The sequence below is a fragment of the Poecile atricapillus genome, chromosome 6 (assembly GCF_030490865.1).
Source record: "Poecile atricapillus isolate bPoeAtr1 chromosome 6, bPoeAtr1.hap1, whole genome shotgun sequence".
In the NCBI taxonomy this organism is placed as follows: domain Eukaryota; kingdom Metazoa; phylum Chordata; class Aves; order Passeriformes; family Paridae; genus Poecile; species Poecile atricapillus.
The window spans coordinates 33,600,652-33,733,581 of record NC_081254.1 but is presented as its reverse complement, the minus strand read 5'-3'; the positions used below and the strand labels follow the sequence as shown (position 1 = coordinate 33,733,581).

Sequence of the window (132,930 nt, the reverse complement as noted above, 5' to 3'; positions counted from 1 at the left end):
ACAAAGCAATCCTTTCAGGAATAATGCCTTCACCTCTATCTCATAAAATGTCTACTCATGAAGAGCATGGGTTATTTGAGTAAACATTTGTACAGTCTTTGGTGGGAAATGGCTTGAAGTGTTCATAATGTAGACCCAAAGTAAGTTCTCTTTTTATTTAGGCTGTATCCTTTAATTAGTGATGTTTCTGATTCTTTCTGGAGAGGCTGAAGGACTATTTGCATGGGAGATTTAAAAAAAAAAAATCATAACAGATGGAAAGAGACAACATGGCAAGAGTTTCAAAGTTTTCTGCTGTATTTTTTTCCTTTTTTTAAACTTGAAAACAGAAGGAAGACACCCCAAAATTTATTTGTGTTGATTTGCCTGTGCTAGAGGCAGAAATAGGAACTTTATGGTCACGTTGCTGCAGGTTAGGCTGGAGAGGGATGCTGGATGTGATCATCACCACGTGCTCTGGAAGTGCTCCAGACACCAAACTGTTCTTTGGTTCCTTTCTGCCTCTCTCTGCTCTGACTGAAAACCCCATGCCAACCCCAAGAAACTTTCCAAAAAAGTTCCCATTAAAAGCTGGTGGTTTTCAATTAAGAATTATCTGATTGGAAAATTCCCACTGACTTCACTGGAAACCATAATTCCCTTTCCCCACAACCTCTATTACTGTTAGCAGCAACGGTGGCTACTGTGACAGAAACCACAATGTTTGTAATGACACATGTCTGGTTTGAAGGTTTTTTTAAAGGCTCTCAGAAGATCCTGCATCTTGCTCTGCTTCTTTTGAAATGGATTTAAGTGCATCTCTACTACTTTGATACCTTTTTAAAATAACAGGATGAAAACATGCAGAAATGTGGTGGAAAGGTGCTGTTGCTCATTTATGTAAATTTGTTGCCCTGATTTGTTCTTATCAAAAACAAATCCTTTAACAAGAAACTCTTTTTCTTATAAGGTCTAAAAAGCAGAGTTGTTCCACTCCAAAAAAAAAAAAAAAAAAAAGAAAATAACATTTTAGAAGGTTCTTGAAGTAAGGAAAGACATGAATTGGTCTATAACCACAGCAGAACAGACTGCTCTAAAAGGAGCTGAGTGAGGAAATGTGGTGGAAAGGTGCTGTTGTTAATTCATGTAAATTTGTTGCCCTGATTTTGTTCCAAACAGGTGATTTGGTTTTGCTATGTTCATTTTTTAGCCCTCAGAGAGTTAGGTTTGCACCTTGGAGGTATTCCACAGTTCCACAAATGTTACCTGAAGTCTGCTATGCCATTTTCCTAATTTTCTACTGTAATCACTGGATTAAGTTTTTATTCTTTCCTGCTGTCTGAAGACTTTCTTCTCCACTGCCTGCTGACTGATTTCCTTCTGTGGAAACCCTGGCTCTAGAGCAGGGCACAGAAGCCTCATTTTTGGTGGGGAGAAGCAGAATATCCTCTGTGTGTGGAGCTGCAAGAGGAAAGTAGGCAGCAGAAGAGAAAATCTGGCCCTGAAATTTATTCAAAGGGGAAATCCTACCTTTGGATCATTCATGAGTAGAAGGGTTGAGGACTTAGGATTGCTGTCTTGTCTGAAAATAAAGTTGCCATTAATGGGAGCAGGAATGGAGAGTGCATTTTGTCAGAAGTGGATTTATATTGATGTGGACAATAATGAGGGATGTGTTCTGTGTGGAATCAGTTCCCTTCAGCACTTCCTTGTTTCTTGTCCCTCCTTCAGCTATTGACTTGAATCAGCTCTGTGTAATATATGGGAAAATAATGCCAAAATGAGGTTTGTTACAGCTCAAATCCATAAACAAGTTAATATTGTCTGTTTTGGAGGGTTTCCACTTTTTTTACTGTAATTTAGCAAGTAGCAGGGGTGATATATATCAGACAAGACTGCAATTTTTTTGCTATGATATACCCAGTGGCACAGGCTGTATGCATCAGATATGAATATAGCTTGATCTTTTTTCTGTTGATGTTATGCCATCCAATATCTGGTTTATTTTGCCTTTACAAAAGTAAGAGTTGAGCTGTGTTATGAGTTTCAAATTTGTCTGAAGACAAATAAATTGACTTTTTTATTTCTGGAAGCAAGATAAGCAAAGCTGTGTGCACAATGTAGCAATTTTCATGTGTAGCTCTTGAGAAAAAAGCACCAAAGAACCCTGAGGTTTAGAGAGCATCATTTTACTGAAAGGTTTAGTGACCCCAAAGTGATAAATTAAACCAAGAGAAGGTTAATAACAGTGATGAGTTTTAGAGATTTTTCTGCACTCCAGGAAATTTTAAGTGTGTGTCTGTTTAGGAAAAGCAAAGAATTGTCAGAAGACAAGTCCTTGGAACTTTAATATGTTTCAGTTTTATTTACATTTTTTTTAAGTGGCCAAATGTACTTGAGAAAAAAAAAAGGAAATAATTGCTATTCATAAGGAAAATATCCCAGCCACAGAAAGGGGAAAAAAAATCAACCAACACCTGTTTTTGAAAGGTCATCTGTCCATTCTGTAATCAGGAAGTTCTGTAGTTGTATAATTTGATCTAATAATTAGAAAAAATGGATTGATTTTTCCGCAGTAAATGTAATAAGTTTGTTGGGATGAAGCATAAGGTACCTCCAACACTTTGTTCTTGGCAGGACTGTCACTCCTGCACCTCTGACAATGTCTGTACTTCTGAGATTTTGTTGCCACGAGTCCTGAATGTTTACAAGCAGCTAAATGCAACAGATTCTGTGGAGCAAGTCTTCTTTTTTATCCCCTTTTATCAGATTTCCCTGTTAACCAGCTTTATAAAGCTCCTGGAGGAGAGAGAAGATGGACACAGTGCTGAGAGAACAAGGGGAACAGGTACCAGTTGCTTCAGGGTATTTTTATCTGAATTTTAGAAGCAATTTCTTGACTTTGGGACACTTGGACACTGGGATAAACTGCCTGGAGAAGCAGTGGAATCTTCCTGGCTGTAGATATTCAAGACCTTGGTTTGCCAGGGCCGTGGATAACCTCATCTAAGGCCCTGCTTTCAACACAAGGTTGGCCAAGACGATCTCCAGGGTCCCTTCCAGCTGAAACTTCTCAGTGATTTTGCAAACCTGTGTTGTTGGCCAAAGGTAACCCAGATCTGCAGCAGAGTCCTGGAAAGCTGTGCTGGCACGTGTGGAGGCTGTCAGTGGGATGTATTGCTCAGCAAATTCAATTTAGCGATGCATTGAACAAGAGAGATCCCCCTCTATTAAGGATGTTACACGTCAGGTCCTGGCTTGTTTGTGATTATCACAGCTGGCCAAAAATGTTGAGATTCCTGTGCAGTGGAAGGCAGTGTTTTGTCAGAAGCTTTCTAGAGCATGAGAGCCCTGCAGAAGATGAAGTATTTTGGCTTTATCAGAATGACACGACCCTACCAGAATCAGAAGGAAATTAAGTCATTTTATCTTGCAGCTATTTAAGAGTAGACAATGGCATACAGAGTCAAAGCAAGAAATGGAGTATTTAGATTTTGTCAAAGCAGAACAGGCTAAGTGACATCTGGGTACCACAAAGAATTTTGCTTTTTGAATGTTTTATTTCCAGTTCAGACTGAAGATGAGGTTTCCTTGAAGAGCACACTTCGAAGGATCAAAGGTGTCCACATTGCTCAGACTGTCAGCCTCTCTTTTGACAGGTTTTTTCCTGATGCTCCAGCATTTATCCCTTGGAACCAGAGGCTGTGAGCGAGGCCAGGGGCCAGGATACTTTGGGGTGGTTTGTGAGGGGCCTGGTCCCATTTCCCTTGGGACCAGGTTGTTTTCCTTGACACAGTGAATTACTGGGAAAGCTTTTCCAAAGCCCTCATTCCCAGGGGGGGACTGATAATTCTCTGTGGCAGGGGAGCAGATCTCTCAAGAGCCATCTCTTCTGCTGGGGCCTTTGAATTGTCTGAGAGGGTGGAGAAACAGGCCAGCAAACAGGAGCTCTGGTGCTCTCTGGGAAATCTATGGCCCATTATACTGGAACCAATGGGAAATACAATTTATGGGGGAGGAAAAAAATCAATACTCCCAATGATCGTTTTAAAGACATCTGTGAGGAGGTAGCCAAGGTGCAATATTTTGTCTAGATGTGTTTCCCTGGCAGAACTAGAATTTATTTTAGGGTTTTTCAGCAGCATGCAGGACTTTCTATTCCAAAAGTGTGTTGGCACAGAGATGCAGGAATTGCCTGCTGAATGCTGCTGTACTGAATCCAGTAAGTAAAGTGTAAAAATTTCAGGAAGGAATCTGCCATGGGAATGATGCTTTGGGTGTCCAGAAGAGCAGCTACGTCCAGGGCTGGACGGAGTGGGTGTGACACTGCTGGAGAAATTGGGGTTTCATCTTCTTACATGGCCCCAGAGTTTCAAGGATGCCAAATCCCAAGTGCCAAAAGCACTTGGGAATACTTTGCCACCACCAGGAAAGCTCCTGGGGAAATCCTGGCCTGCAGTGAGAAAGCTGAAGCTTTTCCTTTCATGTCTACCCCACGCTCTTACCCATTTCTTGAGCATATTTCAGTTATTTTCAGTAAGTTTCTTTTTAAAATTTGGATTTTTCAGGTCAGAGAATTGAGAAAACCCCCCAAACATTTGGGTTTCTGCTGGCAATCGTGAGTAATAAAAATCTGCCTATATATTTTTTCAAATTGGTATTTTCTCACTCCTTTAAAATTTCCAAGACTTGTTCCCTGACAGCTGTTGTAACAAATGGTGGGGCTTCTTCAGCTGATGTAATCCAAGACTTCTGTCATGTCAGTGGAGTTGTAATATTTATTTATCAACTGGTCAATGAAATATAATCTGTTGGTTTTTTCTTCAGAGTTAAGTAGCCATTTTTTTGTCATTTTTTTTCACTAAATAAAAAAAAATATTTATTTTTAACTGTGTATGCACACTAGGTCTGTACAAGAAACTTTGTAAAGAAATTAAGAAACCTGTTTGCAGATTTTTAAATGAGGAGAATAACGCTATATAAATGTTCAGTAATCACATAATAGACATAGTCATGACAGGGTTCTGAAAGAGTCAGTAAAAATATTACTAGCCAGATTAAAATGGTAAAAAAAGGAAAAATGTTATTATTAATGTGAGTTAAAAGTAGTGGAGTGTTCTGGGGTTTTTTTTCCTTAGTGTCTGGCAGTGTTTGCTTGCCCCTCATTCGACTTTTTGCTTCATTGTTGACAACTACTCTGGATCCTCATCTGGCTTAATATTTGGGAAACAACAATCACGTTCCAGCAAGCCTTAAAACCAGCCCAGAATTTCATGCCTGGCCTGTCTTGCATAGCCCTGAACACGAAGGATGTCACAGACTGGGCTCTGTGAGCTCTGTTTCTCTGCTGTGGCAGGGGCTCAGCGTGTGTGCTGAGCTCCCTTCATTCCCAGCCTTGCAATAAGGAGGGAGGAAAAATCCCCTGTGGTTTTCCTTTGGCTTTTTTTTCACTCATTGCAGGCAGATGAGGAGGGAAGAGCAGCAGCCCCTGGCTTTTCCTGGTGCCACATTCACTGTCTGTGCTGCTGGAGCCCCCAGCACCTCCTGCCCCCATCACGGTACCCACCACATCACAAGTTGGAAAAACACACATCCTCCAACACCCCTGTTTTCTTGGGATTGCTTTGAAACCTGCCTAGACAGCCACTGCCCCATGAACCGACTCCCTGTGTTTGACACACAGCAGATTTATGGCTCTGGGTTGATGAAACCAAAAGGCAATTAAACACAATCAATCAGCTGGGCTGAAGGTCCCAGGTTCTGCGCACAAAATCCTTTTCAGACGTCATTAGAGCTGTGGCTTTGAGAGGTCTGGAGTGAAAACAAAGGAAAGATGGTTGTTTTTCCAGGTTTTTCCAGGCTGTTTTCAGCCTCTCAAAATAAAACCCTCAGAGGTTCTAAAAGGATTTTTAACAAAATGAAGAGGCAAGGGGAGGAGAAGCTTGTAGGGGTTTACTTTCAGTTCTGGGGTAGAAGTAAAAGGAGCGAGATGACAAAGTGGTAATTCACTAAATCCGTGTGGTTTCTGCAGTCTCAGTGTCTGCTGCTGCTCTGAGAGGAACAGCAGACATGAACACAGCATGTTCCTTTTGGGGGGGGAACATTCCCACTTCATTCATTAACAGCAAAGATACGATGCAAACATGACAGAGTTGCCTGCTGGATTTGTGAACCTTTTTTTTAAAGAGCTTTGGAGTTCCTGATTTGCACTGTGTTGCTACATACAGCCTTAGTCCACCAGCTGACTTCCAGGAAACTGCCATCAACCAGAAGCATCTTGATTTCACTTATTCATTTATTTATCTGCTCTTTGAAGCAATCCTTTTTCTTCAAAGCAGCTGTCATATACGGGTAATGGAACAAAAAAAAAGTAAATTTTTATTCTTTCATCCATTCTATGTCTTTTGAGGAGAAATGCTTGGTATTCCTTGAGCTTGCACACATTAACAAATGTCAATATTTTTGTTGTCTCTGTTACCAATATAAACATATGTAAATTACTATGTGCTCTTCATATAATATGAAAAGAGAAAGACACTCAAGTATTCGTGCCTGTGCTCCTATAAATTTCACATATTGGGTTGATTCTTACAAAAAAGAAAAGAATATATTCCAATACACACTTGGGAAGCTGCAATGTCCCATGATCTTCTTTACCCAGTGGGAAAAATCCTGACAAGTTTTGTGACAATGTGGGGAAAGAAAAGGAATCAACATCCATAGCAATTAGCAAACAAAATTTTTTTAAAAAATAAATTTTTGTCCTTCTACTTGATCTGTATGTTTGGTCACTTTATAAATCTTTTGGTGTTTCTGTGTTTGATAGTCAACAAAGGCCAGTTCCCATTTTTGTATATTTATTTTTCCTTACAAATTTTATCTGAACTACTTCTCTTCTGATTCTGCTATGGAGCCAGTACTCCAGACTCAGCATTAAAAAAAGAACAAGGATCTCTCTCTATGGATATTTGATGCCATTACAAGTAGACCTTTTGCTAGGAGCCATATGATTGAGTTTCTTATGGTTTCAGGATAAGGTGGTGGAGAAGTTGTCTCCAGCTTTAAATCCCCACTCTATGCTGTTCTTAGAGAGGTGAGGAGGGTGCAATGCCTGACTTCAAGCACACTGCTTTGAAAAAAACCAGCAGCATTTTCCTGCTGATGGAATGGCCACAGACAGGTAGATCGTGATGTTTTTTCCATGATTGATGGAGAAGTGTTGGATTCCCTGAAATCCTGTGGTGACCCTGTGAGATGCTGAGAGTTGTGACAGGTGGTTTGCTGGTTGAGATCCAATTCTGGACCAGTCTTGGACCACAGAGCCCAACAGCTGCTGCTCCAGGTGCTCCATGCCCAGAGCAGTTTGCTGTCTCCAGAAGGGCTGCTGGGAGGCTTTGGAGAAAGGCCCTGCAGCTCCAAATCCATCTCCTTGACAGGATCATTGCTTGTAAGTTTTATTTTCTGTCTCTGAACACCTTCCCTGCTTCTTGTTGCAGAACCACCCAGCAGAGCTTCTCTGCCTGCAGCACCAGGGGAAGAGGAGCTGATGGGGGAAAATGTGTTCTCCCTCATTTGATTTTTTCCCCAAAAAGGAAGCCCATCCTTGTTAAAGCTCCCCAAGACACATGTGCCAGACCCACATCAGCATTTCTGGCTTCAGCAGCGAGCAGCTCTTATCCTGGTGTTACTGGTTCCCACTTCAGCTCCTAAAAAATGCGTCTCACTTTTATTTTAGAACAAAAAAAAACCCCTCACTTCCAGGTTCTCTGCAAGATAATCTTCTAAAGACAGCTACTGCATTGACCATATAACCTGGACATTGCACGCACTCAGCTGGGTTTTGGATTTGTTTTAAATTTTCCTATTGTTAATTTTATAATGTGTCCCTCAGGTCCCTTATTAATGGACAGCTTATGGAGGAGGTCTGGGTTACTGTTTACCACAGCCCTCAATACTTTGGCATCCCTTGAGTCAAATTGAGCTCTCATTCCTCTGCTTGCCAAGTTAAATCCTTTTAGCATTTTTATAATCTCCAAACACACATTTCTTCATCTCTCAGACTCCGTCTCTGCAGTTCAGTAAGCATTTGTTGTTTGAAATCAGACCATGATGAAATCGTTTAATAGTCGCTCTATGAAAATATTTTGTTTAAAAAACACTCAGAACTTAATTGGAATGAAAATACCAGCAGCTGGATTGTAGTTTTAAGTCAAAAGTCTGAGAAGCAGCTGGAGCAGCAGGATTCAGAGAGACACTTCTAATTCTTCCCCTTCCTACAGGAACATTCCAAGGCTGCTCTGTTTTGGCAGGCAATGAAAAAGACCCACTCGTGTTCAGCCTTCTCTGACCAATATCATCTGCTGCTGGCACATCTGTCCCTTAGCTTTGCAGATAAAGCACAAAAACTTCCTGGTTTTCTTTTATTCCAGTGTTTTATGAAGGGTTCTGATGAGCTCCATGTACTACCACAACATCCCTGTCATTGCTGGCATGTCTGAGCAATGACTTGCTCTAGAAGAGAAATTTAATTTCTTCTCAGACACCCTAATGAGAGTTACAGAAGAATATGTGGTAAAGAAAGATTTTGGGTGACTTGTTCAGTGGATGAGGGGTTACTCCTTCAATTGTATTGAGTGTGGCTCTGTGATTTGTAACTTGCTGGACAGTTTTTGTTTTATTTATACTTGGTTGGAGGGGTTGTTAAGGTTTAAATAGTTGGAGACCTTGGATATGCACAGTAGTGTCTCTGCTATGAGTTCATTGGCAAAATTCTGGAAGTTTTCAGACCAGATCTTTGTCCAATTTCCACTAGATAAAATTCCTTCCATCACAAGAGTTAATTGATTAGGGTGGAATTAAGTGCCTGGAGTAACTGCCTTCTTGGGGTAGAAGTAATCTTCATACACAACCCAGCAGCTTCTTGTTTGTATCAGAAAAGACTGGCTCTTCAATCTGTATTTTGTTTTAGATAAAGAGGAAAATGAATGTATAAAAAAATGTAGTTTTGACATTGAGGATCTAAGAGGTATATGCAAAATACTCCTAAATGAAAGCAAATTTACTGGAGCTGCCTTTAGAGAAATCATTCTCATTGGATGCTTACTTCCAAATTGTACATATGAGCAGCAGGATATCTGGATGCCTGAACCCGTTTTTGATTTTTTAAGTTACAAATACAGTAATAGAAACTTGGCACAGAGTGCAGTGAGAATGTCAGCAACTCAGAAGTCTAAAAGGATCCAGTGGATGAAGAGCCCTCCTCTGCCAGCAGCAATAAAGGAACTCAAGTGAGAACTTTTGGGGGTTTAAAGAGGCATCCAAAGTCATTTAGCCATGACTGCAATCATCACAGTATTGACAAGCTTTTTGATACATTTTTTTGTTGTTGTTGTTGGGATTTTTTATAACCTGGCATTCAAACTGAGATCATAAATAACAAAGTGTAGTTGCCAAACTCACTGGTTAAGGATATAAACCAGACTTCCAACTTGAAGGTGTTGTCCTTAGTTTATCTCCTACTGAACAATCTGTTTATCCTAAGGTAATCCAAACCAGGAGGATGAGGAGAGGGAGCAAGCATGTTTTAATGCAGAAGGGGAATTATGATCTCCTGTTAACTCTCAGTCACTTCTGATCATACTGTGAATTATTTGCTAGAGTGTAAAGTGTGCTCCATTTACATATTTTATTTATTCTTTCTCAGCAGTTTCAGTGGCTATAGCTTCATGACTTTAGCACAAAACTAATTTTACATCAGCAGGATGGGTTTGGGTTACCTGTCTGGGGCCACCTCCTTGCTGATGCAGACAGTGCTCAAGCCAAAACTGTCCCAAGGAGGAGAAAACAAATATAAACAAATCACTTCTAACCATTGGCAACAAATACTGGAGGGGTTTTTGTTTGTTTAATCCCCTTCTTCCAAATTCTGCATTACAAAGATGTTGTCCTTTCTGGATAACTCTGCAGACAGCAGGAGTGTCTCACTGGTTTGGCAATGAGAAATGAACATGGATTAAAAATGTGATGCAGACTAGACCTGGTGAATAGCTGCCAAAATATTCCATGAGTATTTGCTTGGGTTTTGAAGTGAATTCACTTTGGCCTTTTTCGTCCTTCTTTGGACCTCACACACCAAGAGCATTGCAGTCTTGCCGTCCCTGACCATGTATAAAAGCAACCTTTAAAATAATTTGCATCAGCAGAAGTTGAATTTTGTATTTGCTACTTTTCTATTGCAGATATTCACACAATACTTCACAAACAAAGGAGAAAAACGTGAGTGCAGCACTTCTGTCTGATGACAACAGCCAGTGCAGTGACAGTGAGGAAGGGAATAATGCTGCCAGTTTTGCCTTGTAAGCATAGGAGGAGAATAATTTTGTGAGGAAAAAGAGAAAGCATAGAAAATGTGTTTGTTCCTGCCTTTTGCTAAAGGTTGCATTTCATCCACAGAGTGGTCCTACCAATCCTGAAATCAGGATGTGATGCCAAAGGAGAGGCAGATCTCAGAGGATGGTATGGGAGTGGAAAAGCACACCTGGGGCTCTACAGCAGAGATTTTGCTGCCACTGGTGAGAGTTTCTGTTATTCTGGGGATGTTTGTGTGCTTTTGTGCTCAGGGCTTGTTCCCAGGCTGTCTCACACAGGGTAAACGTGGGCACTGGTGTAAGGGAATGCGGCACAACAGCCTGGCAGCAGTGGCTGGAAAATATCTCTGGGGAGACAGGGGTGGATCAGTGTCAGAGGAAACTCCAGCACAGAGAGTTTAGCAGCTCTATGAACAACTGATGAAAGAAGGGCAGCAAAGAAATACAAGAAAAGTATTCCTGCTGTGGTTTTCCTAAGGAGAGCATCCAAACAAATTGTAATCTGCTCATGGAGTCTCTGCATTCAAGGAAATGAAACCTGTCAAGCTCTTTATCGTCTCTAACACTCAATTAAGGAATCAGGTTCTTCATTCAACTCCTAAATAAGCACAAAACCCGACAGATAAACTGGAGTTTCTAGAATAACTGAGTGTCATAGGCAGAAAGCTGAGATTCCCAACTGCAGCCTGGTAAATCTGTTTTCCTTTATCCTTCTGGAGAAGCCAGAATCCTGAATTGCTAGATTAGGTTTACCTTTCAGACGAGAGTGATTTAAACCAAAATATTTTATCACACATATCCCAAAGCTCAGCACAAGCCCTCAATTGTGCTCTGCTGAAATTCATGTGAATGCCATCATTGTATTGATCAGTTAACTATCACTGCAGATGTTTGAGGGTTATGGATTCTTTCCTGAGATCATATTAAATCTTAAATTGGGTTTCTGAATTACCAAAGTAAATGAATAAAAGGGTATAAATAGATAACCAAGGAAGTTGCATCAGTTTACACAGCCTAAGGTTGTGAGCTGTACTTTATTTTGTGCCAAGTCTGTGTTCCTACATCATGAAGTTTTTCTTGTGGTATCTATTTGTGGCATTTGATTACAAAATAATTCTGCCATAAAAAAAGAAGCTGTCTTCTAATATAAATCTATGTTTAGTGTTCAGGATTTTCGTGTGCTGTGAGGATATCCAGTAAGAAGCAAACCTTTTCTTCATGATTTTGAACATACTCTTGAGCATAATGGATTTAAAAATCCACTCTAACCTTTTGCTATTGGCACACAGCATGTGTCTGACCTTCTGACCTCACAGCTGTATTCAGGGAATTGTATACCTCAATGATTTCTTTTTATACAAACCTGTGTTTGGTTGATTTTAAAGATAATTATTCTGAGTTTTCATAGAAAGGAGAGTCAGAGACGCAGCATGTTCCAGCCTACAAGAGACAGCTACTAAAGCTCCATGCCTAAAAACCTTATTTTCACCAGGATATAAATGTTATTTACAACTGCCTCTCCTTATCAATGTGAGTATGGATAAATATTCCACTTTTAACTACAGTGCTGCTCTGCTGTTCTTAAAGAGTAATACCCCATGAAGTGGGTTTTTATACAGTGATGTTGATGCTGTAGGGCTGAGAGGCTCAGATGAATTATTCTGAAATACAAGGAGCTGTTTTCTGCCTTAGAGGGGAATCAGATCAGCTGGCAGAGAGTTCCCTTTGCAATGAGTGGTGTGAAATCACCTAATCACAGCAAGGGCTCTTTGAGAATCCTCTTCCTACAGTCATAGGTCTGGACAACGGTTGCACCCACGTTTTTGCTTTCAGTTTTATAACTTTTATGACTTTGCCAATACAATTTCCATCAGACCACTGCAAAATGCTGTACTGGTGCAAGTGGTGGGCAGTGAACAGTGATGTTGGGATGATCATGTGTGGAGGGTGCAGAAACCTTTAAAATTTGTTTTATTTTTGGAGGAAGGCTGAAGCTGCTACATCCTGATTGCCAGACTCGACCTACAAATGAAAATGTAATTATTTCAAAACATTGAATAGAAAGACATAGATGTACATAGGCAAACACAAATGTAATTGCAGTACTGCTGGTGGACATCTGGAAACAGACAGATTTGTTTGGGAATTTGATGTCATAACAAGGCTTCTAACAAGAGCTTTAAACCTTGGAAAGCAGAGCAATATTCTGAGTTTCACTTTTACTTACACCTCAAAGCCAGTCGTTTTGTGCTTAGCATTGCATTAAACAAAGCAGGACAGATCTGTGTTTCCACTGTCAGCCTTCTCATTCCTTTCTGATGAATGAAAGTTGCTGTTTCCATCTGTCATCTCTCTTTCTGTCTCCTCACAATGCAGAAGGATGTTGGGCTCAGCCTCTAGGCAGCATCCAAGCAGGTCCTTGCTCCATCCCACTCAGAGCATTGCCCTTGCTCTGCAGCATCTTGGTGACTCCTCTGCCCACCTGACCTGCCAGGTGTGCTCTGTGATTTTCCAATTATCAGCGTGTTCCCTGTTCATTTTAGAGGGGAAAATAGTCCAAGGAAAAAAACCCAGCATCCCTATTCATCTTCTACACTGCCACATGCTTGATGTGGTACTTCACACAGCACCGAGTAAAATGAGCCTGTACAAATGATATGGGTGCAAAAATTAGCATTACATAGTCGATAAATCATGCAAGGAATTTGGTATCTGTGTACTTAATCTAAATTTGTTAACACTGGCAAGATAAAGGTCATTTGGACTCCATGCCGACTCTTGAAACCGGGACGCTGTTCAGAAATTTGAGGTTTCTCCATCCAGCTGTGTACATGTGCCTTGTTATCTAATACTTTAATTGCTAACAAAACACTGGGTAGTGGAGAATATACTGGTCTGTGTCAATATTTAAGCAGGACTTTACTTATGGCTGAAGTTTATTCACCTTGGAGAGGGAAAATTTTTTGCCTCACTTGAATAATTGGGCAAAGAAAAGGCAGGGTTTCAACTTGCTCCTGTGGTTTGTGCTTACTGTAGGCAAAGAGAAAAATATGTCAGCTATTTTTGAAACTTGAATTTTCAGGTCCTGGTTTTTTTTTTATTTTTATTTTTTCCTGAATATTTCAGGAACTGTTGAGACCTCAGAAGTGTTTGGGACCTTTCTCCTTCCCCCCTTCTAAATGGTCGAGGTGAAACAATCTCTCTGGCTAGTTTCTGATGAATATTTGCCTAAACTCTTAAAATCCTTCCATAAAGGAGATTAGGAGTTGTATTTGTCTGTCCTCTCCTGTTCTTCTCATCACACCCTGGAAAGCTGAGCCTGGGGAGGAGAACTCCTGCAGGTTTACAGGGAAGGGCACCTGAGAAGAGACAGGAGAACCTGCTGAGGTTCAGGTACAGCAGCCACCACCACCGTCCACCTACACCCCATTCCCAGAGGCTTTTCCCCAAAGACACTTTCCTTTAAGCTTCCAAAGCCTAAAAACTTGGTTTTTTCCATGCCCAAAAGTCTTATGCTTGCTGTGGAGGAAGTTAAAATAAGGGATGCCACCATCCTCACATAAAGCCATCAAATTTTGGAATGATGATGAAGGAGGGGGTTATAGAGGTGGATATTTTCTTATGCAAACTGGAGTTGCCCACGAGGGAGAAGCAGCAATGTGAAGCTGTGAAGTCTCTGCCATGTGCTGAGGCTCAATCTGGGTGATTTTTTCCTGGAATCTGTTCACATGGCTAAAGGATCTGTTTGTTTTTCATACCTCATGTTCACCAACCCGTGGTAACGTTAACAAACCAAGTCCTGAGGAAGTTCCATACTTTGATCATTCCTTTATTTTTCCTGAAAGTCTCTCCTGGGCTGATCCTGCTTCAAACCTCCCCTTCCACACTGAGAGTTTAATCCTTGCCTCTGCTTTTCCCCATTTCTGTGCGAAGCTGGGACTTGAAATAAATATGTAGCAAAATGACCCCCCTGTACCAAGGCACAGAGGGTGCATTCAGTCTTTGTCCTGTGAAGTAAGACAAGATTGTAGCCCAAATGTAGCACAGCTTGTGCCTGCTCTGTACATCACAGGACACCAGAAAATAGGAATTGAGGTACACCACTGCTGGTTTTAATACAAATCTCATTATTAGTGTATGACCTGGCTTGTGGCCATAAAAGTGCTGCTTTTGTTGGGTGTGGGGTTTTTTGGAGGGGGAGTTTTGGTTTCTTTTTTTCTCTGAGCAGAGGAAATGTGCAAAGAGCACACACACCATAAGTTAGAGCTGTGTGCAGATAGCTGGAGAGAGGAAGAAGAGGCAGTGAGCTTTGAACAAAGAATCTGTTCTGCACAGGAGATGTGCACATGGGCCATGCCTCCAAAAACCTCTGCCAGCTCTGAGCAGGCTGCTCAGGGGATGGAGTGGGACCTGTCCGTGTGTCCTGCAGTAGATGTGGCTCTGTCTGTCCCTGCAGGGGAACTGGGAAGGCTCAGAGCAGGGATTCAGGAGTCAGGGCTGATGTTTGTGTGGCAGGAATATACAAGGAGTTGGACTGAGCTGCATTTAGCAAGCTAACCAAGAGTTTTCAGCTTTCTCTGTGACAGTCAGCCCTCCACTGTCTTTCAAGGTAAATTTTGGACATTTTTCTGAGCTGGTTCCATGTGTGGCTTATGTTTGCCAGCCAGAACTTTCTTCCACATCCTCTCTCTAATTCAGATTTTTCAGCAACTCAAACTAATTCTTATTAATGCAAGTCCAACTCCATAACAATCCCAGGAACATTAGATTTAAATATTTAACTGTTTGTAATAACTTAAATTCTCATTCAGATATGTATTTTCAGTAGGAATACGTGTTGGAAGGACACTATTTAGTTTGCAAAGTCACTACATTATGGCATGATGAGGATCTAAATTGTGAACTGTTTAACTTTAAACTAGCATTATCTGCTCTGACAATAAAAATTAAGCCTCACTATTGCTAAACCTGAATATATAAAATCTCATATCTGTCCTTCTCATCTCTAATATTTAGCTAGGTGCTAAAACAGCTAAAATCTGAGATATTTTTTATTAAAAATCTGGGGTTTGGACCTTTAGAGTTTATCTTTACAAGACCTTTTTTCTAATGAAGCCTGAAGTTCTCATATGATCACTCAAAACATTGATACTTTAAGAAAAAGTACCAAATAATCTTCAGAATATGGGACATCAACAAAAGGATGAAATTAGGAAGAATTAAGTTATTTATGTCAAAGAAGGCATAAACCCCAGCCATGTTTAAATGCAGAGTTTTATAGAAGAGTTTTCTTTAGGATTTCCTGACAAGAAGGATAGGAACAACACCTTTTATCAGGTCAGTGATTTTTGGCTTTCTAGGAGAACTGGAGTGTGGTGGCAATAAAGAGTCCTCCTGGATTGCCCAGGATGAATGTTTGGACACAAACCAGGTTTTGTAGTTAGGAAAAAGTTATTTCCTTCTGCTCCCAGTACTTCCCTTCCTGTATTCACTGTGGTACTTTGCTTCTCAAAGTCAGGTTTTGTCTCAGCCTAGCAGCCCTTTGAAACACAGGTTATTAGAAATGTTGTTCCTTCTTATGCAGTTAAATGCATGTCATTTTAGATTTCCTATGCCATTAATTTTAAATATGCATTTTTGGGTCTTTTCCCCACTTTTGGGTATTGGCAGGCTCTAAAGGGCCACATATTACACCATGCCAGTTGTCCTCAATCATTCTTGTGACAATATTATCCCTGTAACGTGGCCAAAGCAGAGCCCGTGTGGATTATCTGATGTTTAATTATCTGAACCATAACGTGTAATATGTGCAATCATAAGGGGTGTGGTCAAATTATTCGACCACTTTTGTATTCTCCCTTTCTTTCTTCTTCCTAGTGGTTTGCATTTGTGAACTTAAAAAACTTTAAAACTTAAACACTTAAAAAAATACAAAAAATCAAAACATGTGATTGATGCTTCTATGCTGGTTTGGATTATAACACATAAAGTAAATATCAGAGCAGATTTGAGGGCTTCCACTCTTTTCCACATCTTATTTAAACTCAGAGCAGCACACTTGCTCTGGACCACATCACTGTTCATTTTTCATATCTTGAGCCTGCTAATGTATGTGATTTTTAAAATAATCAATGGCCAACAAATGACTTTCATGACTTTTATGTCATTTCTCGTACCTGATATAACTCATGGGTCCAGAGACCCTAAAACTCGAGGTATTACTGTCTGGATGATGCTTCAGGGGACATTTTTCTGTAGTAATTTTAGAAATCTCTACATCTGTCATTACTGGATTTGCTGTTGTCACAGGGAAAATGCTGCATCACGTGCAGTGCCAACACTGACTTGGGGATAGCTTTGATAGAATCTCTCCAGAAGTTAATTCTGGTGAATTCTCACCTAAACCACCCAGATCCTTCAGAGTGGCCATCCTAGCACTGTCCAAATTTTATATTGGGGGACACAAAATAATGTGGTGAACACTTACCCTTTCTGTTAGGGCTGGTATATTCACTATGATACTTACAAATACCCCTAAAGCCAAACTACCCTGATTTTCTGTGCTAAAAATAATAATAATTGAATAATTCAGCAATTATTCAGCTGATGGCAAGTTATTCTACACAACTTCATAGTAAAGTTCAGTTCCAGAATTTCTCTATGGTATTTTCTTCTTTCTTTTAAAAAAAGCTCAAGATTTGAGTGCAGCTTTCATAGTTATTTTCTAAGGCACTGCTCTTAATCTCTGTGTGATACAAGCTGCTCTTAGGTAGTACATTCCAGATAACAGAACTTAAAACAAATGGTTTCACTTGCAGAGACTATCACACAGAGCTAAAATCACTCCAAACTCCGTGTTGCTTTAAGACTTTAATCAGCCACCTTTTGCAGTTAATTGCTCTTTTGGCAGGCTGGAGAAAGGAAATGGAGATTTTTAACAATTTCATATCAACACAAACCAAAAAGAATTTGATGAGACAAATGAAAGGTCTTTTTCCTAACTCAAAGATGCTCTGCTTGCCAAGTACCAGAAGCTTTTTTCAAACATCAGAAGTGGGAGAGGATTTTTTTGAGAAAAGCTTGCTGGATCCCTCTATAATGAAAGATTTTATGCCCTGCCTAGCACATCTCAGCCAGGATGTTCCACCTCAGAGAGCCAGGTTCTTTGTGGAGCTCTGATGTGTTCTGAAAAGCGACAAACCTGGGTAAATTTACCTCTCTGTCCATATCCTAGGTGGTATCTGCTCCAGATGTGCACCACAGCATTTCTGACCTTCCCCTCACTGACCAGCACCACAAACTCAGCATTATCAGCGAGCTCTGTCCTCTCCTGATTCACCCAGCAAAAAGCTGTGGCAGAGCTGAGCATCAAGAAAGTGACTGCTTGTCATTAATACCCACTTCACTTTAAACTCACTGCAGCCCTGGAAACCTCAGAAGCTGCTATTCCAGTTGCTCATAATGTGCTCTTTGTTTTGTGCTTGGCTTATCTTTGAGCACAATGCAATCTGAAGGAAGTACACCCACTCCCTGATGTTTTCCTTGGGAGCCAGAAATGTGCGTGCGGCGTTTTTTGGGGCAGTGGTGAGTAAAAGTGGAGTGTGTGCTGTGAGTAAGAGTGGAGTGTGTGCTGTGAGTAAAAGTGGAGTGTGTGCTGTGAGTAAAAGTGGAGAGTGTGCTGTGAGTAAAAGTGGAGTGTGTGCTGTGAGTAAAAGTGGAGTGTGTGCTGTGAGTAAGAGTGGAGTGTGTGCTGTGAGTAAAAGAAGTGGAGTGTGTGCTGTGAGTAAAAGTGGAGCGTGTGCTGTGAGTAAAAGAAGTGGAGTGTGTGCTGTGAGTAAAAGTGGAGTGTGTGCTGTGAGTAAAAGTGGAGTGTGTGCTGTGAGTAAAAGTGGAGTGTGTGCTGTGAGTAAGAGTGGAGTGTGTGCTGTGAGTAAAAGTGGAGTGTGTGCTGTGAGTAAAAGTGGAGTGTGTGCTGTGAGTAAAAGTGGAGTGTGTGCTGTGAGTAAGAGTGGAGTGTGTGCTGTGAGTAAAAGAAGTGGAGTGTGTGCTGTGAGTAAGAGTGGAGTGTGTGCTGTGAGTAAGAGTGGAGAGTGTGCTGTGAGTAAAAGTGGAGTGTGTGCTGTGAGTAAGAATGGAGTGTGTGCTGTGAAAGGTGCAGGGGATGGTGGTGGTGGGATGCAGGAAGTTGTGCTGGCCTTTAAAGGCTAAAAACAGAGTTCTGACAATTTCTGGTTGAAAATTGTGCAGCCTGAGTAAAAAAAAAACCTCAAGCAGCAGATGCAGAGCCATTGCAGCTTGATGGATGGTTTTCCAGGGCTGGTACACCTTGTGCTGTGAGCACACCCAGCCTGTGGAAAGTTCAGCAGCTAAACTGAAACTAACCATTGTTCAAATACTTCTGAAATGAGAGAATCTTGTTTACTTTAACGGTTTCCCTTCCTAAGAGGCAGGCACTGTTTTCCCAGCCTGAAAGGTTTCTCCTCTCCTTAGCATTTCCAAAAGTGACAGTGTCCCTGGGTCCTTACATAACTAGTTCTGATCTCTTCACAATTTATTTTATACTTATAGTTTATATTTTAATATATTAAATATATATTTTAACTAAAATATTTATAATACATAATATAAACACATACTATAACATAATATTTATAATAAAATAATTAATAATATATATTAAATATGTAATTTAATTCTAATTTATATTTAATATCTTTTTTATTTTTTGAATTTTTTCGTAGTAAGTCTGTTTGAAAAATCCTAGATTTTAGTTTAGCTCACAATAAATCCATTAATGTGGAAAGTTTAACTTTACACGTGGCTGGCTTGGGAGGCTACCTGGATCGTCCAGATCTAGTGTGTATTTATAGGATTTATATTGTTTATATTATTTATATTGTTTATATTATTTATATTATTTATATTATTTATATTGTTTATATTATTTATATTGTTTATATTATTTATATTATTTATATTGTTTATATTATTTATATTATTTATATAGTTTATATTATTTGTATTATTTGCATTATTTATATTTATATTTTTATGGGGACTAAGGAGTACATAAGAGCACAATACAGTGTTTAAGGATTCTGCACTTGCAGAAAGCACCATGATCCATATTTCCTACCCACTCCTGTCTATGGACAATGGTATTGCAGCTCAAGTCCAGGTGTGGGTATGGATCTAATCTCACATATGTGTCCATGTTCCCTCTAATGGCTCACCAGGGAGAGAAGGGCAGTCTCTGTTATTTACTGGAGATGTTCTTTATTTGAGACAGTGAGTTTTGATCTGAACGTTTCCCTGCTCTCCAAAGATCTGTGGCATTTTCTGCCCCTGCACTCTCAGCCTCTACTGGGTTTTGCCAAATGACTTTTCATTTTCTGCTGCATTCTGAATGAAGTTTCAAGGTATCAAAGAAAAGATTATAAAAAATGATTGAATTCAAAATAAAACAATGTTTCCCCCTTTTTTTCTTTTTTTTTTTCCTAAAAAAACTAAGTAGTCACATACAGACACCAGCCATGGGCCTCATTTTAGAGTTCCTTTAAATTTCACAGGGACTCAGTCTTAAATGGTGAAACTGAAAAGTCATTTGGGATTTGGTTCAGTGACAGGTAAATACCATTGGAGTTCTACTTGCAAGGTCCTGAAAACTCAGTTTAAAAGCTGATCTTGGAAAATCTCTGATTTAACAGAAAAGTATTACATAGTTTTTCTCCTTCTCTGAATAAAATTCAAACCTTGATTTGGATTTAAATTGTGTTCTGTGTTTTGAATATAAAATACAGTTTATGGACCTTGCTGATATCTTGTTGTATCTTGAGCAAAGCAAGTTAGAGTCCAGGCTGTTTTCCTTTTAAATAAATAAACATTGCTGTTTCATTGATGGCTCTTAACAGAAGAGGTCAGCCCCATTGTTTCTGAAACAGCAACATATGATTCTGAAACATAAATTATTAGTATCAACAGCAAAACTCGTGGTGCAGTCAGGCATTTATCACAATGAATGAAAAAATAAACAAGTTATTCCCCCAAGACCTTGGTGCTATTTAGAGATGAATGAAAACTTCATTGAATAAAATAATCAGCTTGAATATTTTTTATTGTTCTGTGATTATTTGAGAGATTATATCTTATTGAAAGATCTGCACATAAAATTCTTAATTTTTAAGAATGCTCCAAATGAGAGGTTAAGAATTAAATCATGTGGTTTCAATTCCACTTTGATGCATCTTAATGTTTGTAATTTTTTCTTGCTAAAAAGTCTTAGTGAAATAAAGAAGTTGGACTTCCTTGTGTTTCTATTATCTCATACTGCCTCATCCTTTCTGGAGAGAGAAAGGAATAAGAGAAGGGAGAGGAAAAAAATTGAAACTGGAGAAAGGAGAATTGAGATGTTTTCAGGACCCGAGATGAAATAGTTTGTGCTGAATTTGAAGCATTTTATTCAGTGAAACACCTGTTCCTATAAAAGTGGTGGTTGCATTTCCTGTGATGTTGTCTTCTACTTAAGTTAGTACCAAAAGAAATTATGTTCATATGTTAATTTTCATGGACTAAGTGATGTCTCTTGCAGTATTTCCATAATTAAATGTCAGGCTGGTGAGATTTAATGTACTTTATTTAATGTACTTTAAATGGCATCTCCTCTGCAGTACCTCAGCACATCAGGGCTTGGCCTGGGGCTTTGTTTTTCAGGCTCTTCCACAAGCACAAAGGAGCTGGCCTGGAGTTTATAAACAGCTTTAAGCAACAGCTCCGTGCTTTGCTAGAGCAGCATCCATCACAGCCACGTCAGGGATGCAGCAGTGAGCTTTGTCTTATCTCCTCTCTCTCCCCGGTCCTGTGCTCTCATACCTAGACAGCTGGCTCATTAAAACAAGTGTGCTATTGCTGAGCAAAAAATATAAAAAAAATAAAATAAAATAAAATAAATTGAAAAAAAGAGAGACACTGTTTTTAAGACATGGATTTATAGCTCCATGTTGTAATCAGGCATCACGGATTCTTTCAGAAGAACCATAAAACAAGTTTCCTCATGAGAAAAAAAAAAAAAAAATAAAAAAAGAAAAAGGAGGGTGTGCTGTCCATTAAGCAATTGTGAAGTTCTAGTTTAGTGCAAGCTTGAGGGGAAAAAGGGGACGTGGCAGTAAATCATCTGTGCAGCTCTCAGCCATAAAGTTTCTTGAGCAGTCAAAACTGCCAGGGCTTGTTTGGATGACTTATTCCTAGGCAGGGGGGGATGGAAGAAAGTTTATAATACAGCTGCAAACTTCTGCTGTCTCTGGTGTCACTACTGTTTATATTACGTGATAATGTGCTACAGAAACCTCCTTCTCTTTCAGAGGTGACGTTTTCCTCCCTGACCTTGTTTTGGGATTGTTTCTCGCAGCCAGCGGAGCGGGAATGTGGAATTGCCCTGGGGTGGGGAGCAGGGCTTTGGGGAGGGGGCTGCAGAGCCAGGCACGTCAGGAGGGACCAGTGGGGCTCACTGGGGTTTGGGTCAGACCCTCGAGTGCCTCGGTCCCTTACCCAAACTGGTGGAGTTGAGTGGTTGGAATGTGCTGAGGGAGGAAGGGAGATGAGCCCCTTGGCCTGGGGGGCTGGTAGCTCTTGGATAATTCACCTGCTGCTCGGAATGGGCTGCCAGAGCTGTCTGTAAAATCATCACAGCCTCACCAGTGGGCTCAGCCTAAAATGCTCATTGCCCATCTCGATCAACAGCATTTAGAATCATAACATCATGGAGTTTTGGTGGAAGGGACCTTCGGAATCATCTTGTTGCCACCCCAGCCATGGCAGGGACATCTTCCCCTGTCCCAGCTGCTCCAAACCCCATCCAACCCAGCCTTGGGCACTGCCAGGGATCCAGGGACAGCCCCAGCTGCTCTGGGCACCTTGCCAGGGCCTGCCCACCCTCCCAGGGAACAATTCCTGCCCAATGTCCCTTCCAACCCTGCCCTCTGGCAATTTAAAGCCATCCTGTCACTACACACCCTTGTCAAAAGTCCCTCTCCAGCTCAAAGAACTTCATCACTGTACTTGTATTTCAAATTTTAGTCACTGCAAACTGTGTGCAGTAGTTGGCCATTTTCAGTGGGAAGCAGTGCTTCTGTTTGACAGCACAGGGATTTATCTGATCTATCTGATTTATCTGATTTATCTGATTTATCTGATCTATCTGATTTATCTGATTTATCTGATTTATCTGATTTATCTGATAGGAGCACGTGCCTGCCTGAGCCCCAGCAGTGTGTGGGCAGAGCTGACAGTCACTGAGTGAGTGGAGCAGATGCTGAAGCACTGAGAGAAAAGCTGCAGAGCAGCAGAACTTGCCCAGAAGGATATTCTGTAAGTGCAGCAAGTCAACTGACAAGGTAGGGGAGGATGAAGGGATTTCAAATCTGTGTTTTAGACCAGCAACTTGAAAATTTGTGAGAATAATTCTAGAACTGGCTCCTAAAGTGTGTTTTTCTGGGGAAATAGAGGAAACTAGGCCCGAATCAGGACTGTATTCCTCTTTCTTCTCCTGAAATTCTTTCTCCTCACTTTTTCATTGTGCACTGTTACAAGAAAGACATCCAGTATCCTGAGGCCTCTAACTAACGCTTGAGATGAGTATCTTTTAAATTAAACAGAACTCAGCCTGACCTGTCTCTGTCTTAAATTTCTTCTTAAAATGAAATGTACCCTTTAAACAATCTTAAACCCATGGTTCCCCCTTCTCCCCTTAATCTCAGGTATGATTAGTGCTTAATGGACCTTGAAAAGCACCTTTATTTATAATGGCCACAGGTTGCTCTTGCTTAGATACGATCTCCAATTTTCTGTTTTCTCTTGAAACGAAACCCAAAATAGTGGGACACATACTTGGTTATTATGTTCATATATGCTACATTTTTTTTTCCCCCAGAACCACAGTCTTTGGTGAATGATTTAATCCATATAACTTCTTGTAACCCAGAAACAATGGGCAGTTTTGTTCTGAGCAGCACTGATAACGTGATCTCTCTTACACAGATACACCAGGGTATCAGGTGCCAAGGGGCTCTTTCCATGGAGGAGGACATCTGAATCCAGGACATTTATTCTGCACCTGAGGAGGTGCAGTGAGAGCAAGAGACAGGACTCTCCTACCCACTACATTTTGCTGCACAAAAAACCTCAGAATCCCTCCAAAACTGACCATCTGTCCTGCGTTACTTCCTGAAAAACAGGGATGAAAGTCCCCAGCAGCCAGTGCTTTAAGAAAATCAACCCAAGCAGGCAAAGCCCCAGACTGTGATTCCAGCATTGTTTCTTGTATTGAATAACACCCTGTGGGTCAGACTTCAGCTCAAAACCTGTGTCAGTTGTGCCTGAGCCTCTCCTTACTGAGAACACGTTTCCAAGGAGCAGTCTCCAGATCCCACAGCCTTTCCCAGACCTTCCTGACTCCACTCAGACTAGAAAATGAGAGAGGTGAAGCTCTCAGAGCTGGTAGATGGTCCTGAGGGATGAGATAAACAGGCATTACCTTTGCTAATGACGGTGAATCCCTGTGATGTGCTAATCACGGAGCAACAGTGCCCACATCCAACTGCCTAATTAAATTTCCTAGGAATAGATTACTGTGGGATTACTGGTTTATCCATAATGGCATCAGATCTAATACAACCAGCCAAAGTTCAGATATATTTGCATTGCTAATGTGGCTGGGACTTATTTCTCTTCTATGAACAATAATGTTGCAGTAATGGCTGGAAGTTCTGGTGGAGGCTGGGGCTGCACCACTCTCAGGAGTGGAAAAAGACAGGAAAAGTTCATCAAGCCCAGTGCTAAAAGGTGCCTGTATCAAATCTGGAGAGAGCAGTAACCATGTCCAGGGTCTCTGTCTGGTCACTCAACAAGAAGATAAATATATTGTTTATTATTTTTTATAATGCACAAGCTTTAACATACAATCCCTGCTCACTTGGATTATTTTCAGCTATGCTAATTTTCTAGTAATTAGTATCCCCAGGGCTGGGTACCATCTGTTTTCCATAGTTCCTATCACCTGACTATCTAAGGGAAGATTTAAAATATAGTAAAAGCTCCAATGGGACATAAGTGCCTATAAAACATGGATTTTCATGCTCATTTTACTATCAGCACATTCAGAGTGGTTTCTTTGATTCCCCTTCTCTCCCCAGGGTCTTTCCAAACACAGCCAGTGCTCTCTCCTTTTCTCCCTGGCCAAGTCCTGGAAGGTGACTTCATGTGTGGAGCCTCCCCCTCAATCACTGTGTTTTAGGCTTTAGTACATGACTCAGAGGATAAATATTCGAAAACAGGGCAATTTCTCAGTGCTGTTTTACTAAGCAACTTAAGGAGGGTGACAAGGCCAGTGAAGTTTTGATTTCAGATGCTCAGCATGGAATGTGGCTGTGCACAATGAAATTGTGTGAAAAATCACCGGCTGCACAACATATCCAAATTTGCTTAAACGTATTTCCAAATTAGAATAATTTGGATTCTCCATAACTGAAAGCTGTTTCAAAAGGGTTCTCTATTTTTAGATCATTACTGCTATTTCAGAATGTTCTAATATTGCATGATTTAAGTCCTTGCAGCAATTACACTGGTAGGCAAAAATTGCCTGGAAAAATGAGGCAATTTAAAATGTGTCATTTGATAAAAATGAATAGAGAAAATAGAAAATATTCACCCACATATAGTATCTTGTCAAAGGACAGCTAGACAAGCAAGCTGGAGAGATTAAAGGAATCTAAAAGTGAAATAATTAATGTCTGCAGTAGATGGAAAGGTGAAATAATGGTTAAGAAGTGAGAGCTACAAACAGTAAGACAGTGAGAGAAATATGATGGGAACCTGTGGAGAACAAGACTCCTTCACTCTCTTCCAATCCTAGAGCTCCTTATACTTGATGGGATGCTCTCTTATTCTCAATTTTCCTCTTCTAAACACTCCTCATAATGATAGCTCTCAGGTTTAGGGTATTTTTAACTCTTGGGTAAAATATTTAGAGAATAACTCTATAGACCTCTGATACTTGGTGATATTTTTAGTAATAGTAGCTCAGGATCTGAAACCTCAGGTCTGAAATCTGAAAACAATGCTGTGAAGACTCAGTTTTGTATCATAAATTTAGCAATCAATTTTAATAATCCATTGGCTGGGTGTTTCCACGTGTAAGTTTGTGTATAGATATTTACATTCTAATTTATATGGTGAGGAAAAAGTTCTTTCTTTTTTTTTTATTGCTGATTGCTGATATTTGAGGTATGTGAAGTATTTTTTTGCAGTGCTGTTTTTAAAATAATGCTGAAATTATTTACACATAAATTACTGATAAGGCCCAGGATTTTATTTTCACTGCTCACCGAAAAATGTAAAAAATGTGAACCACATTATCCAGCAAGAGACTAAAAAACCCAGAACTCCTCTCCTTTATTCCCCAAACTCATATGAGAAACAGGCCAAGGATGCTGTGGTACAGAGAAATGAGCAGATGGGTCCTTATCTGTGCTGTGCATCCCAGACCCTGAGTCCTCCTGCAGCTTAAATAATTATTATTTCCACCATTCATAAAACATAAAGTTCAAACAATGAAATCAGCTTAAACAGAGGTTCAACTTTGATATCATTGAACTATGCAAAAGGCCCCTCTGCAAGTAACTTAATTCTCCCTATGGGATATAGCTGAGACAGAATGAATCCTAAAAGCCTTAGGAAGAATAGGGCAGGGGTTTTTGGAGGGGATCTGCCCCTGAACACCCAACTGTCTCTGTCTGGAGATGGGCTCTGAGCTGCAGGAGGTGTGTTTGAAATGCTCCACCTGAGCTGCTTTGCCTCTTCAAGAAGAAAACCCTGAGTTCTGAGGGAATCCAAGCCCTGGTGCAGAGTACAAATGTTGGGAAAGCTTCACTGGCGTCATTTTTGTTTCTATGCCCAAAGACTGTACCCAATAAATCAGAATTTTTTTTTGCCTGTTGCACTCTTAATGTTCTGGGCTGAGACTCCTCAGCTCAGGTTGCGTTGAGAAATGTTCACCATGGGGCTGCTCACACTCAAAATCACGGCTTGTATTTGAAATATTGGATCTGTAACCCACTGGACACAGCATTTCACTCACTAGCTGTTAGCTACTGCAATTATTGTTTCTAATATGAGTTTCTTGATTTCTGTATTCTGATTTCATTGTAGCTTTGTTACTCCCTGAGCATCTCAATGCCTCCAGCAGGTACAGTCAGGAGACAAAGTACTATTTTTTAAGGGTGTTTCAAGGACTGAGCCACTTCTTGTGTAAGTAACACGGGGGCTGTGACTTAAAATGGTGAGTTGTTTGATATTTATCATGGAAGGGACTGCAGTTACCACAGAAATAAATTCTCCCTTTCCACAAGTCTGTCAGTGATGAATAAACAAATATTATGAGCATCACACCTCACAGAGTGCTTTATTTTTGTGAAACAGCTGAGGGGACAGAGCAGTTCTTTGGTGGAGTTGCACATTTTTGGGTTTTTGTGCTTTATCTGGTGCTGGTTGCTTTCTCAGGTCATACCTGGGAAATGAGATGAGGTCTCATGTTGTCTAAGAGCTGGTGAACACCTGAAGTGCAGCGGGCTGCAGTTTTCTGGAGATGGGTAACACCTGACTTGCTGTTGCTGTAGGTTTTCTGCTACACACCCTCCTCTCGGTGTGAACAGCTTCCTCCAGGGGTTTATCTGCAGATTTGTGAATAATCCAGGATCCTGTGCAGGTCCTTGCACCTTGCACTGTGGGGATTGCAGCGGCACCAGCACAGCCCCTCGCTGACAGATCCTGCTCCGCTGATGCCAGCAGGTCACACCTACTGCAAACTCCCAATCTGCCCCACCAGAGATTATTGAGGCTGAAAGAAACATTTGCTGGATTTCTGCTTGTCTCAGATTGTTTTCTCTTTGAGGACAATTTCCTAAACAATCTTGCTGCTCTTAATGAGAGAAGCACGGAGTGTTTATTGTAACCTGCTTTGAACCGCTGGCGGCTCCAGAGGAGGGAGGGCTTCGAACAGAGCCTGTCTTGTGCCAAAAAGTGAGCTCTGGGCAGAGCAGGGCCGAGCTACAGGAGCAGGGCAGCGTTAATAAAAACACTGCAAATGAAACGTTAGCGCGGGGTGGTGAAAGAGCTCAATTTTATTTTGTTTTCACACATTAGGTTTTGCTTAAAGCAGACAAGTACCAGGGAGAGCGTTCTGAAAAGAGGCTTTGTATAGGAGCTGGGGCTCTATCCATCAGATTTGTCATTTCAGGAATGCAGCCAGATGTATTGACTTACTAGCAATTGCATTGGTGCCATCTGGCCTGCTGGAGGCTGTATTAAAGATGGAAAAAACTGAACAGAAAGAAATGAAACTTGTTCATCACGCCATTACCCTAGCTGCTTATTTAAAGAGGGAAAAAATGTAACTTCTTGGCAGGGGGTATGCTGTTTGAAAATAAAATAGGAGGTCTTAAGGACCACAAGTTTCAAAACCGAGCACTGATGTTTATGTGCAGACATGAAAGCTGGGCCTCGCTGTTGTCATTTTGTGTATTTTTTTTTTTTTAATAGAAAAATGCTTTCAAATCCTACTGTTCCGAGTCATGGAGCAAAAAACTCCCAGAGACCCCTCACTGCAGCCTTTACCCTTGCTCACTCTCAGTCCTCCCCATTCCAGTTTAGCTGTCTGAATTGCCTCCTCCTCTCAGGAGCTGAATTTGTAGGTGCTGTTCTTCCTATTGCTGTCCCAGGAGCGTCTGCAGAGCTTTTGGATCATTTCTTTTCAGACTTACCAGCATCAGTCTGTGAGCAGAAGTGCTGTGTCTAGTGCAGCAATAGTAATAATACATTCCTAAATACTAATACTCCTAAATGTACTTAATTTAATTAATAAATCAAATGAATCCATATTCCAAGTGTTTCCTTTCATTTCACACAGCAAAATCTTTTTCTTAGTATTTTTAGGGTCAGGGCTGATGTAAACATTTATTGACACAACAGAACTTTTTCAGCATAGAAATGCATTATGGCTACAGGGTAAGAAATGTTCATGAGCCTTACTGGGGTATAATTTTAAAGATGCTTTTATTCATATTTAATTTTACAATTAGTCTTCCTGAATCAGTGCCATCTTGTTGGGAAGATATTCCATTTATTTCACGGAATAAAGCTATGGGTCTGGACCACCTCCCACCCGAGCTAATGGAATTTGGACTGACTCCTATAAGAGCCCAGGGAACAATTCCTAGGTATTTTCAACCTTCAGCCTCTGTTGAAGGGCAGAAGAAAGATTTAATTACTGAAAAGTAATTATACATAGTTGTATATATAGTTTTCAGTGCACTCTCACAGACATACTACTTCACTTAGTGTCGCAATAAAAGTTGTTTACAACTACTGACAGAAATGATGAAACAAAAGACCAGAGTCTTTTTTTAAAAAGAAATATTTTTCAGTTCTGCTCTGTTCACTTCTTTTGTTTTTGCCATTTAAGATAGAAAGCTCTCGAGGGCAGGGAAGTGGAACTTTGTAAAATGCTGAAGTGCTTGTGGGTGAAGTCAGTGTTTTAGCACTCCCAAACATATGTGTTAGAAGAACACATGATAGTTTTAGGATTTCTACAACCATGAAACCTCCACTATAGCACTGCCAGGGTCTTCAACGTGGGATTTTTTTTCCTACAAGATGAGAAAAGCTGGCACCAATACTGGAAAAGTCAACAGTGACTAAATACCCTTAAAAGAAGATGTAATGTTCTTACTCATACCAAGTCATGGAGCAGTGTGAAGAAAGACCCAGTTTAGCCCTCATTAAAGGTCAGAATAATGATTTCTGTCCACTGCAGTGAAATCTGGTTTGTTCCTTCCAAGGGAAAAGGGAGCAGCATCCCCTGGGCAGGAGCATGAGCTGGTACCACACTGTGCTCTCGTGTCTGTAGCCCTGAGATCCTTTAAGGGTGTTCCTAAAGTGGGACTGGACTGAACATCCCCAGTGCCTGAACCAACTCAGGTGAGCTCCAGCTGAGTTTGGGAGAGTGTCTGTGGTACCTGTGCCAGCCCCTGTTTGTGATTAGTGCTGATTACACTAATGATGTAAGGGAGATGAGTCTCCCTTCATCAGCACAGAACAGCCCCACAGGAACCCAAAAAGTGGATTTGGGATTGCCCTGAGCAGCTGCTGCTTCCCAGTGCCTGCTGAGGAACACGGAGAAGGTTTGTTGCCACTTAGCTTTTAGTAATTTGCAATGTTCTGAAAATGATTTTAAACAATGTTGAAGGGTTTTTTTTCCCCCCATCTCAAAAAAAAAAAAAATCAGTATCTCTGGTAGCAATGTCTGGATTATTCCCCTCAAGGATTAATTAAAGGACTTAATCTCTGTGCCTTTTATTTTGTAAATTCAGAATGTTGACATTATTATTGTTAGCAGTAATCTCATGATCCCAGGCAGGAAGAGGGGAGGCCTCAAGCATCTGACACATAGGACAAAGTGCTCCTCTGCTCAGGAACCGCACACTGAGCGGAACAGCGAGGGGACACGAGATTCTGGGAAAAGGAAAACATTGCCATTTCTCTGCAGGGGCTGCCACCAGACACTGGCAGGAACAGAAACACTCCCAAAAACCACGGTTAAGCTTTGAGGGAAAGAGGGCAGAGCATAAGCTTGGAAGTTGAAAGAAAAAAATTGGAAGGGTGGCAGCAGGAGCTGTCAGATTTACATCCAGGGAGAGGTTGCAAAGACTAGAAGTAAGAGGAATAAACAAATTAACAAGCAATGCTAAATAAATACAGGCATGTAAATATGTTGCTGAGAACAGTGTAAGCTGTCAAATCTTCCACCATTTTTTTCATTCACTTGACATATTTTATATGTTATTTACCTGCACAAATGGAAGCACCTTCTCCGTGTTTTTTAGCAGTATAGCATCCATAATGTATAGTAAGAGTAGTAAAATGTGTGAGAGAAGGCAGGAAAACTTCTATTCCTTATTGTCTAGAGTGGTTTATTGTTTGATATTTCTATTTTTAGTGCACTTTTAACACCCAGCAACAGAGAGTGAGAGCTGCTGCTGCTCAGAAGGCACAGATTCCATCTTATCTGGTGAGTTAAAGTGGGATTTTAACCTGGACTTTTGAAAAGTTCATTGTACACCAGAAAAATTAAGAGAATACCCTGAGGCAAAATCCCTTTAAAAAGATCTAGAAAGCTGTTGTAATAGAAACAGGCAGGACTCTTGTTTCTCTTGCAGGAAAGCTAATTCTCTATTCACATAGCTCATATTTATAGGAAATATCAGAAGATACTGTGTTAAATCTAATTGGCTAACAATACACTGACACTCAGTTCATTGGTTGGCAAATGGCATTTTGTATGTCTATCAAATTTCTGTGTTTCTAGATTGTTTACATATTTTCTTCATTGATTCTCATGGGACAGATGCCTTGTTTTTGCAGGTGTGAATGGTTTTGTTACCAGAACAGATTGTTGTGCAAACTGACTTTCATTTTTATGATTTTTTTCACGTGGGAAGTTACAAGCCAGGTCTTAAATCCATTCAGCTAAAGTAACGGGCCTAAGATATGATATTATAAGGCTTTTTTTAAACAAGATTTCTCCTTATATGCAACAGAAAAACTGTAGCAGCACATGTCCACATGTAAATATTTAAACCAAACACGGTGTTTTAGTAGCCTTGGCCCACTCTGAAACCAGTGGGTATTTTCTCAGTGTATATGAGAGCAGTTTTCTGTCAGTCTGCTTTTTATTAACATAAACAGTCCAGTGGTAGTGACACAGGTAGTGACAAAAGGTGTATTTATGGTAAATAATGGACTGACAAATGGGAGAACTGTGCAAGGGACAACTTTCATGTGTACTTTTTTGGTGATGCATGACCTACCCTTACTCCACAGGTCTTTTATCATCTCTACATGAAAGAAACGTGTTTTAACCTAGCCCACGTGGACTTGATAGCTCTATCTTTGTAGCCTTTTCTGCACTACTCCCCAATGGCTGATAATAATATGTACTCAACCACCTTTAGGCCACTGTTGGGTCAAATTGGAAAAAATATAGTAGTTCCCAAAACTTAAAATCCCTGCATAGGTGACAAGAGGAAAAATAAAGTGTAAGTCCAGGCAAAATCCTAGAGGTGGTGTAGTCAGGGGGCCAGCAGGTTTAGTGGTGATCTGAGGGGGGATTGAATGCCTCATGCAAAGAGGGTCTCCACACAGAGCTGCTGACAGCCTGCACCATTCCTGCTTTTCTTGCTGGGAGTCTGCACTCTCTGGGAGAATCCTGCTGTCCGTGGAGGTATGTTCAAGTCAGAAATTTTAAACCTTGTATAGAGGAAGATAAGACAAAATTTAGCTGGTTTATTCCTGGAACTCCTCTGGAAATGGATCCCATGGGGTCAGTGAGGAGAAGGTCACCCTGCTTTGTACTTCAGCACACCAAGACTTTGCTCCTTCTACCTGGGGAAATGAAGATGCAGTCCTTCGACAATATTTCTTTTTTGAGTCCAGATTTCCAAGATGAAACATTCACTTTGTGTATTAGGATTAAAATTAATAATTCACAACTTAATGAGAAATTCATCCAAGATCTGTCACTTCTGCCAAAACCAGGGTCTGATAACTGAAAGGGCTGTTGTTTTTCTCCTTGGTGAAGTTCAAGTTTCTATGCTGTTAAGTGCTTTATTGTGCTTAGGTGATGTACTGGATTAATTTTATAAAGATGTTATTGCTTCTCTATTTTTTTTTCCAATTAACTGACCACTCTGCTGTGTGCATTTAATGTACACTGACAGTAGTACTTTGAATTTCAGGAAATCAAGTTTCTTTTATTCTTATGCTGCTCTTTTCCCTCACTCCATAATGCCTGTATTAAGCACAAAGACAACCTGGATTTTGCAATTAAAAGGAAAGTAATTTGATGATGCACACACAGAGCAGTGGGGCACGTGTGTGTGCACATAAACACCGGGGTATCACATGGAAGCTCTTAATGAAACCCTTATGATATGAATAATGCTCAGGTTACAAATGCTACAGCTTATCTGGTACGTGTGGTAGGTGATAATAACTCTGCAATCCAGTCAGGGTAGGAAAGCAATTTTGGTAAACATAATACCTGAAAGCAATTTTCAAATTATGCCCTGATTTCTAACGCATAATAATCTCCAAAACATTTGGGTTATTTTTCAGATCCCATTTCCAGTTTGTGTTGGTGGATTTTAACCATTAGTGCCACATTGCTTGCCACCTCAAATCCCTCAGCTTCAGTGTGTGATACTTTAGAGGGTTCCTGTTTTCTGAGCAAGCCCTCAAGCAGAATGCTCCTTACACTGGAAACAGAAACACGACATGGAAAACAGGGACAGATCAATTATGGCATGGATTCAAATGCAACATAAACCAGCTTTGCACTGAAAGCCTTTAAGGATTTTCTGAATGACAAGGGAACTTCTGAGCATGCAAATGGGCTGCTCTTGAGGCCAGTGCAAAACTTGGCCATTCCTGTTTGGCCTTTTCTCCTAAAATTGGAAGAGGGAGAAATTGGACCTTTTGGAAAAGTTGATAAGTAGTTGAGGAAGGAATCCTGTCCCTGCACCATTTTACTTTTCTCCATCCTCTGTGCCCTTTTTGCCCAAAGGCAGGGAATAATTGTCCTTAATCCCCAAGAGTGGTGGGGAATGCTGCTCAACTCTTCCCTCCTGCTCAGGTACCCACAGGGACAGTCCAGCCTTCCCCTGGAGCAATTCCAGGGTTGGACCTGAGCAGAACAGTATCAATGGCATTCTAAAAGACCCAGTTTTACTATCCTGACATAAAGGCCTTACACCATCGAAATTCTTCTTTAACTGTGCCAGGAAAATAATTGAAAGCATATTTAGCTGTATGGATGTAGAAACCTACAGGAATTTTGTTGGTCTTGTGGTTAGTGGAGGAAAGATGTGGGGAGACATTTAAACCAAGAGTTTCTACAAGCCATATATTCATGTTCCTGAAATTTGAGAGAATACATTTGACAGCACACTCACTTTAAAAACTGGGTATGAAGTTCTTTAGGATTGTTCTTGTGTGCCTTTGTCTGCCTCAGTAATGGTTTTGGAGAGAGAATTTTGGTCACTGTTCAAGGTTTGTTCAGGGAAGGCAACTTAGACCTACTCAAGGTTGATACATTTCTAACTTGACCACAATGAGATGCTTTTCAGGTAATTCAGCTTAGCTGAGCTCTTTTTTCCCAAGCAGAATATCTCTGAATGTTGCAGTTAAAGCAAACTTTCCATTCAGATCAAAGTGTAGAGGCTGGCTCTGTGTTATCACCTGACAACACTATCGTTGGGAATATTAAGCTGTCAGCAGCAGATCTGGAGGAACCACTTTCCCAGCCTGCAGTGAATTATAGAGGATGGGAGTCTATCACACATAAAAGTCTTTCCATTTTCTAAGACTGTATCTAATTCTAATAGTTTCAATCTGACCTCAGACTGGATTTTTCTCTTGTTTTAAATCATGATCAAGAGACCTTCTTAGAGTTTAGCTACAAGATTCATAACCATTCAGCACATTGTGCATGTATTTATGTTGTTTTTAAGATATATTTAAATCTGGCATGTGCCAAGCCTGTGTGTGTGGAGCCAGTGGTGTCTTTTTGCTGAAAAACTCTTTCCTGCTCTATTTTTTTCCCTTTTCTTGTTTTATTCCTGATTAATATGTTGTTTGCAGGGCTTTGTGCTAACACACACGTCGTGCGGGACTGAGCGTGGGTCAGTGTCAAGTGGGACAGGATTAGGATGTGGGAGTTTGCTGGCATTAATTCTTAGCAAGTAGGATTAGGATAAAGCTGTAATTGAACAGTTCAACTAAGCTGGGATTCATCAAGAGATTTGCAAAAGCACATTATAGTGGTCAATGAAAGGAAGTTTTAAACTATCAAGACAGCATGGTTTTGCAAAGCTCCGATTGCAGAGAGGCAGGGTTAAGCACTTCTCTTGTCTTGCATGTACAAATGTGAGATTCTTTGCTGGTTTAGGCATCCCAATTTGTGCTTCTGAATGCTCAGAGATAGTGGGACAATAAGAAATGAAAAAGTGTTTTGTCTAAGAAACCTCAAAAAATGGTGAAGGTGCCATAGTGTTTAATGCAGTCTCATTAGAGACACATAATCTGAAATTGAAGGGAGTTGGAAGTGATAAAAAAAAAATTCAAAGGAATTTTAAAGAATGACTCCAGCAATTCACTATTTACAGCCCCAAAATTTCACATATTTCTCTAATCCTGCCAGGTTTTGGACTAGGGAGGTAACAGTGGCCAGGGCAGGTACCCCAAAATATCCCCACAGAACACAGGCTTTGTGGTGGTGCTCTGGGCAGGGCTGATGTGAGATCCCCACTGCAGAGAGCCTCCTCTTAACCCTGACAGGCAACCCCGAAACTACGATGCTGAAAAGTCCTCAGTGCTGATAAATCCCTAAAAATTCCACCCTGTTTTCACCTAAATCCACATTCCAGCCACCACGCCATTGGCACACGTTAGAGAGAGCGGCTTCATTGTGTAACTTCTCTTGGCTGTGCTCGAGTTTTACATTTTTTTTAAAAAATGAGAACAAAATAATAGCTTTTGATGACATCATAGCTGTGGCTGAGATTAACCCTGCTCCCCTGTGGGGTGCTGGTGAGGGTTTTGCTCCATCAGCTCCAGGGATGTGAATATTTGTGCTGTGCTGGCAGCAGGCCAGGTCCTATGATTGTTTTATTGGGTGTCCAATGTTATTAAGCCCCTCTGTGTTTTTTCCCCTTTCGCTTTTTACTTCTGAACTGCTTTTCTGTAACCAATTTGCATTACTTTATGTTAAATTTCACGTGCCATGTGTCAGCTGAATTACACATCAGATCTAAAGATTCCAAGTCCTTTGAATTCTTCTTGGTGGCTACGCTGTATTTACTATTCACTCACTCATGTGTGATCAAGGAATTTAACAAGTTTTCAACTGTATTTCATGTCTGAGGATATCTATGCACAGTATAGATTTAAAAAAACCCTAAACCTGTAAAGCTCCAAAAAGGGAACATTTAGGGATAACTGGCAGTACGATTTATACCCTGCTTTATAACAATCCTCTTGTGTTCTGGCCTTTATGTGCATTCAGCAATTGCATTATGCTGCTGATTTATGAGGACAAAAAAGTCCATTCTTTATGTCTGTGAAATGCATAGCAGAGAGAAGTCTTGATATTGTCTCAGGAGAGCCAGAGGGGCACTGGAATATACAGATCATTAATAAATTATCATCGTAATAATGTCAAGTTGCTACACACCAATCTCCATGAAATCCAGAATGGGCTTGAGGTTGCAAAAATATGTATCTTTTCTCAAAGCCTCAAAACAATTTTATTGTGGTTTATATTGTAATTCAGCCATGCTGATGCATTTCTATGGCTCAGTAAAAATAATGATGTGGGCTGTATCCCAGTCCCAGAAAGTCTGAATTTTTAAAGATTCAGCAATATCACCAGATCTGACATCTTACTTTCCATCAGTTCTCTTGAGTCCTGCGTGGGCCACCCACGAAGTTGTCCAAATTTTTGTCTGAGGTTTTTCTGAACTGCTTTTTCTTGGGATTAAAATAGGTGTGTTGAGTATGATTGCCATCTTTATATCTGGGATGTTTCTCTAAATCAGAGACAGCAGAGGGTTGAATGACTTTCTCCTGCTCTTCCATCCAGCTGAAGTCAGCAGAGTAAAGATGGTGCAAGGAGGGTCAGAGTCAGGCTCTTAGTCACGATAAATTTCCTTGTGCTGGTGGCAGAATGCTCAGAATGCTTTGAAGTGCTGGTTTGTCAGAGTTCACAACAGTTCATTTCAGCTCCAAATAAAATATTATCTGACTTTGCTGGCTTTGCAGCACCAGGCGAGGTAACAGTAGAGCTGTTCTGAGTCGTTTTACGAATCCAGTTTTCTTACACTGCTTTCTTTATTGGAATTCGTACAGAGCTTTCTTTAAACACAGCTTTGCACTGAAGAAAAACAAAAGAGTGTTTATACAAGACAATAGGGCAGACATCATTTACTGTATAGGGTTGATTTTGAGTTTATGCAGCTAAGACAAAGGGAAATGAACACCCCCATGTGGTATAACCTCTGCAAGAGTGTAGCTTTTGTTATTTTAAGGCTTGAAACGCCATACTTTTTAAAGTTTAAATTATTGAGGAATATACTCTACAGCATGTTCTTTGTTCTGCAGAACTTGAGCACAATTCTTTCCTTATGGCTTTTAATTTAGGATACACTCAAAGCAAGACAACATCCTCCTTTTCCTGATGTAGTTTGCAACACGGCAGAAATGTCATTTATCCCAGTTCTGAGGCTTAAAGAACTTTCAGCAGCTGATTTTTTTAATACTTTTTTTTGTTTGTTTTTAGGTCTAACACTGTCATCACTAAGGCTTAAAATAAGCCCAGTTGCTGAACAGAATCCCTTAAACATTCAATCTTTAATTCTGATGTCTCTATCTTCTTTCCTTCTCACTGTCTGCTGTGTGAAATTTGGAGTGAAGGAGTCTCCTGGGGCTCTTCTGAAGCTTATGAAGCTGTGTGTAAGAAAGGGTGAGGACAACGAGGAATTTCAGGACCTGTGCACATGGAGGGATCCAACAGATTGCAGCTTTTCCACTTCCATCTTCCAGCTCCACATCGCTTATGGGTGAAGCAAGAATGTTCTAAGATAATTGGGTAAAGCATAGAAAATTGAAAACTAAGCTGTTTATTAGTAAGATAAAAAAGAAATGTTCCCTTAATACATTAGGAGCTGAAAAAATATACCTGACTCCAAAGTTATACATATATGTGATCATCATGAATCCCCACAAAACTGACCTCAGAACAACACTAATATCAGGCTACAGTAAATCCAAAGAAATGTGCATAGTGTCTACAAGATTAAGAATTTATTTTCCGTATTTTTATGTCTTTTGTCCTGCAGGTCATTATAATATCTTGAATGCATTTCTGCACAGAGGGTCAGAAATGTCTTTATGTGTAGCTCAGGAACTGACTCCAGGTCTGGGAGAGTTTGTTGGCCTTGCCTGAGTTCAGAACCAATTCCATAAATCATATTTGAACTAGCAGTGCTGTACCTACCTATATAAGTAACAGATTTTCTGAAGTGAAAACTCTCAGAATCTGAATAGGCAAGTGGAAACCTGGAGAGGTCAACTGATCCCAGAGCAATCAGCTACTGCAAACCAGTCCTGACAGAGTTTTGCCTAATTTCTTATTAAAAAAAGAAGAATTGGTGGAGAAAAGGGACTGTTTTATTATAAAGGTCTCACAGCATCTCTCGGTGGATCAGCTGCTAATAGGTAACTACAAATATTCGAGCTGAAATATGTGCAGGGAGGGCACATTTTTCCATTAGTAATGTTGAGTTTTCTCAGAAAAAGTTCAGGTTCTGCAACTACAAATCAGCTTCAGATGGACTATTTATTACTGAGAATTTGCAGACTTGAATGCATAGAAGACATGATTGCTTTCTAAAGAACAAAAGAGTAATGCCTCAATTGTTCTCCTAAGGGCTGAATGCTCCAACCTTACCTGCCTCAGCTGCCTCCCAAACCTGCCAGGCTATTTTTAGTGAGCTAGAGACTGAAAGCTTCATTTTGAGAACTTCAAAGTATAAATCAAGATCGTTCAGTGATAAAAAAAGCTTGGCTGGGGACTTCTGTTGGCTTTTCATTATGAAATACAACATGAGTGGTTTGGTTGTTTTTTGTTGTTTTTTTTTTAATGGGCACAAATGTTACTTTTCACTGGCTGTCAGAAATGGCCTGTTTCAGCTTGTTGTACAATTGACCATTGTGATAAGCCAGTGAGTTTGCTCTTTTCATCCACTAGAATGAATAAACACTGGGATTTTGTTCATCTTTTAAATCCATTATATGGTATTTCCCAGGGGAGATAGGCTTTGTATTTACTTGTGTGACAACTCTTTGAAATATGGTATTTTAAATCATCACCTTCTTCCCAAAGAGGCATTTCCAACAAACCATGAGTTTGGCTTTATATGTACACTTCAAGGGCTAAAAAACTTCCTTAATGTGAAGACACACCGTAAGTTTAATTAAAAGCAGGGCTACTGCATGATTAGATCAGTAGTCTGTTTATATCAGCAATGCTTTCCAGAAAGAGTTTTGACAACCAGCTGCTGAAAATAGCTTCAGAAAACCTCCAATGAAAACCAGCAGTAAAAAAAATCCCCAAGACTAATTCACAAAGTAAAGAAGGAGTAGCTGAAGACCCTATCTCAGCTTAGTTTAATACTGGCTTCTCTGTGGAATGATTTGTTTTGATGTTCTAAGGGAACTGTCTTGATGTTTTATATACTTATTATTTCATATCTCTTTAAAGCTGCCACAGAGATTTGAGTGTGAAATGCTTTTTCAATTTGTGACAGACCGTGGATGAAGACTGTACAAAGAAGAGATTTCAAAGAGACACAATTGCAGTATTTCCATGTGTGACAGGTATTTCTTTGGTGAAGTCTTGGAAAAGTGGTGACAAGTCAAAAAAAGAGAGGAGGTGCCAGAAAAAAAAGGAAATATTTCATGAGGAAGTACCAAGCTCAAGTAGAGAGATGCTGTCCTGAGGTTTATAAACATTAAACTCTCCTGCATTATTGGTGCCACCAGTGCCTGACTCATTTATTTGCCATTGATTAAGTTAGTCCTAATTTTCTGTTTTAATGCACTGGCACGAGAACTTAATCAACCATTGCTTGAACAAACAACTACAGTAGCTACAGAGATGGGAGAAAAAATTCAACCTAGGTCAGGGCATTTCTAGTTCAAACATAATCTGTATTTAACCTTTCTCTCATGGGTTAGAATCTCATATTATTGTCTCAAGACTTTTATTCTTGTTTTCCTAAATAATTATCTGGACTACCTGACTTGGTGCTTGGCCATCAAACTTGCTGGGTTAGGAACACCGAGGAGAGGTTAATGTGCTATCCTGCTGCTGATTGTGTCAGAATGGGCTAGGCCTGTGAAATATAAATAACCAGGATGCCAAAGCAAATATTTCGATTCCCTTGAACTCATTAGTAAAAGTTTGTTTTAGATGTGATGGGATGCAAGCTATTACTTGGAATAGATGGATAGATTAGGATGGATGGAATTCACGTATGTGGCAGGTCAGTATCTATTGGAACTTAATATTCCCTTGATGAAAGCTCAAAAATGGCTTAATTTATGAATGCATTCTTAGATACCAATATTTTGTTTGGTATTTCATCACTCACAGGTAGGATGTTTTATTCTTTCAGTCCTTTCTGAGTTCTGATCTTGAACGGAAATAAGGTAAATCTATTAACTGGCTCATATTTCATGCTAAAAGGGGAATGACAGCCATAATTCAGCATGAACACCACGTAGAGCTTCACATAACTTATGGAGCCTAAAACACGAGCAGCCCATCAGAATCTGAGGAAATATCTGGTGCATTCTTGTTTCTCTTGCTTAACAGCGAGCTGCCATTCAGCCTCAATTAAACTGCCAGAGCTGTGAGATAATAACAGCAGGAAATTCTTCAAAGATAAATTCAAGATGGTAGCTACAACTGGACTTCTCTGAACTGATTAGAGTTCTAATTGTACTGTGAAGCATATTATGGTAAAGCTGACATAAATTTTTTGTTGAAAAAATGTAGTAGAAGAAAACCTCACATCTCACTTCACTCCCCAATACATTGGCTCTTGAGCTTTGTTTGCAGCTTGCAGAGGACAGGGTTTACTTGAGCTGGTGATGTTTTGAGTTCCTTCTGCCTCCCACTGCAGAATGCATTCCACAAGTCCTGGTGTCGCTCTGCCTGGCCATTCCTCCTGTTGCTGTGCCAGGGTTTATCACCGCTCACTCCTGGACAGTGTTAATGGTGCAGTCACTTCCTCTCTGCCAAACAACCCTAACACTCACCAGACTTCCCTGCACAAGTCAAGTAGCGTTACCTGAAATGGTAAAAAAAATAAAAAACAAAAAATGTTAATCCTGTTTATAGAAGGAATTTTGATAGATGCTGAACACCCCTTTGAAAGATTAATGCAAGGAAAAATTGTCATTTTGGATATCTTAGAAGAATTTCAACTGTGTGATGCTTCACAATACTTTGTTTTTTTTAAAAAAAAAAACTCTTATGGAAACAAGCTCCTCATTTTTTTCTTTTACTACCAAAATACCTGCAATTTAAATGGAGATGAAAGCCAAGCTAACAAATGATGGAGGGGTGAAACCAGTGATGTGTCACTGCCCAGTGCAGTGCCAGTCTCAGTGTGGTGCAGTGGAAACTGACAATTCTCAAACAACCCTAATTCCCAAGTCATTCTCTTCTTTTTGGTGACACACAAAACATGTTCTATTCAGGGAGTCACATGGGAAAAGCCTTTAAGCCTTAAAGTCAATGCCAAGGCAGACAGAAGTGTTTGTAGATATGCAACTGAAAATCTGGGGTGAGGGGGGAAGTTATTTTGGGGGAATCCTGGGAAACTGAAATAGCTGTAGAACTTTTGTTGAAGATAAATATTTTTACATCAACCAATTTCTTAGTGGTTGGTGACGAGATACTGATGTTTACCTTTGGAAAGCAACCACTGTGCTGCCAACTACACCAAGTAGTGGATGCACATTCCAAGTATTCTATCTTTTTATTCACTTAGGCTTGACTCCATGAGAGAAAATGTGTCCTTTTGTTCACAGATGAAGGGAAAGTTTGTAAGTCAGAGGCTCCCAGTATTTGTGATGTCAAGCCAATTCAAAGCACTGGCACAGAGAATTCCCAGTTTTTCTCTTGGTATTGGTTGGAATATTGATATCTGAGAGCTTTTGTTGGGTAAATTAACCTTGTGGCAGAGCCACCTCCACTGTGTGGAGAGCAATAGAAGCCAAAATCCTAAATGGGAAGTTGGTAACTCTTTTGTGATCATGGCATTTTTTCCAAAGTGGATTGAAATGGAATTTTGATCTATAGGTATATTCAGAGGGGAATGTTATTGTAACAAGACTTTTTAGAGTGGATCCTTTCCTCTGGGTTTGGCCTGGAAAACCTGAGGCCAAATGAAGTCTCATTATGGAAGTTTTCCTCATAAAAATGTTCTATCTGACCAAATAAGAAGCTCATAGGTTTTTTCCCAGCTCTATTTTAGAAAATCCATTACCTACAAGGTCCTTCCTTCATGGATTCAGCAGTTATTATATCTCAGGGAGTGAGAAGAAAGAATGTGTTTCTATTTGAATGTGTAGACGACATGATTGCTTTCTAAAGAACAAAAGAGAAATGCCTCAATTGTTCTCCTAAGGACTGAATGTTCAAACCTTACCTGCCTCAGCTGCCTCCCAAACCAGCAAGGCTATTTTTAGTGAGCTAGAGACTGAAAGTTTCTTTTTGAGGACTTCAAATCTCTGGAATTTATGGCAGCTTCTGTGTATTTTCAGGGCAGGCAGGGCAGCAGCCACCAGTCAGAGCTTGCAGTACTGAAGGATTCCACCTGCAAGCTGAAGCTTAGACATGCAGAGCTTCCAAAGCACTTCTGAAACATGGGGAGGGGAAAAAAAAAATAATTATTTTGCATCTCCCAGCCTTCAGCACCCCTGTTTTGCCAACTTATGGGCAATTTTGACTAAGTGTGCACAGCTGTTCTTTTCCCAGTTCAACCAGTCCTCACCAGCCCCCCAGGGATGAGGGAGCCTGGACTCTGAGAGCTGCCACTGACCAGAGAACCCAGCTCAGGAGCTCTGGGTCTGGCACCAAATCTGAACTAAAAAACCAAAAAATGTGGCTTTTAGGTGACCCAGGGGACATAGGCAGCTCTGATTTCAGCCAAAGGAGGCACTTCTGAATCTGTAGACTCAGAAACCAGGATTTTGAAATGAAATTAAGAAATGTCTCCACAAGTTAATGATTATAAGTGAAATATCTGACAAATGGAAATTCAGTGTTCATTAGACACTACATTTTCTTCAGCTTTTGTGTAAAAGCTCTCAGATTTAAAGAATAAAAAGAGCCAAATTTATTATCTTCACTACAGAGTAGTATCTGTTTTGCTGTGATTTACAACCAACTGTTGGCTTATTCATTTGTGGGGTTTTTTTGTGTGTGTGTGAGTAAAATGGGAGTTTAGCCTGTTAAACAGCTGTTGTCTGATAAACCTTCTGAGTTCATTGAAATATTCAAAGGTCTAGAACCTTATAAAGTGACAGTGTTTCCAAGTAAACATAGATAATTATTTCTCAATATTTCCAATAAAATTGAGCAATGAGGCAATTGATTTTGCTATGTTGCAACCTCAAGGTAAAATGAGATCTCAGCAGCTAATTAGCTTCAACTCTTCTGGCACTTGCCTTAGAAACAGAATTGTGTTTCAACAGTGAGATTTTATGGAGAAATGTATGTAACAAAGTGGCACAACATCAGCATGTCCTGACATCCTTTCTTCAAATGAAGAGTATTTGAAAAAACAAAAACCTGATTCATGTCTTGAAATGAATGCAGACTCTGAGATTAATGTATTATAAATGCAATCTGCTCACATCCTTCAGCATCACACTCCCTGCAGCAGCAGCTTTGAGTGTGGGTGAAGCCTGGATGGCCACCTGTAGCTTTGGAGAGGTTCTGCAGAGCCCAGGTGTGAAAGAAATGAGATTTGAGCAGAGCCCACTGAAGCACAAAAGGCACCATCAGAACTGAGAATAAGCCTCATTTCCCCAAACAGCTAGGAAAATGGAGGGAAAATCTGGAGTTATCGTGGTATTTCTTTAGTAATATTCTTGAAGGAGATCAATATCATCTGCAGAATTAGCTGGATGTGGATGGAATGACCTGCTAAGCCAAGTCTCCTTTCTCTTTCCAAAGCCTGGGAAAGTAACACAAAACAATCTTTTAACATACAGTTTTATGACCAAACAAAAATGAAAGTGTGGAAAATGTATCAGTGCAGGCACATCTACTTGCCTGCCCTTTGCTGCAGTGGCTGATGATAACTTGCCTCCTTCCCAAGAAAGTAAAAGAAAAAGGAAAACAAACACAAAAAGTTCAGTCAAAGGAAAAGTTGTCTCATCGAATATTTTTCACTTTGTACAAGCAGGCCGAAGATTCAGCTTGAGTTTCCTAAGAGTAATTCCTCTTGAATTTAGTGCTGCTTCTTCACTGAATATAAGCTACAGAGGTGGTAGGAAAATCCAGGCACAATCCCAAGGGAAATCCAGGCCCTTTGCCTGTTTGACCTCAGCTACTGGGATCAGGTTTGATGCTTTGCATACCCCACTCTGGTCTTCAAGTTGTTGTTTTTTTACCATGTAAATAATAAAATTAAAGAAATTCACAATGTCATAATGAAATATTGCTTGCAGCAGAGATTAAATGGACACATTGGTTTATCTATTGTCAATTTCCAAAAAGATGTTGGGGTTTTTTGTGGCCCTTTGACTCTTTGTTATATGTTTGTTTTGGTACCATGAGAAATCATGGTCTCACAGGGGACTTCAAGTTACCAGATCTCTGCTGAAAATACAATACAGCAGAGAGGAAACAGTCTTGGAGGTTTATATCAGATATTAATAATTTTTATTTTTTTTATTGAAAGGAGTTATCAAGCACTGGCACAGGCTGCCCAGGGCAGTGATGGAATCTCCATCCCTGGTGGGATTTAAAAGCCCTGTAGATGTGGCATTTGGAAACCTGGTTTAGTGGTGGGCATGGCAGTGCTGGGCTATTGTTGAACTCATTGATTTTAGAGGTCTTTTCCAACCTAAATGACTCTATGGCTCTATCATAGCATTTCATTTTTCATATGTTCACAACCTTGCTGTGAATATACTTTTTTTTTTTTGAGACTCCATGAATGACATTTATTAGGTGCTTGTCCTACTGCTCAGAAGCATAAAGTGGGCTAAAATTGAACAGTGGAGTGAAACCCAACCAGAGAATCGTTGTCACCAATTAGGTGAAACTCACATCCTTGCTGAAAATGTAACTGTGGTGAGTCGTCAGGTGGTTGCACATTTCCTGCTAGAGATAGGAACACTCTTGGTTGAGGCTTTTATTCATACCTAAAGCATGTGTTGGCAGAGTTTGGCAGGGTTTAGAGGAAGTCTGTGAAAAGTACATAAGAAACTCTTACCTGTAAATGTTGGGAAGACCTCTTCCCCTCTCTGATTTGTGCCTGTGCATGACCCAGAGCCCACTGAGGTGTGCTTTGATCTCCACCTGCAGCGTTTACTCACAAAGTGTGGTTTAGAGCAAACTGTTGCAAGTCATTGCGTGAATGTGATGGATGTCACCCTGCAAGAAAAGACAAAAATCCCTCAGTGCATGTTTTTCTCATGTATTCTGGCAGAAGATTGAATGGTAGCACCCGTGTGACTCAACTCTTAGCAGCGTTAAGGGTTGAGAGTAGCTGGGTTTGTACCTTGGAGCTATTTCCTTGTGTCTCGGTAAACTTTCTCCTCAATTTTTTTTTTCAAGTAGAAAAAGCAAATGTGTATAAAGGACCAAATAGTTTAGTAGTTAATAATTCATTCCTGACTAGGGTCATGCCAGTTTTTGGTATTTTCAGTCTGGTAATCACAGTCTCAACCCTTATCCTCTTTACATTTATCACTGCACACAAGCAGCTTGTGTTCCTGAGCAGCTCATGTCAGGATAGCTGCTTCTTTTGCAGTGGTTTAAGATGTTTTGTTTCTTTGCAAGCTGTTGCTGAAAGGTTTTAAGCAATGATTTTTAGACAGTAGGCTGTTGTCAGGATGATGTTACTTTGAGAAGGTCATGCTTTTGCCAAGCCCCTAGCTGAGGATAAAACGTGCTGGTGTGTGATCTACAGCACCAAGCAGAGGGAAAATCAGAGATTCTGAGGGATGTGCCTGAGGAGAAGTGCCTGAGGGAACAAGATGTGCCAAAATCTCATTATTGGAGACTGCTGTTTCATATCAGGTGTGCTGCTGTCCCTCCCTCTGAACAAGCCCTGTGTCAGCCCCAAACCAGTGATCAGCCCTGGCTGGGTCACTGCTCAGAATGGTCTTGGATGAGGAGGAAAGGGATCCTGGAGATGTCTTCCTGGCACAGAAATCCCTCACTCCAGCCCTGCAGACATGGACAGATTTCTTAAATTTCAAACCTCTGAGTAGTTATTGGTGTAACATTGCTGTTTCCTGCCTAGGTGGCTTTGAGGGCTCAGGCAGCAGGAGACTGCCCACGACCCCTGGGAAGCTTCCATCAGAAGTTTTACAGAGCCCTCTGTGGTGAATTATTCTTTGGAAACAAACCCTAGTGCTTGGAAAAGCTCTTTTTTTCTTTTTATGCAGTTATTATAAACCAGGGTTATACCAGTCTGTCACTTTAGCCTTGAGACCACCCCTTCCACCAAGCAAACACAGACTGTGGTTGTGTGATTGAGTCTAATTGTGTGAGAGATAAATACATAATGAAAAAGGGTCCTGGATGTCGAGTCCCTAAAGGTTAGGATGGAAAGATTGGCTTAGGCAAGACATTGAAGTGCTACAATGACAATTTCCTGAAATGCACGACAATAAGTTAAGGGGCTGAGCTCCCAAAGTTTTTGGCTTCCCCTCTGGACAGGGCACAGGGTTCTGGGTTGGAGAAGGTACAGGACCAAATATTCTCAGGTGTAGGAAACATCTTTGAGCAGCTGCTCATTGATTCTGTTGGTCAATAGCTGAATGATCAGAGTTCCTCTGATTTATTAGGAAATGGGGTGAGGAGCTGTGAGGATCCCTCACTGATGAAATAGGTAAGGCCTCATCCCATTTTAAATCCCAGGAATCTGATACATGAGACAGAAGTGAAGGTTGATTGTGATTTTGTTTGGTACATTTTATTTTGTTTGTTAGGGTTTTTTTTGTGTTTTCTCCCATGTCTGGGAGTAGATTTTTAGGTAGCCACCATGGTACTGGCCTGCCCAGTTCTGTGGGCAGTGCAGGACTCTTCTCTGCCACTTGTTGTAGACATACCTTGGCTTTGAAATACCTGTGGAATTCAGCATTCTTTAGGGGAATTAAGTTCTCAGATGCCACTTTTGGGGAACAACTTTCCCAAAGACAAATATTAAATAATGGACTGGAAAGAAAAGCACAGACATTCTTCTCATGCTGGTCACTTGCATGGCTTCCCTGTGTGTTTATTTCCCTCTCTTCAGTTATAAAAAAAAACAAAAAAGCCATCTAATCCTTGGCAAAAATCACTCTGCCTGGATTTTTAAAAATTTTCTCAGTAGGAAGGCTTTGGAGATGTTTGGAATTTTATAGGAAAGATGCCAGAACAAGGGACCAACTAATGGTGTGTGAACTCGAATAAAACAACAAGAAAATGTAATGCCCAAACTTCTCTCCTCCTGGAAGGTCTGTTATATAATTCATGGTCTCTCTAGGGTTTCTTGCAAAAACAGGATACAGCAAAATCCTTTAAGATATACAAAACTGCTATTTTGGTGCTGAAAATATGGGAGAACTAAGATTATATACTCCATGGTGAATGTCATAGACGAAAAAAAAAGGAGATGTATTAAATGCCTGAGCCTCTTTAGGGAGAATATGACAGACCCAAGACAGATGCATGTGAATAAATCTTCTTTTAATGAACGACACTTAGCTCTGCTGGGCTGTATCAAAAATATTGCCACGGTGTCTGTGCAGCTTCAGCAGCAGGAAGCTGAACTGCCAAAGAGGTAATATCCTGAGTCTGATCAGTGTATCATAATCAAACAGACTCTAAGCAAGAGGGATGGAGTGTCTCACAAGCCATATTGCATTAAACAAGCTTGCTAAGGATCTGTAATTTCTGTGGGCTCCCAGAACTCTCTGAAAGGGCCAGGCAGGAGCAGGATCACAGAGTGCATTATTTTGGAGGATCAGCACCTCCCTGAGCATTTTCCTGTGCTGAGGAATGCATCACCATGGTTAATATTCCATGATAGACCTCGTTTTCCCAGGGTCTATAACTCACCCATAATAATTTGCTGAAGGTTGAGACTTGGCAGACAGGGCTGCAGACCGGGAATTAATTTTGGTAACACTATAATAAGTGTTCTTTAATTAATGTTAAATGAAAATGGAATTCCGAAGAAATTACACGCGGCAGTCGTGCGACATGCTGAATGAATTCATCATGATTAATGTTACTAAAACGAAATCAAAAGTGGTAAGTGGGATTTGCCTTTTATTAAAAGGTGTTGCCAGCATCCTTTCACTGATATTTGGCACCAAATTGCTTTTAAAGAGACAGCAGGAGGAAAGCACCAGCTGTTTAAAAGGGGAGGGAAAACGAGCAGGCAGGTTTTGTGTGAGTGTGTAAGTACAGCTCAATCCCCTGAGCACTGGTTATTCCTGGAGTTCTCCAGAGTGAATACCTACAGTCTGAGATAGTGCTGGGGACAGCTCTGCTTCCTTTGGACAATTGGACTAAAAACCTTCATCAGCCTCTTCCCAACATACGCAGGATTTCATGGATAACAAGGAAAAGTGGGGTCTGGGTTAGACAGAATTCTATGTGAAGGTATCGGTGCAAAAACACCTTCAGGGATAGAGGCATTATCTTTTATAAGGCATTGTTTTCTCACAAAATAAGGTGCTGGTAATGACCCCCACATGGCAATCTGGGAAATAACAAAGCTGAAAGGAAAACCCCAAAGGTGCTGCCCAAGGAAATCAGCCTCACATAAGATGAACCTGTTATTTTGGGTTATTTCCCATGTTCGTGAATGTCCCAGCCACACTCTTTACCTCGTGATACCTTTAACTACCACCATTACCCTTCCAAAATTCAGGGATTTTTAAATTTCTTTTCCCTGCTCAGGGATTTATTTATTAATTATTCATTTATTTATTAATTTTAGTGTTAATTTTGGACAGTGGGTCACAAACCATTTGATGAATGCTGCTGCAGCTTCTCTGGGGTACCAGATTTCCCTTTAATTAAAGGGTTTAGTGAAAAGCTGCTGGGTAGAACTGGCAAGGAGGGAAGAGAGCACGTGGGAAACAGCAAAGTTCATTCTCTCCAGCCCACAAATACTCTCTTGTGGCTGTCTACAAGGAATCAGCTGCCCCAGATAGGGATGTCTGAGCACCACGTGCAAGAAGTCCCTGTGAGATGGAGCAAGGCTTCAGTGAGGTAATAACATGAGTCATCTGCTCCATCAAATGACTCCACCAGAGTGTCACAGTCTACCCCAGACAGGATCTCACAGACAGAGGCCATAAATCACCTCAACTGCTCGTCCCAGTAAGCAGCTTGGCAGATGGAGTTTGCTAAAAAGCTGTCTTGGAGGAAAAAAAATCATCATGCAGTTCACAAAGGGAAATATTTCAATTTGGCTGAATTTACTAAAAAAGAAAAAAATCTAGCTTTGTGAATAAGAAATCAGAAAAAAATATTTTTGAGATCATCTGCATTTCAAGAGATAAAATGTTACTTTGACAAAAAAGCCATATTTGCACACACATTTCCTAAGAAGCTTCTCACCAGCCAGAATACTGTTACTCAGATAAATGGTGGAACTTATTGACTATTGCCTTAGGAGGAAATATGGATGAAATTATTCTTATTCCTCCTGGTTTGTTTTCTGAAAACCTTAATATTTACCTAATTATTGTTTTCTCTATTTTTCTGCCAATTTGTGCTTTACAGTCTCTTATTTTGATGAACTAACACTCGATTACATGGTGACCTAGCAATATATAAAAAATAGATTAAAACATTCATATAATTGTTAAAAGAAAAAAAAATTAAAAAGAACTCAAATTAGCTGCTTCAGTAGCCTCTAGGCAAGATGATTTCTTTAGATAAAGAGCCAATCTCTTAAGATTTTTGGAATTATTCTGCTGTTGCAATGAAAGAAAAGCAGACTTCAACAGATGGCTTTTGGGTCCCACATGTGCACCTCTGTCCAACAATCTGTTTACAGTTCAGGTTTATTTTCCTAGTGATCATTTATTTGGACAGAGATAACAGCAATGCTTTCCCCAAAGAATGAGTGATATGCTCTACGGGGTGGAGGAGGAGACTGAATAATTTTGGCCATATAATGTTAATTTTGATGTGCACAGAACTGCACATCAAATTCTCTGAATTTTGTGAAAAGCTGTGGAGTGATCATAAAAAATGTAAAGGTAAACTTATTCTTCACAATGTATTCCATGAAAGGATGATTCAGAAAATCTCTACAAAACCACCAAAATGGTCAAATAGAGTCAGAGCAGAGGTTTTTCCACTTTTCATTTCCCTCTTGCTGACAATGGCTTGTAGGAGTGGCCTAAAGAGTTTGGGACTGCAAGAAATACACAGGACTAAAATTGTAGGCATCCAAATCTTATTAGCAAGAGGCAATACCAAAGGAGAGTACCTGAACTGACAGTGAATGATTTATGTATTGTAAGTCTGCAATAGAACATGGTTTAAAAATAATAATAATACCTCAAAGAAAAGAGAAAAACCCATTCTACACTCATGTGATCTCTCAGAGATCCCAGCCTGCCTTGCACACAACCACAGTTAGTGGGGAATGACATGGAAATTCTTTTTTTTCTGAAAAATCCAACCACAATTCATTTCCAGTGTTATCCATCAGACCACCAGGATTTTGTACCTAAAGTTGTATGTTGTTGTTGGACTTGATGGTCTCAGAGACATTTTCCAACATAATTGATTCTGTGATTCTGTGTATGGTTTGGAAATGGAAATGAGACATCTTGTATGCCATGAATGAATGAATGAAAAGTAAATAAAGTCTAACATCCCATTTTAGCTTTAAAAAAGAAAATTATACCAGACTGCATTAGTTTTTCTTTACTCTAAGAGCATCCCACATGCCCAGAGAATCTACACATTAAATAAAAATAAACTCAGTTCCTTGAGAACACTTGAGTTTATTTCACTACAGAGTTTTCAAGAAAAGGCAAAGAAAAGAAAAAAAGGAAAAAAAACCCAAACAACCCAGGCCTCCATGTCTCAATATTATGCAATGGAAGTTGAGGGAAGGTTTGTGTGTGCTGTGTCTGAGAAATGTGGGACAAGATCACACCTTAAGAAAGCTCCAAGTCCTTTCCAACGTGCAGAGTTTCATTACACAATGAAAAATGTTCTCCTGCTGAGTGGAATGGCTCAGGGGTACAGATCTGACCAGGGTGGGGTTCCCAAAGAGCAAGACTGGAAAAGACTGGGCTGGTTGGTTACCCAAGGGCTCCTCTCTGTCACAAATGAGCAAGCAGGAGAATGCAATCTGCAGGTTGAGCATAGCTGGAAAAGATCCAACAATTTAAACTCATCAGTATGGAAAATAATTACACACTGACAGGTCTCCAGGGCAAAGAAAGAGAGAGAGAAAGGGAAACAAGACCTTTATTAACTCTTCATGCTTTCAGTAATCAATCAATTGTTATTTAATTGAAGAGTATGTGTAGACACCTTTATACCTTTTTATACAACACCTTTATACAGGAATGACATTTATTGCAATAAGTTTGGACAACACTCTCAGGCTCAGGGTGAGATTTTTTGGGGTGTCCTGCACGGGGACAGGAGTTGGATTTGATGATCCTGATGGGTCCTGTCCAACTCAGCACATTGTGTAATTCTGTGATACCAAACCATAATGTTTTCCTGTGGGGTGGCTTCAGACTGGGCAGGTTGAGATCAGATATCAGGGAAAAATTCTTCCCCATGAGGGTGGTGAGGCCCTGGCACAGGCTGCCCAGAGAAGCTGCAGATTCCCAATTCCTGGAATTGTTCAGGCTGGTGGGGCTTGGAGCAACCTGGGTTAGTGGAAGGGAGCAGAAGAAAATGATCTTGAAGGTGCCTTCCAACCCACACCACTCCATGATCCTATTTAACTCATTGTTTTACAGGAGACAGAGCTGTTCAATGGATAGCACAAGGAATTAAAACACAATGCTTTGGGGGAAAAAAGCAAGCTTCACAGTGCTATAAATTTTAAAAGCTACTTGGATTTGAGTAGATCTTTAATTATCAAGTGTGGCATATAAAATTTTGAGCAGCGGGAACACGGAAAAGCAAAGCGAGCACGGTGTGAATCAGGTTATTTGTGAATTTATTCCAAATGAGAAGATCCAGCTGTTTGTTTCCCATGGGCTAAATTTTTGTTAAATTTGAGAGTACCAGTACAGGTTATACAAAACTATTCTTTTACTCCATTAAAAGCTGAACTGAAGACAACACACAGAGTGCTCAGTAGATAAAATCCCTGTATCAGTGAGGAAGATGCATGCAAGACCTCAGCTCCTCACAGTGACAGCTTTCTGGATCTTAAATTATTAGGATTTTTTTAATAACGATGCTAGGAAAAGCAATATTTAGCAAAACTAGATGCAAACCTACTTCAGGGCAGAGTGAAGCACATTGCCATTAATCTTATTCCAGGGCTGGTGCCAGAAGCTGAGAATTCCATGAGCATCGTTCCAAGGGTTATCTGATCGTCCTCCTCAGCACACAGCGTGCTGCAGCCTATAGCAAGCAAATTAAATGTAATCATATCACCACACTGAAATTACACTCCTTTTCCATATGGGGCCTGTGGGCAATAATCATGTTGTTATCCAGTTATCTGTTTCCCTCTAGGAAGTTTTCAGTCTAACTAGCCAGAACAAATGCAAAGACTCCGTCATAATTTCAGGAATTGCGTTGCCAGAGGGTTTTTAACACCTCTGGTATTTTTCATTTTCCTGCCAAGGAAGGAGGGGCTTCTAGGGTGGGTTGGTTCTTTACATTTTTTTTTTTTTTTTAAATTTTATTATTAATTTTTTTTTCATCCCATGTCATATTTTCTTGTATTCCATTCTCAAGGTGGAGAAACATAAAGCTGCAGTGTTTTGGCCATGGCCATGCTAACAAATGTATTTCCTCCAAATGCTGGTATTATACAAGGCTGAATGACATCACATTGCTGCTTCCAGTTCATTCCTCTCTTACAAGGGCAAGATTGTGGGGCAAGTAATTGGTCAGAGATACTGAAAGCTGCTTGGGAGCAACAATAATTGTGAATAGGGTGAGTGGGTTCACTGCTCTGACTCATTTCAGGGGCTTACATTTTGGAAAACAGCCTAAAAAAATATCAATTTAAATGAAAAAAAGCCCCAAACCCAGAACCTGGGGCATTTGCTAGGGCCAGACATCAGTTCCATATAGACCCTAAACCATCCCACGCTTAATTGTAGGTCTGCTGTTTTAGCTTGTAGGAGTAGTAAAAGCATGTAATTCGATCTAATCAGATGGGCAGAGGAAGCAGAGCTTTGTGCCAAGACAGTCCCTGGAACAAAAGGACAAATGTGGCTGCAGGAAAGTAGTTTTACAGCCCCGTAGGAAATTCTTGCAGGGCTACTTGGTCTGCACAGAAAGAGCCAAAACACCTGAGGAAGTGCTGGTGTTGAAGCTCTTCTTGTCCTGTCCATCTGAAGATGAATAAATGTGGCTTACAGAGATTCTCTATGGTGCTCTAGGTCTTCTGCATCTACATTATTTTTTTGAATATAAGTTATCTTTCTTTATTTTTTTCCCCCCTCCGACATATTTTAAACATTTACTATTACAGAAAATAACCACTGAGTGAATGGGTGGGAATAATGAGGGTTGTCCTCTGGAATTTTTTCAGCCACCATAGTCAGGTTGCAGCGGTACAGTCCTGCTGTCACATTGCATTTCTCATGTCTGCATTTAAAAGTTTCAAAGGGAGTTGAGAAAAAAAAAATTGTTTTCTCTACCCCTGAAAGAAATGTTGAGAAAAGAGAAGCATTAATTAGTCAAAACTTCACTGTAATAATGCAATTTGGGGAAAAAAACCAAAACAACAAAAATAAGAAAAAAAAAAAAGGATACTTAGCCTTAAGTTGAGATGTGAGCTTAAAAAGCAAACAAGCAAAGCCTACAAATATGCTTAATTCATAATGGAATATATCAACCAGAAATCAGGAAAATGTGAGAAAAGCAAGTACAGTTCATTAAAATCTCCTGTTTCTTTTAGAGTAAAGATAAATTAGATTTTTTTTTTGTCTGTTATTATTCACCAATCAATCTCTTTGCAGATGCTCTACTCATAGCTCCCTCATTGGAGTAGAAACACAAATCAGAGCTCAGTGAGTGACGAGAACAGAAATCCCTTCAGATGGATGGCAAAGTCTGGCTTGGCCAGGATCCCGGTGTTTTCAGCAGGATCCCCTCTGGAGCTCAGCCCCAGCAGCTCTGGGATTCTGTCCCCAACCTCTGAGGGATGGGGATGTCACAACATCCTGGCTGCCTCTCCCTGGCAGCAGGGAGGGATTTCCTCTACATCCACTCCTTTCTCTTTCCAGTGTGGCCTCGTTGGAACAATTACAACACAGCCTGTAAATTACAGCATCACAAAACCTGACACTGGAATTATTTAGGGATAGGAAGTGTGGACAGATGAAGTGGAGCATTAAAAAAGAGAACAATCTGATCTGTCAAAGTGCAATGGCAAATCCTGTGTTTAGGAACAATGGGCATATTATAGATGTGCTACACGTTTGTTTGAGTGTGCATGGTTTGTATAAACATTTAAATAGAAGTTCTGCCTTTGTCTGCGTGACACTTTTGTTTCTTGCATCCTAAAAAGAGGCCAAGAAATTAAAGGAGAAAACCATGACTCTGATTTTGATATAATTCAGCAGGCAGTTAATTGGTAATTAAAGTCTGGGTTTGCCTTAGTTGGAACTAGGACTGTACTATTGTTAGATCTTAATGATGATCTGATTCTAGGTGTTAGACCAACACTGAAGGAAGTGGAAAGATTTTCAATGGTACTGAGCATCCTTTGAGACAAATACAAAATAGAACCTTTAGATTCTCATATTTCAACTTCTTTTTTAATTTCATTTTGGCAGAAAATATCCTCAAATGGGAACGTTTTATTATGAAAACAACGACCTTACATCATCTCTCTATATATATACATATATACACACATACATATTTATATATATATAAAATACATAAATATATATGTACCCATAGTTTTGTCATCAAAATAGTATCTCTGGACAACAAGTGTCAGATGGGTTTTATAACTGAGCCCCTGCATTTCCCTGTGACTTTGCTATTCAGCTGTGCCATAGATCCTTGCTAAACTCTGTGGTCTTTCCATACAGCTGAACCACCACAGCACCTCATTAAAAATTACTTAATTGAAACTTCTTTCTCTTCAGTTTTTTGGGTTTTTTTTGGCCTGGTCTTACTATGCTGTCAATTCAGAAATCTTGCAGATTGCCCTGAAAAACCCCAAACCACAGAAATAAGACTTATTTTCCCAGGTAACCCATGCTGTCATTGCAACTTAATTCACTTAAACTGAGGAACTGTCATAGTCCTTTGGGTGGAAAATGTCAGGATTAAGTGTGAAGGTTGGGGGAGCATCACTGGGGGAGGAAGAGGTGCTTGGACACGTGTGGTGATTTCCAGACACGTGTGGTGATTTCCAGACACACTGTGTGCTGTTAAACCATGCTGTGGTTTACCCCTGGACACCCAAGACTTTTTAATTCCCAGCTTTTCATGTCCTCTGAGCCTTAATTTTGTTCAGCTTTGCTGTTTTGGCAAAGAAAACATTTCTCTCTGGGGGTGTTGCCCACTGGCTGGGGAAATATTTACACATTGAGCTGCTGAAAGTGAGGCATCTTTACATTTAAAGAAGTGCAAGTGTGTGACTACTCACCAGGATGGAAAACTTTTTGCGGCAGACCCATCACCCTGGCTTTTACTGATGTTTTTATTACTCTCTGCAGAAATATTTTTTCCTTTCTTTCCAAATAATAGGTAGGAAACATTTGCTTGTTTACCTTTTATTCTGAGTAAGAGAGTGACAGAGTAACATTGCTGTCAGGTTAAAACAGGAGAGATGGGGGTGATATCCACAGGTTACAGAGTGTCATCAGAATGGAGCCAGAGGAAAAACAAAGCTAGCTGCTGCCTGTCCCAAGAGGAATTTGTGCTGTAGCTAACATGACATGACATGCTGGCAGTGCCATTCTGTGCTGGAAACTTTCCTTTTTCTGAAAGTGTTTTCTCCTATAACATGTTCACAACAGCACCAGTTAAAAATTGTCCCGTGCTGGGTTTGAGCCCTTCTGGGCTGAAGTTCACTTCTGCAGTTGGTCCAAGCAAAACCTTCGTGCTTCAGCACATCTGCAGACTGCCTATATACCCAGAACCTGTTCTTTGAAAAAACACTGCACTTGTTAGATAAAATGTTGATGCAGAGTTAACTTCTTGTTGCAGAGCCACTGGGAAACACAGAGCTGCACATGGGTGGAGAGGAACAGGGTCAGACCTTTGGTACCACCAGATCAATGTCAGTGTCAGAGTAGGTGGGACAGTGCTGCACACAGGGCACGCTGGAGAAATGGGATAACCCCATTGAAAAACAGGCTCCCACTGTGCTTTTACCCTTTCATTTCAGCAGTGCAGCGATGCCAGGTAATCAAGAATAGAAATGTTGTGCAGCAGCAAAAATGTAAATACGGCTGGAATGTGGGTTTGTGAAAAAAAAAAAGAGTTGTGTTTCAGACCCAGGTTTGGGATGGTGTATGTGATGCACAAGTGGTGTCTGCTCATTTCAGAGCACCAAGCTCCCTGTCATTTTGTCTTTGGCTGCTCTTTTTATTGTTGTTGTAATGATAAGGAAATGGATTGTTTCAGAGTAAAGCAACGCCATCTGTACCAAATGTACATGAAAATGTCAACTACTGTGTTGTGCATCAGTGCAACCCCACCACAAATCCATTTGAAAAAGTTCAGATAATTTCTCCATATTTCTTCACGTTAGCCAGCAGCTGATACCCAGCTTCTGTGTACATGGTAGTAAAATCTCTTCTGCTGAATCAAAACTTGGTGAAGTTTCAGTGACAGAACCTGCACCAGCTGTGCACTGTGGGAACAAAGGGCTCATGGTGCATCACCTACAGCTTGCCCAGAGCAGCTGTGGCTGCCTCTGGATCCCTGCAAGTGTCCAAGGCCAGGCTGGATGAGGCTTGAAGCACCCTGGGATGGTGGAAAGTGTCCCTGATTGTGGCAGGGAGTTGGTATTGGATGATCACTGGTCTTGCATGACTTTTCACACACTGGAATAAACTTTCCTTTGGCAGAGCCACGCAAAGTCATTAAAATTTTGGTATTTATTATGATATGCTTGAGAGCTTTTCTGGGCAGGAAGAACAGGTGCTTTTCTGTACATCTGTAAAAATCTTTTCTGAAGGAACATAAACCCTGTTCTAGGGTTTGTATCTGCTGTCTGACAAAGCATAGCTACACTTCTGAGAGAGAGCACCAGGGCTCTGTGTGTGCACGAGTCCTTTGCCAGGTTTTTTACCAAGAGATTCCAGCTCAGATCTGTACAGATAGCAAATGCTGTAAACAGATATACATTTTCCACAGCAGGAAAAAGAAACCCAAGTGGAGATCAAGATTTCACCAGAATACTGTAATTTTAACAAGTTGAATGGATGTCCAGAGCCTGACAAGCATTAGGTCTTCATTTTCACAAAGCTTTTAAGCACAGGGCTTAATTATAAACACATGCTTATGAATGTCACTGACCAGCAAAGCCCTTGCACAAAAGATTAATTTCACAATAATATAATAGTTTCACAACAGCAATTTCTGGTGCATTTACACTTGAAAACCATAGCTAATGTTAAAATAAATAACACAAAGGAAACGTATATGACTTTGCCTTCCCGTGGCAAAGTGAGCCATAAAATAGGAGAGGTCATGTGGTAAGTGTGATTTACCTGAACTTTAAGTACTTTGAAAATGAAACACCAGGAACAGCATAATCAGTCAGGAGAGCAATTAGGGACTCCATTACCACTCAAGAGGAGCAAAAGAGACCGTAATCACTTGCCTGAGGAAATGGTTTTCACACACGTTCCGAATTCAGCAGCTTTTCTCTGCCTGTCCAGCAGTGTGTGAGTAAGGGAGTGTCTTGAGCTCCTGACAGAGTAAGAATAATGCAGGGGGAATGGGGCTGTTGTTTAGGGGATCTGTCTGTTGTAATTTATTCCTTCTGCTGCATATCTGGGAGTAGCTGCTAAAAATGTCCAAAGCCTGGGCTTGCTGAAGGTTTGTGGGATGCTTCAGCAGCTGACAAGGTTTGTGGGGTGTCCAGCAGAGCAGGGACACCGAGGAACCTTTAACTCTGTCGTGCAGCAGGAATTGCTACAATGAGCAAGAACGAGGCCTAGACAGGTCTTTTAGAGGAATCCAACTGTTTCAGAACCATAAAACCAACAGTTGATGGGAACTGGCCAGATGGCTGAATTTTAGGACAGGTTTCATGAGACTGAAGGTGATGGCTACCTGTGACTGATGGTTCCATTCTGTGTTCCTGTTTACAAAGATGAATATTAGGGATACATAGCGATACAATACTTTTAATAAGAAACAGCAAAAGTACTTTGAAAGTATTGGAAAAGGGTCTGTAGCAGGAAAACAGGCAAATATGAATGTATCTATAGAGAGTAAATAGTGAATGATTTTGGTATGTCCTGCCAAGGAGGTACCAACACATCCTTTTTCCTACTCTTTTTTTTAAATCTTGTTAAGATGAATGAATGATATTAATGGCCATGAAAAGCCAATTAGTGACTCCACTCTAGTATGATTAAATATACTCTGCTACAGAGGATTTGTATGTTAAATAGAGCAACTACAGCTCCACAATTACCTAAGCAAGTCCTCCTTTTTGCTTAGACTTTTTTCTTCCACTGTGAGTTTTGCACATCCATCAAGAATACTCAGACATCTAGAAGCCCTACTGCTCTGACAGGGCTGCTGGACATCTGGAAACCTGCGTGTGCCAAGTTCTTCAGCATCTCAGTGCTCCATGGTTCATGCACAGTAAATCTGGAACATCCAGGAAGCTTCTCCCCAGGTCCCACGTGCCGGGCTGTGCACGTGCCCAGCAGCTGTTTCCACATCTGCAGCTTCCTGGCAACTTCCTGGAAGTCTCTTGGAGAAACAGGAGAAAACTGCAGCTATTTCACCACAGCTGGGGTGTAAGACAAGTGCAATTTGCAGGAGAGTTATTTAATCAGATTATTTCTGTATCTGGGCAATTACGGTTGGAGGAGATTGGAAAGGCAAACTAGAGCTGCATGTGTAGAAATTCTGACTGTGAGTCCTAATTTAATGGTACAACTCACCACAGGCTCAGCTTCAGGCTCACACGTGGTTTTCATGCTGAAAGTAAACACTCATCAAGGCATTCAGCAGCAGGCAGGATCAAGCTAATAAGACTAATCACATCTGCACACACAGTAACATGGAAAAATTAAAAATTTGGGAGCAGAAGATATGTCATTAATTGGTCCCTGAGAAATACTCTCCAGCTTTTTTTGGGGCTGGTTATAACTGATGAATTTAATCTGTGTTGCTTGTTACTTTGGTTTTTTCCCCACAACACTTTCCAACTGCATTCATAATCTCCCAAAACACAAATTTTGTGTTATGAAGAAAGGTAAATTCCTTTACCTCCATATTCTCCATGTGCAGTTTTTGTTTAGCAGTCTTCCCTTGGAGAAGAGAAAGAGCAATGCATGCTCAGTAGTGATCTGGACCTGGAGGGAATTACAGTTCTGTTTTAAGTGCAATACAGTAGAATCCAAATTTAACACTTAGGTTAATAATTAAGGCAGTGGGAGGGGTGTTTGCTTTATCACCAGCCTTGATCTCCCATAAAACAAGCTTCTTCATGGTGCTCCTCCTGCCTGGAGAAGATTTCATCCCTGAAATGGCAAAAGCCTTTTTTTCTGTCCTTTCATCACGGGTCAGGCTGGCCAAAAGGTGCAGTTCTAATGTGCACACATGCTTGTTAGTTCAATGTACTTATTCTTTTAATAGACTCCTTGGGTCATTTTTTCCTTTTGTGTTTAGCATGATCTTACTGTATCGCTTTTCATTCCTGGCTCTCAGCAGAGTCAGTGCTCTGCAGCCTGAAGTGTCAGATTGTGGGTGGTCCATTTCATCTGAGGCATTTTGAGCCAAATGTGAATAGAAAACAGCTTTTGTTCTGCAATTTTGGACTTTACCCCTAAATACCTACCAGACTGTAATCATCCGCACATCACCCGCTGCCAATAAATAACCTATTTTATTATCCAAGTCTCTAGATGGAGAAGAACATTTTTTTTGCTGAATTCAGCTAAAGGCAGCAATATACTGGCTTGTCTTTCTTTTCTTCCATTTCTAAAAGAGTCAGGTATTTTATTAGAGCGGCAGCAGCGCGATTATTTATTTTGTTATACAGGAACATCAATAACAAAATCAAAAACATAAAGTGGAGTTTAAATGTTTCAGTGTTATATAGTTGTATAAAATAAAGCAGAATCTGGCCAACAGGGCTTTTCACATCTATGGGGTCAGAATGTGTGTGCAGCTGGAGGCTGAGAAAGCACAGAGCTTGATAGCCATGATAATATAATTTTACAGAAGCACTGAGAAATCGTAGTGAAATCCTAGGGCGTAGCAGAGGTGCTTAAAATAGAAATTCTCTGCAGCTCTCTGAAAGCTCATAATCGAGGTGCCAGGTAAAGTCAAACAGGTGGATGAAGGAGGCAAACAGTGCAGGGAAAGCTGGCAGATGAATTCATGCTGCAACACACACAATTTAACAGAAAAGCAGATGCTTGAGCCAGCTATTCTCCAAATTTGGCTTCAACAGGAGCGACACACAGCTCTGCCCCAGCAGAGCTAAATTTCAGGAAAGAGTTTAAGACGGTATAAATGTGAATTTAACTTTCAAGTTTACTTCCTCCCCTGTTGAAATATTTGAGAAGTGCATGTTTTCCTGTCCTCTCAAGTCCTCACCAGGATGCTGACAGGGCAGAGTGCGGTAGCTTGGCCACACAGCCTCAACAGCTCCTGATTTGAAAGGGTTCAACTGGATTCAGGCAAAAGTTTTCAGTCCCAAGGGGCTTTTCTATTATTTTTATGACGCATCACAGTTATAATTGTGATGCTGTTCTCCTTCACAAAATCTCACTGCTCCGATTTGTGGCTCTCAAGAGAGTCCTTACAGCACAGATGAAGGGCATTGGGTTAAATCTCATTTTACTAGGCAACCTGCTTTGTATCATTTTCCTCTTTTTTTTTTTCCATGGATCAAGAATGCATTTTTGGCACATTGTACACAAACAAATGCTGTTCTGGGTGGAAGCCTATCTGGTAGTTGAAGCAATGAATTGTGGCTCAGTGAGTGATTGAGTCAGCCTCCGGATTCCTGGTTGAGCACTTTCTATTGATTTATTGTGTGGCCACAGACAACCAGCTCGTATCTTTCTGTCTCCTCTACTCTCTCTGTTATTACTTTTGCGTGGGGATAATTATACCACACAACCCTTTTCTCTTGTCCCTTATTAAAAAGGCTCTTTTAGGTCAGGTGAGAGGCTTGGATGGGAGTTTCCATGACCTAGGACTGCCTTTGCCCTGGCCTGGGCAGGGTTTCTGTGGGCAGATTGTGGCAAGGGATCCTTTGCAAGGATGGGAGCAGGGTGTTCATTGTAAGCCAGGAGTGTGATCCATCCACTGAGAATTTTGGGCAGGTCCTGGCTGCAGGCTTCTCTGGCCACGCTGGGAGGGCAACAAATTTTACAGGGGAGGTGTCCAAAGTGACCTGGCTCTAGTGGACAATTGGTGTGGCCATGTGTGTTTTCAGCTCTGTCTGGGTTGAGATTTGCATCTGGTTTTCTGTGCCCCTCTTGGTGTCCCAGTTTTATGCAGAACCCTCTGGGACCACTGCAAGTTATCCCAAAGGCCACTGAGCAGAAAGACATGTGAGTGCCCCATGGGGCCTCGTGAATATTAATGTCATCAGGAATTTATTGAAAAGCTCCTCAATTTCACTAGAATTCTAAGTGAAGCTGTGCCCAGTTTTGAGCTTATATAGACCAAAAAATGTTTCTGTATTCTGTTCAGTCTCAATTTAATGCAAAACACGGTGCAGGGCTTGCCCAGAAACACCTCCTGGTCCATGGCAAATGCTGCATTGTAAAAGGAAGGCATTTCTGGACGCCATATTCTCCCCAAATCAATTGATTACAGGGATGGAGATTTGGATTTAAAAACCTGTATTCTGTATAGGTTCTGCTTGAATTTGGATTTTATGAGTCCCATTTTGGAGTTGTCCAAAGCCCAGCTCTCCGGTGCTCCCAGCTAGATGCAGTTGAAGCTTAAAAGTAAAACTCAATCAGAGATTTTTGGTGTTGTTCTGAAAGGTTCAGACTGCACAACTTCTCTTAGAGAATTTAATCTTCTTTCTGCTTAATGTTACTCTTTTTGGCTCACATTTAACTAAAACCTTTGTAAATGTGTTAAGCTTATATTATCTCATAAATAATAAATGCTTAATGTCACAACACAGCCTGTACCACTGAGGGACTGTATCACTGATACCTCTCTGTTCCAGGCCACTAAACACTGTTGCTGTAAGTGATAAGCAGAAAGCAAATTTCATGGAAAGGTCATCAAATGCAATTATAATACATTATGTATGATGTGACAATCCAGGAGTGCCATAAAATCCCAATTATACTTCAGTCTTGACACCCTTGAGTATTCAAAAATCTTGAATTATGTCGGAAAAAATCATGGATGATTTACTTTTGAGGGTTTTAGAAATTTCTGTATGTTGGGCTCTCTTACTTTGCCTCATTTTCAGAACTTATTGCAAGTGTTTCACGTTGCTGAGTTTCCTACCAGTGACCAGTGTCAAAGCCTACTTTTATAATGAAGGTTATAAATGGAAATTGCCCGAGTTATTCTCGAGGCAGTCTCATGATCACAGAAAGGTGAGAGTATCACAAGGGTTCTGGTGGGCAGTGGTTGATAATGGATCATCATAATGACAGCAGCAGCAGAGAATAAATACCTCTGCACTCAGCATTTTTGTGTCCTTTTTTCCCCAATTTACAAAAAAACAGAGGGTGTTGGAGAGAGCAGCAGAGCTGAGGCTGTTCTTTACAGATATTCAAGAAAAGGGGAGGAGGAGGTTCAGGAACCCTTATTCCCCTTTTATTCTCCTTTTCTCCAGCTGGTCAGGAGGAGGGACCTTTTACCCCACCTCAGCTGGGGAAAATCTTGAAGGCAGTGGGGATGTGGCTCCTCCCTGGACTGAAGCCAACTTGTCACCACAGCTTCTGCTCCAAACTGGGCTCAGAAAGGTGACTTCCACTTCTAACAATGGCTGAAACAAAGTCCTGATTATATCTCTGACTCTAAAACCAGATAAATAAAGCTAATTTCCACTAAATTTGTGGGCAAATCCATCTACAGAATTTTGGCATCCAACTTAGAAGTGTCCATAGGGCAACACAGGGATGAGAAGAGTTAACTGAATGTCCACACAGAGGTTCTTCCCTTTGGTCTGTGCTACCCATCCACCCATCCCACTCACCAAATAAGCCTTCACCAAAACTGGACAAAATTAAAAACCCTCACGATGACATTCACAAAAATAGCACTTGTGATAGAAGCCCAAGAGTGATAGGAGGCACAAAAGCAAAATGCTCATCAGAATGAGCCCTGTGCAGACCGTGTGAGTTCAAAACATGAAGGGCTAATCCCCAAAAATCCGGTCACTTGGTGCAGTTAATGACCTGCTAGTCTGTGAACCATCAGGAGAGGAAGGCAGCAGCAGTTAACACTTTGAGGGCTCGCTGCTTGCTAACAATGGCAATGAGCCATATCTTGGACTTGTTATCCTACCTGGAGTAGCAGAAACACACTGAGTGCCTCAGAATGACAGCGAGGCATGGTCATTTTATAAATGTCATTTCTAAATATTATAAATAACTAATTTATTTATTACTAAATTATAAATATTATAAATATTAAGGCAGAAAGAAGAATTCCAGATGGGATCCAGGAGTGGGAGTGGAGCTTTGCAAACACAGGGTACGAACAGAAGAGTGCAGGTGTGACCCGGAGTGTGCCCAGAACTGGGGACAGGACATTTCCTTCCCACAGTTAGAGAAGGATGAAGGAAAGGGGAATATAAATGAGTGCTGGCAGTGGCTTTATGGGCTTACCCTGTGCTTGTTCTCCTGGCTGCCAGACCAAAAGTTCTTACAAAACCCTGGCACTTCAGGAAACTCAGAATTTCCCAGGGTGAGCTGATCAGGTGTCACCCTGAAAATTAAACCTTCTGATTATGTTTTCATAATTTTGGTTACTTTCCCATGAAAGTCCTATAAACATAAGTTGTTTATCACATTCCTCCTAAGAAACATCTTTTGATGGACATTTCTCATGACCAGTGTGCTTGAGAAGGTGGTAACTTAATTATCCAATCCCTGGTCATTGTCGAGAGCCTATAAATACTGGAGTCAGAGAATAAAGGCACAGTTTTTTTGTTCTGACACTGAGAGTGTTTGTGTGAACAATTTTGTGTCCTTTAGCGACAATCAGGAACATTTATTCCTCTGGGAGTGTCCAGCCAGTGGCTCACTCTCCTCTAGTTCCCAGCTGATGGGAACCTCTACAGGTTACATCCCCCAAAGAGAGAGGTGTGCAGGAATCCCTTGTGCCCTGAACCCAGGGCAGGCTGTGCTCTAGACAGCTCTTGCCTTTGCAGAACTATTCACTCAGAGCTATTCATGCTCTGCTTTCAGCCTCATTTAATTGGTTTTGGTTTGATGGAGGAAGTCACAGGATGCAAGGGCAGTATCAAAGGATACCTTTGGGGTGTCTCTGGCTGCCTGTGAAGTTTCAAGGACATTTGTCTACAGATTTTTGGTGCTCTTCATGTAGTGACCTGACCTCTTTCTGCTCAATATTTGTGAGTCTGCAAACTGAATGCTTTCATATATTTTAATAGGTTTCTCTGGTGACTAAAGCAGGACCTTGAATGCCCTTGATGAGTGGTATAGATGGTTGTGTTTGTGCCTGGGACACTTTTCTTTCTCCTTCTGTCAGATACCAATCTCTGTGCAGAAAAAGTCTTCTCATTATTCCATGTGAGATCAATTCTATTAACTGGCACATGGGCAGGGGCAGCAGAGGCAAGGGGGATCCACGCTGGAGTTGGGACAGACTGAAATCTGGGCTTGTATAAGTTTCTTCTATACAGAAGCTTCAGAAATTAGGAGTGGTGATTTATGAGCTTTTGACAAATTTCCATCTGCTCTCATTCCATGTAGTTTTTTTTCCCCCTTGGAGTTCAAAGGCTGTCTGCTGCAGAGCTGCACTGCCCTGGTGATATATGGCTGTCTCTGAGGCTGTCAGAGTTCTAATTTTAACAGGGACAGAGCTCTGTGCCTTAATTCAAGAACCACCCGAAGAGCTCCAACAAGCAGGAATCCTCCTCTGCTCACACCCAGCCAGCCCAGCAGTGTCTGAGCCCTCATTTGTGCAAATAAACCTTCAGAAAAAGTTGAACTAGGTGCTGGGGATTGGAGGGGAATTGGTGATGATGTAATTTTGCATCATTTCTTTCCTGACTCTGCTGCAAAATTCTTTCTTTTTTTTTTTTTTTCTTTTTGACTATGTGTAGCTAGCAGCATTTAGAAAAGAGCAAATGGGGTTTTTTCCCCCCAGCTCTGCATTTTTGAGCCTTGTGTAAATACAAATGCCTCAACTTTTTGCTCTTTTATTATGGAAAGTTACAAATTCAGGCATGGAAAGAAAGGAACAGTATTGAGTAATGTGTTATACATTTACTGGCTGAACATTCATTATAGTAGGAATTACATAACTCACACACTACACACAAAAAGAAGAAATAGATCCTGAAAATCCAATAAAAGAACATATTATTTGATCAGTTCTATTAACACTAAGTTCAGTTCCTCCCTCAGTTACAAATACACAATTCTCAATGTGATGATAAGAGACCAAAATAGGACAAATTCATCCTATTTTGTCATTACCCTCAGTTTCACACCTCTCTAACTTTAAAAAGCCCATCTTGTATTCTAATATTTCTGGGAAGAAATCCATGTGCATCACTAGATTAATCCTGCAAACATATTAAAATCAACTTTTAGATTTTCTCAACTCTTGCAAGGAAGATCCTTTGTCATGGCAAGTGTCTTCTTTTAAAAAAAAATACACATCAGATATTCACCCTATCTGCTAATATTTAGTTGTTTCTAAAGTGAAACTTTAATTATTTATAGATAGAGGTAAAAGGGAAATAAAGAAAATATCAATGAAAATGCTAGCTAAATTGACATTATTTTTCTCTTCTCGTCCTTCTTCTCTCCCCTCCAACCTCAAGATGAATTTTCCTAGACCCCTTCACAGGAAAAACCTCTTCTAAATAGATAAATATGAGATTTTTTCCAAGTTTTGATCAAATTTTACTGGTCTTCAGTCTCACAGGATGGCCAGATAAAATATCCACTCCCTCTCTGTTTCTCATGCAAGCTGTCAGTGGTGTGCTCCCTTCTGGGTGCAAAACACAGAAGTTATTTCAAACCCATGGATGTGTTGTGCAGCCCTGTTTTCCAGGAAGATTGGGTCCTGCTGCCAAGGGATGAATGAAGCTGGGAAAATAATGTTAGAAAGGTAGAGAAAGAGCCAATCACGAGGTTCAAGAAGTAACAATTTGCAGTTAAACTGCAAATTTGAATTGCTCAGAGGGAGGGCAGTGGTGGGGAAGCAGAGCTTTTTGTGAGGTAAGTCCCATTAGACAGCAGATAGAGGAAATCTTTGAACCTGGGCTGGATGTAAAATGGATGAGGACTACCAGGACTGACCTTTTTTTGAATTATGATGATCCTAACAGGGAGAAGTTAAGTGAAAACTGATGGAGGGAAAGCAGGTCTGCAGTTAACTGGGAAAAGAAAGCATTTGGCTGTTTGAAGGTCCATATGTAAAAAGCAGAAAATTTCAGTGGACATCCACAAATAATGAGAAGCATAATTTATTCAAGAAACTATCCTTTCAATTGACAGCCACAAGCACAGTACCATGGTCTTTCTCTCCCTAAATAGTCCCTGTACCAAGACTTTCTTCTTACTGTGGCACAAAAATCTTTTCAATCTCAGCTTCTTTGTAATGTTAGGGCTTCAGGCAACTATTAGAAAAATTCATAAGGAAAACAATTAACTCCCTTAAAGTCTATTTATACTCTGTTTTCATGGCTTCACATTTCATTTCCAGAAAGTGCAACGGAATTTACTGCTATGCTCCCAAGTGCTACTGGCAATGTTATTACTCTATTTATTATGATAGCAGTGTTTAATCATTATATACGTAATAGTATCAAAGAGTCTCAGTTATAATCCCTTCATTATAAAAACCTTATGAGTAAACCCAGCTTTTATTATTGAAGAATAATACTGTAAGCAGCAGTTGCTCTGAAGGGCAACACAGAGGCCAAAGGTAAAAAAAAGGCCAGTGAGGTTCCTGAAAGGTTCTAAACAGTGACATTATTTTACATCTTAACACTTGTTTGCTCTCTGAAACAGCAGGAGTCAGCCTTAAATCGAAGGCTTTTTAATTGCCTGTTAAACTGTGCAGATTTTTACCAACACTGCTCCAAATATTTCGTGGGACCCTATTCTGAGCGTCTGAAATACTTTGTTTAGTTGGGTCCCGTGGATTGTCCCTTTTATGCGCTGCAAACAAAGTGCTGTGCTGCTAAGCTGGGCAGAATTAGGCACAAGGCGTGCAGGATTCCAGAATTAGTTCCACTGCATGACACATGTTTTCAGAAATACAGCAACACAGCGTGCAGCAACACGCAGAGGGATTTCCAGGAAACCCAGAAAAGGCTGGAGAAAGGTTTGGATTCGCTGCATCCACGGTTCTCCCCGTTCCTGCTGCACGGAAAAAGCTTTTGTGGAACCGTTTCTGTGTACAGCCTGTCACTTTCAGTACATCTAAATAATTTATAAAGCTCTAGGAGGTGATCTCTGAGCAGGCTGAGCCATTAGAGCGATCATAATATTATGCAGCAGGTCAGGTTTCTGTGTTGTAAAGGGAGCCCTGATTTGTCAGGCTGTGGCACAGAAGTTTGGACTCCGGGCCCAGCTTTTTCCTGGGAATTGTGCTGTAATTTATGACTTGCCTGCTGCAGCAAATGCAGGTTTTCTCTAGTTTGAATCGTGGATATTTGACTAACGAGCCAGGCTTGTGCCCATCTGCCCCTGTGCTCGTGGATATTGACTTCCTTATCCTTGCAAGTGCTCAAGGAATTTTATTGGGAAAAGGCAAATGTCAAAAGTGTAAAGCTACTTTAATAAAACTGGCTGAGATCAGGTTTCCTTGCTGGCTGCCTGCCACTGAAAATCCCTTTGTTAGCTTTTTAAAATTTCCTGTGACAAAAAGAGCCCTTTTCATTTCTTTCTATCAGATAGAACAAGTTTAATTAAAATGTGAAGAATTTGACTAAAAATGTCATAGCACAGAAGTCTTGGGGGCTACCTTCCTTTTGAACCTGCATGATTTTGTGGGTTACATTATTTTAAGAACAGTTCTAAACCTCATTGATGTAGAAAGCATGAAAGAACAAGAAAAATTCATTAATTATATTACCAAATTTTAGAGTGATTTCATCCTTCCATTTTCCAGAGGTGCTGATAAAAGTTTCACGAAAAACAGGGGTCGTGAGCTGCTGTGGGGGTAAAAAAAAAACCATAAAAACAACCAAAAAAAAGAAAGAAAATACATGTTAAATGTGAACACAATGAAACAATTAAAGCAAATGAAAGCATTTCTGTACAGCTGGAACCCACGATTGATATAGTGTGCACTGGACTGGGAGCTGGAGGAAACACTCATTGTCCCTACAGCTGCTTTGATTGGTAATACTGAGGTTAGCATAAGGAGCCAGCAAGATCAAATGCATCATCCAACTAAAAATTCCAGTATTTGATTAGAAAAAAATAGCAGTTACACATTTGGACATCCACTGTTTAAATTACACTGGGTTACTGTGAGATGTAAAGTACTTGGCATGAACAAAGAGTTTTTACCAAAATAATTAGACTCCATTAGAATGGAGTATTTTTAAATGCTTGGCACACCTTAATATTTCAGTCATGAAAAGAGATGTGACCAGGAGAGTAAATATAATTTTGGTGTCACTTACCCATTAGAAATGAATTGAAATATTAACAAAGTGGTGAAACACAAGTTAAATTTCACAAAAAAGCCACTTTTTGAACAGCAAAGAGATGGAGTGTTTGGTGTGCAGAGCACAGGAGGGCAGGTTGTAAACATCCCATGAGGTTTGACATGGGTTTCCTTAGTCCACACCTTGCATCTCTCTGTTCTGTTGGCGTGTGCTCATTCAAAAAGAGGCCAAATGTCAGATAAAACTTGTTCTGGCATCCCTGAGCGATGCCTGGTCCCAGCGCTGTCCTGATGTCTCACAGCAAAAAGGGAGAGATAAGGGGATTTACAAACAGCACCTCACAAAGCAGCAGCTAGAGACAAGCATCACACAAGCCAGCACTGGACTCATTCCAAACATTCTTTTTATCCTCTAATCACCCTTATTTGATTCTCTTTTGTTCCCCCACCTCCTCCAAAGACACGATGCCGTGTGGTCCTTTGCAAATGAGGAACAACTCAGGTTCCATAGAAGATTTTGCCAGAGCCAATAAAAAGAAGAGGCAGTAGCTGTGTTAAAATCCCATTGTTTCTTAAAAACACAAAAGGAGAATTAGCTTGGCCTAGCCTTGGGCCAGATCTGCTAATTTTCTGCAGTGTAGTGTCATTACACATTTCAGGAGCTGATAGGAACCATCTGAGCTGCAGAGCTCCAAAGGCATTCGGTGGCTCTGATGAAAGGAGTTAGCAGGGAGGCCCTGGAGAGGTGGGAAGCCCAAGAGGTGTGGAGGAAAAAAGATGTGGGAGACCCAGAGGAGATGGGCACTGAGAGCGTGTGTGACACCCAAAAAGTGTGGGAAGCTCAGGCAGAGGTGGAGAACATGAATATGTGGGATGTGCAGGCAGAGGTGGATACCCAAAAGGTGAGGTAGGACAAAAGTTTGTGGGACAAAAGGAGGGTCAGATCTGTGCAAGGGTCAGACTGACCAACTGTGAGTTCCCAGCTATTAATAAATACATTTGGTCCTATTTTTAAACCTCTCCAAACATTGCTTGGTTTCTGCATGTTTTGAAATGAAGTTATCTCAGAAACATAACTCTGGTTCCAAGACTGCTCTGAGCTCTGGAAACAGCCTGAGAAACAGGAACTGTGTGTACATCATGTTTCCCTCACATCCAGTTATAACATGGAATAGGTGAGGTATGGCAAAATTTAAAATTCAAATGTCAAAATACGGATTTCTTTGGCTCAAATTTAATTTAAAGACCAGCAGCTTATAATGACCCCTGGGCACTGTCAGCTCATCTCCTGGGGTGATTGCTCAAGGTACTCTGCTTGTGTTTGGTGGAATTTAAACTAAAGAATCACTACCTTTAGTGAATGAGAGACTGAAAACGTGTGTCCAAGAATGTCATTCTTCATCTTAGAGATAAAAAACCTAAAAGCAGATACGTAGAGCTCAGAAATACATTCTTAGGTAGGATATTACTGCTACATTTTCAACAGATTAATTCACAGGACTAGGGTTTTTTTTAAAAAAAAAGTAAGACAACACCTCTATTCTTTGATTAAGGATGAAATGCATAAAAGCAGGCTAGCTGGAAGATATTTTTTTGCCCTGCTACATTCAGGAGAGGGTAGAAAACTATGTGCAAGTAATACTGTGTGTTTAATTTTAGCTAAGTGTGGGCAGGCTTCGCTGTGTCAGTTGAAACTTAGAATAAAATACCTTGTGTGTATTCAGCCCTTAACCCTCAAGAATCTCAGAGCACTTGAAACACACCAAAAACTCTTCACCCCATGCAGTCACAGTGCTGCTCAGGGCCACAATGGAGCTGTTGTTCAGCTGCATGAAGAAATGCCAGAGGAGGGTAGGAAGTTAAGAATAATACAGTATATTCAAATATAACTTTTAGGAGTATTTAGGTAGGCTGAATGCAGCTACCTGGAATTTGGCCACAAGACTCAGCTTAACAGCCCTGCTCTTGTCAAAAGAGGAATAAGATCTTTAATTTTTCCATTCCATTTCCATTAATCACCAGAAGTGGTCATGAGGTTTTCCACCCCAGCCAACAGTCAGGCTTTCCAACAGCAATACATTTCCAGGGCACCACATCACTGCTATTTCAGAGTGCCTCCTACTGAATCACCAACCCAATTTCCTTCACATCATGATTTCCCCTTTGAAAACTGGCCAGATCTCCTGACCATCCAGAGCATGGTCTGAGAGCCTGTGCTTTTATTGAGAGGGCTTCAACCCATCTTCAGGAAATCTCTTAGGAAGGTTTAACTTCACTGAAAGGCTAAGTTTAGTATAAAACAGCAATTGCCCTAATCTATAGTAATTTGCTATTTAAAATACAAAGGAAATTTGGATAATAAAGAATATATAGGAGTTGAAATTACAGATGTATTTTTTTATCCAAATTACTCTGGGTTCTTAACAACCTTTGCTGGTTCTCAGTCCAATTAGTGTCTGTACATAAAGAAAAAAAAAAAAATCAAAGCAAGATGATACAATCCCCTAATTACAGAGCCAAAGATATCAGTGTACAGTTTACAGAGACAGGAAGGAGAAAAGTGATGATATGTGGCCTGATAGGGAGGGAGAGTTTTTTAGCTAAAGAAGTCACAAGGAATTATTGACAGAAAGATTTTGCTGTGAAATTCAGTCTATGTAAATAACATTGCCAGATGCTGCAGTTAATTAAGATCGCTTTAACAGCTCTATTTTATTTTCTCTTTCCAATTAAAGGACAGTATTTACATTTCTGGCCAGAGAGACTGAGGCTCTGTAACGTTCAGAGTAATTGCCTGTGCCTGACTTAAGGGATGTTCCTAATTGGACAAGTTCTGTACTTTAGGTTAAGAATTATCTATTGTGTCTTGCATTTGTTCCAGTCACAGGACATTATGGTCACTGTGGTTCCTGGCAGCTGTCTCAGTGTCAGCTCTTCAGGCTTATTTACCTTCTAGAAACACACAAAACTGAAATATCCTATTTGCAAACACATGCTTTGCATTTGAATGAGAAGAAAGCACTGTGAGAACTGTGGAAATGTAGCTCTTTTTTTTGCAGGTAAAGGTCAATTTTTTAATACATGTATAGTATTTTTGGCTGGCTGAGAAGTTTTCTATTTTATCTTCAGTAATTCTGAATGGTTTTACTGTTGCTCTTTGAATGACTTGGAAAGAAAAAGTTAGAAATGTAATATTTAAGATCTGGAAGACATTTATTCAGATGTCTCTCTTCTCTGTCTGTATTTATATTTTAAGAGTGTCTTAACACCTACCACAAGAACAGATCTTTGTTCACTAGCTACTGCACACATCCAAATGCAGTAAGACTTTAAAAACCTCAGAATTTTAGAACTGAGACAGGGTTGGCAAAATTCTTTCTGCCTGTTGCTGAGCTCTGGTGTTTGACCTGTGCTGAGATTTTTTTTTGTGTTGTGTGGGCAAGGAGCTGATCAGAATCCTGGGGGCTGATAATGGGAGGGAAAACAGGACTCAACAATTCAGAAGGAGCCTCAAACCTGAGCCTGCCCAAGTTCTCCAGACTTGGAAAGAACTTTGAAAGCCTTCCCTGGTCACGAGGGGATGCAGCACTTATGTGGACACTCAGCTTCTAAAGCTGGCTTTTTTTTTCCTGAGTGCCCCAGAAAGTATAGCAATGATTTACCTTTTGATGAGCTGAACTCAGCTCTGGGATTTATAGGTGCTTTTGGTGAACACACCACGATAGGTATTAACCTCCAACATCCCAGAATTCTTGGCTTTAGAATATGAGAAATCCAAGACAAATATTAGCAGTGATGGGTAAACTTACCTGGCATCTTCTCATTTCTGAAGGTACTTCAATAATAAAGTTCATTGGTAAACAGTGCTAGTAATGAAGTTTTCTGAGGTAAAATCCACATAGTTTCATTCTGTAAATAAGGCATTAAACCAGAAGCATTAGTGTCACTTTTCTGGAAACTTGATAAGGAAAAAAAAAAAAAAAAAAAAGAAAAATTTGATTTACTGAGGATGGGCAGAATTGAGGCCATTTAACCACTGGAGAAAACAACAGCTCACCTTCCTGTTACATGATCTCTTTCCATGCTTTGCCCAAATGCCCTGTATACAGATGAGCAGACATTCACCCTGATGAAGGTTGTTTCTACACGTATTTAAATGATTAAGACCAACATTTTCAACTGAGGGTGCCAGGAACACCTCAGTAGTTCCCAGGAGGGCTCAGCTCACCTCCTCAGGGCCTGGCATTTCTGAAGATTAAACACTCATGATGAACACGGATTATGAGCCACTGTGGCTGGGAAGTTAAAAAACATGTGCATGAATTTTTTTTCCACTTTGCACCTCTTTTGGGCCCTTGCTCTCTTTGCCATCTGGCTCTGCCTCTTGCAGGTCAGTGGAAATGTTTTTGCTGACCTTTGTGGGCACACTCGAGTTACCCACCATGCGATCACGTAAAATACAGCTAAAACCACTCTGCTTCATCTAGTGTTGTTTCAAAATAATTTCCAGTCCATTAATTATGGTCTGCAAGCTCTTCTTTAAAGAGCCACTTTGATGTTGATGAGTCACAGTTCTCAAGCTTTCCTCTTTGCCATTGCACTTCCTTGAGGCATAACCTTGGTGACTTTTGCACCGAGAGGCAAAGGGCTCTGTGACAGCATCTGGCCTTGTGTAAACACCCTCAAGAGACACTTCCCTCAAGCCAAATACTGAAGCCCACTTAAAAAAAAACACTTTTGAGAGACGTTTTCCATTTGATGTAGCTCCATGTGGGTATTTAGTGACGGCCAAGTGTAATCCAAGCTTTGACAAAGTGTTTGGGTAGAGCTGTGGGTCCTGTGCTGTAACCTCACGTCCCTTTAGCTGTCCTGGTGCATGTCAGTGACTGGGGAAGGTATTGCTGAGACCAGCACCTGCCTCTGCTCCTGCTCCACCTTCCCAGCAGCAGCGAAGATGGAGCAGTTTAATCCTGGCAGGGGAAAAGAGGGGTGGCAATGCTTGTCCTGTTTGCAGCTGTGCTGCTGGAGATGGCCAGGCAGAGGCTTGTGCTGGTTTTATGGACAAATCTCCATCCCAGCCCAGTGGGAAACAGGTTCTGTTAAAGTGTGAGTGACTCCACACCTGCCTGCTCTGCTACAGAGCGCAGCAGAATTCAGGAGGAGCTTTGAGCAGCTGTCAGGGCCTGGCCTGTCGGAGATGTATCAATTAAAGCGAGATGTGGCAGCAGTGTTTGCTGTCTCCCAGCTGAGACACACATCTGCCTGCATCCTAGTTTGGGCAGGGCTGGGGGGAGCTGGGAGGCTGCACTGGGCTGGTGCCAGGGCTGGTGCCAGGATCACACAGACCTGGGACACTCGCTGTGCTCCAGCCCGAGGCCCTGGCTCTTGTCCTTGGGCAACCTTGACATTTTACCAGCCTGAGAGTTTGGGAGCAGCCAGGTATGGCAAAGCTCCGCTTCCTCCTGTGAAGAGAGCAAGAGGAAGGTTGCAACCATTTGAAATTCAGCAAAGGGGTAATTCACAACACTTTAGCAAGTTTGGGAGGGGGAAAAATCCCACAGAAATGGCGTAAAAAGGGGGGAACTGGCTCAAGGACACTCTTCATCAAACCAGTCTGCTGCTTTTTTCACACTGAAATGAGCTTGGACTCGTGCACTCCAGGCTGACATGTGCCTCTTATAAAATCATCTGTTTTGTCCTGGGTGTTATAATTCTCTCTTCTCCATTTCAAGGACACCAGTGGGAGGAAATCAAAACCTTGCAGAAATGTGTTTTCCCGCTTTGCTGTTATTCCCAGAAGTCACTGTCTTCCTTCTGTTGTGTCTAATTCAAAATAACAGGTTGATCCCTTCACAAGCATCGACCTGTTTTGTAACATAAAAAGGAGTCAGTGCTATCAGTTATCTCCCACATTATCCTGCAGCAAGCTGTTCTCCAAGGGTAGCCAGCTTGAACGGCTCACGTTGTTGTCCACAAAAGAGAATCACTCTTCATTCCACTGTCTCTATGCCAAGATGTGGCTTCCAATGAGGTAATTGTTTTGACAGTTTGGGGGGAGAAAAAAAAAATAGAAGCCAAAAAAACATTAAAAAGTAAACAGTCATACATTGCTGCATGCTGGGGGCATTTGTAAAGGGAAAATGAAATGTATCCAAAGCTTAAAACTTCAAGACTCTACTGAATGTTCTGGTTTTATAAAGAGGCATGTAACAACAAACCTGGCATTATTAGCTGATGATGTAAATTCCAGGAGTGTTTCATAGCTGTTGTTTTCAACTGCTGCGCTGTTTGCGTGTTTGAATCTCCATCTATGCACTAATTCTATGTTTGAGGGAAATAAAATCATTTCAAACCTTGACAATCGTTAGCTCCATCTTTGACACAGAGCTGGCAAAGAGAAAAAAATTGCTTTTCTTGGAGATCTGCAGACTTCTAAAATGGAATCCAAGCTCCTGCCTGTACTGGGCTGTTTGTGTGGCTGTGTGAGACATTTTCAGTGAACCTTGAACGAGCTCAGACCTTGCCTGGGCTCAGTGCTCACTGCTGAGTGTCAGCCTGGGCTGGCAGAGCCCCTGCACATGGCCTGGGGTTTGTGTCCAGCTCTAAGCAGTGGCTTTTTGCTCTTGACTTAATCCCTAACAAGTCCTCGGTATCCTCAGTGCTCAGTAATATTCTGCAGGATTGGAAGCTTTGCCCTTTTCAAGGCAAAATGTACTTTCCTACAAGTTATCCAAGGAAAACATCGTTAAAGCCAGACAGGGAGAAAGGTATCCTTAACAATTTTCTCATTGATGAAGAGCTCCAGAGGCAGATATATGGGAATATACCCACACCTACAATAGGCAAATATCCTATTTTCAATAGCATATCTCATCTAGCTACAGTGGCTTCTGGAGTTTCACATCAAGTGCAAGAAATGTGGCGAATGAGATGCCAAAAAAGACAAAGTGCTTAAGACCAGATGAACTCAGATTTTTATTTCTCCAATTCTCCTTGCCTGGACAACAGCTTGTTTTAGTAGCAAAACAATTCTGGCTAATCCTTAGTGAAGCCCCATAGGTTTTAATAATCAAGGTGGTGTTAAATACTTCTATAAAATTCCTGATACCATCTGCTGCATCTGCCAGTGCTGAAGTTATTTGAGTTTATTCTCAGGTTCTCCACAACTGAAGGTCTTATCACGTGTCTTCTCAAACCTTTCCCTGGCAACACCAACGGTGCAGAGTTCATGTAAATTTTATCTCAATCTCATCTGCAGGCTGTTTGAATATGCATTGCTGCATTTATTCTCATTATGGGAATCTAAGGCTGGAGAGCATGGTGGAAGTTTTGGGAGCACGGGATTTGCTGGGTTCCTGGCAGGCACTTTCATCTCTCCAGGCTTGAAGTTATCTTGGTTCTTCAGGGCTCTGTCTCTGCTTGCTCCTTGTCCTAGACAAGGTGGGGTCTGGATCATATTACACACACCAAAGGCTGACTTGTGCTTGCCTTGGGCTTGTGGAGCTGTGAACTGCTGGTGTTTGGGGTTTCTGTGGCTGGCTGGGGTCTGCCTGCCCTGCCTGGAGGTCTCACTGCTCTGGGAGGTTTCAGTGCCTGTTGGAATAAATGCTGCCCAGGCCATGGCCCAGCACCACCACAATGCTGCTGGAAGCAGTGGCTGTGGGAATTCTAGAGGCATTTCCATCTGGGTCTTTGCCTCAGGTGGATTTAGCTCCCATCCCTACTGTGCAAATTGAACTTTTGGGGTACCTTGATTGCAGGAATCTAAGCTGGTGGTCTATTTGAAACCACCAGCTAAATGAATTCATCTTCCCCCCAGCCTCCCTAGGGAAATCTCTTTCAGAGAATGGTGACAGGGAAAGAAGAGGTTCAGTCTCTGGACAAAATGCAGTCTGCTCTTTGGAGATATCCCAGTGCTCACAGCTCCACATACCTCAAAATAAAGGCCTTCTGTATTCTCCGTGTGTCTTCCACATGTGAAGTCTCTCTGCCAAGCTTTCTTATTCTCCAAATCCCCATTTCTCTCTGTAGCAAATCCATGGTCAGGTTTGATTCTTTAGCTCTGTGGGACAGGTAACCTCACTTTTTCTCCACATCTCTACCCAAGTTACTCCTATTCCTTATCTCTAAACAGGGCCACACCCCTCAGCAGTGATTCTCATGGTGAAACTGGCTATTTTCAGAAGGAATTGAGCAAGATATACTGGAAAAGGTAGGACAAGTAGCCACTACTTCTTCTAAGTCTTCCCTAGAGTGACTGCACTTGTTTCAGGGAAGGGCTGTCCTTACTCTCTTGCTGACTTTGCTAAGAACAGGAGTAGCTTCCCAAGGAAGAAAGTTATTGGAGGCATTGAGTGAGGAACAAGCAGACCCAAAGTGTTTGTCTTCCCTCTCACGTGTCACCCATGGTTTCACACCTCTCTGCGTGGATTTCAGTGTCAAAGCTCTGGTAGAGCCAATAAAAGACCAAAGCAGGGATTAACATGAGGGATAAAAGGTGCTGGACCAGGCCCCTGCAGGCTTTGTGGCACTGCAAGGTGGTACCAGGTGCTGCCAAGACAAATTGTGCTTTTCATACTTTTTAGTATTTCACTTTGGAAGGCTCTTTTAAAAAATGCATTGACTGCAAAGCTTTGCTTCAGGCAGTAACAAACAACAGAGAGTTTCTTGTAAATGGTCATGTCCTGAGGAATACTGAGCTTTAACAGGTAGGTCTGTCTCAGCTCCAGGTTTGGAACAACCCCAAAAGGAGGTTCCCCTGGATGCTGAGTGTGACCCTCACCTGGACATGCCTCAGTCACCACCAAATCTGGAAGACTTGAGCCCATGTTATGTAAAATATGTCTGGTCTGTGGCCGCAGACACTGGAACTAATCTCAAGTCTTGCTGGCAAGTCTTGCAAGCACCTCAGGAGCTGCAGAAGCTGGGCAGCAAACAGACTGGAATGTTCTCAGCACACCAGGGACAGCTTGGGGGCAGCCCTGACTCCAAACCCAGGCTTCTCTTGCCATGAGCACACAAGTTTTGTGAGTCATGACTCAACTAATAACAGGATGGTGCTGTGTGCCTGGCCCTGCTCAGATATAAAACTCCATGTCCACTACAACTGCTTGTGGCCCTGCAAACACATTTTGCAAGGGTTTGGGTGTCTGTCCCAGCATTCTCCTTGGAATCCCAACTGCCTTGGCCTCAATTACTGCCTCATTTTCAGCTGGATATGTTATTTTTCATTCTGCTCTTTGCAAACAGTGCTGCAGTTAAGGAGGGCTGTGTAAGCACCCCAAGGATCAACATGAACCCGTGCTGGGTGAGCTCATCCTCTGAAGAGCAGGATGTCAGTGAGATGTAATGTAAGGAGCTCTTACTGTTTTCATCCACTTTCTGCCATTTCAAAGAATCAGAATGCCCACTGCAATAACAATGCTACATCTTCCCTTCACTTAGCACCTTTAATGGAACACACTTCACTTTAGAAAGCCATAAAACACCAGGCTTAGCACAGCCATAGCCTGGCATGGTTTATTTTCTTCTCTTAGATTTCAGATAGAACCAACACAGCACATGTAAAACAAGAAAGGTTAAAATAAACAATCAGATTTATTTTACTCGCTTTTAAAAATATTTAAAGACTTTTGTGGATTTATAACTGTAGCAGTAACAGTTTCTGCCTTATGTCATGAGGGGAAAGTTATGGCTTTGTTTGAAACTGCACAAGAAACACCATTGCAAGAGATACATGAGTCAGGCATTGCCATTAGTGCATATTCACTGAAACCTGCCTCTGAATTGATCTAGGACACAAAGTTTAAAGAGTGGCAAATTTCAAAAGTAATTATGTGATTTAGGGGAGGAGTTTTCCAGTATTTTTTCAGTGGGATGTGTCTTTTGAAATGATTGGGGGGGTTTTGATGGGCATTAACCCCCTAAAATGTCAAAAATTTCTAAAAGGCTCTAGGCCCAGTGGTTCTCCAATACTACTCTGATAAGCAGCTTTGGAAACCATCTCCCTTTTTCTTTAGGATTCTAGACCTGCTTTGGGAAAAACCAGTCTCAGATTCTGTTTTTCATAAGCATGACCCCAACTTTCATCTTCCAAGTGTACAGTGATTCATACCCTTTTTACTTCATAGCAGCGTAGGTCAGGATAAAAAGGGAAATAATCAAAGAAAAGCAGAATCTCAACTTGCATTGGTGAAACTTTATCCTGTTTATTAACTCTGCTCTGTGAGCCACAGTATATTGTGCTTGGATCTTGTAACACTCCATTTTAGAAAATAATAGTCAAAGTGGTGTTTTAACCAGAGTATGAGGGTTTTAATATAAAATGTGCCTTTCCCTTAAATTGATTGCAAATGTACTTTCCAAATATTTTACTTCGTAAAAAAGGATTCTTGGAGGCATTCCAGTGCCTGGTATTTTCCAGCTAGCTAAATGCAGATAATTCCCCTTTCAAACACGCCTTGAGAGGGTTTGCAAACCCTGGCTGGATGGTTGGGAGGGATGCAGGAAAGAGCAGGAGCTGATCCTCGCAGGTTGCACCCCGGTGGGAAGGGTGAGGATCCCATGGGAAGGGCAAGGAGGGGACCTTGGGCTGGCTGCAGGGAACACACACACCTGTGCTGAGGATACACAGCACTGGGCACAGCTGCCCATGGCTCATCCCATCCTGTGGAATCCCATGGAAAAGGTGCAGATAATGGTAGCAATAATAATGATGAGAACAGAAAACTCAGAATCTTTTATTACCCTGTGACACAGCCCTTCCCAGACCAAAATCTGTCTGCAGGATCCACTGACCCCAAGGCTTTGCTGGTGCAGACAGAACTGATTTGTCAAAGCTCACTCAGAAGTTCAGGGGAAGAGAGGAACCTGGATTTCAACCTCCAGCCTGATGGACAAATGAACCCTTTCTGTGGCACAGCCATTTCACAGAGTGAACTGCAAGATGCATTCCTTTCATGCTGAATTATTTTAATCTAAGTGGAAAATGGGGGATAGTAATCCACCAAAATAATTTTCTGCAGCACCTGCTTTTGACTAAGTCTCTCTAATGGTGTTGAAAGAAGCCAGCTTCTCCATCCTGAAATATTCAGCAAAGCCTTCATCAAACAGATGGGTGAATATGGGCAGGATTTCCATCTTCATTAAATTAACGTCAGGTTCTTGAAAAATCAGTCCTTTAATAATGTATAAATATTTCCTTCTTGAAGTAACTGCCTGATTTTCCCCACAAGTTTCTACTTTTTGTAATAAGACCAGCTCCTGATGGAAGAGCTGCCAGTGCATGTATACTTGCAGATGTGTCCTTTGATAAAACTTAATTAGCCATTTTAGTAATTTTCTACTTAACGTGTTTTTAACATTCTTCAGAGCTTGAAGTGAGATAGATCTGGGTTAGAGAAAACAAAGCAGATATCCATAACCTTGTCTTGGTTATTATTCAGAGTTAAGCTAAATGCAATGAGAACATATTTTTCCCAAACCTGACATAAATTCTTAGTGCTGCAAAAAGAATGCTATTCCTTAATTTTCACTATATCATCTCTAAGTATGTGTTTATTTACAAAAAAAAAAATATGAAGTCTCTAGGTTTAAAACAAGCTTTTATGTCTGTCTTTAAAACAATTTTTAAGTCACTTAAAATGATGTCTTTTAAATGGGATTGGCATTCTGAAACAGATACATCAACAAAAAACACTTTCTTGTGATTTCACTCAGAAGCTGAAGCGTGGTACCACCACTCACAGGCAGTGAAGAAAAGCAGTTTTCTCTCTGACTGCCCCAGCCAGAGGCTGCTTCCAGCAGAAATTATGCAGAGGGGAGGAGCTGTCAACACCAGGGACTCTGCAGAGAGCAGGGATTTCACACCCTCACCCTCTCAGGAGGCAGCACAGCATCTTTTTGCTGCAGGGAGAAATGCAAGAGAAGAGGATAAAAGCAAATGGAAAAACCCCAAACAAGCACTGGAACCGTTAGACCTGTGCTAGGGCTGCTGCCCTGCCCCTCAGTCAAATAATTGTGCTTCATTAAGGCTCTCCAGTTAATACTTGCTTGTGGTTTATGCAGAAGAAAACAGTGTTTCACTGCAAACACAAGGTATGAGCTCTCATGCAGGTTCTGCATTTGCTCTGGGTGTGGGTGGAGAGGTTTATAAAACAAATTCTTTTGTAGCAAAGAATACACTCTTAAAATTCTGTGTTAGAGGCAGAGCCCAAGCCTACGTTTCCACATTGTTTGGAGACTTCTCTGCCCAACAAGCAGGGAAAGGGTTCCTCATTGTCACTGTCACACACATCACCTTTGAGTGTCTCTTGCAAACTTTGGAGATGGTGGCTGGGATTCATGGGCTGGCTTTCCTCTGACCCCTCCCACCCCCTTCACACCCATTTGGTGGAGGAGAGGAAGATGATGAGTCTGGTGGGCTCTTCCTGCTGAGGGAGTTGGTCATTCCCCACCTGGCAGATGCTTTCAGCTGGGATCTGCCTGCCTTTATAAAGCTTGACTTACTAAAGTACTTCTTAGGACAATTAAATCAGTCATCTAGGACATTTCTTCTCTAGTTAGTTAAGTTGTTTTGATGTCCCAGGGCTGTGCTGGTGGTACCTATCTCACTAAAGCTCTTAAAAGAGCTCATCCTAGTGGAGATGACAGAAAGAGTAGAGAAGACATTTGCTGCACTTCTTCCTCCATCACAATAACAGTCTTGGTACATCCCATACCCTTCACCCCTCTGTGTCACCAGGAGCCAGGGCTCAGGTTAAAAAATAAACATGTGTTGCTTATGAACTTACAAGGGGAATCACCAATTTCAATTTTTCTCTGTTTGTGATAGATGCAGTCACCAGAATTCCCTGAAACGGGCCCAGGGGCAGCAGCAATCTCTTGGGGAGGCAGTTCTGTCTTTGGAGCCCCAGGGTGGTGCTGGCTGTCTGCTCCCCAAAGCAGATCAGACCCATCCTCTAGTGCTCACCCCTGAGCTGGAAAGAGCTCCTGGAGAAATGAAAATGATCCCAGCGAGAGCAGGGATAGGTGGGAACAGCTAATGATTGCTTACACATACACTGTGAAAACTTTACTGGTATTTTTGCCATGAGATATTCAATTAGGTCTCATTTTCCTTCCTCTGAGTGATAAATGAGACCAATCTGCAGGTTCACAGCTGCAGGATCTGCTCTGCTGCAGATATTCCTGCAAAGCCCCCTCAGTAGGAGCAGCATGTGCATGTCAAAGACAATAAAACCTTTAAGCTCTGCCCTAATTTGCCTTTTTCCCTTCATTATGCACACATACACACCATCAGGACTAATGGAAATTGCTCCTATTATTGAAACAAGGGGACCTTCTGTATGTGGAAAAATTAAATAAATAGGAAAGGGTAAAAAAAAAAAATAAAGTCTCATTCCAGGCAAAATATGTGGATTTTGAATAGGAAATAATGTATTTCAATAGGAAATAATGACCAAATCTCTGCTGATGTAATCTGTAATATTAATAACACACTTATCAAAATGATAAATTGGGGTTTGTGTAAATTAAAATATTTTGAATTGAATTTTATAAGGTTTTCTTGAAAAATGTTGTGGTAGAGGAGAACCTGACCACAGAAAACACAGTCTGTTTCTCAGTATGTTTTATATCTTTTCAGATATCAAAATAAACTTTTTTTTTTGTCATTTCAGCTCCTAATAGAAAGTTACAGAAATGCTCTGTAACAAGTCACATTTGTTGGACATACAAGAGCTAATTTGACTTGTTATATAAGTTTTCAATAACATTTTTGACTAAGAATAGGATGTTCCAAAATGGCAAATCCTCATTGGAGACAAAACTAAGCAAGTTATACTGTTTATCAGTATCAGCCTATTGTAATATTTTAATGTTGAATTTCACAAATAATTGGAAAAATCTTTAAACACAGCTTTGTGATGTATTTCATACACAGAAAAATGTTCTGTTCATTTATAGGAAATGTAAAAGTACACAAAAGAAAGAATATAATAAGAGGTGATATATTTGCTATTTTAACTCTGTAGAATTAACTTTTCAGTGCTAAATTATGGATATTATTGTTGGAATCGAGGGTCATTGTAGGATAATACAAGCAGGAAAAATTCTTTTGACTGGAAGCATCATCTGTCCAACAGAATATTCTGTGATTCTGTTATGAACAAATACACTTTATATCCCATTTTTATCTTTTACTTGGTCTGATCTCTGGTCATACTGTCCTGGGTTACAAAACCAGAAGTTTTCTTCCCATTGGAAATACTCTAAGAGTTTCTCACTGCAGACTCCAGACCTTGCACAGCTTTCTTAGCAAAGAGAATTGAAACTGTAGAATTTTATTCACAGATTAGGATGAATTTCAGGCTGGTATATTCCCTTGTTTAGTTTTGTTTTTGTTTTTTTTTTAATTAGTTTAGTGTTTGTGGTTTGGGGGTTTTTTTGTTGGGTTTTTTTTTTTTTTTTGTGTGTATGCACTCCTTCAGCCACCTTCTCTTCATCTTGAATGGCATTATATGTAATAGCTTATATTTTCAGTTCCTCTGGAACAATAGAACTCAGCTGGGGTCTGGTAATGTGTGTCTGAGATATTTCCCAGGAAAAACATTTTCTGGACAATAACAAAAGAATGACCACTGAGGTAAAAAAAAAAAAGTGCTTTTTCTCTCCCTTTTGTCCTTTCACCTTTGGAAGCTGCACTTCAGCAGAGCAGACTGAAACAGGTGCTTGAATCTATTCCTGTTGAGCATCACAAATGTTTAAATCAGTGGAAATAATTTCCTTGCTGTAATGAGGCTTATAAACATTAACTCATTTACACCAAGAAGGCATTTAATTGGAGTCAGAAGAAAACCAGAAGAAAAAAGGCAATATTAGGGGTGTCAGTGAGCTTATTATCAGAGTGGCAGCAGGGTTGCTTACACACCACTTTTGGCACAAGCTCTGCAGAGCAACAGATAAAGCACAAAGAATCTGCCCTGTACAGGAACTTGTAATTGAATCAGAGCACACTGTGTAATACCTGGGACAAAGCTCCTATTTTTAGGAGAAATAAGGCACTTTCAGGTATTTTGGGAAACCATCAGTGTGCCCTGTTGCCTCTTCCCTTGTGTTGGTTTCTGCTGGTTCTGACTAAACGCATCTGGAGGGAGAATTAGTCCCATATCCACACTGAGTTTGGTTTCAGCATCACTCAAACACATTTTGTGTGCACATGTCCCTTATTACCTCCATCACATGTCCCTTATTTCTCCTTTCCTTCCCCCAAGCTTTGGCTGAACAGTGCAAGATGGATCACCAATAAAATGGTATTTTAGGAAAGGGTATGAGAAGCAAACTCTTTGGTTAAAGAGAACAGCTTCTGCCTCCTGACAAGGCCAATATGGAACAGGTTTCTTTCTTGCAGGTAATCTGATCAGAAATGTCACAAAATGTTTGGTAACACATCAGAAAGGCTCTCCTGGAAAGGAAGCACACTGCTGAGTGGTGCTGCACCCAGGTATTCAGGACAGAGCAGGGTTTTTAAGCACATTTCAGTAACCTGGAAGGCAATCTTCAATGAGCTGATGATGGGGCACTCATACACATCCTCATCCATTACACTTGCACTGCAGAGGAGGCAAGGACAGCTGCTGAAACACATCTGCACCAGCTGGGGCTTGAGGAAGGGTTATGGAGGAAAAATATGCACAAATTTGAGGGGATGGTTCTGTGCCTTTAACTGAGCAATTAAAAATGCCAGCAGTGGGAGTTGTTTGTTTAACACTGGCATAAGAAATGTTCCCCCCCCTCTCCACACATTTATAAATTGTAACACAATTGCCTTTGTTTTGAAAGGAATTATTCTCTTATTCATGGCTTGTTTGAATTTACTTCCTTGTAAATTATTTTTGGCAATGCCTGGTGCAGCGTAGCAAGGGAAACTATGCATTTCCATGTATGTAAACCAGGAAAACCATGTGATTGTGGACAAACAATGTCCTCCATTGTGAGTTATTTGTTTTCCTCACTGTTACTAAACCCTTTGTAACTACAATGGGCATTGTGATCTGAGAGCACTTTGGTGCCAGTGGTGCAGTTTTAATTGCTTCCCTCTACCACAAAACAGCTTTGAGGGTGTCAAACAGGAGGGCTGAAGGTTTCCCTTACCTGGAAATCCTTGGATAGAACAACTTTGAACTTGAAGAAAAGAGGGAATATCAGTGGTGGGAGGGGCTGATCAAGCTCATGGCACGTCTCTGATCTCTGCTCTTACTGAAGCTGTCGTTGCCAACATAAATTAGGGTTTCTGGGGGCTGTTCTCAGTTCTGCTGGATCGGTGGGAGTGTGTTTATAGCATCACGTTGGTTTGGCTCTTCCTTCCCACTGTGCTTTTCTCAGCTGCCAGGCTTTAATTATGGAAAAATATTTGTGTTGCTACCACTGCAATGAAACGTGTTCATGTGAACTGGCTGAGAAGTCATACTGTTTCAAATCAGATTTTGGTGTTTGCTATGGATTTCTAAAGGTTTTTTATTCTCTGGGCAAGAGCAAATACTCAATTTCAATAGTACAGTGCCTTTACCTGTGCTCAGGAGCTTGCCTTGCAAATGGCTGTGTAAATAAGACAATTTATGGGTCATTCACTCCAGAGAGGATCCTGGTGGGTCCCTTCCAGCTCAGAATATTCTGTGATTCTGTGAACATGAAGTGCCTTGACCACAGACACACCGAGAGAGAGATCTTTATTTATAATGTGTATTTATAGAGTGTGATACACAGAGAGTTGAGCATTTCTGTGCAGATGTATATCTCGCTGGCTCTCACCCCTCCTATTATCTCTGAATATAATTTTAGAAGGAAATAGACACTGAAAGGGGCAAGAGGCTCTAGCAAAGGATTTAAGCCCTTTTTCTTCCTCTGAAAGGACTCAGTCATAGCTCTTATTTAAACTGAGCAACGTCTCTGAGGAGAATTTCAAACTCTCTTTCCAAACACCACCGAGCCAAGAATTGTTATTATCTGAATTTAATTCAAATCATATGAACCCTCATAACTTCTGCCACACTAAAGGTTTTTTTCCTTTTCAATCTGGCAATACATTCATCAAGTTGTGGGCAGACCCCACTCACATAAAGGAGTAGCTTTGTGAACTCAATAGCTTACAGGGTTTTCCAGGTTTAAAACACATTTGTGATTTATTTTCTTTAAACAGACACACTAAACAGTCCCATAACTGCATAGTAGCAGAACTCACCATGTAATTTACTTTGTGTGAGTCATAATGAGAGGAAAAAAGTAATCAGAACTTTGAAGAATTATCCTTAAATTGCTGTATCTAGAAAAATATTTCAGCCCTTCTGCTTCCCACAGGCCCTCTCCTTCCCTGTCTCCTGCCCAATCCAAGGGCTGGTTTTCCTGCATGAACAAAGAATGTTACCTGCAGCCCTGAATCCTCTTTCTGGCTTGGATACTCTCTGGTTACAATTCTCTTCAGTTTTCCAGCATTTTGCTAAGAATTGTAATTACCCACCCACTTCACTGCATCCCTCTCAAGCCAATCCAATGTCTTCTCCATGTCTGGAACACGTGAAACGCTATATAAAAATGTGAAATAATATTACTTCTCAAACATACAGCCAGATTTGACACTGCTTGAAGGGCAGAGGATGGGGGGATAATTACAGACAGTTCTTTTACAGTGAGGTGCTCAGGAAGGGCACAGTCAGCAGAGCACAGCCACATCCAGGGTCTCCAAAGCCCTCTGTGGTTATGGGCACTCCTTGGTTCCAGGTGCTGGGAGTTTTCCAGACCTGTTCACTCCACATCTGCAAGTATGCAGAATATTTTCAATAAGGACTCCTTGCATGGAAAGTATGTTTAAAATGCTTTCTCAGCACACTGTGTATCCACAGGCTATTCCATGGATTTTCCTGCTTCTCCTCCCCACACAACCCTGCTTGTGCCTGCTGTGCTTCCAAGGCTTTGGCACTGCAGCTGGGTGCTCTTCCAGCATTTTGTTCTGCCCACTGCCCTTTTCTTATTTCATTTTCAGTGCTCCTGTGAGCCCTGTTACTCCTGATTGTTGTCACATGTACTGCTCTGGATCCATACCCTCTCATTAATTCCCAGTTTAGGATGTTTACACTGCTGTTCCAGTGGAGACAGAGCTATCCAGTTCCTAGGAAACAGCGATTATTTATCCCTCTGGATACTGCCTGCATTGCCATATTTCAGAGTAATTTCAATTTGTGTTGCATTTCACTGAGTGGATGTCTCAAGAAAAAATAATTTTAAAATTGTTGTTGCATCATAGCAACACCCACAGCAACACAACAACGTACACAGGACTTGCATGTACCAGAGAGCTGCAAAACACGTGCAATTTGCAATATATTGACTGTAAAGGGGAACTCAATGCAAAAAGAAAACCTTATAAATGGACCAAAACAAAACATTGGAAGTGAATTTGAACAGCAGATTTCAGAGGAGCTCAGATCAGAGCAGGCTGCCCAACGTCTCCTTGTTAGGAGCCTTTTACTCCTCTGATCTCTCTGCAGCTTTCTGACCTCAGGTTTTTAAAGCCAGCTTGGGAGCTTAGACACCCAAATATCATTAAAATGAAAACTCATTCTGTGTCTCTTTGGCCTCACAGCTCCACTCTGATGATGTTTCAGGTAGTGTAGTAATCTTTTGTTTGGAGGTATTCCTCACCATGTCATACAGCAATGAACTTACACGCCTCCCTGTAGGTTACTGTGGGGTTTTTCTAATAAAAGAGCGGTGATATGATGAAAAAAAGTCTTAACCCACATTTAATAAATTATTTATATTAATCTTCTCTCAATAAAAGGCCTAAATACCAGCAAGAATGACCTGTCCTAAAAGGATTTTTAAGAGGTAATAATTTATTTTTTTTTTTGCCTTTGTCCCAGAAGAAAATCATCTGGGACCCAGCAGTACAGGACTGTTCAAAATGTTTCTTATAAAATTTGCCTTACATAGACTTAGCACAAGCTAGAATCTGGCTTTATAGGCATTTTATAAACTTCTCTGTGGAAAGCCTGAAAGCTGACCTTTGATAATGGCTAAATTCCTATTTAAAAAGGGGCAGAAGGCTCATAACATGGGTAATTATCTAAGAGCTGGCAGCCCTTCTTTTCATCTTTTATGTAACTGTAGCTGGAAAGAAATTGTGTTTAACACTGTTTTATACAATGAGCCTTCTTATTTCATTAAACTCAGGGGATATAAAGAGAGGATCTTAGGGGCCAAGGTGAGTTGCCTGTTCCCAGGGTACCACAGCTGAGTGTTTTATGGGGATGGCCTTTCTGTGTCCTCCCACACCTTCCTGGAGGATTAGGATGCTGTGGGTACCAGGGAGAGCACTGGTGGGCTCAGCAGGGCACAAAACTTCCAGAACTAATGGAAAATTACTGTAGCCCTGCTCATTTTCCCTGTGTTTAAACACATTCCCCTGCAGAAGGAAAGGAATGAGATTTTCCTTTGACAAAGAACCAAAGAGTCAACCAAATTTTTTTGTATCGTAGTGGGATTAGACTACACTGACGTTAAGGACAATTGTACCAAAAATCCTTGGAGGGGATGTTGCAGATTTTGTCCTGGAAACAGCCTCTGGGATAAGATTCAGGAGATATGATCAAGCACTTTATCATCCTGCAATCTCCTCATTAGTGTAAGTTTTGCATTGCTTGGTGGTGCCTGCCAATACTTGTAACCCCGCTTTGTTTAAAGCAAGTTTCAGTTCAGGGAAAAATCTGAATTTGCTTTTGATTTTGTCTCTTAGGCCCCCAGAATTTGTTAAGTCATTGTGAAACAGAGTTTTGGCAGCCCAGCTTGACTACATAATGGTTTTACACTCTGGAGACGTTTCCAACACTTCAGCAGTGCAAACACTGTGTGCACACATCCATATCAATGCAACTATTGTGCACTTTCAGCACACACTTCGTTCAAAAAAAGTGCATATTTAAAATAAATTCTCCCTTATCAACTTCCTTCGTGTATATGAAACCCCCATGTGAATTCTTGCACATGTAGAAATGTTAATATAAATTCTGTCACTGCTCCTATTGCTGTAGCATCTTTTCTAGAAATACTCTGGTTTGGGAAGGGGCTTGGATTTTCTTGAGAACAGGACAGTGTAAAAGTTAGAATAATTATACACTGGTCATGTTGAGGAGAAGTTAAAGGAGAGTAATGAAAGTGATATTAAACTTTCCATTATATTTAAGTATTTATATATATCTTAAAATGTACCTTTCTAATTAATGATCTGTTTATTTAATTTTAACAGTCAGTGTTAGAATACAGAGTTATTATATACATATATCTCTATAAAAACAATATTTTATTTTCATAATTAAGCTAAAAATAGCCATTTTGTCATTTCTTTATGAGGAGAAACAGCATGAGGCAACATAGAAAATTTTGAGCTTTATGTGTCACTGGTAATAATTTTGTTCATTCATCAAAATGTAAAACTTATTATCATTCTTACTACTGTTAAACATGCTGATTATACACATTAATTATTAAACACTGGTATTTTACAGAATTTTGACCTTGAATTAGGGATGATTTTTTTTCAGATCAGAATGTATTTTATCAATCTGAACAATTTTATTTGAAGACTGAAAAATTATGCCCTTTGTTTTCCTTGGAACTGTATTTCAGTTGAATCACTTGAGATGGTGATGTCAAGGGCTGAACAAAATCCCAAGAACATTCTAGCACAGAAAGCCCCATCCCATTTCATCTTGGTTTGGGTCCTGTAATTGCAGAACCCTGCAGCAGCTTGGATGAGTCTCCTGTGAGGCAGAATTAGACTTTTTCTACTCAGATCTCTGCTGCCTCCAACCCAATGCATTGTGCAGGAGTGACATAAAATTTGTGGAGTAGAGAGGGAATTTTCATTCTGATCCTCAGTCAACCAGTAGATGTGACTCATAATTGACCCTAGAAGTAATAAATATTATTTTTTCCCAAAAAAGCTGTAAAAATAAGAATTTAATTCATATCCCCCCTAATTAGGTGCTTTAAAAATTAGCTGGGAGCAGAGTTCTCCCTCTTCATTTAGTCCATGCATTTTGGGGCTTGGGTCTGAATTTCAGCTTGAGCTGTCTCGGGTCCTCCTTCCAGAAGAGCTTGTGTTTTGCTTTCCTACAAACCCAGCCACGTGGCCCTGAGCCAAACCTTCCTTGCCGAGGGCTGAATGAGCCTTTCAGCCACTCTTGGCCACGGTCACACACACGTGGGCCAGGAGGGGAAAATCTCCCTGAGGACAGGGGCAGCTGGAGGGGCTGCAGGCCAGTTCTGTCCCCAGCTTCACCAGTTCCTTCAGCATTTCCTGGGCCATTACATGGCTGTAAGACCTGACCACGATTTTTCTTCCCCTCTCACTGACCCAGGCTGTTTTCTCTGCTCTCTTACTGAGCTTCACTTGCAGCTCTATCCTCCTGCAGTCTTTTCCTTTTGGTACCAATCTCAAACCCAGGGTCCCTTGCTGTAGCAACCTGAGATTCCCCTGGGGACACTGTCCCTAAAACCTTATCCCATCCATTCCTGCTATTCCCAGCCCACTTGGTGATAACAGATCTGTAATACATCTGGTCCCTCTTCCAAAATAAACCTTTTTAGGTGGTTACACAGCTCATGCCAAGCAACATCTCTTAAATGAAAAGCTGGATGTTTAAAAATAGGTCCTCATTACTGTACCCTTTGCTGGCTTCCACTCCTGCTCCATGTCTGGGTAACAGATCCATTATGTTCAACTTCTATTTGCTCCACATATTCAAGGTCACGTTGGTTATTTCTTTTCAGAGACTTTTTACAGTTTCTGGGCAAGGCATTTGCTGCAGAAGGAAAGCATCCTGATTTGGAAATATATAAATAATTTAATGTGGTTGTGGGAAGAAAAGGAGTTTAACAAAGTATGGCTTTACTAATGTTAACTAAATGTCCATGAGAACAATCTAGAGCTGTAAAAAAAATCAATTACTTTTGTGTTGATTAACTGGTTTTGATGAAACTTTTCTGTGTCAGCAGTACACCTCTAGTGGATGTTTGCTGATGTCAGCTCAGGACCTGTCAGACTCCTGATGACCTCAAAGGTCTTTTTCAACCTTGTTCATTCTGTGATTTCTGTGATTCTGAGTCCTGAACCCAGAAATCATTTCCAGGACTTGGAGCTTTGGAGAAAAGAGGAGAATTTGAAGATGCATGCAAGGACAAGAGATGTCAATGCAGTTGCATTTCTGTTCCTGTCAGGTTAGACATGCATGAACTCGATTCAGGATTTAGTGTGCACTCAGTTGTGCCCTTCATCAGTGGGATGAGGGACATGAGCCAGGACCTGCCTTTTCTCTCTCTCCCAACCACCACCACTCATTTTTCCAATAAATAATTATATTTTGTGTATCAAGCCCTATTATGATATTGTTTTAAACATAAGCAACGTCATACTGAGACTTCTAATTCCCGTTTCTTAAATTCTTTATTTTGGGTGGTTCTTGAATGTGTAAAGGTGGCTGCTTGTGACACACCCAGCCAGACACTGCTTTCATTTGTGTACTTAAATTCTTTTAATACTAGAAAGTTTCCTTTTAATAAGAGACAATTGGAAACCTGTAAGAAACAGCTCAAAAGTCTACCCAGAGCTTAACCAAAACCACTCTTGCCTCAGCCTATGTTTTCATGGCTATTAATTTAATTTATTATACAGTAATGAACTATGCAGGATCCAAACTGACCCAGGATTTACTTTAATGGATCATTAACTTGTCAGGTTCCCCCTTGTTCTTTCCCCCTCCTGGTATTTTCTTGTCATGCCCGAATTCTCATTATCCCAGCTATTAATCCATTTATTAACTTTGGACAAGGATGTATTTCATTAGCAAACACTTAAAAATTAATGATCACACACAAATTAAAGGCCTGCTGTAAAAGGATAGAGTACAACTATAGGGTCTTTAGGATGTGGGTTTTATTTACACTCCAAATGAATGGCACACTGACAGTGGTTAAAATCGGTGTCAAAATTATAGGATCATTAAGGTTGGAAAAGACCTCTAAGATCATCAAGACCAACCATTAACTCCACAGTGCCAGGTCTGGATATTCACAGATTTTCTCCTGACTTGTAGATTTACAGAATTCGCTTTTATAGACAATTATTAAAAGTTTGTCTTTCCATAATGTTACTTAAGAAATAATATTGTAGACTGACCCCAAAAGTAACTTCCATAAAAATGTCAGGTGCGCTTTTTCATCTCTGTAGGGTTCAAAGGAAGAGTTTCAAACTGCTGGAATAAAACACTGAAGCCAGTGTAGCTACTGACAACCTCCCATTTTGTCCCTAGTTTTCTTAGAAAGTATGATCAAATATTTAGGACCTAATTTTCCTGGAAAGTATGACCAAAAATTTAGGACTTATTACTGCCGAATGTTTGGAAAATATATGTAACAGTAATCACTCTGGTACTGCCTGCTCAGACACCAACCCACAGTGTTTGTGTGCAAAACAGGGGAAAATCCCTACACCAGTCAGTGAGGGGAATAATTTGTGGTTTTGTCAATTCATCTATTTTTAAACTGTAAATATTTAATATATGTTTTCCCTTTCTGTAAATGTTTCCCAGCAGACACTGCTGGGAGAACACACACACACACTCATTATTCATAGCTGGGCTGTTCCTTGTGAGACAAGTGATGTCCCAGCAGAGCCACCTGAGAGTCACTAATTCTGTGTCAGCCACTTTTCAGGAGAAGCAGGCAGAATGGTTTTGGTTTTTTTTTTCCTTTTCTGTTTGGATCTGTTCATTGATGCAGCACAGTTAAGGATCTGGGGTTTTCCACATATGTTAACATTCACTTCAGTTTACATCACAGATTAGCACTCTTGTTCACACAGCCCTGGACATGTTAGAAATATCTAATAGGAGCAAATGATGTATTTGGCTATTCTGCTTTGGTGACAGATGTCACAGTGTCTGTGTTACACTGCAGAGGAATATAAAGTGAAATAATTGAAGGAGCAGCGCAAGCCTGGATGGTTTCAGGTTTTGTGGAGCTGGAGTACTGAACACTGTGGAAATGCCTACATTTGTATCTACATGTTGGTGTGCACATCCCAGGCTAAGAAATCCTTTTGGCCTCTCATTTGCTAATTTGATTGATTTTGGAATTTACCACCTAATTTAGTTTGCTGCCAATTTGAGCTCCTCTTGAGCAGGAGGATTTTTCTGGCTGCTGAGATCAGTAGGCTCACACTGTCCTGGTGTGTCCTGACTTCACCAGCACCCAGAGGGAAACCAACCTGGTTTTTGGAATAGGCTGGGTTCCATGGAAGGGAATTTACAGTGTCCTACAGTGTGATCTGGCCAAGTTCCCAGTGTGACCCACTGCAGAACAAGTTTTCCTGCAGAGAAGGTGGCAGTGCACTCTCAGGACTCAGCAGAAACCAGGTCTGTGCCATCCAGCACTGACAGCAGTGCCTGCAACACCTCACAAAGCAGAACTGAGGGTGAAGCTCTGTTAAAAACTGTCTGGAAAGTGTGTCTTGATACAGAATATTCTGGTGCACCTTCTGAATCCTTCACACCTACACTGTGGTACTTTTGCTTTAGTTTGTGTGGAAATTCAGTCAACCACACCTGGCTTTTTTATTTCTAACAGGGCACATCAATCTTACCAACATCTGAAGCTGCTGGGTCTGCTGGCTTCCCTTGGCACTGAGTTTTTGCAAATGTCCCTAATAAATTCCATGGATGAGCTTCACTCTGTTCTCATATTATCTACATCTCTGAGTTATCCCTCTAATGAACATGAAACTACCTCAGCTGCTCCACGACCCAAAAATGACCTGCAGTCATCTTGCCAGCGTTTGTGCTGAACCACATCACAAGTTACCCTCCCTTTCCAACAACCTCTACCCCGGTGGGAATAAGAAAAGCTTTTTTCCCCATAATCCCTCACACACAGGCTGGAGGCAAGAAGTCTCAAAAGGGTCCAAGGTTTCAGAGCTTTCATCATGAGGCTACAGCAGAACTGCTTAAGAGCTACATCTCTGTCTCACTGCTTTTATTCATTTTAGGGATTTAATGTGAATTTCTGGCATGATTTCAAGGCATGTTCTCTCAGTTAATAAAATTGTGATGTTAAAAGGCAAATATTATTATTATTATTATTATTATTATTATTACTATTACTATTATTATTATTATTATCATTATTATTATTAATTGTAATTATAGTATAATAAATATAATAAATAGAAATTATATTTATATATAAATATATATAAATGTATATTTATATAAATAATAACAATAACAACAACAACAATAACAATAACAATAACAATAATAATAATAATAATAATAATAATAATAATAATATTGTTGTGTTCTCAGTGTTACAGCTCCATCATGCAGAATGGTGGACCCTTTGCCAGGCCACCTTTGTTACATTTAATAGCAACCATAAATCTCAAAAACTCATGCAAACTGTAGAAAATTAAGGCCCATAATACCAGGAGATTTATTTCTCTTTTTTTTTTTTTAATTTTCTTTGAAGAGAATTACTCCCTCTTCAGATAAAGAAACAAAAAAATAATGTTGTGACTTGTTTCCCAAAGTTAGGAGGCCTGAGTTTGGGATTCAAAGGTGGTAATTTGGAAAAAAGGGTTATTTTTGTAGTATATTTGTGAACAAGGTGGGGCCACCATAGATGTGGTGATGACAGCAGTGACAGCAGCTCACAAATGTCTGTGGTGTTAATGCAGGTGATTTTATCAAGATAAATCTCTGGTCACTGGTAAAGTCTTCTCCAGATGCCTGGATTAGGTGAGAAATTTCTTTTCTTCTGTTCTTGATCTTTGCCACTGCTGTTCTGATGGATGTGAGCCTCCTGGAAGGGTGAAGGACACTTTTAACTGCTGGTGAGAAGACCCTCCCTGAAAGGATTGTTTTTCATAAGAAAACAGCTAAAAATCTTCAAACCATCTCAAAACCCTCAGAGAATGATGAGATTCTTGGACAACTGCATTTTGTTCTCTGTTTGATGGGTTTAGCTCCTCCCTTCTAAATTCTTTGTTCTCACTCTCCTCAGGTTCAAAAGTTCTTGATGTCTATGTGAGCACATCAAGATGCTAATTTTTGCCTTTAGTAATTGCCTTGATTCTACCAAGCTTTCAAAAGCCTTTAATTTGCAAACATTTTCTTGAACAGCAGACAAAAAACTCCCAAAAACCAATAAAACCCTAATCTGAGAGTCAAATGTTTTTGTAGAAGTGGTAATTATTGCAATAGTTCAAATTAAAACAACCTTTTTTCATCTTTCTCCATATTATCACCTGCATTGCTGCCAGGGTAGGAATTTTTCTTGGAGTGTTTGGACTGTGGAAACAGAGTTGTTTTTATTTATTTACTGGATAAAATAATCTCAAAGATCATTGGTCATCATGAATATAATTTATAGCAGTCTGATAACTTCTTCACTACAAGTTTATCTATTATTATTGCATTACCAGTGATAAAATAATGGCAATATGAAAAGCTAAAATACTGAGTCTGAAAACTGTAGCCTTGGAGGTAAATGTCCTGTGATGCTTAGTGTTTTAGGTGCTAAAAAATAATGATGATGATGATGGTTACAATAATAATAATAATAATAATAATAATAATAATAATAATAATAATAATAATAATAATAATAATAATAATAATAATAATAATAATAATAATAATAATAATAATAATAATAATAATAATAAATGTAGGATTTTAAATATACATACCAGAGCATTCATATCTTACCTCAACAAAGTCATGCTGCCCATGTAAATACCCAGAGATGCTTACAAATAAATGAGTTTCTGCAGTTTACCTGACTTAAATAAGGTCTTCCCCTAATATTTTGAACATCTGATATTATTGCCTGAAATGGAGATTAATATTCTATTCATTTGATTTCTCTTTCAACAGCCATTTAATCTGCATAAATTAATTTATAAATTATGCCTTATTTGTGTTACATTTTTCTTTATTGATCGACCCAAGTGTTTAGAATGGAGGCAAAGTTCTTTCCAACAGATTATTGTGAATATCTGCTTTTCCTGAGGTGCTCCTGGTCCCAGCTGAGGTGAGAGGAACTCTGATTTGTGTTCCTGGACAAGACTCTGGGAAAACAAAGCTCTCTAAAATGATGTGGAGGGAAGATTTGCCTCTTACCAGTGGGGTTCTTTTAAAGGCTACTTTGTCAGTGGTTTGCATAAAAGCAAAATTAAGATTGCTGATCCTTTTAACTTCAAAGGGAGCCTTTTTAAGCTCTACTTCTGTTTGCAAAATGAAATGTCTAAAATGCAAATTATTTGGAGGGTAGGAAGTTCCTCTCCAGCCACAGTACTGCAGAAATTCCAGGAGCAATAATTAAATATTAATCCCATAAATGGTGTGATTTCTCAGGCACTGAGGTACAAAGGGATCTGAATTGATTGAGGGTCCCAGCAGCTTCAGTGAGAAAAAAGAATTGAAATGTTGTATTTTTAGCATCGTTTTCACAGCAATATAATAAAACACCTCGTTGCTGACCTCTGCACGATGGAAATGTGCTTTACACTGTGGAAATCTCTGAAGCTGCGTGGAGCTCCTGATCTGAGGTGCAGCCTTGGGGCATCCACCCTCCACCAGGTGAGACTGCTGCAGGTGAAGGCTTTGCATTTCCCCTCCTTGTGCTTGGGCACATTCTGCTCCCACTTGTGCTGACCATTGGAGGGAAGGCTTCAAGCTCAGCAGCAAAAATGAGATTTCAGAGCTACCATTCATTTTTAGAGCACCTGGATGTCAAAATTCCTTTAAAAAATTGTAACTCTTTTTTTTTTTTTTTTTTGTGTTGCACAGAAATCCCAGAACTGCCTTTGCAATATCAGCGCTTTGTTCTGTAGGGGGGGAAGAACTGAACCCCTTTGAGAGATGTGTTTTAATATCCTTTAACAATGACATCTAGAGGGGTGAGCCTTCAAGTGTGGGAACATTGGTGTGTGAGTGTGTGTGAAAAGCCAGCAGCTCCTTTCTCACCTGCGTGCATCATCAGCACTGCTCCTACAAGGAAAAGAATATGCTTTCAGTTATTGCTCTGATCTCCCTTGTGGGTAAGGGAGTGGACCTGTAGTCTCATAACATTCCATATTTGCAGAAACCATCCTGTAAATGAAAGCAATTTATTCAGTCCTGCTCTGTACCTTGTTACATTTGCAATCGTTCATTTCTTCCTTCTATATATTTTCATATAGTCCCTTCCTCTGGGGAAGCTTGAACCAGAAAAGAAGTCCAGGGGAATGTAAATGATCTGCCCTTTTCCAGCTGACTAATGTGGGCCATAAAACACTTTAAAATACAAAGGAGACTTAACATCTGGTCAAGTTTACTCATCATAAACACACCTGAATGAGAAGTACTCCTTGTTCTGTGGAGCAGAGCCAAATGAACGATAGGTTAAGACAGACATTTTGTGTTGCTCTATGCAAGTGCTCTCTGCTTGCATTTCAATGGTTAAATTAGAGTAAAATATGCAGGTAGCCCCAGGACACATTGTATATCCTTTAATTCTGAAAACTTTCTGTGATTAAAAATGAAACCTAATTACAAACTCCCCATCCAACCTCTAAAATGTCAGAGAGTTTTTCAATGTCAATACAGTAACAAAGTCAGTCCTGGAGCGGTGATGCAAAATTTGTTTTCCTAACCAAATTTATGCTTCAACAACTTTCTGCTTAGAAAAGGGGAAAAAAAAGAGCAGTATTAGGGATGTCCATATCTGATATATGAGCTTTACAGCTTTCCCAGTGTTTCCAGTTGTCCCACTGCAAAAACAGAGCTCTGGATGGTGAAGTGTTCACCTTTTCCCAAAGCTTTTCCCAGGACAGCTCTCCAGCACCGCCCTCTGTGCTGGGGGAAAGCCAACATCCTCCAGCATCCTCCAGCATCCTCCAGCATCCTCCAGCATCCTCCAGCATCCTCCAGCATCCTCCAGCATCCTCCAGCATTCTCCAACATCCTCCAACATCCTCCAGCATCCTCCAACATCCTCCAGCATCCTCCAGCATTCTCCAACATCCTCCAGCATCCTCCAGCATCCTCCAGCATCCTCCAGCATCCTCCAACATCCTCCAGCATCCTCCAGCAGCAGCCTGGCAGGAGCAGAGCAGAGCTCTGAGGGGCAGGGAGGATGAAAGCAGTGGCTTTGCCCAGGATCCCTTCCTGCAGGGATTTGCTGCCCTTCCAAGCACAGGGATGTGATGCTCTCCATAGGGGTGGAGGGCTGGTGAGGGGATGCTCAGAGCCTTCTGCTGTGGTTCCCCACCCACCTCAGGGATTTAATCCTGGTGCTGGAGTGAAAAGCATCCTTACTCTTCAAAAAATCCAGCTTTCTGAAGGTGGTAGGATTGTCAGATCATTGAGTATCTCGAGTTGGAAGGGATGTATAAGGGGCATGGAATCCAACTCCCCAGTAGGAAAAAAGGGAAAAGGAAAAAGAGAAAAAGGAAAAAGAGGTCGAAAAAGGAAAAGGAAAAACAGGTAGAAAAAGGAAAAGAAAAAAGGGCTAGAAAAAGGGAACAGAAAGCCCTTTTCTTAGCTCTCTGAGATGTCCTGCTGGAGTCTGCTGGTGCAATTCCTGATGTTCAGGAGCAGCCCTGCTGTATCCAACGGGACTGTTTGCAAATTAATACACAACTCAAAGAGTAAACACACCCGTGTCTGGCCTTGTGTAAATACAAATCAGCCTGCAGACTGTAAAGTAAATACAAACAGAATTCCTTTACTCCTGCTCGGGAGGAAGAAGAGAAATGGAGAAGGGCTGAAGAGGTTTTTTTCCCTGCTCTGGTTGAGAACCCTCTGGAGTTTGCAGTGTGTTATTAATACCTATTCCCACTAAACCCTGAGTCTGTGCTAACAAGAAAGACTTTCTCTTCCTTCAAAGAAAGATTACATGCCTGCTGCTATCTCCTGCACTTCTTCCTGCTGCTCTGGGGGATCTCTGCTGGCATTTAAATCCTCTGTGCAGGGAACTGTGCTCCCTGTGCATCATTAGTGCAGTGACAGCATCAGCCCTGCTCTGCTCTCATCTGCTGCCTCCTCTCCCTCTGATTTTATAAACTGCAGGGACAGGAGGCTTTCATCTGTGTTTTGCAGCCTGGTGTAATGCTGATGAGGTCTGTGACTGAAGATTAGAGCTAGGCAAGTAACACATCTAAAATTCAAACACCTAATTGTTCGTTCTCTTTGCATTAGCAGAAGAATTAAAAAAAAACAAAAAAACCAAAACAACAAAAAACAGGGAAAAAAGATTTTCTTATGTGTGTTTTGTAAAATCTTAAGTAAACACCCTTACATGGCCCCAACCAAGTTGAACACTATTCTTTAAAAAAGAAAACAATCCTAAATTAAGAGTGGAATTTTAGCTTCAACTTTGAATTTCTTGGCTTTTGCTGGTTTCTTATATACCCTTATTATTTCAGTAGTGTGTTGTTTTTGGTCTGACTAATATTTAGAAATTGTTCCATCCAAACTTTAGATGTCTACTGTTTGAGAATGATTCATTTCTCTTTGAAATGAGCAAAAAGGGACCTTTTCCTGCCCTTGTTCTACCCCAATAACCTGTGGGCTTGCTGTGGAGCAGGGTACATTTCAAACAGGGAGCTGCAGCTTTGCAGGGATGTGGTTGAGGGAATCATTTTGCCAGGATGAGCAGCCTGAAAGCAATTCTGAGCTCAAGAACTGAGATATTCCAGTGGGGTTTGAATAAATATTGGACGCAAGAAGCTAAAAAAAAAAAATTAAAAAAAAGTGAATATAAAATTTCAAAATCTCTTTATGAGGTATTCCTAAATGCTTAAATATTTTGTCAAAGGTGCTGCATAGTTTTGCACAATGGTAGTTGTGCAATGGCAGCAGTGATTGAACTCCCAGGCCCACTGGGTAGGCTGCCATCAGTGTTAGGAAAACAGCTCTCACTTCCCAGTTCCATTGTCCTGAACCAACAAGAAATATCTAAACACCCTGTTCTTTGGCAGTAAATTATGGGTAATCCTCTAATTTTGGATTATGAATGCCAGGGATCATGGAGTGTTCAGCAGCAGAGGATTTATAATGTGCCAGGAGGCACGGTGATATTTAATATCTTCATTAATGGCACAAGGGGAGCCAGGGCAGCCTCAGTGGATCTGCAATAACTCCAGGAGGTCAGAGAGGGGCTGTTGACACCCCTGAGGGCTGGGATCCATCCACAGGGACCTGGACAAGCTTGAGGAGTGGGACTTTGGAATCTCATGAGCTTTATTAACAAGACCAAGAGCTGGTGCTGTACCTGGGTCAGGGCAAACCCTGGTGTCAGTCCAGGCTGGGGGGTGAAAAGAGAGGGAGCAGATGTGGGGAGAAGGACAGAAATTATCTAGATCCATTACAAAAGCCTCCATTAAAGAGATGCTGTTTGCTTCAGGTGATGCAGAAAAACAGAGTGGGACATGGAAAAAAAAACAGAAGAGAAATAAATGCAATGAAATATGACCAATGCTGATGCAGAAATTTCCATGTTTTTCACTTCAAAAGGTCTATTTCTAAGTTTCTAAAAATGAGAGAGGAACAAATTTATTTTTTTTTGTGCAATTTGTTTTGCAGTGATACATTTCCAAAATCTTTCAGCATGTCTGATATTAGGTTCTGAGCCACAATCTTCAAATGTCACATGGAAAAAGCATTTACTGCTGGTTAGGCATGGGATTTCCTCTGGCACAGCATAATATCAAGTCTTGTGATCTATTTACATTTAAAACCAGTAAAACTAATGAATGAACCAACACAGAGGGGCCTTGTCTGTTTGCAGGGTTTCTGATTTTCTTATTTAATTTTTTATGGCTGCAAGTGTTCAATTTTAACTCGGATTTAGTTTTCAGCAATGCAAATTTTTCTTGATGCTAACAACAGCTGTTAGCAATATACCCACATCCAAGAACACGTTTAAATGTGACCAAACTCGGTGTAATTGCCACATCATCTGGTAAATTGGCATTACAAACAAGTCTCAGGGGAAGAAACACGACTCCCTCCGTATGTCATCACTTTTGGAATTTCCACAGTAAAGAATCAGCGCTCAAAGCTCTTCTTTCTGTGCTGACAACTCAGATAAGGGAGCTTGTAGCTGGGGCTTGCTATTTCCCAAGGACTTGGTAGAGCCTTGTTTTACTACCACAAGGGCCCTTTCACATGGGACAAGCACTTGTGTCATGTTGCCTTGCAGAAACACCTCCCTATCTGCCTTTCATGCAGCTGAGTGTGCTCTACCATGAATTAAATAGTGGCAGATTGCAGAGGAGTAACAGTAGAGAACTCAGCTTTTTTATCACCTAATTAGTCCCAACATAAAAGTTCTGTATTTTGATGGTAGCTGTTAGAGCTCTCCTATCACTGTGGTTATTGCCCAGGCCACTCCAGACTGCAAATGCTGAACAGGGATAGTACTTTTAGTTTCTCTGGCTAACATAGCCCATCAAATTGCCTCTCTCTGCCACAGATGCTATTCCAAGTTATTATATTACAACTAAATGTGTTTGGAATGATGTGTGGCTATGAGCATTTTGTCATTAGAAGAGAGAAAGGAAGACCAGTGGTAGACAGATATCGCTATCTGGACTGTAATGAGTCCCTGAGGGAAAATTAAGGGATAATTGTAACAAGCCTCTGGACGGACCAAAAGAATATTAGTCGAATCTCATCTGTTCTCCAAGTTCTTTCTTTCTTTAAACTGTCAACACTTGCCTTGCATTTTGGCTCAAAATGCCTGTCTTCATCTCAGTTAAGCCCCATACAGCTCTTTACTTCCTTGCAAAGTTGTCAGACAGCTGAAGAGGCTGCTAAAAGTGTCATTTTGTAGGTGGTAGGAAATGCAGCTGAAGTGGATGCACTGGTGCCTTTGTCAGAGTATTTACACAGAGATGTGGGGGAAGTTTGCCCTGTAGTGATCTCCAGCCTGGGAGGATCTGCCAAAACCCAGAGCTTGGTGTCTCCACCTGACTGCTCCCACCAGAAACAGGCCCCTTCTCTGAGGCAATGGATATTGAGCTGGAAATAGGGATTAAAATTATTATTTCATCATGGACCACTTCTTATTTTTCTTCAGGAAGATTGAAGTTCTTAATTTTCATGGCTATATAAATAACTCTGCCTCCAGACCCAAATTTTTTCCAGTTCAAAGAGTCAGTGCAATAAAGATCTCTCCCTTAGATGGAATAAAGGTGGTTTCCTGTCCTGGCTGTGTTCTTCTCCTAGATGCCTGCTAGGACACCTAAGCCCAAGTTTCTAGACCTGACTTGGAAAATGGGAAATTGAGACAGCCAAATAAATGTCAGGTTGTTTTTCCCTGTGGTTTGGTGTCTTTGTGTTAGTCTCAGCACTTAAGACACAGAGAGACAAGATAGCATTGGGAACATCAGAATATTGGATATTGAAATGCAAATCCAAACCAGTTAAAAGGTAATGAGATGATGACAGGAGATGTATAGTGGGGAACACTGTGATGAAATTCAGAAAAGATATGACATAAACCAAATTCTCCGTGTGCTCACAGATAGTTTGGAGGATCTATTATAAAGCTGTGGTCCTGACTAAGCTTCTTGACTAATTAGCCACATTTTTTGTACCCTGGCAATAATATTGTGAGTGTGAGTGACCCACCTACTGTGGTGCCTGTCCAAGGAGGGCATCAGCTCTGTGATTATTGGAGTTCACAGCTGATGTTATGTGACACAGAAGAAATGGATTCTCAGGGAATTATTGGATCCTGCACCATTTTTCCTGGAGCAGCTCAGACCTGCTGAACCCTGCTGAGCAAACCCACCTGTGGGATAGGGTGGAAAATCCTGCAAACTCCTCAGAATTCCAAGCCAGCTCAGAAAGAAGCCAAGGCACTGTCAATATTTATATTTAGACCTAGAGATGAATATTTTAATTTTGCTTTATTTCTCTTTGAGGGTGGAGCAGACTGGAATATTCAAAAACCTGTTGAGCTTAGGACAAAACCAGCACATTTCTCTGCATTTCCTTTTCCTTCCCTCACAGTTTCCTCCACTGACTTTGGTTCAGCTCTCACTGGACCAACAAGCTCTGAGAACTCCTATAAAACTCTAAAGTGAAAAAGAGTGTGCCTGCCAGGTGGGATTTTTTTTCCCCAAGTGCTCACAGCTCTAATTTTCACCACATGTGAACAAGTGTTCGCAGTTTTAAAGATGTGTTGAGTAATTGCACATGCGAGACATCTTCCCTTTAATGCTCCCAGTGTGTTCAAAGCTTTTTTTTTGTGAGAACACCCCTGTTAACAACGGTGTTGTGGCCTTTAGCTTATACTTAAGTAGGTACTGCTTTGTGTTGAAATATAATTGGTAGCACTTGCCTACTCTTATTCCCTCAGTTTAGCTAATGAAAGACACTTCCATAATCTACTTCTTTTAGGATGAGGGTTTGAGCCTGGAAAATCTCAGCTGGAAGGAGCTGGAGAGGCACCTGCAACTGCCATTGCTGTGGTTAGCATTTCTTTTTGGAGCAAAACAGGAAAGAAAGGTGTTTGCTGCCTCCTCTTTCGGGTGAGGATGTAAAGCGATGCGCTGCTTTTGCACAGCAATAAAAGGAACCATCCCCGATGGAAAAGGGAGTTGTGATCTGTCAGACTGATAAAAGAAACTGATAAATTGTGTGTAGGATACCTGACCACCTTCCCTGTGACACCACAGAAGGGACACAGCAGATCTTCAGTGGTGACTGGACAGTTTTGAAGACAGCTGAGGAAGGAGAGATTTATCATCAGCCCAGGTTACCCTCTGCCCCTGCACCCAGCCAGGAGAGGGATGACTTAGGCAACAAAATTCAACTCATCACCATCCAAAAAACCTGTCCTTAGGGGAATATCTCATTGCCTGGCCAAATGTCCTGTAGGACTGAGTCTGGACACCACTGGCATGAGATAAACCAAGGGGGAATGGATCTGAAGGGCTGAGAGAGCTGTGGGACAAAATGAAATAGGAATGATAGAAAGTGAGACTTAATCAGGTGAGGGAACAAATGCAATTTCTGTGAGATAGGACTCAAACAACAACTGTGTCTTTTTGGTTTCTCGAAATCACTCTTCTCCTGGCCAGTAAATCTGTGAGAAAGTGGTAATGAAATGTTAATTACCTCCAAAATTATCTGTCTCCAGTTATTGCTAGAAATGACATTGAAAACAGCAAATTGTTGAATCTCATGATGAGAAAAAGATGACGTTTTTCTTTTGCTCCATTGTTCTGAAAATGTTGTATAGAATGGGGGATTTTTTTGAAAGAGCACATGGTAAAAAGCCTCATAAATGTTTCTAAATTTCAGAAACTCTAATTAAGAGTCATTTACTCCTGGTTATTTCTGGAAAGGGGCTGACCATAGCCTGTCTGGGGGGGGCACTGAGTCACCCACCTGTCCTGACTGTGTTTGGAGGAGCACAGAAATGTCTACAGCAAAGGTATGGGTTTCAAATCCAAGCAAACGAGCTGCAAGCACCACTTACATTTATGTTTTTGTAGTGATCAAAGGTTTTGGCCAAGTCCAACACTCTGCTGGTGTGGAGGGAACAATCCTTGTCCCGTGAAACACGGCTGGCCTGAATCAGAGACAAAAGAGAAGCTGCAGGTCTGAGGCTGAACCTCAGAACCTCAGAATCAGTTTGGCTGGAAAAGAGCTCTGAGATCATCACACCCAACCTTAAACCCAGCACTACCAAGCACTGAACCAGGCCCATTGTTGGAGTCTGAGATACAGTGTGTGCCCTTGTTTCTAATACTTAGTTCTAGGATTCAAAAAAACACTGAATTTCATATGATATGAAATTCATGAGCATGTTTTCATGGTGATACATGAGAACAAATGTTAGACAGAAAAAGTGTAAGTGTGTAGATTAGAAAGTTTCTTAAATCACTGGGTGAAAAAGTAGTTTAGAGAACAGGAGACAAGATGGAGGATTTAGGGTGTTGTCTCTTGTCCTTCTTCTTTCTTCTTCATGTTCTTCTCCTGGGGGTTTTTGGGTGGTAGTAAGGGATTGGATAAAAGATGTCGCAGTGCAGCACTCAGGTGTTGGGTCATTGGGTCACTAAGAAAAATAATTTAGTTGGCACCTGTTAATTGGGTAAATGGACATATAAAAGACCTTGAAGAAGATCTTTGTTAGCCATTTTACCCTTTTCTATCACAGTGCACACAGCTCCTTGTACCTTGTAATGCTGATAAGAAAAAATAAACAACTGAGACTGAACAAGAGAAAACTCCCTCCCTCTCGTCATTCTTCAGTTCAAAGGGAAAAAGAGCCCAAATCCAAAAGTCCTTAACGAGACAGCCCATAAGATCCACAACTTCATGTCTTAAACCCCTCCAGGGATGGTGACTCCACCACTTTGCTCTTCCAGCCCGACTTGGGGCAGCCCTCACCACCAAACCTCTGCGAAGGTCACAACCAGGAGCGTGTGAGAGCTCTTCCCCTGTGAGCCAGCACAGCTGTGAAAGGAAACACTCCTCCTTTCCAGCTCCAGGAGTCTCTCTCTGGTTCAGCCTGGGCAGATAAACTCTCTGGAGATGTGCTTACGCTTGCGACGTCATTCAAGGCAGGAAAAACAAGCGAGCGCTTTTAGATTATCAACACCTCCAGAAAGAAATGTGTTCATTAGAGTTATGACAGCCCCAGTGATTCATTAGTGGGAAAGAGGCTATTATGCATTTGTAGACAAAAACCAGAGCTGGTCTGAACAGACTGAGTTGCCTCAGTAGTAGCTTATTACCAAAGAATTAAAGGTTGCAGTGGGATCTGCATTTAAAATTGGAGGAAACTTCTCGGCCAGCAACGCTTTGGTGCTATTATTGTTTTTAACTGGAATTGCTCTTTTCCCTTGTTGGTATTTGCTTGGTGATGTATGCATGGAGAGCAACTGTAACACTTCTCCAGAACAGTATAAACTTGTCATATTAAATTTCACTTGGAAATTAAAAGGTTTCTAATCAGCAGAGCAGTGAAGCTCTGGAACAGCTTTCCAGGAAAAATGAAGGCCAATAAATTTAATCATAATGAAGCCTGAACAGTTTATAAAAGGGATTATGTGACATAGTCCTTAGAATATTAGGGGACTGAAACTGAAGATCTCTGCGTCTCACTTTCCAAACTCTGTTCCTATTTTTGGATGTTTCTCTCACAACACATTTTTGCAGATAATTCTGTGGTCACTGCTGCGTGAAGAACACCAGGCAGTTAATCCCAGGGTACCATTTCATGTTGCCCCGTGTTTACAGCTGCTAAACTTCAGCTTAAAAGTATCTGCTCTGTCAAATTATTTTAGTGTTACTTCTTCATGCAGTCAGTGGAGGTGGTTGTTACGGGACTGAAGGGAATCTAACACAACACAGGGACAGCTGTAGCAGGTGAGAGGTCCAGTTAACCCAGCACTTTGTCTCCAAGGGTGGCTGAGAGAAAAGAGTTAATGAGCAGAGAGAGATTGTGGTAGTGCTTTTAAGAAGTCCTCTTCTAAATTCCAACAATTTAATGCCCAGGGACCTCACAGAGATCAGATCTAGGTCCCCTGGGCTTCCTAAACTCTGATTTTTCTTCTCTGAATTAAAGCAGCCGCTCTTCTAACACTTAAAGATTTTTGACACTGGTGCAAAGGCTTCCACAGCAGATCTGCACTGCATGGAGAAGCTTTTCCTTCTGATGCCTGCTTGCCTAATTTCATGAACCTCAAGTGTACTCTGTCATACTGCCCTTCATCCAGCCCTTCTCCATGCTGAACCATCCTGATCTGCCAGTGCAGAATCCAGCATTACCCTGATTATGCCTCCCACATGTATACAGACCTTTCCTTTCCTTTCCTTTCCTTTCCTTTCCTTTCCTTTCCTTTCCTTTCCTTTCCTTTCCTTTCCTTTCCTTTCCTTTCCTTTCCTTTCCTTTCCTTTCCTTTCCTTTCCTTTCCTTTCCTTTCCTTTCCTTTCCTTTCCTTTCCTTTCCTTTCCTTTCCTTTCCTTTCCTTTCCTTTCCTTTCCTTTCCTTTCCTTTCCTTTCCTTTCCTTTCCTTTCCTTTCCTTTTTCTCTCCCTGAGACACTAAATCTACAGATGGCATTCAAGATTCATGCATAACACAGATGAATAAAATGACATAAAGATATTATTGCTTTATTTTGTTCTCTATTTTTTCCTAACATCCCAATATTCAGTTTTCTTTTTTCATTTGCTGCTGAGTACTGAGATATTTTCATGGAACTTTATATTCAGATCCCCAAATCTCATTCTCTTCAAGCCCAATTTCCAACATGCCTTACCATTAATTGGAGCTGCTTTTGAGAATGAAAATACTTTTATTCCCTCCATTAAGAGAGAGAATCAGTCCTAACTCAGACTAATCCTCTAGCTGGGGTTGGCCATTTTGGCTTCCACTTTATTTCTGTGCCTGTTTTCCATTAAAAAATAAGATACAATCTGTATCTGCCTGCAATTTCTGGTTGCCTCAGTGCAGCACAGCTGCAGGGAGGTTACAGATTTTGTTACTTGTTGGAGCTGCAGCTCATCCTTCCAGCTGTGGAGATTATCTTCCTAACAGCATGTGAAACTTGGGATGTTATCAGGACTCTTTGTTTAGAGACCAGCTCCAAAATTAACCATTCACTTCAGAAAAAAAATTTCAAAAGTTCTTCCCACCAGCCCAAAAAAAGAACAAAAAAATAAACAAACAAACAACAAAAAAAAGGGTTAAAGAATTAACAGCCTTTGTAAAGGAAATTAAAAATTAAGTTATATTTGGGGTCTTTTCTTAGGTGCTGTGATCCTCACAGAAACAATGGATTTCAGGGTATTCTCTCTGTATTATTTAGGTTATAGAGAGTGCATTTATAAGCAAATGCAGGAGTTTCCCACCAGCAGAGGAGTGTGTGGGAAATATCAGCAGTAGTCCAGAGTGTCAGCACATTTCCTTCTCCTCAGCTTTATTTAGTCTTTGCCATTAATTGCCATTCATTTTTGGCTGCTAATGTTAATTTTTTGCTGATTTCTTCCCCTCTAATCTGCTAATTCCCTAAGAGATTGTTCTGTGTAGTCAGATCAGTGGTTTACATACTTTATCTAGAAACTCATGGTGCTCTTTTCTTATCCTAAAAAGCTAGTGAAGCAAAATGGGATCTGGAGCAGGCACTTCCCCAAAAAAACAGGCTCCACTGATATTCTGCCTTGCTAGTGGGTAAATCAGAATGAGCTGGCAAACTGCAAGTCTTGAGATTTTATTCTTATTTATTGTACGACCCTACCAAGTTCATACAACCCATCCACAGGAGGAGCTAATTAATAGGGTGTCATAAGGTCTCAGCAGTGCTTTTTATAGCTCCTTTAACTCACGTGGGAAATTGTTATTCCAGGCAATTTTGGCTGCTGGCTGACATTTCTGTATGCAGGACCACGGTGACATTTTTTGCAGGGATTTTCCAGTTATGGCTATTGGAGGTTAAGTGTTCCTGGATGAATACAGTGTAATGTTATTAATCACAAAGGACAGGGTAAAGCAAGGTAGCTTTTTTGTCAGCACTCTGTAAAACACGATCCTGCACGCTGTCTGTGGAGAATTTGTGAGGTTTTTTAGAGCAAGAAAACCGAATGCCATGAATCAAGTGGGAGTTTGGTTGCAACACCCAGCTAATATTTCAGTTTATCTGATAGTTCCTGATTAAGTTTATCTTTTAGATAAACTCCATCACCTGTGGATATTCAGTCTTTTCCCCTCTCTGTTTAAAATGACATGCAGAATACCAAACACAGCCAAAAGCATTTTTCCCTGAGCAAAATGCTCAGCTCCAAAAGGATCTAAGAAAATTTTTGTGCATGAAAGCAGGTGTCAGCAAACAGTTTTACCAGTGATATTGAGTTAAAAACAAAAAACCAAAAAACCAAGCAAAAACAACCCCCAAAACAATAAGACTGCACTTACTCTTATAAATAAACTGCACATCCTGTGGGAAGTAAACCACCCAAATCAGTATTTGAGAGATACTTTCGAAAAATTCCTTTCGGAAAGCCAAAATTTTGACTGGGCTTCTAGGAACTTGACTTTTTTTGTGCTGCTGGGACAAACAGCTCTTTGTTTGGTGCATGCTGAGGGAGAGATGCACAGATGCTCCTTCCTGGAGGATTTTCTATCTGTCAAGCTTGTTATTTAACAGCACTAATAAAGGATAACATTTTGCACTTCTGCAATCACTTGAATTAAAGAGCACCAAATGAGCACAAAGAGAATCTTCTAGAAACTGTGGGTGAAGCTGCCAGGGGCAGGTTTTCCCCAGCCAGGACAGGCAGGACTAAGTCCACTGCCCTCAGCAGAGATGATGTGAAATCCTCTTAAATCATCCCAGACCCAAATCCGAGGAAAAGCAGGGCCAGAAATGTGGCCTTAGTGATGGAATTACTGACAGAGCTGATAAAAATAAAAAGGAAACACAGCTTTATCTTGAAGTCTATTTCTCATCTTTATTATGGGATAAAGATCCAGAAGGAGGAAGAGGAGGAAGGTTTTGCAGTTCAATAGCATTTCTAGCAGCTTGGGAAATGGCCACGCTCCTGAAGGTTAAGGTAAAGGTAGATCTTCAATGAAAATGAGAAATTAGCCTGTAAAATGCTTGGGACAGAACTGATTGTGTGTTGGTCAGCTGTATCACGACAATTTGTTCTGTTTGAGGCGCCCCTGCATCACCCCATGAGAATAAATAACAGGAACAATCAAGAACAGTGAGTGCTTTGCTTGTGATATTTACTGCTGGGGGAAAAAAATACCCCAAACAATTCTAGAAAGGCCCTGAACTCGCAGGGACCTTGTAAAAACCACTCCAAGTGCAGCACAGGGCTACAGCTCCTCTCTGCCATCAGCTGTGACCCTTCTCAAAGCCATTTCCCTCGCCTTTCAGGTTCTGTTTTCCAAGAGCATTCATGTGCCTAGCTACCCTTTATTACAGGGAGATTTTAGAGAAGGGACTGTTAGTGTTGGAATGTGGGTATTTAGTGTGTGTGACTGTATTTTGGCAAGCCCTTTATAATATTTATACCAGAATTATTCCCAGAGCTCCTTGATCTGTACCCTCAGTTTTCTTTGTGGGAACAGTAGAACAGGAAGGGCTGTGAGAAGCTCAGGTTTTCTTTTTTATTGCCTCCATTCCTACACAGTTCAGTTGTGGAAAAGATAGGTGAGTCCTTGGTGTGGCTTTGGTTTTAATATTCCTTTTGGTTATGGAGTGACCCACATTTTACAAGTCCATGGTTTTTCAGTTTTCATTTCTTTATCTTCAAAGCCTGGTTCATGTTGATGTTACCTGTGTAAAAAATTGAAATAGCGGATGTGCACTGAAAATCTTACCAAGACTTCTCACTATAGCAGCTTTGATTAAAATGAAAATAAATATACAGGCGAAAAAATGTGACCTAAGATTTTGCATTATTCAAAGGAATCCTTTTATTTTTTTCAAATGAGGCTTTAATAGGATTATATATGTATGTTTTATTATATTGAAACTGGCATACCATTCAAATCTAAAAACCCCTTTTCATAGTTTGTATTTAATGATTCCTCCTTCTTTGAAGCTTAACATATTTTCACCATATGGCAAGCATTTAATTTTTCCTATTTTTCTAGTGGAGACTAAATTAAAATGGTTATTTGGTTGAGCAAATCCCTTCAACCTATATGTGCTGTAGGTCAAAGATTCTGTAGGCTTATTCCTCACTGCCATCCCACACTTTTCTCAACATCTTGTTCCAAAACCTGATGAAGTCAACCAAGACATTCCCACTTACACCAAAATCCCATGCTAAAGTTAGGAAGCACTATTTCTTTTTTTGCACTGAATTGCCCTGAATTGAGTAACCCTGTCATGAATGCAACATAAATTCTGATGTTTGTAGAGTCCACATTCATGCCTGAAAAAAAATAAATAAATAAACAAATAAATAAATAAATAAAAGGGCTCCAGGAAAGGAACTGCACAGGAGGGAGAGAGGAGCTTTGGATTCCATCTCTGGACAAATATTTGTATAAGAAAATTTAACCAGTTCCCTAAAAATCATGTTTTGTGGCCCAGCCTCATAGAATCACAGAATGGCCTGAGGTGGAAGGGATTAATGAACCTCCCACTGTCCCAGAGTGCCCCAAGCCCCATCCAGCCCAGCCTTGGGCACTGCCAGGGATCCAGGGGCAGCCCCAGCTGCTCTGGGCACCTGTGCCAGGGCCTGTCCACCCTCACAGGGAACAATTCCTTCCCAATATCTAATTTAAACCTGTTAGTGTGAAGCCATTTTAAAGAAATACATTTTTTTAGATTTTTCTTGCAATTATAACTATTTCTGTTGTTACAGTATGAAAACCTCCATTGCAGTGAAATTCAGTTTCCATTTAATGCCGTGGGAGTTTCAGCACAGACTGGGCAGCGTTTCTTGAAGGTTCCACCTTCCTGACTACAAAGTGCAGCTGTGAATCCATCTGTTGCCTTGTTTTGTTTTGATTTGTTTCCCATTTTGAGTTGCTTGGTTTGGCTGTCAGGCAGAGGGGGAACTCGGGGTAGGAAGTTGTAGCTGGATCTGTCATCTCACCTGAAGCAGTTCTGGAGATTTCTATAAACTGTATATTCTTTGGCTCCTCTACAAAAATGTGAGAATATTCAGATAGAGCTGGAACTGATGCTGCATCCGCTTCTCAGAGAAAAAAGATTTAATGCAAAGATAAATCAAGAGTACAAAAGACCTTTCTTCACTTTCATTTATTTGTTGCATATTCAGTTTCCTTTTTATCACTCTTTGAGCAAAAAATACTCGGCAAACAACCACATCTCTGTAGGAATGAACCCTTCCATTTCAGTTGTGTTATCTGTGCAGAATTCCAACCATTTGCTTGGAGAACTAATCAGTGTTAAAATGTAAAATGATACAATTGCTCCTCTTTTTAAAAATCATAAACATCCAAGCAAACCAAAAACCCAAACACAGTTTGTTTTTCTCCCAGCAAATCACATACTTTCAATTGATGTATTTTAATTTCCATGGTCCTTTCTTTAAAAAAAGGTTTGTTTTCTTTTTCCCTCTGTCTAATATGATAAGTTATTTCTCATTAAAATGTAATTTTCATTCTTCCTTGAGCTATTAGATGTCACTGAACAAAGGAATCCTCATCTATGTCATTCTACTTCCAGTCTTTCATTTTCCTATCAAAATCCTAAGGCTATGGTTGTAAGAGCATGAATTTTAGTCTTGAAAGACACAAATTGTCTTTAATTCTGTTCACGTTAATCGTATTTTATGGCACTCTGGACCTTGTGGGACGAAGCTCCTCGTTGTACTTAATGCTGTAGTTAAATAATGATATTTCTGCTCACTCTATTTCCCTCCTACACACATTTCAGCACCTGATCTCTGGTGGTGGTGCTGCCTGCAGAGTGCTGTGCTCATGGGCTGCGTGTATTTCCCTCTTAAAACATTATTTTCCTTTTCCAGGTGCAGTTGGCTGGGTGCCTGTGTACAGTACATCCAGTTTGTTTTTCCAGCAGCCACCACTGCAGTGGGAACTGAGGTGGAGGAGCTGAACCTCCCCAAGCTCAATTCCCAAATCCAGGAAGGGTGAGCACATAAACCCTGGGCAGTATTTATAGGAGTTTCAGCTGGAAACACCAGTGCCAAACGCTGACTATTTTGTTTTCGTGTTTTACCTTTGTGTTGCTCAGTCAAAACAAGTTAATTTTAAATGGAATGTTTTCATTCTAAGGAAAAAAAAAAAAAAAAAAATAAAAAAGCAAAACAGAGCAGCTCTTTGTGAGGTGTTATTTTTAGTTTCACCACTCCGAAACAGCTGATGGAGGAGAGTTCTGATTTCTGTTGTCTATAAAACCTTTAGGTTTCGACCTTGAAATCTTATTTATTATTGCATCAACTTTTGTATTACTTTTTAAACCTCTTTGGTGGAGGATTTACTCCTGGATGAGCACTCCCAGTCACCCACCCCATGGCACAGCACAAGCCAGTGCAGACAGATCCACATTTCTTGAAGCATAAAATCCCTCACAGCAGCATGGAAAAGGCTCCTGTGGGACAGACCCCTCAGATTTTGTCCCACTGGGTTTTGTCTTTTCTCTGTTTTTTGGGACTTTTCTGTCCTCATTGCTTCATTTTTTTCTTACCTTATGCAGCATGGAAAGATGATTTGGCCTCGCCTTCAAGTGTTCCCCAGGCTGAACAGCACCTTGTGAAGGGAATAACATCCTTTTAAATTTATTCCCTCAGCCTTCACAGCAACTGTTCCTGCTTTTCCTGCTCCCCCCAGGAAGTGTGTGTTAGGGGAGAGGGAACAGAAACTGCTCCTGAATTGCTGGCCCAAAGAAATGCCATTCTGCATATGTGGTCAGCATCAAAAATTACATTTATTTTATACTCTTAATATTTGTTCTGTCAGGATGTGGCTAGACTGGATAATTTAGTGAAGAGGTGTTTGAGGGAACTAATTTTTTACCAACCTGTACATTAAAAATAAATTATCCATGCAGCTTTGCTTTGAGTTATTGGTACTCTTATTTGTAAGAATGTACAGGTATTTTTATAAATCAGAAAAGGTCCCAAGACACAGAGAGTAGTAACAAAAAAATGGTGTAATTCTGCTTATGTTGTCTCTTCTCATGTTTTCAGCCTAATTATATTCTAAGGTGATGAATACTGTGGGTGAGCTCTGTTACAGCAGGACTTTGTGTAAATTCAATGTCTTTCAGTGAGTCAGCTCCAGATTCTTTTGGTTTTGCTTTAGAACAATGTGAGACTCACAGTCTGCTTTGATTTCAATATGAACACAGGTGAGACTTGTCAATTCTGGCTCAATTTTGCCTTGAAAGATGATGGTGCTTGGTGTTTTTTTTTTTTGTTCTTTTTCCTTTCCTAAGCCAAGTAATCAGATAGTAGGAATACATAAAATATTTGTTTGCCTGTCAATATTAAATCTTGTGCTCTGGCCTTTGCAAGCTGAACTGTGGGTTTGTGGTTTGGTGCATTTGCAAATGAGGCCACGCTAAGAAAAATTGAGCAAACACAAGGTGAGATTTTTGGCATTGCTAGGAAGGGATCAGATCCCTCTTTTCATCTCCTACACCAGGAAAGAACATGAGCTGGTAAAACAAAATATCTGAAAAGTTTTGTGTTTTCCTGCTTGAATAAAACCGAGGGGATATGAACTTGTATTTTCATATATATAAGTTAAAGCAGTCATTTAAATGTATTGTGACACAAAAATAATCCTGCAGTAAGTCAAATACTCAAATAATTCATGCCTTCAGACAGCCAACATGAATTCAGAAAAGAGGGAAAGGGGTGAATAAAAAGGGGAAAATTGAGGTGGAAGGTCTTGAAAGGAAAGGAAATAATTGTGAGGAATTAAAGGCAGAGAAAAAGTTTGATAAAGAGGAATAAGGTTCTGAGATAAAGAGCTCCCTCCTGTCCACATCCAGGATATGTGGCTGAATCCCAAGACTCTGATAGCCAAATAAAAGTGCTGGATGCACAGAAATCCCTGCATCTTCCCATGGCAGAGAGCTTAGTTTGGGTCTGTCATTACTGCCTGTGAAGCAAACATGACCATAAAAAGGGAAAAGTTCATTTTATTCTGCTTCAATTCTTTCATTTCATTTCAATTCTCTTATTTCCAACCAAAGTAGTTTTATTCTTTAAACATTTCTTCCCATGCCAGTGGCCTTGCTTCCAACCTTTTGACTTTGGCAAGAAGCAGCTTAAGTCAATAAAAAAGAACTCCAAGTGTCGTGCACAATAAAGCCTTGGGTACAGTGTTCCAAATGACTGTAAAGAAAAATTTACTGAAAAGCAGGCAAAGAACTCATATCTAGAAATCAAATCTCTGCTTGTAAAAGTCAGAGGTTAAATTCTTTTATTAAAAAAAGCTCTTACATGTATCTTTCAGGCATGCCCTATCCTTGCTTAAATATTTGAGGGCAGGGAAATCACTGGCATAGGCAAGAACATTTCCATGGATGTATGTTAGAAATCTACAGCACTAAATTAAATTACTTCCCTCTTCTAAATGACATTTCTACTTTTCACCTATCAAGTACTACGGGCTCTAATACAACTTCTGAAAGGCAAAAGGAAAAGTAAAATAACAGGAACAAAAGACACATCCCAGTGTGTATTTATTTTACTTTGTAATTCATGTCAGTCCAATTGTGCTGCAGGGTATTTAGTTTATGAAATGCTGAAGTTTGAAAACTACACCCAGAATTATTTTTGGATTGTATTCTGAAGATATATAACCCAGGAATGATTGATTTGCGTGTTTTGAGGTTTTGTAGTTTGCTCAGTTTGTGCTTAAATTCTAATGCAGGAAGGCTTTAAAAATCATATCCATAACAAAGGGGGAGGAACATCTTTATCCAACTGCCATTTTCTGATGTGAAGACTAAATTTTAAAAGTAGACACTGACTTTTAGATGGTCAAAATAGAAGTCCCTGTCTTGACTTCCACAAGTGGAGGGGAAAGATTTGGCACTGCTTTCCTAATTGTCCAAAGCAGATCTGTAAAATGGCTGCTTCTCTCAGGCAATGGCTGCTTTCACAATCCCATTAATTTTACTGTGTGAGGTACTGGTCTTCTGAGAGATGGAGTTCATTACTTCATATTTTGTGCCCCCCTTAATGGATATGTTTAATTATACAGCTTCTGGTCTGAAAGAACAATGTTTTAGGATGTTCATGTATGGTTTCCCTTTGCTGGGATTTGGGAACAAACCTCCACCACCTCTCTCAGAAATGCATTTTGGCCATGTTGCAGAGCTGGGAACTTGCTGAATGCCTGACCACAGGAGGCTTTTCCTGCTGTGCCCCGGTGCAAGGAAAATTCAGTTTTCAGCTGTGCCCTGCCAGGGCTCATTCTGTGGATTGCCAGTGGCACTCGTGCTCCTGACTCCCTTTGGAGATTTTCACCATGGAAAATATTTCCCCAGAGCTGTCCAAGCACAGGGATCACTTGCCTTTTATCTCCTGCTCATCCTGTGGAATAAATATCAAGATCACCCACTCTTGGGTGGCAGGCTGGAGGTTTTTGGTTTGTTTCCCTCTCCAGAACCCCGATGTTGTCACAGCTGAGTTTCAGCAGTCTGGGGGAATTGGTCCCATCTGGAGGGACTGAAAGCTCTGCAGCCCCTGCTCTTGCTGTCAGTGGGGAACAGGAGAGAGATCTCCCAGGGCTTTTGGCTCCCAGTCCCAAGCAGAAGTGGGAAAAGGAGGTTTTTTGAAGAGCCATAGCCTGTATGCAAGGAGGGGAAGAGCTGCAGAGGGTGCTGCAGGAGCCCTGGGGCTGCAGTGTCCCATGGCAAGAAGCAGCTCTGGAGGCTCCACCAGAGCTCCCATCCCGTGCAAAGTCCTGTGAAAAAGCCGCTCACCCTTCAGTGGAGCCCTGGCTCCGTGTCCCTTGGGCCTGTGTGACAATGGGAGCAGGGAACACACCTGGCAGGGAGTCAGGCTGGGACTGGCCTGAGTGCCACCAGCCCTGCCAGCCACACAAACTGACCCTGAGCTCGTTTTCAGGGTGTAAAACCAGATCCCTGTCTCACTGCTTTGGGCAATTCGCTGTCTGTGCCCCCTGTCACACAAGGGCACACTCTTGTGACACCCACCCAGCCCCGCTGCTGCAGGGAGCAGGAGCTTGCTCGTGCATTTTGTGGAATACCAAGGCAAACAATTCCACAATCAGCACTCCTCAGAAAGGTAAACTGGCTTTTATGTTCCTTTCCCAGCCAAACCTCCCTTTAGAGTTAATTCACAACCGAGTGTGATCTACCCTTCATCACTAACAGGGCTCATTTTGCTCCTCTGAGCCTGAATATCCCCAACAGGGATATTCAGCCTGACAGGCTCATTGCTGCTATGTTAACTTCATGGTAAGACAAAGATGTTTCCCTAATATCATTTCTCTAGATCAGCTTTGATTTCACTAAAATACATGACTTCACTAGGTGGATAACTAAGGACACATGTCTAAAAGGCAGCTGAATTAGGAGTTACATCAAGGATTCTTCTTTCATAGACAAGAAGAGAAATACCACACAGAAGGGGACAAAGAAAATCATAAGAAAGCACCAGCTCTGGTAATGAATTTATTTCCATAATGAATGTGCCCCAGATTTTGGGCTCACTTTTTCCAGTTGTGGTTTAAAATTCTGAAAATTTGTTGCTTCCCCCCTGCATAAATGTAGATTATCTGACATGGAAATTTAACACCTATTCATACTCCCATACACCCATCATTTTTTGCTGTAAAATAAGGTCTATGAAACCCCCTGTGTGGTGAGGGGGAAACCTGTCTATGGACATTAGCTTCCATCTCCTACAATCCAAAGAAAGGGAAACATACAGAGTGGGATCTGACCCAAGAGAAAATGCTTTCCTTTCTGAACTACCAAAATGCATCCTTTAAATCCATACTCTCAGTCTAGTCCATCCAGATGGTCCTGCAGCTCTTATCAATGGCAAAATATTCTATTTATCCTTCCAATATTTGTCTTTTAAACTGCTCTGGAAGGTAAGTGCATGAAACAGATCTTCATAAAAAATTGCATCTTTGAAATCAGAGCTTCAATTTCACCATAATACTGATATAAAAAAATTGCCACTGAAGAGCTTCTTTTTTGACACATTAAAAACAAAACCATAGTTGAGAAACACTACTGAACCTCAGCCAGAGACAGAAAAAATATGGCATCCAGCTCTGTTTGCATCTCACTGATTTTATACTGATCTAGCCAGTGGCAGAATGATGGATTTAATTTGTTTTTGACTCATGCTGTTTTAACTCCAGGAATAACAAAACAAAAAAGCTTCTATGTTTTAGACAGGTTGGTTTCGTTGCACCATCAGCACCGTTCCCCTTATGGCCAAAGAAGTGTCAGTATTAAAGATAATTACAAGTGTAAAAGAAACTCCATAACCTAAATTAGTGGATGCACTATGTTATCTACAGAAAGAAGAACTGGGTGTGTTATGTACTGTGCTCAAGGCTAACTAAATTCCTTAGCTTTAGATACTTTGGCATTAATTACCTGTAATTATTTTTGTCCTTTCATTGAGATTTATGTTGGTCTGAATCATCACTAAAAACCTAATTAAATCAGCTATTTCCTTTTCTTTTAGTCCTGTTCAATGATGAGTTTGTTCTCATTTTGTTCATATTTGGACATTAATCTTTTCAGTGTTTGTGAAAATCTCTGGAGAAGAGGGATTCACATGAAACACTGGGAGGAGAATGAATGCACCTCACTGGGAGATTTTATACACTCAGGTGCCAAGATTTTCCAAAGAATTTATAGCATTTACAAAAATGATGGCTGTTGTCAGTCCAGGGTTATCTATCATGGTTCACAACAAAAGATTCTCTCTTCCTTTCTGTGATTTTTCCCCCCATGTCTGTATGTATACATATAAAAACACATTCTAGATTCATTCCTGTGCTTCACTTTAAAAAAGAAGACTTGCTCTCTGTCAGTTCCTGCTGTAGCTCTGTCTTCAAATCTCCAGAGTATTTATTCACTTCCTCTGACAGTGAATATGTAGAAACTCCATCAAAACCAAAGGAGTCACCCCTGTGTAAAACTGGTTCCAACACTTCACCTATTGCATGTTTAGAACTCAAATGTACACGTTTGCAGGATCCCTAGGAAGAGAAATATTTGCTTTAAATGGATGCAAAAGAGGTCATGGCAATGTCTGTGAGATCCTAGGCCTGTGTTTTTCCACTGCTCTTTTTTAACTCCTCTTAAATAATCCATGAAAATCAGGATGTAACAAGAACTCTTCTAGCCACAAACACGGAAAAAGACTTTGCAAAACAAGAGCCAAGAGTGATGCTTGGAATTCACAACTTAGTCTTATTAAAAAGGACAGGAGGGGCACAGGTAGACAGAAAATGATAATGCCTTCAGGTGGGAGTGTGGGAATTGTCTCCTGAGTCTTCTTCATAATCATGAAATGCTTTAGTAATTTTTAAGGCACCCTCCTCAAACTTATTAATTTGCACTTAAATTGTGGCACCCCCAGCAGCAGAACCTTGTGGTGTCTGCTGATTACAGATCCTTACAGCTCTGGTGCCTTCCTGTGCCTCATTCCCACATAAAAGTCATGTGCTTTTCCACCCTTGTTCTCTGCATATGCAAACTCTGCTTCCATTCCAATCAACCCCTCAGCAAATGCCATTTATTCCTAAATCCTGCCCAAAGGAAGGAGGGGATGTGCTCTGCAGAGCTGAGTCAGGCAGGGCTGAGGACAAGGGGTGCAGCATCACGTGGAATCCAGCAGGAATATGCAGGGAATAGATATATGTGTTTCCATCCACACAGTGGACAAAAGTGGGTTATTTAAGAGAAAAAAAAACCAACAAACCCACAAAGAAGTTCTGTGGAAGAAAGCAGGTAATCTCCAACTTAAAAGCATTTGCAGTTCTGGTAGATATCTTACATGTGTAGGTGGGGGAGCATAAAACATTTACTGGGTTTTCTGATAATTTCCCCTGCTAATAGCTAAGACAAAACAAAGTGAATTTTAGCATCTCATGCTGCATCTTTTAAAAGCTCTTCAGAAATGTATTTCTTAACAGTACAGAAACAATTCTCTTAATTGCTTGAAATTGTTTGTGGAAGTAATGGGTGAGTAAATTGTTTTAGCTGGAAATCAATGTCATGCAGCCAAACCAACAGATTGTAGGGGCAAATAACAAAATTCATAACAAACAAGCAGGAATAAGAGGTTTTATGCTGCTCATGTATTTTTCATTAAATGAAGAAACTACCTGATCATGCACAGGGAGTGTGGGTTTACAGAGGATGAGAGGAAAATGTCTGTTCTAGCACCAACCCTCCATCTATTCTGAAGTCTGAACTTAGTCCAGATTTAAACACCTGTTTGTGTGTTTCATGCTACAAAGGGGTGGAGTGAGCAGTGAACACTCATAAGGACAAGAGTGTCTGTTTTATCAGAACTGCCCTCCAAAATTCCCTGTTTCCTTTTAAAATAAACCCCAAAACCATGCATTAGAGTTGTTTCCCTTTTTGGTGGCGGTTAATGGGGAGCTTCACATTAAACACAAAGGGAAGAGATCTCTGCACTGGGAGCTGAAACCTGAACTGATGGAAACCAACATTTAGCAGCTCAACATCTGTTTACATCAGCTGAGATTTGGGAGCAGTGCTGTAAACTGAATAGTGCATGCTGAATATTAGATGAGTTTTCTGCATATGTTGGGGCTGGGCAGGACACAGGGATGGTTTTCCACTGCTGGCTCTGACTGCTGCATTTGTCCTTCTCACCAGATTTGATTGACTGAGATGTGGGGTGAGCTCAGCCCCCTGGTATAAGCCTGTAATACAATTTCATGTGTAAGTGCCAATGTTTAATCTTATGGGTAATTATAGTTTAAGAGACTTTTACTTAAGGAAACCATAATTAGTGCTGTGATGTTTAAATAAGGTTTGAAGGCTTTATTCACAGCTTGTAGCTGATGATCAGTACAACCTCTCCAAGTCACATGGATCTGAAGCATGGATAGATTCATTTTTCCTGGTCCATGTCCAAACAAGAGAGAAAAAAAAAATAAATACAATATAATTCAAGCTTTGACACTGATGGGAGAAGAAGGGGAGGGAAGGAATTGCAAATACACCTCAGGAAAGCATCCTGTTGTTGGATTGCCTAGAGGACAAAAATAAAAGCTCATTCATGTCCAGTTAGGGCTTCCTTTATTTGCCTCAGACCCTGACCTGCAGGAAGACATCTTCCCAAACCAGGTGTGTGCATCTGCAGTTTTATCACTCATTAGAAACATTCCCTTTCCCAGCCTACTTCCTACCTTTTAAAAAGTGGATATATATTATCTCAGACTGCACTGTTATCTAAAGATCAAGAAACCTCCTTTCCAATGACACATTAGATGTGATTCATTGCACCAACTTTCAATTAGTTTAATGTTAAACTAAGCCTGTCTCAGCCTATGCCAACCCCTCAGCTGCTTTGTATGACAGACAAAAGGGCAAAGGCACTTCCAGAGAGCCATTTCCTCCATTTATCTTAAAACCCTTAGACCATCAGGTAATTTTAGAGGCCTGACTATTACATAGCAAAAATAGGGCTTTAGTCCAAAAGTAGTTTTGGTGAAGACAAGTGGAAATATTAGGGGGAAATTATAAACAGAGTTGAGGGCCAGGACAAAGTGGAAGGCTCCTTAAACACAGCTCCAAAGCTCAGAGAATGGTTGGGGTGAGATTTCTTTTACCCAGTCAAGCTCTCAAAAACGAAGCTTTTCTCTTCTTCTGCTAGATGGATATTTGTTCTCTGGATCCATTTAACAACACAACCAACTGCTTCTCCAGGTGAAGTTCTTGAAAAAAATTACTTTACGTTCCTTCCTACATGCCAACACATGAGTTGAAGGATTTAGGCTTTGTTTTTCCTGTCACAAGTGAAGACATCACCAAAGGAAGTAAGTAATTTCTTCTGCCTGGGCATTCAGTAGATTTTGCCTTGCAAACAAAGCAAACTGAGCCTGGATCTTGAGTGGATGAAAAGTTCCCATCAAAAAAGACATTCACAGAGGTATAGGAGTGGGTCAGGGATTTATTGATTTTATCATCCTGTTCCTGCAGAAGCACAGCAGCTGCTTCAGAGGAAAGGACAGGAAGCCTTAGAGAAAGCAATTATGGAATAACTTGCTGACAGGAAAGAATTCTTAGTAGCCCCCATTAATTAGAGGTTATCTTATGTCCTGGAAGCACGAAGACTTACATCCTTTCCAAAAAGATTGTCATGCTATTTATCATTTCTGATATTCACTAACTTGTAAACTGCATCTTAAAGCACATATTTCTTGATTCAACCTAATGACACAAAATGAACAGTGTTTATTTACAATGAAGACACAAATCCTTTTGTATAAATCATACCAAATTTTTCATTATAGCACAAATTATTGCTAAGGATAACAAAACTGACTCATCTGGCACTAAAAAATAAACAGAGCTTTGAGGATTTCCCTCATAAATTCAGCAGAACATACTCCCATTTTATAACAATGAATTATAACAAACAAGATGATTTTTCCTACTTTAAAAGTCTGCTATTAGTTATAAACTGTCTCAAGCTTCTCTCCACTTATGTGACCTTATGACAAACACGTTGGGGAAATTTCCATCTCTGTATTTGCTCCTGTCCCTCTCTGACACACAGTGCTGGGACTCATGTCTGCCAAGCAGAAACACAAACTGGAGGGCTGCAACCCTGAACCTGGAGGCTGCAGACGTCTGACAGTGTGAGAAGAACCCAGCCAGCATCCTGTACAATATTTAAACATAACCAAATGTCACCCAAGGCAATGGAACACAGAGCTGTCCCCCCCCTGCCAGACCCTGCTGAAGCTCCTGCTGTTTGTACCAGTGGTCTTTAAGGCAGCACTGAACTGTCAGCACTGGCCATGGATGGGCTTCCAGACCAGTTCTGTACTTGCCTTTGGCCATCCTGCTTTCAGGTAAAGGAGTTTTGGACAAGGAGAAAGGCACAGAGAGCTATGAATGCTCTGCATCTCCCTTTATGTCCCCTGTTCCCCAGTGGGCTGTGTGTCAGCTGGTTTATTCCCATTTTTTGGCTGGTGACAGTGCTGCTCTCACAAAGCCATGATCCTGCAGCCACTGGATTTGGCTGGGGCTGGAGAAACCCTGACCTGCCCTGGGGTGGAAGGAGCTCCTGGCTCCCCTCTGCCTTGGCTAAGAAGCCACCAACAAGGTTTGGTGTCACTTAGGAGACCCCATATATCAAAAAAGGAACTGATTCAGCCTCAGACACTTTGAGAGCTGTCAAACTCTGGCTCAAACCAAAGATCCCTTTTACATTTCTTGTCATGCTCGTCAGCCCTTTCCAAGTGTACAAACAATGCCTTTGTTCTTGTGACAGACCCTGTCCTGCCCACACCTCCCAACAACCTCCCAACGCTCCTGAGGTGGTTTCTGTGATTTCTTTTAAATTCCAGTGGAACCTCCTGCCACATCTGTAACTAAACAGAAACTCAAAAGGAACTCAGCTTTCTCCTGCCAACTGCCATGCTCATATGACCTCCCCTTTTCTACTGCTTTCCATCAGAGCCTTTTATCATTTCCAGGGCTTTTTTACATTTATATTTTCATCTTTCTGCTCCCTTGGGAAGTGCCGTTTTCCTTTATAGCTGCAGCCCCCTTGTTTTGGCCATGTTCATTGCATCAGGCCAGTGCATAACTCTGGCTGCTCTTTGTCCTTGGGAAGTGCATCCTTTGGCCTCAGGAAGAGGTCTCCCCATCCCTGTTCCCTTCCTACAAGAAGGATGCCTTGGGCATCACTGCCTTTTGTGCAACAGCTGTTGGGCTGACGTGGGCTCAACCAAGTCCTCCATCTACTGATGCATCTGCTGAGGGAAAACAGCTCTAGCTTGGGAAAAACCAAATGGATGGAGTGGAGAGATGGGAGCTTCTTTCATGGGATCCCAAAGTCGCAGAATTCGAGCAGGCTTGGCAGATATTGCAGCAAGAAAAATCCCTAAAAGTGTAGGCAGGGAATATTAGGTGGAAGAAGCTCAAGAAAAAATGGAGTCCACACTCAACGCAGTGGCTGTCCCAAATGACACAGGTTTGATCTGCACACTCCCCAAAACTTCCCAGTGCAAATAAATGGCAAGGCTGTCCTACTTGTGAGCATAAAAATGCACAGCACTTGAAAATAGCCAAAGCAACTACTGCAGATACACGATGAATTAAGTAACAGCAAATAATCAGAGAGCAACAGCCATGGTGGAAAATCAATATTACTTGAAGATAGGAATCATTCAATTCTTCTCAAACTTACATCAGATTGCTATTGCTGTTACCAGAGGCCAGGGAAGTAATTTCTAATTTCATTCATGCAATGTGTTTTTACATTTCTAAAAGCACAGGAAGAAATCTTCCCCCCACAGAACCTGACCCAGGACTGGCCACCATCTTCCATGGAATTAAATCTTCACCCACAGGATTTTCTTTCCTGTTCTGGCCTCCTCTGCAGTTCAGGTCTTAATGAAATGCAGAGAGGCTCAGAAAACAGCCCCTTTATCTTTGCTATCAATATGGGGTCAGTCTTGTGGGAATTTGGAGGTTTAAGATTACTGAGGATGGAGAGGTTTCAGGGGATGCCCTCAAACTGCTCACAGCTCCACTGGACTGCAGAAACTCTGTTCTTTGGTGGTTTTTGGAAGTGTATCTTCATACTAAATACACTGTTAGGTACTTTCCAGAGCAATATTTATGTTCATGACCTGATTTGAAAGGAGTCCCAGCAAGGTTGGTTTCCGGTGAGGCTCTGCCCGGCTCATTTTGGTTTCCATGAAACACAAAGAGCTTGAGACTGGCCAGGATGATTCAGATCCTCATCTGGTGTGAGATGCCAGCAGTGTCCTGGCACTCCATCCTCTCATCCAACCACACAACCTCTTAAGCACAAAATTCAGAATTTTTCTGATTTGTTCAATTTTCAGCATGTGCAGGTTGTCACCTCCTACATGTTCCATTATGACAGTGAACATAACCTGGGTGCTGTTCCAGCTCTGCTCCTTCCTTTGTTGTTTACTCTCTGGCTGAAACCTGCGCCTCATAAATTCAACTATTTTTTTCTTCATATAAATAGCAACAAGATTTGTCCTAATTCATGTTTTTGTCTTATCCAGAAGTTAGGGATCCAGTATAATTTTCCATATTTCCATGCACTAGTTACAGGTTTTAACATTAGCATTTAACAGAATCGGCAAGGAGCTGTTTTGTAGGGACAAAAAAAGGACTTTTGATTATTTTAGCAATCATTTCAGTGCTTGCTTTTATTTGCCCATTATCAGCTTCCATCCAGAAAGTTTATTTCTGCGTAGTTAAATACACAAACATGCGCCCACACACACTTATCTCTGTGCTCATACACATCCACACAAATAAACGTCTCCAAATATTTCTGAGTGGTGGCGAGCTCCTGTCTCTGAGAAAGAGGCATGTGGAGCTGCACACGCTCATCAGAGGAATTCTGAGCCAGCAGAAGCATTGACTATCAGACACTTGGTGCCAGGAGCTGTTGTGGGGAGAGCAGCAATCCAGAGTTGAGAGGATTTGCAGGGTGTTGCAATGTGGCTGCTGGTCATGACTTAGAATGAGGAGATGTGGTCTTAGGCCCATCTAGCATGAACAGAAAAGCTCCAATGATCTATTTTTAAAAATACCTGCCTTTTTTTGTTTGTTTTTCTGATTAACTTTTGAAAAATAGTGGCATCCCCCATGCTTTTTTATAAAGTATAGCAGTGTCCTAAACATCATCTGGGAACGTTTCCTTCCTGGAGGCCTCCTGGGGGAAGGTGGGGACTTTTGGGGACTCCGTGGAGTGGGTGACGTGCCAGGCTGCTTGGCAGGGTCAGGGCTGAGGCAATTCTGGGTTTGCAGGAAGCCTCAAAACCAGGGGAAACTTTAAAGGCTGGAAGTGGCAGCCACATGTAGTTGAGAGGTCTCTGAGGTGAGGCAATAAATGATTGGTGGTTTCCATGATCTCACCCTTTGACTTAGCTGCCCTGTTTAGCCTCTGTGACTGTTTACATGGAGCTGGCCCTTAGAAACACGCTCAGTGTGAGGCAAGAAATGTGTGCCCTGAATAAAAACTGGGGGTTGTGTATTTTTTAATGTTTTTGAGGTTCCAACTGGACTTCCTTTCCTCTCTTTCATCCAGTAGACTACAGCTGGAAAAGGTAAAACCACCGGTTATGATGGCTAAAAAGGGAAGGATATTCACCCTTCGCTCTATGGTTTCAAAGATGTCTCTTTACTGACTATAGACAGAGGTTTATTCATGAGAAAAACTCTTCTAAGCAATGGATAAGAAGCATTTTTCTATTTTTGCTAAAACTCCCAAGTATATATTTGGAACATTCCATACTCAATACGTTGGTGGAATAAACCATGAATCTGAATTTTTTCAAGTCTCACAGAGGTGCATTTACCAGCAGACAAGTACTGATTTCCACATTTAAAGACTGGCCCCTCAAAATCAACAAAATGTTTCCAGTTGTCTAATTTTTCTAGGTATTTGGCTCCTGAGAGCAAAGTTTTCAAAGCACCTCCATCCCTGCTTCAGCACAGAAACTGAGCCTTAATGGCATTAGAACTGGTTTCTATCTCAGCCCTAAGCCTATTTGGCTTCATAGGATTCCCTGCCTGTCAGTTCCAGGTAGATTTGCTCAAAACTTATCCATTTTTATGGAATAAAAAGGCTTCCTTTCACATGCAATCAGATATGAAAATAGGCCACTTGAAAGCAGTTGAATGTCGCTGTCATTCCAAGTGGAAATGCTGGCACTTTCCTCAGGAATGCAGTGACTCTAGTCCCCACATAAGACAAGACCAAATAAATAATGACAATAGCAATCCCAGGACAGCTAAATTCCAAAGCAGTGCTGCAAAACTTCTGCTTAAATCGTTGCCTGTAGACCACCAATTAAAGTTCTTACCTGCAGTGTAAGGAATAATTCTTGTTCCTTTGGTTGAGGTGAGTCAACCCTTACCTCCCACGATGTGCTCCAAACCCCAGCCACTGAAACGTGTGGTGGGAGATTTCTCATGTTAAAGGTATTTCACTTTGCAGGGAGAAACCAAACAACTCTTGGACAACTGAGACCATCTGAAAATTAGGCTTTAGCCTGTGTTTAGGGATATTAATCTTCAGAGGGAGACTGGCTGTCCCATACAGCACAGACTGGCAGGCAGGCTGCAGGTGTTGCCAGCAGAGGAAGGTGCTTTTCCATTTATTGCCATGAGCTCCAGACTGGGCTCCTTTACTGCCTGATTAGGAAAACCTGCTTGGAGGAAAGTTGGGAGTGAGTGAGCTGCCCCAGCCAGCTTGTCTGAAGCAGAGAGCTGGCTCTGGCTGCAGGGGAATGACCCCAGCCCTCAGCCCCGAGCTTTCAGTGATTCCTGCCAACCACCTGGATCCTTTTGGCTTTGGTTGAGGCCACCAGCCGTGCCTCGTTCCATCACTGCAGCCCATGCCCTGGTTCCACCCCATGGTGTGGTCCTTCCATCAGTGCTCTGGCCACCTCTGACACCATCCTGGCATGGCAGCATCCCACAGCTGCACATCCAGGCAGCTGCCGAGCCAGGTGTGGTCTGTACTCGTGTGACAGCAGCCTCACCTGGCACATGTGAGGGCCTGTGACACTTTACAGGCCCCAGAGTTATCCTTTGGGCTGCTGAGGAGAGCTGGCTCTGCTGCCCCGAGGTGATGATCTCCTCTTTTTGGGAAGAGAGTTGCCATGACTGCCAGACTCAGTGTGGGGTTTGTATGTCCTGGGCACAGTCTGAAGTTAACAAGTGGCGTTACCAGAGTGGGAGAGGTCTCACTTTCTGAACCTCAGATGGATTGAAGGGTACAGATGAGCTCTGCTTGCTGTGTTCAGGCCTCAGGGCACACAAGGAGTGTGAACCAGGCAAAATCAAACCACTCAGAGCTCAGTGGTGCCACCATGGATTACACACTTCTATCACTTTCTTCTTTTTTTTTTTTCCCTGTGAATGATTCTTGAACTTTCTTGACAAATTAAGGCTCCCCAGTTTACTTTCAGGCTCTTTAGTCAAATGTTGATTCTGCTCTCACGCCTGACTTTGAATGCCATGGTAATGCTGAAGGTTGACCTAAAAATTAGATGTTTAAATGAAGCTCTTGAGTCTTCCCAAACTGTGCCCATCAGCCTGACAGATAATAATTGTCAAAGATTCTGACCAGCCCAGCCCTTTGATTGCCTGTTTTCCTCAAGAATTTTAAACCACCCTTGTTCTTAACACACTTTGTTCCTAAAACCCTGTGGGAGCCCCACAATATCACTGCCCAGGGCAGCACTGCTAAAGGCAAAGCTCATCTAAAGGTTCTCTTTTCAACTCTTCTGCCCTGAGCTCATCCACACAGTTGCCCACACATTTGCTAATGTGAGCAGCTTGCTTTGCAAATATCTCTGAGAGGAAGGTTAGTCCCCTGTTTCAAAAGTTCACAAATCAAGCTGCACTGAAAGGCCTCTTTAACCTCAGCCTTAAGCATCCTCAGCATATCATTAGGAAGATTAGCAGAGCCTTTAGCACCCCACTGAATTTCCTTATGTATGGAAAGGCCTGGCAGATCAAAGGAAACATTACTTCAAATAGCTTGTGACTTATCTTGTGCTTACCCTAGCACCACTGGCCTCTCAATCATCATATTTTCTTCCAGTAGGGATTGCTTTTAAAGACAACAGTTTATCCTCCAAGATCCCTGCTTTGACCCTTTCATCTTTCCCAACCATCCTTACTGAGATGTGCAATTAAAAGAAGCAACAAACCAAATAGCTGGTAGATAAAAATGTGTTCATATTAAGAAAATAGTTGCAACTCATAATTACTACTTGGTTCTGCTAATGAAGTGACTAAGAATCTGAGTAAAATCATGTTTATTCTTTATAGATTTTCCTGGAACTTGGCAGAAACTCTTTACAAACACTGAGGTCAATGATATTTGGCCTCCTTTGGCAATTTCCAAGTAGGATGTGAATGACTACAGAGTGCTAAGGGGTCAGTCCCTGTTCTGCAGCCACATGTGGGCTTGTTTGGACCTTTCCACCCACACAGAGACCCCAGCTCAGTGTTCCAGCTGCAGGGCCCACCCACATGGACTGACTGCAAGCAGAGGTGTCTGATTCATTAGCACACCGCTTATAAAACCATATTATTCATCACTTTAAGGTATTAATCACTTTCTATTTAAATTTCCTTCAGGGGCTTGTTATTTATTCTGTAGGTGTGTTTCAGCATGTTGTAATATGAAATACACTTTCAATTAATCAGCTTAAAATATTTCCAGGTTTATTACTTACATGTGAATCTGAATTGAGACATATATGCAATATATGGAAGGAACATGGATTTGTAAATAAGATGTTTGACCTTCACCTTTTTTCAAAATTACAGGACTGGTAACTCCTGCATAAATGAGTCATCTGAGGAATTAAAAATCAGGTACATTTTCATGGGCTGTTACTCCAACATATCTATTTCAGTTAAGCATCATCTGCTATTTCCTTAAATCCCATTTCCATGGGGATATAATTTGATGTTTTCAATTATATGGGGCTTAAACTTCCCTTAGTACTCTTAACTTCACAAATAAGCATGGCAATTCGAAGTGAAATGACTGTGCTTCAAAAAGTGTCATTTAACAATAAAAGGATAAGATTTGTGTTCTAAGGTTCGGGTGCAAATGGTGAAAAGGAACCTTATAAAATTATGGCTTAGATTGGTTTGCTGTGGATTTAACGACTGTGGCATTTAACAGCATTTTAAACTAAGTTTTTTGTTACTTCCATTCCACTTGTTTTCAAATTAACTTTCAAATGACACACTTTTAACAGCTGGGAAATAAATCATCCAACAGATATCATCAATCTCCCATCCTCAGACAAACAGGGTATGTAAATAACCTAATGCTAATTATCTGCAATTAAAATCAGTATCAGACAAGGAAACGTGGAGTTTTCCTAGAGTGATCCAGAATACTCTGTTTGAGTCAGAACCAGAGACATTTTTTTTTTAAATATGAGCACTGTGATCATAAATTTTATGTCACTTTAACTCAGAGAAAGCTGCATTCTATCCCTGATGGGCAGAGAAATGTGCCCTTCACATTCTGCTGTCATGTAAATATTAAATTTGTCAAAACTCCAGGGACATACCAAAAACTAGAAAGAAAATCATTGAGCCCTCTTGTTTTCAAGGAGATAAATTCCAGTTATTCAATTTCATTTGTCGTCCTTGGCATCTAAGGTCAAGGTCTTCCTATAATAATGCAAATTTTCTCAGCAGTTCCCCTGATGTACTTTGTAATCTGTTGGCATCACTTTGCCTGCAGATAAGGGAGGAAATCTAGAAAAATTTGGTGTCTGGGATCCAATAACCATCCCTGTTCAGGCCAGACCGTAATGGTCTGGGATCTCTGGCGATTGTGGCAGCTTTTCTGGCTGGAGTGGAGCAAGAAAGATTAGATCCCCTTTACTCAGCTTTATTTAGTGCTGAGCCCCTCCCCTAAGGTTTGCCTGTATTTGTTTGATGCGTTTGGGGTGGAGGGGGAAACTTCTGTCCCAAAAGTCTCCAAAGTTAATCCTAAGCAGACACTGGGACTTTCTCCAAAGCCTGCGGTGCGGAGCGGGGAACGAGACGAGCGCTGCTGGCACACAGCTCTGAGCCTTCCTCTGCAGTGGAGGCAAAAGAGCCCTGTGGTGGGCTCCAATCATGTATCATTAGCATTCATAAACCTCATTTCCAGCCAGCACCAGCCACTCAGCACTGAAAAATCATAATTTCACAGTGGATTGCCGTGCAAGTTGAAATAAATCCCCGAGGCAGAGCACCGCACGCTCTGTCCTGAAGCACGGCAGGCAGCCCCCAGGAAGTCTGCTAAAGGAGATACTGAGCACTCTGCCTTTAGTGGTCTCTTTTGCTACACATAAATTCCTTTTTTTAATCTATTTTTATGTGTATCTGTATGTAAATATGTGTATATGAGAAGTAGAAAAGTGCCTTGGGAATATAATTTCCTATGAGTGATAGCTATTATTAGACAGAAATATGAGACTGTTCCACCTCTGTACCATCTGTGTTAAAAAAGCAGCTTCAAGGCTCTAGCAGCACTAAAAAAGCTGGCAGTGCACTTTCCTTATCTCTGCTGCCTGCAAAGAGAAAATTAGTAAAGGCTCCCTGATACTGAGCAATTGAATGTGTTTACCAAAAGGAACCATCAGTGACACAGAATTCTGCTCTGGACTCTGTAAAAAGTTTGTATAAACATCTGCCTTATCATTTACTGTACATCTTTCCCATGCATTTATTTTTATAAGTATCTTAAAGTACCCAGCATGTTCTTGCCATTGTATTTTTAAGAGTATTTTGAGCAGATAAGCTGTTTCCTTACTGGTGTCTGAATTCTGCTGAGTCAAATATTTGCACTCAATTCAAAACTAATGATGGGAGTTTGACATTTTAGGTTTTCACTTTTGCTTTTTCTTCCAGACTCACAAAACAAGAAGCAGTTTCCCCAAATAAGTCTTTTCCACCAGGCGTCTTTGGTCAGAGAGCTTTGTAAACATGACTCCTAGAGTGAAGCAGCACAGGGCTGAGTTTAAGGCTTCCAAATCCACAATAAAATTAAATAGTTAATTGGGAAGATGGATGCATTTCAGAGGATGTAAGAGCCAAGAATGTCTTCTGCCTTCACTGAAACTGGTAACACATGTTTTTCCTTGTACCCAGCACAGAACCAAACAGAAGAAAATACTCTTACAGAATAATTTGGTATGAGAAGGATGAGATACTGATGGTTATTGATGGATGTGAGACCAGCCTTTCATCCCACTGCAAATTATTCTTCAAAACCAGCATTAAATCACACATTCAGAGTCAAAGACCTCTTGCCCAGGCAGCTCTGGGCTGGTATGATTTGTCTCCTCTCCGTAGATTGTCTGTGTTTTTAAATGTAGTTATAACACTGCAGAGCTGATCTCACCAAACTCAGTGCATCCTAATTCATCCTTGTGGTGATTGTCTCCTTTAGATCATAGTGAAAGGCACATTTTGCTGTGTAACTGTGGCTGAAAGCTGAGGCTGGACATGAAACTTACTTTTTAATCTTACTATGAATTGTCCGGTGTATGCTGCTCCGCCAAAGCCGTGGTACTTTGAATTTCTGCTCGTACAAGGTGTGTTTTTCAACCTACATCTCCATGATGCAACTCATGAAAATAATATTCAGGGGTAAATCTGGGTGCTTTTTTGGGCTGCCCAGCCTGTGAGCACAGGGAGGGCACACAGAGGGAGAGCAGGGGTGTGAGTTTGCTCTGCAAAGGTGGCAGGTGCATTGCAGGACTACAAAGGGGACCTGCTCCCTTTGGGAACCTGCCATAAACACAACAGCTGGGCCAGGAAGGGCTACAGTGAGCTCATGTTTATTTTAATATTGTTTGTTTCTCTGCTCAAACAGCTCCCTGGATTATTTTGACCTCAAGTGCTCATTCCAAAGAAGGGTTTGCGTGTAAACACCACCTGCGTGGCGGAGCGCGCCCCGAGCCGCTGCTGCCGCTGTGTTACTTTCTTATCATTCAAAATGTGAAAATGTGGCTGCCCAGGGCTGCCCGGCTCTGCAGATGGCAGACACATGTGTGCACAACATTTTATAGCTCTGATCAATAAAATTAAGGCTTTCCCACCTCTGATGCTGTGCTGGTAGCTCTCTTTGGCTGCTGATTAATCTCTGTCCCTGTGATTTCCAGCTGATACTGCCTTTAAATATTTGCATTTAATTTTGGCATTGTTGAGCAGCTGGCCTACCTACTGGATTTTCCTAGAGCCAACATTTTCTTGGTGTTATCTAGTGTTCTAATTTATTAGCTTCCCTCCTTAGTGAAGAATTAACTTTGATCTTCTCATATCTGCTCTTGTGTTTGTGGTGAAAGTAGCTTCTCCAGTGCAAACCCTTATTTTCTGGCTTTAAGGGAAAACTCAGAGGTTAAAATCAGCCCTTCTCCTCAGGCTGTGGTACCCCACACATGCCTTGGCCTTGGGGTCACTGTGTGCTGTTTCACCTGGTTTATCATCTCTCATTAACATTCACGCATCTCCAATGACTGGATTAGCACAAACACATTTTTTTATTGTCCTAGTTCTAGTTTTTTATTGTCCGTAGCAGGCAAATGGTTGAACCTCCTCAGGGGTTGAATGAGGAGAAATATGAAACCTCTCAGACAACAAAATATGCAAACCTCAGTCCTGTTCTCTTTGAATGGGCTGACTTGTATTTTCTATCAAATATTTTCAAATACTTTTTATCTCTTTTGGCTCTTGAAAAACAGCTCCCATAACATTGCAACTTCAGGCATTAGAAATAAAATCTGTGCCTATTGACTGATTTGTTTGAACATCTATTCAGGTGTCAAATACAGAAGAGGGGCTTTCTCCATCACTTTCTTTCCAGAGAAAAGATTCATACATTGGTATGATTCATACCAATCATGAAGAATTCAACAGATGGCAGTTTCCACAGGTTTAGTTAAATAAAAGTGTGAGGGAAGTGATCTGACTGAAGGCCTGCCTACCTCAGTTCACTCTGGTGGCATCCAAAGGCAAAGAGCAGGAACAGGACAGACAATTTCCCCACTCAAACTCTCCCAGCTTCTGACCACTCTCAGCCTCAGATGTGGTTCCCAGGATTTAACAACCCTCCGTGGATTTCCATTCCATGAACTTGTCCAATTTCCTCTTAAACCTTGAGCA

At 40.9% G+C, this 132,930-nt stretch overlaps 1 long non-coding RNA gene across 3 annotated transcripts; it reads left to right on the top strand.

Moving 5' to 3' along the window:
• Nucleotides 1-17,868: 17,868 nt before the first annotated feature.
• On the top strand, nt 17,869-130,980 carry LOC131580618 (uncharacterized). 3 transcript variants are annotated; one of them, XR_009277906.1, is made up of 7 exons: nt 17,869-17,930; nt 22,583-22,735; nt 29,234-29,372; nt 29,484-29,575; nt 30,391-30,462; nt 128,581-128,628; nt 130,675-130,980. It is a non-coding gene; the product is annotated as an uncharacterized LOC131580618 (long non-coding RNA). The 3 variants fall into 3 exon arrangements; XR_009277907.1 differs by lacking the exons at nt 128,581-128,628; nt 130,675-130,980 and adding an exon at nt 112,031-112,251 and having other exon boundaries at nt 29,241-29,372; XR_009277905.1 differs by lacking the exons at nt 128,581-128,628; nt 130,675-130,980 and adding an exon at nt 112,031-112,251.
• The last annotated feature ends 1,950 nt before the right edge of the window (nt 130,981-132,930 follow it).